This window comes from Oratosquilla oratoria, chromosome 1 (assembly GCF_046742065.1).
Source record: "Oratosquilla oratoria isolate Oo_2021 chromosome 1, ASM4674206v1, whole genome shotgun sequence".
Lineage (NCBI taxonomy): Eukaryota > Metazoa > Arthropoda > Malacostraca > Stomatopoda > Squillidae > Oratosquilla > Oratosquilla oratoria.
In genome coordinates, this window is record NC_134777.1 from 7,858,188 (window position 1) to 8,000,902 (window position 142,715).

At 38.7% G+C, this 142,715-nt stretch overlaps 1 protein-coding gene across 8 annotated transcripts; it reads left to right on the plus strand.

Annotated features, from left to right (window-relative positions):
- The first annotated feature begins 13,374 nt into the window (after positions 1-13,374).
- On the plus strand, positions 13,375-106,472 carry LOC143031989 (zinc finger protein ubi-d4-like). Of its 8 annotated transcripts, XM_076196425.1 has the most exons (14): positions 13,375-13,445; positions 14,041-14,240; positions 22,743-22,852; positions 25,168-25,304; positions 29,977-29,991; positions 34,633-34,734; positions 34,907-35,041; positions 38,703-38,796; positions 41,296-41,592; positions 47,409-47,752; positions 93,661-93,732; positions 104,521-104,671; positions 104,882-104,994; positions 105,236-106,472. In XM_076196425.1, exons 2-14 carry the CDS (start codon positions 14,197-14,199, stop codon positions 105,362-105,364), a joined length of 1,743 nt encoding a protein of 580 aa, XP_076052540.1. In that variant the 5' UTR covers positions 13,375-13,445; positions 14,041-14,196; the 3' UTR covers positions 105,365-106,472. The 8 variants fall into 8 exon arrangements, with proteins under 8 accessions (XP_076052540.1, XP_076052544.1, XP_076052541.1 ...); XM_076196429.1 differs by lacking the exon at positions 29,977-29,991 and having other exon boundaries at positions 34,597-34,734; positions 34,946-35,041; positions 105,236-106,471; XM_076196426.1 differs by lacking the exon at positions 29,977-29,991 and having other exon boundaries at positions 105,236-106,471.
- Positions 106,473-142,715: the final 36,243 nt, after the last annotated feature.

Here is a 142,715-nt window from a genome sequence, read left to right on the forward strand (position 1 = left end):
CGTTTCACAGTTTTCTTCAGTGTATCACAAAGAGAAAATGGACTCAGCCAAATGACGTCAGAAGCTGCGCAGAAGAATGTAAACGGTCTGACCTGTATATTTAGACCTTGCTCCCGGCCAGGCGTTTTATTTTCGGTCCGCACCCACTCCACTGTCCATGCCTTGGACACGCTGTCAAAATACACCTTGAAATTCTCTTGTAACACCTCGATGTTTTCCACATCGTCAATTGCTGTACTACACACGCTCTTTTGGCTACTGAGTTCCACTTCGTTGGAAGAACGAACCGTAACTCTTCCTGCAGCCGTAATGATTCATCAAAATGACGTCAAAATCCAGCAACCTATTGGCACGTCCTGTACTTCCACGCGTATTTGTCCCACACCTTCACATATTTGTCGCTGTCCGCTAACAGTCACCACATCTACAGCTTTTTAGCTCTAATGCGCACAACACAAAACATGAGCAATACTTGTTGAACAACCGGTGTCTACTAGGACAATTTTTTTGAACAGCGTTTCCCGGACACGATGCAGCGACATGCCCCGTTTCTCCACAGCTGTAACGGTTGACGCGGCCACTGCGATATCTTCTTTGCCGCATCCTTTCCAGGCAATCTCAGGCCAAGTGATTCAGTAGGCCGCAGTTGTAGCAGGTATTCTTATGTCGCGGTTAAGGAAAAGGTAACTGTATGGCCATCAATGAGTGACATGAAATGTTAAACGGCTAGACAAGCAGCCAATAGTTCTTGGTCGTAGGTAGGGTAGGTACGTTGTGTGTCCGAGAGTTTATTTGAGTAGAAATCCCAGTGGCGTTGGCTCGCCGTGTGTGACCTGATAGAGGACGGCACGAACTCCTAGATTTGAACTGTCAGTCACGAGATATAGTCTTGGTGTGAGTGAGGGGCAGGCTATAGTAGGGCAGTCCAGTAAAGCCTGCTTCAAATTGTTGAATTAGTCCTTTGCTGCGTCTGTCCAAATGAGACACTTGGAAGATTTATACTTTCCGAGAAGTTCAGTAACGGGATAAGCTACAGTAACAAAGTTAGGGATCATTGATCTACGGAACTTTATCATGCCCATAAAACGGCGCTAAGTCGGTGTAGTCTGCTGCAAAGGGAAGTTCAAAATAGCTGTAACATGCTAACTAAGCGGCTGAATCCCTTTTGAGCTAATCTCATAACCAAGAAAAGTAAGTTCTGACTTGAAGAATTCACATTCACCGAGGGAAAGTTTCATATTATTGTTAACCAAAATATAAAAGGATAGTTTGAACATCAGTGATATGGTCATCAAGGGTCTCGCTTGCAACCAAGATGTCGTCTAGGTAAGTAAAGTGTTGTTTACATTATTAACAAGAATTGCATCTATGAAGCGCTGAAAGTTAGAACCTGCATTCTTAAGACCATATGGCATATATAGAAATTCAAATAGCCCAAATGGTGTGCGTACCACAGTTTTAGGTATATCCTGTTAAGAGACAGGACTCTGCAGATATGCACGTTGTAAGTCTGAAAATATATATTTTATCCAGTGACATGGTGAGAGAGGGCAAGTGCGGTATTGTCATTTACAGTTCCGTTATTTAGACCTCGGTAATCTCCGCAAGGTCACCAGGAATGTGATTCTGTTTTTGGAACCAAATGAAGTGGGATGCCCGAGGTGAACTGGAACGACGAACAATTCCAGGAGCAAAAATTGAAACTCGTCCTTAGCAAAATTGAGCTTCTCACCCGTCAATGGTCTTGCCATAGATTATTTTGGGGCGGAGTCGCCCATATCTATAAGGTGATGTATCGCACTGGCTATTCATACCTTCACGGTGCGCAGCTCCTTGTTTTCCAATTTATCCGTACCGTTGTAAACAGCCAATGGGAGAGCTTCTTTCCTGCAGTGTCTTGTTCGGAATGAACTGATCACCCGCCGCGCCATTATTAGTCTCGGCATTGTCAGGTGTAGACTCCGCTGTGCTCCTTCAGATTTGTGATGACATGGTTGCCTATATATTCATATTTTTTACATACAATTGGCGATATTTTAGTTGACATTTGACATGTTATAACGATTAGGCCAGTAGACATGTATTTCTTATTTCACATAAATTTGCTTGCAATTTGTTGTAGATCATTATATGAAACAGACACTCGTATCTAGTGCACGGTCGAGATGAGTGCATCTCTGTGCACAAGACAGACGTGCACATGCATGCACGACGCATGACATATGATCATCTGATTAGCATATTATACGTTTCTTGTAGCATGGACGTTTTGTAATACACAGGTTAGGTACCGTCGCGGTGGAAATAGCCCCGCAAATTTACTCATGCTCACCGTGACGGCATAGGCTACTGTTGCGGTACGAATATCCCCGCTAGTTTTACTCAAGATCTAAGAATATAAGGTCTAACCACTTCCGACCGAATTTCGAGGGAGTTGGCGCAGCGGGCCCGTGAACGTCACCTGGCTGTTCAAAGTGGGGTTCGCGGGCCCTACAGCTGTCAGTTGAAGCTGGCGCGTCGTCCGGGAATGTCGTTACCTTCGCTCGCACCGCTCCACGCAATTAGTTATATTCTGACAAATATTATATAAAATATATATATAATATATAAAATATTATAGTTCCTGTCCATATATATGAATATATAATATATAATATATATATATATATATATATATATAATATATATATATAATATTATAGTTCCTGTCTTCCTTGGCGTTTCACATTTTTCTTCAGTGTTTCACAAAGAGAAAACGGACCCAGCCTAATGACGTCAGAAGCTGCGCACAATAATTCAAACGGTCTGACCTGTATATTTAGACCTTGGTTTTAATATGCGAACCGTGACGGTACCTTCGATCATGCTTCATCGAACTGTTCGCACATAAGAACACAACACGAGAATAAAAGAGACTGCAAGAGACCATAAGACCTACAATAGGCAGCTCCATATCCATCATCACCTGTCATCCCCATCCAAAAAGTAGTCTAACCGTTTCTTAAAACAACTGATAGTTTCAGCGCTTACCACATGTTTAAGTCCATTCCATTCGTTGACCACTCTATTGGTAAACCAATTCTTACCTATTTCCCTCTTAAATCTAAAATTGTCCAATTTAGATCCATTACTGTGAGCCCTGCCCTGTTGTCTTAATATGATGACTTTGTCTGCATTACTCTTGTAAACCCTTGATCCACTTGAACGCTCTATTAGATCACCCCACACTCTGCTTCTTTCCAGAGAGTGTAAGTTAAGGTGCCTAAGCCTCTCTTCGTAAGGCAAATTTCTGAGTCCATGTATCATTTTGGTCATTCTTCTCTGTACTGATTTGATGTCCATTCTGTAGGACGGAGACCAAAACTGTACCGCATAGTCAAAGATGGGTCTAGCTATCGCTAGATAGAGTTTGATAATTGCCTCTGCACTTTGTTCGTTACCGTCCTAGCAATGAAACCTAATGATCTGTTAGCTCTATTCCTGGCGCTAATACACTGTTTCCTGGTTTAAAGGTCCGGACTCACTAGAACTCCCAAGTCTCGCACTCAGTTTTCTCCAAAAGCGTGTTATCTAAGCTGTATCTATTTTCGGGGTTGTGTAGCCCTACGTTTAATACGCTACACTTAAAGATGTTGAAGTTAATTTGCCATTTCACCGACCATGTTAACAATTTGTTAAGTTCATCCTGCAGAATTTCTGCGTCGTCTCCTGGCCTAAGCAGGCGTCCTATTTTAGTGTCGTCCGCAAACTTACTAACATCACTATTTATCCCATCGTCTAAGTCGTTTATGTACATAATGATCAACAAGGGACCCAAAACCGAGCCCTGGGGGACCCCACTAGTAACAATACCCCACCTGGATTTTACTCCATTTATGGTGACCCTATTTTAGTGTCGTCCGCAAACTTACTAACATCACTATTTATCCCATCGTCTAAGTCGTTTATGTACATAATGATCAACAAGGGACCCAAAACCGAGCCCTGGGGGACCCCGCTAGTAACATTGCCCCACCTAGATTTTATTCCATTTATGGTGACCCGCTGTTTTCTGTTATTGATCAGAGGTCTAATCCATTCTAACACTTTTCCTCCTATGCCATGGGCTTTGATTTTTAGTAGTCTCTGGTGTGGCACCTTGTCGAACGCTTTCCTAAAGTCAAGGTAAATAACATCGTAATTATCATTGTTATCTGACGCCTTATATACTTTAGTGTAAAAGAATAGAAGATTAGTCACACATTACTTACCCTTGGAGAAACCATGCTGTGTGTCACGAATTAAATTATGTCTCGATGTGTTCTCTGATTCTATTTACTATTATTGATTCAACCATTTTACCTATAACTGATGTCAAACTGATTGGCCTATAGTTGCATATAGATTTATATCCCTTCTTAAAAACAGGAGCAACGTTTGCCTGCCCCCAAGCTGTAGCCACAAAACCAGTGTCTACCGATTTATTAAATATTTCTGTTAACTGGTTGCAGATTTCAAACTTACACTCATTTAGCACTCTCGGAAAAAAAATTCGGCAGAGAAAGTACGAAGTACAAAATTAATAAATACATAAATGCTCCAAAGCTACAAATGACCCAATCAAAAGAAGGACTATGCAGATTAAAGTATAAGAGACGAAATAGAGAAGCAGAACTAAAGATTATCAACAAAAGGCGGAGATTAGAGGTAAGAAAAATAAATTGAATATAGGAAACTATTAGAAAAGGTAAAAATATTAAAGAGGACGAACACAGACTAACTTTACCTAGTTGTATTTACCTAGTTGTATTTTGCGGGAAGGGGAGCTATGCTCGTGTTGTCCCGCCTTTGTATCTTGCAGTGTCTAGTTTGTTTTTAAACTCATGAATGGTTTTTGCGCATACTATTTCATTGTCCAGTTTGTTCCAAGTGTCCAAAACTCTATGAGGAAAACTGTTTTTCTTCAGTTCTCTTCTATAGCTATGTTTTTTTATTTTCTTTCCATGTCCTCTTGTGTTTCTTTTGTCCCAGTTAAGTAAGTTCTCACTATCGAGTACCTCTGTGCCTTTCATGATTCTGTAGATGGTCAATAGGTCACCTCTCTCTCTTCTTTGCTCCAGTGTCGGTAACTCCAGTTTAGCCAATCTCTCTTCGTATGATAGGTTTGCAAGTGCAGGTGCCATTTTTGTAGCTGCTCTTTGGATTCTTTCTATTTTCTTTATATTCTTTTTGGTACTGGGGGACCACAATGTCGCTGCATACTCTAATCTAGGCCTTATCAATGTAACCAATATTTTTTTCATCATGTCTTCGTCCAAGTATGTAAACGCCACTTTTATTGATCTTAGCAAATTGTAAGTCTCCCCGACAATTTTGTTAATCTGTATATCATAGGACAGGTCGTTCGTGATAATTACTCCCAAATCTTTTTCGGATCCTACTTTCTTTACTTCTTTGGTTCCAATTGTATATTTTCCTGATATTCTGTTTTTGCTTTTTCCAAACTCCATTATGCTACACTTCTTAGTATTAAAGTCCACTTCCCATTTCTGACTCCAGTTCCATACCCTATTTAGGTCTTCTTGCAGTGCTTCACAGTCCTCATCAGTTTCTATTTTCCTTAGCAGTTTGGCGTCATCGGCAAAGAAGCTCATGTAGCAGTTCACGTCCTCATCCATGTCATTCATATAGATAGCAAACATTATTGGTGCCAGCACAGATCCTTGCGGTACTCCACTGATCACCTCTTTCCAGTCTGAATATTTTTCTCTGAGCACTACTCTCATCTTTCTACCAGTCAGAAAGTCCTCTATCCATTTTAGTAGGTTTCCCTGTATTCCTCCTATGTGTTCCAGTTTTTTTAGTAGTTTTCTGTGTGGTACTTTGTCAAAGGCTTTTTGCAAGTCTAGGAATGCACAATCAGCCCATCCATTTCTTTCTTGCACTATGTCTATTAGTCTTGAGTAAAAGCATATTAAGTTTGTGGAGCATGATCTTCCTTGTCTGAATCCGAATTGTCTTGGGTTTAATATGTCATTGTCTTCCAGATGTTTTACCCATCTATTCTTGATTATTTTCTCACAAATTTTGGCAATGGTGCTTGTTAGTGATACTGGCCTATAGTTGGTGGGTTCTTCTTTGTTTCCTCCTTTGTGTATTGGTACAATGTTAGCGTTTTTCCAGTCCTCGGGTATCTTTCCTTCTTTGAGTGAGCTGTTTATTAAGATGTGTATTTTGTCTGTTAGTTCTTCTTTGCACTCCTTTAGAATCCAATTTGCAATACCGTCCGGGCCATGTGATTTTCTGACATCCAGCCTTGATAAATGTTCTGATATTTCCTTTAGTGATGCTGTAAACTCATTCATGAGGGGAGATTTCTTGTTTTCGTCTATGTCACAATTCGGTATTTTCTCTCTGGTGAAAACAGATTTAAAGTGATTGTTCATGACTTCGGCCATCTCTAAATCTTCTGTGTATTCTATGTTTCCTTGGCATAGTTTCACCAATTCCTGTTTGTTTTTAAGTTTACCATTCACATACCGATAGAATAGTTTGGGTTGCTCTTTGCATTTGTCTATAATATCCTTCTCATGGTTCCTTTTCTCCTCTCTTCTCACATTAACATACTCATTTCTATAGTTAACATAAATTTGCCATTTGCTTTGTTTTTTGTCTTTTCTCCACTTTTTCCAAGCTTTGTCCCTTCTGTCTTTTGCCTCACTGCATCTTTTGTTGAACCAACATTTAATGTACTCTCTCTCTCGCTTTTGTCTTGGTACATGCCTGTTTACCCCTTCATTGTAGTTTTCCATCAATATATTCCATTTCTCTTCCACTGCTGTTTCTTCCCTGTAAAATATTTCCCAGTTTGCATTCCGGAAGAATGTCTTTAGTTTTGTAAAGTCTGTTTTGTTGTACCTCAGTCTTCCTTTCCTATGCTTTTCGTTCCTCTCTATGTCTATTTCTTCCTTTAGTATAGTTTCGATGAGTACATGGTCACTCTTTCCAATTGGTGTCTCATACTGGACTTTATGCACTATTTCAGGCTCTGTTGTAAATATTAGATCTAGTTTCGATGGCTCTTCATTATTTCTGTACCTTGTGTTTTCATGGACCCATTGGGTCATTGTGTACTCCATGGTCATATCTAGCAGTACATTGCCCCACGAGTCATCTCCTCCTTGCACTGTCATGCTGTCCCAACAGATTTCTTTGCAATTGAAGTCCCCCATAACTACCAGATTACCCTTACCCATTAGTATCTCATTGAGTGATTTTCTTGTGTCATCTAGCATTTTTTTATGTTCAATTTCTTTCCAAGCGCTTGTTTTTGGAGGCACATAAGTCACCACAAACTTTCTACTCTTCATATTCTTGCCTTCGACTTTTATCATGATCAATTCAGCATTACCTTTGCCCTCTGCAATCTTTGTCACCTTTAGGTCTTTCTTGGCCAAGAACATGATTCCCCCTCCCTGTTTCTTGTCCCTGTTTTTTATCCAGTAGTTGTATAAACCTTGTCCGATAACAGTGGATGGTATTTCACCTCTTAGTTTAGTCTCTACAATTCCCATTATGTCTGGTTTTGCTTCTAACAGATAATCATTGAGTTCGTTCAGTCCCGAAATTAGTCCGTCAATGTTGGTATAGGCCACTTTTAATTTTCTTCCTTCTCCCTGGTTTCTTCTTCCCTTGTTTTGTTCGTTTTGAAGCGCCATTGTCTTAATCTCAAGTCTATTACTCTCCACTGGAATTCTTTGCATTCTGTCTCCGATCTTTTCAAGTTTTTTTCCTTTGCTTCTTCTCTTAGCGCCCTTTCTTTTTCTAATTCCTCAGTACTCATTTCTCTTTTTATCCATATCTTATTGTATTTTTCACTCTTTGCCAAGTTACCTACTTTTTCAAATATGTCTTCTACTACCACTTGTGACCTTAGTTTTATCTTTAGAGGTCGATTCCTATCCTTAGTATAGCGACCAATTCTGTAAGTCTCTTCTAAGTCTGTGCCTGAATCACTATCTCCCCCCTGAATTTCATTAAGGATTTCTACTGCTGTCTCTTTTTCTTCTTTTTCTCTCATGTACCTCGCCAATCCTTGTTTTTCTTTAAGCCCATAAACCACAATACATTTCTTCCTATCTACTGTGTCCCTGACCCAGTTTGCTTTTTCGTTAATCACTTGAATGATTGTGTCTTTTGCATTATCTTGCATTTGCTGCTTGACTATTTCTTTGAAAGCAATTTCTTTATTTTCAATATTTTCTTTCCACTTCTTAATTTCCTGGATACTGTCCCCACCTAAGTTTTCTTCGATCTTTTGTGTCAATTCTTGGAATTTGTTGTTCACTTCTTGCTTTAGATTTTCGCTATTATTATCATTAGTTTTCTTCTTTTCATTTTCATTCTTCAGTTCATTTATGTCTCTTTTCATTTCTTTAATTTCGTTTGTAAGATCCAAGTTAGCTTTTTTCAGGTCAGAAATTTCGTGGTTAGTCTTAGATAAACAATCAATTAAACCAATGACCTCTTTTCTTAAGTCCATGATTTCATTTTCCCACCGAGTCCTATTTTTGCTCATCTCTCTCTCTATCTCTAATAATCTACTTAAGTTCTTTCTTTCGTACTTACCAAACCCTAAGAAGTCATTGTCGTAACACGTGGCGCTTTGTTCATTGTTTACATCGCGGTTCGGTGGATTGCCTCCAGATGGCTCTGATTCGCAACTGGCTTTCGAGCCGTTTTCATTCATTTTTGCTAATTTCGAGTTAACACAATTAACTAGCACTGCATAGATACCATTTCGGGCACTCACATTCACTCCCCACCCCTACAGTACAAACCAGGTTTTCCTTTTTCGTTGTAAATCCTCTCCTTCTTGGTCGCGCGACGACGAGCGACGACGAGCGGTGTTGCTTCGATGAGCGTGTGTGGCAGTAAATGATGTTTTTAAAAAATAGAGATTAAGAAATCATCAAATGGAGAGACAGAACGATAGAAATAGTTTAGGAATTTTACCAAGAGTTCTACTCGCCAAGACCGTTGTTGAGTCAGTAAATTAATCTGTAGACATTAGTAGCGTACAAGTTACAAATAAAGAAGTAGCGGTAAATCTAAAAAATACGAAACGAAGAAAAGCACCTGGGGAAGATGGTATACTGATAGATCTTCTAAAAGACGCAGGGAAAGAAGTTAATTTAGATTAGCTCAGTCGTACATCCAGTGTTTACGTCACGAATGTTTCTGAATAATGGTGAAATGCTATACCGATTTTACTTCATAAAAAGGAGACCATAAAGGCTTTAGTAATTACAGACCGATTAGCATGTTATCAGATGTATATAAAGTATGTTCCAAGATCCTTACAAATAGACTAAGTAAAGTTTTAGATGAGAACCAAGAGAACAGGTAGGCTTTAGAAGCAGATATTTTGCTCTAGACCAGGGGTTCTCAACCTTTTTCCCGTTTTCTACTAACCCCAGAATTATCAGACCATCGTCCCGTACTCCCACCAACATGACAAAGAATGTAGAATGGTAATTTATCGAGGCTAATTAAATATACAACGGTACCGCAGTGGATGTAAAATGGTTCAAATTGTAATGACTGTTTATCAGTTAAGCATTAACATCAAATCAATGTACAGTGATACTACACACGCAGATTTAAGTTTTTAAGCAATCTTTCGCTAATCATTTACGTACCTCTGTAAACTGTCCCGTGAACACCCCAGGGGTTCGCAAACCCCAGGCTGAGAAACCTTGCTCTAGACCATTTACAAACGATGAATCAACTAATCAAGAACACGACGGATTTCAATATACATCTTTGTTTAGCTTTTGTAGATTGCGAGATTTTTGACTCGGTAGAACAATAACAATACTAAACTTTCTACGCAAGCAGGGTGCAAACGAACATGCAAGGGTTCTAGAAAAAATATTATGCAAAAGGTATCGCTGTAATTTATAAAGATACAGAAAAGATCAAGATCAAGAAAAGAATATGGCAAGGCAATACTGTTTCACTAAACTATTTACAGCTTGCTTGGATGAGATTTTCAGAGGGTTGAATTGGGTGGAATAAGGTTTTGAGATTAATGGTAAATATTTCAGTCACTTAAGATTGGCGGGTGACATTATTCTTATTTCAGGAAAAACATAAGACTTGCAAGATATACTGAATGATCTGAACAAGGAGTCTCAAAGTAGATTTAAAGATGAATAAGAGTAAAACCATAGTAATGTTCAACATGAAAGCTCAAATTAAAAGAGATTTTAGTCGATGAGGAGTGTAATTATTTAAGCCAGATGGTGAAAATAACTAAAGATCATGATGGTGAAATGAAAAAGCGTATTGCAATTGGCTGGGAAATGTTTGATAAGTACAAGATCATGAGAGGCTTTACCTTTATATATGAAACATGAAGTCTACAATCAATGTACAATCCCGGTCTTCAATTACCAGTTGGAGTTGGGGTGGAAGTGGAGGGGATGGAGTCACAGGCGGAAGAAGTGCAGGTGATTGAGGTGGATGAGCCAAATCAAATCTGGGCATTCCAGTTGGATCGTCGTCTCCTAAAGTTCCAACCATATTGCCTTGGTGCTTACGGGCAGTGTGCTGCCGAATGTAAGCAATATTAAAGCAGATAAGTCTTGGACATTAAATACCATAAAGAAAATGAAGATCTATACTTTCAGCATGAGAACCCTCTCAGAAGACCACAGGCGGAGAGTTTCATGGAAGAATTGGACATCAGATGCGACATGGCGGAGACGTTGGTGCAATCTTATTTGAATAATGTAAACCAAGATCTAAGAATATAAGGTCTAACCACTTCCGACCGAATTTCGAGGGAGTTGGCGCAGCGGGCCCGTGAACGTCACCTGGCTGTTCAAAGTGGGGTTAGCGGGTCCTATAGCTGTCAGTTGAAGTTGGTCCGTCGTTCGAAAATGACGTCGCCTTCGCTCGCACCGCTCCACTCAATTAGTTATATTCTGACAAATATTATATAAAATATATATAAAATATTATAGTTCCTGTCTATATATATGAATATATGATATATAATATATATATAATATAAAATATTATAGTTCCTGTCTTCCTTGGCGTTTCACAGTTTTCTTCAGTGTATCACAAAGAGAAAATGGACGCATCCAAAAGACGTCAGAAGCTGCGCAGAACTGCTCCAGCGGTTAGACCTGTTTACTTAGACCTTGATGTAAACAAGAAAGTGTACGAGCGGGAAATACCGGGAAGAGAGGACTGGTGAGATGCCATTTGCGGTAAGGCCACCGAATTGCACTTCCTTCAACCCTACGGAGGGCAGCATCCTCTTTTCATATATAGCATATCATCTACTAAAGAAATTGTATTGTGACCATTGTCGAGTCTTCAGGTCCACCACGATACAACTAAAATCCTGGAAGTTAGCAGGTGTGCTAACGATCCAGAAAGGGAACATCATATTGCTCCCTCTCTAACGACTTGCCCAGTCTGCTCTTAAACACAGTGTATTTGCTTGAATAACAGTCTCCGTTAAGGCATTCCTGTCATCCACTACTCTGCTGCTAAAGACATCGTGTCTCACCTCTAAACGACCTCTTGGTTTAGATTAGCTTCATGCTATGCTCCCTACCTCCACCCCACCCCGGCCTGGTGACTGGAAGAACACAATCCGGCGGGCCCACTCTATCAATGTCCCTAAGGATCTTGAATACCTGAATTAAGTCACCTATTCTCCTCCAGTAGTGCAAAGAGGGCAGTTTCAGGATCCTATGTCGTTCCGTGTACCTGAGTCCCCCAGATCTTCCTCATATCAATTCATGTTCCATATCTAACGACTTAAGCTGTACGTACATATTTAAAAAGAAACTGACGAAGGCGATGGAAGCAAAGCTAAGGAGTGTGCAGAGAGATCAGTGATAGGAATGGCGCTGAAAGAAAGAGAACAAGTTTGGTGAGAGAGCAGGCTAGGGTGGACTATATTATGGAGGTGGTAAATGAGAGGAAGTGGAATTGGGCGATGAAGGAAGTTGATCAGAGAACTTGCATTAAACTCGTCTCGCATTGATGCTATCACAAGAAAGTTTCACATACAGAGGACAAACATCATAATGACGCCCTTAAAAAACGTGTATAAGCAAAACTGCCTAAGTATATATGAATTCAGCCGTTATGTGATGTAAATTCTTAATTCTATTGATAGTGTGTTTTGTTTTTGTTTTTTACTTTGAGCTCATCGGTCCAAGGGATAGAATACTGCCGTTTACAAGAATTTCTAACTTACTCTGCTCGTTATGCATAAGATTGTTGGCTGTTGGTGTGTAATGTTGAAGTGTTTTTTTAGGTGTGATTCGGTTATATTTTCAAGAAAGGGGGTGAATCTATCCCTAATCCTTCCATCAATCAGTTTGTCAGTCCTTACTCCATTGGCGCAACCATTTGCATCGATAGTAAACCGTTGTGGATATTGCCACCACAGGACCTAAAATAAACAAATAAGCATGTAATGAAAACCATCTTCCCAAGCAAGGAAGTAAACAAATGGGATAAATTGCCACCAGAAGTGGCGTGCTCTGTCAGCCTCTTAAAGTTACTAAGAGTAACCGCATATCTTAGGAATTATTTCAGTTCAAAATTATGAAAACGTTTTCATGCGTACGGGCGCACGCGTCGGTGGCACAGTCGGATTGTCAAATTACCATGATCATATTTCGTCGCTGATTATCAATTAGCCTTTATCCTTGAGGGCAAAGCAAATGTGACGAGGTTAAGCGGAAGCATAGATATGTTCAAAGAGATATTTAAGAACGATTGCACAAAGAAGGGATGTGAACAGTGAGAACGCACAATTAAGTTCTAAATTCCCGAACAGTTTTTAGAGGATGCAAATTTCACATTTGCATTTACTCTAGAATTCAAAGTTTCCAATAATAATATAGAAATTCCATTCTATTCTCAACCCAAGTGCAAGTTACAACGATATATCGTGTCATTTTAAATCTGCAGACATGTGAAATTAGTATACCGTAGATTGGTATACGTAAGATTGATGTTTATAAGATTATATACCGCATGTCCATTTTTCGGAGTTCACTGTCACAGATAGGTAGAGATAATAGAAATAATCCACTGCAAAATTACCGAAAGAAATACAGAGGTCGGCTAACTTGGAACCGATTGACCAATTCCACTCCAGGCCAACTATGTTTACGGGCATGTGCTTAAAATACAACAAAATATAAATAATTTCAATACTCTGAAAATAAATTCATGCCGAAATACCCACAAAAACAAATACACGTACACACGCACAAAATATTAGCACGCATGCGCAAGAACGAACACAAAGCGACAAACGCACAAACACCGACAAATAGCTCTCTTACAACTACAATAGCAAGTGTCAACAGATGGAGCGTGCGAGATGTATCCGCACGTACTTATGCAAAGAATCACGGGCGAACGTACGTACATAAACACACACACACACACACACTCACACAGACCTCTCCAGAGGTTGTCCTGTGCGGCTTACAGGTGTCATCTGTTTTGGATGACACCTACTCTTTCCTTTAATCAGCTTGTCAGTTATATAATACTATTTGATTGACGATATCTTGATTCATTAAGACTGTGACTGAAGGATAATGGCCATGGAAAGTGTTTTTGACCTATTAAAAGTATGTAACAATAATGTTGTTATGTGAACAGGTTTATGTTTGAAGTATATAGATATACCCAATGCCTCCCCCATTAATATATGAGAAACAATCTTTCATTATTCTAAATCCAACCAATTTGTTTGAGCGAGTTGCGAATGCAGCAATTTGATTTTGTCATCCAAATCAACCCTGCATTTTCTTCGCTATGTCCGATTATATTTAGCATGACTTCACACCATTGGTTGGTTCTTTGTTATGTGATATTGTTTTGCCATATAAATGTTGAATATTATACATCAAAAATAATATATCTTGTAATTGGTGTATATTGTTACATTGTGGAAGTTATTCAAGCTACATTTATCCACAATATCCGATTAATTACTACTTTGGACAGAATCAGTGACGAGTTCGGACGAAGGAGCCATGTAGTAAACAAGTGGGACGCAGCCCCTGCCCACTAATTATTTATGGCCTCTTCGCATTGATTTCCTGAACCCTGGTATTGAGACGATCCTGTTTCCTAAGATAATTGGAGGAAACATACGAAACCATGGCGGAAACGTTGGTGCAATCTAATTTGGAGAAGATAAGCAAGTAAGTGTACGGGCGGTAGGTACCGGGAGAGGACTGGTGAGCTGTCATTTGCGGGAAGGCCACGGACTTGCACCTCCTCCAACCCTCCGGAGGCCAGCATCCTCTTCTTATCCCCCAGAACCTCCCCATACCCATTCATGTTTCATATTTAACGACTAAGTTGTCATAAATAACCATGAGATGTTTTGGTTCCTTGTCCTACCCGAGTTGAACTGCTTGTTTAAGTAATTTAATCTTGATCAAAATCCTTTGTGGCTATTAATTACTGAAAATATATGTAGATTAATATTTGCAGGGCTGTAAATGACAGTAGACTAAAGAAATGTTTGAAATATATCTGTTATTCTAGATCAAGAAATGGGTCATATAGGTCTGGGACATCCTTTGTTATAAAAGAAATGCAAAGGGAAGGCCAAACAATTATGAGGTCATAGTTATTTAATCATTAATTCATGTTAAACATTTTACATAGGTATTTGAGCAGTTTACTTAAGATGACATGATTGTATGTTACACCAGGCAATTGTTATAAGATCCTGGTGTTTATAATGGATAAACAAATTTGTAAGAAGTAGGTCATTAACATACATTGTGTACTTGTTCTTAATTTTGGAATGAAGGTACTTTGAAACTATGAATTAGTATATAAATGACTACTGTTTTGTCCCAAAGAGTGTGTTGGAACTTTTTATTCTTCTGTTAAGGAAAGCTTGAAAAAAAAGGGCAAAAGCAAAAATTGAAAGATAGTTTTCATTGGTAGTTGAAATTATTACTCACTGTATCACACAGAAAAATAGGTCAGTAAATAGAGTGGCATTGTATAAGTAAGGATTTACAGTCCTTATCTTAATGTGATTTATATAATTTTACTTATTGCTTGTCTTTGATTGATAAAAGTAAAATTTTCAATCAATTTTGGGTATTAGTCTATAGATATCAAGAGTTACTTTATTTCAGCCTCTCATACTGTATGTACAGCCCCCTTCAGTATAGAACTTTAGGGTAGACCAGATACCCATTGATACATTGTCTTCTGCCACACAGGCAAGACTCATTTCACCCATCATTGATTGTATGGAGAGTCTGAGAATAATTTTGTTTGTGATAAGCTTGATTGGGGAAAATGTATGTGTATAAATAGTTCCTATCATCACCCAATTTTGTGGCTGCCTCACAATTCAAACTCTGGTTTTTTGAATGTGAAGAAAGTTACTACCAAGCTACCCAGGGCTCCAAGATATAAAGAGTAAACATTTGTATAATCTCCCAAATACATTTTTTTTCATATATTTAAGTTAAAGTTAGGATTATCTGTACAATACTGAAACAGATACAAATGCATATTTTCAGATACAGCCTACTGATTGTGTGATTAATAAATGATTATAAAAGTTTTACTTATGGCAGACCAAGGGATAGCTGAACAAACTGCAGCCAAATGGGTTTCAGCCTGATTTGAATGTTATTTCTAAGTTGCATCAAACTGATTTATGACTTTGTTAGTTATTAGAATCATAATAGTTTTTGCTAATTCAAAGTGTGAGGTATGTGTATAGTGTTCCCAAATGGGGTGCAGTTAATGAATTTATATTCTTTTATTTCTTGATTTGAGAATATTTTAAGATAGAACTTCATATGATTGACAAATTATCATGTTAGTCTTTGGCAAGGGAGTTATATTGTTAATGATATAAATAAATATGAAATTGTACAATAGATTAGGATACCATGTATGAGATGTAGATGTGCAAGTGTTAACGATGCTAACATTCCAAATCTATCATGTTAATGATTTAGGAGGCCTCGGGAAAAATGTGATTGCTGACGCATGTCACAGGTATTGCAGTCTAATGAGTTATTGTGAACCAATTTCATTTAACCTTCATCCAAGTTGTTCTACAGTGAATTAAAATAGAAATATTGTTTAGCTCCAACCCAGATACTAATGACATATAGTCTTTAAAAAGAAAGAGAGAGAAAAAATATATTATGATGTGCTGAAACTCATTGTGTCCCATTGCCTAGAGATTCCTGGGCATAAGAAATGACAGCATAACATAACTAGTCTCCCCTCCACCCTAAAAAAAAAAAAAAGTGACATCACAGACTTATTACTCATGTATTAGGTGTGTAATCAGTATTTCTATATGTAATGTAAAGTTATCATTAATAGTATAAACCTAGATTATATATATCTAATCATTATTGTAAGTAATAACACAATGCATCAAAACCACTCATATTGGAAGCAAACATACAGAAATCAAAATCTTTCCAGTAGAACACCACATGAAAATGACAGACACAGTTCTATGCCAGAACACCTAAACACGTTTCACAATACAAGTACCACCAACAGAAAAAGAAAGAAAAAATTCCAGCATCATATTACTCAACATATATAACAACCTACCACCTGCAGTATTGTACCACAAGACCCACACAGACACACCCAGATAATTAAACAGGCCCTTCAAGAAAGACTGCCAAACATTGTACTCCAACAACAACCCCCAGACATAAACCTCACAGAGAAAACTCCCACACCTGACAAGAACTACGCTGGCATGCCTATGCTCAGTACACCATAAAGCATTAAGACAGTACCAACACAGATTAGACCTGTCCATAGATTCAAACTGCCCCAGAAGCAACCACCACACAGAGGACACAGAACACCTCATACTACAATGCCCCACACTAATGATCCCTAGACAACACAGTATCTCTTCCCTGAATGATTTAGGGTCCCTCCTGGAGGCTGTTTGCTGGTTTTCAGTAGACTGGTGCTGGTTTCCCGGACGTCATATTTCTTCTGCAAAAAAGACTAGGGACAATAGACTGATTGATCAATGATCATATTGTAAGAATATGTGTCCTAATGTAATTTTTTAAGTCCTTGTAAAAGTATGGGAATGACTTAAGTATCAACAATATGTAAGAGTTAGATTACAGAAGAGTACATCAATTTAAGATTATCTCTCCATAAAATCTGTTTTTGATACTCCAGTCTTAGAACTAATAAAGGAGCAGCCAAAGGCATATAAGTCTCAGAACTTTTTCAAGCCTCTAGAATTATACAAGAACCAGCAAAGTGAGATCAAGTTGACATTACCCACATTTCTGAAGAGAGTAACTGAAGGAAATCTACTTACATCAAGTTCTGAAGTCATCGAGAGGTGAATATAGGAAGAAAAACTCATCTTGATACACACAAGCAAACTGAGGAAGATTCTTTTAAATCCACAAGATCATGGATATAACTCATAAGCAAACATTGCTCCTGGATGATATGTACAGTATATAAAGGGACTGTAAAATATAAGCTCATGTAGTGCAAGAACCATTTATCTTTTATTTTTTTTCCTTTCCTGTCAAAAGATGACTGTAACTATTAATTCAATGACGTAAGTCTAGCATTGCTTTGTAATACCAAGTTTGAAAATTACCTCTGTTTTAGCACAGTGATTATCTGTTTTAGAATAGGGAATATGTTTTATGATAGGAAATATATATGTTATGTTATTAAAAACTTGTTTCACATAGTTAATTTTTTTTAGTAAAGAATTGGAAAATGTATCATAAATGTTTTAGTTGATAACCTTAATTTATTGATTCCCACACAGCTAAAATACAAGTTTTCAATCCATTGTCCCAAGTCTCTCTTGTAGGAGACTCATAGCTCCTAACTAACTGGTGGAGGCCACTTAACAGGCCTGTATATCACTCAAGGAAGAAAGACTGTGTTGTGTGGGGATAGTGGAGGGCAGTGTAGAATAAAGTGATCATTGTCCTCTGATTATTGCATTGAAAGCTGTTTGATTGTATGGTTATTGTTGTTATTATTTGGTGGATGGTGTCATGAATGCAAGTGTGCTAATGTGGCTTTCGCTTCTCTTGAGAAGGACTGATATTGTGGGTGGGGGGAGGATATCAATGGAGTATTGAGTTAGGTGATCTGTCTTGAAGAGCTTGTTTTGTGATCTGGTTGTGGATGTGTTTTGTGGAACAGATGGTAGGTTGTCTATGTTGTGTAGTATGCAGCTGGTGTATTATTTTCTTCAGCATTCTGCTGGTTGTGGTGAGATGGGTGAGTGGGTTGAGGGCTTAAGCCTATTATTTCCTTGTATTTACCTAGTTGTATTATATGGGAAGGGGAGCTATGCTTGTAGTGACCTGTCTTTGTATCTCTCAGGATCTAGTTTGTTCTTAAATGCTTGTATGGTTTTTGCACACACTATTGTTTTGTCAAATTTGTTCCAGACATCCACCACTCTATGGATTTTTTTTTTCTCCAGATCTCTTCTATAACTATCCTTTTTGAGTTTCTTTTCATGTCCTCTTGTTTTTCTTTTATACCACTTTAATAAGTCATCTCTGTCAAGGATTTCCATGGTTTCAGAATGCAGGTTTTCTTTTGAGGTGGTTTTAGTGATTTCCGTTATTATTTTCAGTTTTTTTTATTATTGTATGGTTTGTCAGGTGTTTGTTTTCTGATTGTTAGGAATGAAGCTGTGGAGGTGTAGTTAGGTGTGGTTGTTAGGCTCTGATTAGAGTTTCCTCCTGTTGTCCAATTCCTGTGTTTATGATTTATGTATGATTATTTTCTTGACAGTTTTGCTTTCAGGTCTGACGTGCTGGCTGAATGTTATACAATTGTCAAATAAGGCCCAGTATTTTAGAGTCTTATCCAATGGGAGTGTTTAATCATTAAGTTTCACTTTTGGATTAATTGATTGATTTGTCTTTATTGATATTATTTTTTTTATTCATGGTTCTTTGGGGTGAGCATTGTTACTGATAATTTCTGAGGTGAGGCTTCTATTCTGTTATCTCTGAGATGCTGTTTTAGGTTGTCCAAGTAAAACTGAGCATTCTTAGCTGCTGTTTTGTAGTTGCTATGCTGGGCCATCAGGTAATTTCCATTAGTGATACATTCTGGATCTGGTGTTGGTAGATAACATGCAAAGAGATTGGATAGTAGGTTAGAGTATTGCTCCTTGGGAACCTCCATTGCACAATCTTTTAATCCCCCCAAAATTGTCATTTTGGTTTACTTTGCACTGTCTGCCTATTAAGAAATTGGTTAGTCATTTCTTGTCATAATATTTGTGTACATGATCTTTTTTTGGCTGTATATGTCCAGGACCTTTGTCAATGCCGTGTACATAGTGGGGCCTGTTGAATCTCTCATGCATTTGTTGAGCAATGTTTGTAAGTAGTGTGCTGGTGGGGTTGCCCTCTTTGAATTCATGTTAGTTTGTGGAAGTGGGTAATTTGGTTACATTTCTTTCTGCTACTGATCTTCCCCATCAGCTTGCATATGTTAGATGATAGATTAAGTAGGATGCAAGATATCTGGGTGGTTTGTTTAGTTTTAATATTTCTGTTATGTGGGCCAATTTCAAAATAGTTGGAGATTTATTGTACAACCAAGAGTGGTTGAGATGTCATCCATGTCTAGTTTGATTTTACACATGAGGCATATAGAATAGAAAAGTGTAAATGCAACACCTCTTTGGTACAGAAATATGGTTCTTAGAGCATTTGATGTTTGAGGCAATATGGCTTATGCATGACACCAGTAATTTCCCCTTTGTATTCTAGATTTACCTAGTTGTATTATAAGGAAGGGAACTATGCTTGTAGTGATCCGTCTTTGTATCTTTCAGCATCAAGTTTGTTCTTAAATTCTTGTATAGTTTTTGCACACACTGTTGCGTCATCCAATTTGTTCCAGACATCATATCTTTTGTTATTTTTCTATTTTCTGGAGTGGTGTGTTTGAAACATGCTTTGGAGAAGTGTCTGTTGATGATATGACGTTGCTCTTTGGGTGATGGAATTTTTTCTTGGGTTCTTCCAGCTCCTTCATGGGTAAGGACGGAAAAAAAATCTTTAAAGTAAATTGAAGGAAATTACTCCACTTCTTAATGAAAATGATCTTCCAAACAAACATACTGTCCTGTTCAATTGATTCTCAGATGCATAACCCAGACTTTGGCCCTTTAATGTCATAAGGCACTGTTTCCATATCTGAGAATGCCTATGTCTCCCCATCTCTATTCTGGGAGATAATTAGTTATAACAATTATTGCTTCAAGTTTCACAAAGTGGAAAATTCACAACCCCACAGTGATTAGCAACAGTCCTTGGGCCTTTCCTCAGATCTCTGGGGAGAAGCTTGGGTTGTATTGGTCTGGGACTCTTTCCATGTCACGAGCAGAAATTGCTAGGGGGAGGGGAACAAGCAGCCATTGTCAGCTCTCCATGTGTGAAAAGTTGTAAGAAATGCAATTGAAGTTGATAGAAAGAGCTTGGGCCTAATCTACAGACTGTCACCCCCCTATAGCTATATCCTCTGATGGAGGTGAAGGGGTAGACTGGATGTTATTGTGTAGTATTATAGTAATTGCACAGTAGCATGCAGCCAATGCTTTAGGGACTGTTTTGGTATGCCCCTTTGGATTAGAGCCACACATCATTTGTCAGTGTTAGAGTAAGATCTCTACTCCCAGTAGAATGGTGCTACTTTCGTACTATGATGATCCCTCCAATATACTGTTTCCCTGAGATTATCCTTTACCATATCATTGAGGATAAAGTGAGAAATGAGGAGGTGAGGCAGAGAGTGGGAGTAAAAAGAGATCTGGCTGATAGGGTTGATAAAAGAAAACCAAGACGGTTTAGGTATATGGAAAAAATGCACAAACAAAAATTTGCAAAAAGTGGTGTGGAAGGCAGAGGCTGATGGAGTGAGAGGGGAAGACTGAGAATGAGGTGGATGAATGGATGGAGTGAAGGGAGATGGCAAGAGATAGGCCTAAGTGGAGTGTTTGTAAATGAATGATGAATTGACAACCTGAAGGGATTTCTTCTTGTCTACTACATGAATTTTTTAATAGTTCACTTTATTACCATGTAATGAAATGGTAGAGGTAAACTAGCTTCAGATGTTCCCTGCTGTAAGTTGTATTGTTTCTGACCCAAGCAATGGGCAGGGGACACAGATGACCCTTCATCCACAAAAGAGCTCAGATAAAAGGATTAGCAATTGGGTGTTGGATAGGTGTGGAGGGTGGGTGTATGCCTTGAGTAGGCCATCTAGATCAGTGAGGGCAGTAGTGAAGGACACAATGTCTGGATGGAGAGAAGCTATTAGTGGAGTTCCACAGAGGTCACTGTTAGCACCATTAATGTTCTTGGTATATGTTAAAGATATGATGGGTAACTTGACCAGTTATGCTAGCTTATTCACTGATAATGCAAATATAGAGGATTGTAGTCTGCAGGTCTTCTGCAAGAGAGATCAGGGACAATGGATTGATTGATTGTAGCCCTTTCAACAACCTCCTATCCCCCACCCACCCACTCAAATAACAGTTGTATTACACTTAGTTATAAGTAACACAGCACCAGTACTCCAGTCATTTCTCCACACTTTTCTACTAGAGACTGGACAATTTTTCCAAACTATGATTGCCCCACAGCACACAAACCTTCTAATGTGATACATTCATATTCCTATAACCTAAAAAAAATCATACTGTACTCATATGTACTCCACTTCCTATTAGGTAAATCAACATTATCAACCTGTAATATCTCTTGACAGCAGCCCAATATTATTTTCATATATAGAAGCATTTATACAGTAACCATCTACAGAAGAGATCTGAAGAAAAACAGTTTTCCACATAGAGTGTTAGACACTTGGAACAAACTGGACAAGGAAATAATGTGCGCAGAGACCATTCATGAGTTTAAGAGCAAACTAGACACTGCGAGATACAAAGGCGGGACACCACGAGCGTAGCTCCCCTTCCTGCAAAATACAACTAGGTAAAAACTATAAAGGCCTCGTGGGAAAACCCTGTTCCAATCATGGCGTTCCTCAGTGAGACGAGACTGAGGGAATGATGACAACAACAACAGCACCATGGCTTTTTGTCCCATTTGTTGCCAGAAGTAGATATATGTGCCCGGTGCATTTACTAAGTTGTAAATTGATGCAGGATACCACATGCTTCTTGTGTATATGAACCCAGATCATAAGGTCATTGAATGTTTTGTACCTTTCCCCATGTGGGATGTTAGGTGCATCAGTTTTATGTAGTAAATGTTTTATGGATTTCATTAACACCCTAATGGACCTGAGTAAAGCAGGTTGGAGACTAATCTCCTTTTGACTTCTGCTGTCCCTGTTTTCTGTCCTTTGGCATGATGTTCACAAGGGGCGAAGTACTGGTTATTGCAGTTGAAATACCAAGAATGCCTTTTGCCTTTCTTAAAGCTATGCCCCTATCTATAGTTCTTATAAGTGGGTCCAGCTTGTGTGGTTGAAAATGATCATTTACTAAATATTTTCCCTTTAAAGTCATGTCTAATTCTGGGTACCTAGTTGATGTTGTTTCATTTGAACATTTAATGTAATGTTTCTTCTACTAGATATTGTTATTTGCATGTCACATTGCTCTGAAACTAATTTTGCCCTATTTTCAGCTTTTTGCAAGATGTGCAATACAGAGCATTGATGATAAACAGTGCTAGCTACAATGTACGACTCATGAGAGAAAGAAAAACTAGGCTTCCATTCTTGGATTCACAAACTGGTTAGTGTGTATTCATCCCATCTTAGTTTTAATATTTACTTTTTTCTTTTTTTTCCCAAACACAGTGCAGTTTTATAAACACTGGCTGAACGGGGTCATAATTGATCCAGGCACCACTATGGTCAGCGTCGGAAATAATAATAATTTTTGCTTTTAATTTCACCAACTGAAAACTGACAGCTCCACAACAGGTAGCAGTAGTCTTTGGACTCTTTTGTAAATTTCATGAGGAAGAAACAGAAATGGACTGTTGCATGTTGTATTAGTGTGTTTGCCTAATTGCATGAGGGGACAGGGGGTGGGTTGCCGATTTAATGAAGCAGCTTTGCTGTGGATGTGCTGTGTCTTGCGACAGTGCTTCTGACCCAGGGCAGTGGACAAGATGCAGGGATGACCTGTCATCCAGGAAGTGCCAAGATAAGAGGGAGGGTAGAGGGTGGAGGGGAGTGGACTGTATTAGGGATGGAATGGGTGGGGATGGTTTTTATGCCTTTGTTTTTTGGCAACCTCCCTTGTAAGGGGGTAAAAGCCTTTGGTATATGTATGTATGTATGTATGTAAGAAAAGTGCTACACTTTGGTGGGACTAGGATGGAGGGGGTCTCATTTCTTTGTCTCCTCTGATCAAAATTAACATTGGTGAGCAATTTGGTGTTGCATTTACCAATTTTTAGTTTACAAGAAAAGAGCAATGCTCATTGGGTCCTGTCTTCTACTCTTCACTTGATCTTACCTAGCCTTAAATTCATTCCTTGATTTCCAATTATCATATTTAGATTTGTGCTTTGGCTTTGGTGTGGCGAGATCACTTGTATTGTTATAAGTGGTTATAAACTGGACAAATTTAGATTTAAAAAGGAAATAGGCAAGAATTGGGTTACTAATAGGGTGGTCGACGAATGGAATAAACTTAGTAACCATGTAGTAAGCGCTGAAACTATCAGTTGTTTTAAGAAACGATTAGACAACTTTATGAATGGGGATGACAGGTGGTGATGGATATGGAGCTGCCTTGTGTAGGCCTTATGGTCTCTTGCAGTCTCCTTTATTCTTATGTTCTTATGTTATAGTAAGATATTCTGTTGATATTATGAAGGGTGGGTGCAAGCCTTACCTGGCCACCTCCCTCAGAAGGGGGAAGAGGCCTTTTTGTAAATGGACATTTTATTATGGATAATGCTTGGCAATTCTTTGTAACTTTAAAACCACTATTGTGAAGAGATTAAGAATTTATAGACATTAGCAGTGTTGTAGCAGTGTTATTGTATTGGACAAGTGCTAGATAGAGGTTACAGAAAGCTGTTGGTGCTAAGTACAAATAAGTTATTTTGTATATTCAGGAGCTTATTACAGGGACCAATGGTGGGTACCTGGATGTGGTGGCCCTGCAAGATGGACAGCAAAGCAAAGCTATCCATTTTCAAGACCCATCAACCTTCACCTCCATCAGGAGATGCAGTCCTGAGGGGCTGACACTCAGTCCTCAGACTGAGCTTATGGGTCAATGAAACTCAAAAAGGATAACTACAGAAGAGACCTAAAAAAGAACAGCTTCCCACACAGAGTGATAGATATATGGAACAAATTGGATGAAAAAATAGTGTGTGCAAACACAATACAAGAATTTAAGAACAAACTTGATCTTGCGAGATACAAAAACAGGTCACCACGAGCATAGCTCCCCTTCCCGTATAATACAACTAGGTAAATACACCAAGCTTACAACCTGTTTCCGACCACTAGCAACCAGGTGGTCACTGGGCAGTTTCAGGTAGTCTTTGGAAGTTGCAGGTAGTCAGTAATAAGATAGATAAGTAGATAGATCAATAGATAGACAGATTAGACATATTACAACACACGCTAAATAGTCCCCCAGCATATAGATTTTCATCTTATCAACCACAATAACTTTTTTCATTTCAATTCTTTGCATAGGTTTTGTGTTACTGACTGATCACTTGATTGTAAGTCGAAGGTGTTTGGAAACAGGTCATGAGGGTGGTGTGAATGGGGCTTAAGATCTCGCTTTCAATTTCAACTGTATTTCGTAAACTTCTTCGTGCATGGAGAGCTTACAACCAGTGACAACTTCTTACCCCTTACCACTTTCAGCCAGTGACATAGGAACAGTTCCGTATTAATACAACATAGACAACAGTCCAAAGTTTCTTTCCAGGGAGATTTGTAGCTGGGTACGAGAACTGTTGCCAGCAACTGTAGGGTTGTGAGTTTTCTGCCTAATGAAACTCGAGGCAACAATTGATTGATTGATTAATTATCTTGATACATGTTGGTAATTTATTTATGTTTCCACAGGGGTGGCCCAGAATCAATGCTCTCTATATATGAGTGCCAAACATAGAATGCCTGGCATACAGGAAGGTCAATTGTATGTGTACCCATCCCATCCATGGTGTCGTCGCAAGCGATCTTATTTGTCCATGGCACATCAGGTAATACAAATACTTTTTATGGCAGTAGGCAATATTATTGGTCTCTTTTCTTCTCTTTTGTCAGGGGTACTAGAATACATCATTACTCAAAGTGTTCTTAAAAAAAATGGAAAGAAAATAAATTAATAAATAGAAATATAAAGTTTAAAGGTTGACATGTATTTGAACAGGGAAAATCAAAAGAAAATGAGTGATTTTAAACTTTGCCTTGTTCTTGTAGAACCACTGAAAGAACCTGCTTCAGATAGAAGACAAGCTCCAGTTTTTGCATTGTTGATTCGCAACACATTTGGCTTCCAGGGTTTTTCCTGTGTTGAAGAAAAGAGCAAAAATAATATTCAAGGAACAAAAACAAGAAAGAAATTGGGGGACACCTTCCTAGAATGATATGGTTTAACATCACAAACTCCCCCCTATTGGAAGGCTAGGACATTGTTCCTCAGAAGGGACTTTGTAGTGTGGAATTGAATGAACCATGCCCTTGGTTCAACTTTGCAGGTGGCAGGGTTCGAACTGCCATCCCCTTTGCCGCAAGTAACATTGCCCTGACCTGCTCAGCCAGTGAGCTTCCCAGAATACAAACATTTATTTAAGAATGTTAGTAAGCATCAACGTCAACAATGGAGAGACAACAATGGAATGTCAACAATGGAGAGACCTAACGAGACGTGGCAACTGACAGACCTATCAGGTCTAACAGGAGGAGGGTGAGAAAGGTGAGAAAGTAAGCTGTGTGTGGACAATTGAGGTTTGAGAGCCTTAGTTTCATCTTGTGAGTCCAAATTCAGCAGTTGCTCAATTAGGAAAAATGGCTTCACTTAATGCTGAACAGAAATCAGAAACTGATCATTTGAGAAGGGAGAATGAAAAATTGAAAGAAGATAAAATCAAGATGAACGAACTTTAGGATAATGATACGAAAACCAAGACAAGGTTATCAAAGAAATGATGAAAGTAGAGAGAGGAAGACTAGAAATATGAAGAGGAAAAAGTGTATTGAAGATAATGAAACAGCAGCAAAGGAAAATTTGAGATAAAGTTGAGAAAGGAGCAGCGAAAGATGCTTTTACTTACGCGCCAAAGGACCTTTCCTCCGATATAATGTGGGTGGCTGAGTTAAAACACACCCATCTACATCATTTACAAATAAAAACAATTCAAAACATTTCACCACCTTCGGGATGAAGAGTCACCCTGTTTCCTGACCCAGTACTTAGGTTAGAGGCAATGCAGTGAGCCACAGTTCATCCACAGCAGGGCCTGACAATTTATCATATGGCAACCACCTTCCTTAGCCTCTCTCTCTCTCAAAAAAAACATGAAGTATACAAGATGAGAACTTTCCTTTGTGCTGTATCCCTTCATTCAGTCATAATCTTCATCCATTTATTCGTATCTTTTGCACTTACTCCACCCTGCGGCGACAGATAAATAATAAGATTGACAGATAAATAATAGTAAGTGATAATTGAATAATAACAAACAGCAGGATTGACAGATAAATAATAATAAGTGATAATTAAACAAATAATAACAAACAGCAGGAAAGTCCACCAGAAAAGAATGTTTATGGCAGCTATAGACATAAACAAGGCTGTAAAGCTCCTAGACATGTACTGTAAGAAATAAATTATAGACGGTTATGATGGGAGAGCTTTAAGAGGTCATGGAAGTAAATTAAGAAAGACCACAGGTCGAAAGGATGTGAAGAAATACAGTTTTCCATATAGATGTATAGATATGTGGAATAGCTTAGAAAGTGATATAGCCCAAGCTCAAACAATACATGGGTTCAAATCTAAATATAATAATTGGAAATCAAAGATATAGATTAAGTTGGAACTGTACATGAATTTGAGTCTAGGTATGTTAGAAAATTAGAGAATAGGAGACAAGACCCAACAAGTGTTGCTACTTCCCTGTATAATAAAATTAGGTAAATACAATAACAAGAAATGGTTAACCAACAACTTTTGTAGAGAGTGCAAAATAAGATAAAATAACCAAAGCTCAGGAACTTTAAAAATACTGTTCAGTGGAGTCACCCAAGGAACATTACTTTCACTTATACCATTGAATTTCTTTACAAGTAATCTCACAACACCAGATCCAGAACATCAACAGGAGAGCACTCTACCTATGTAGATGACCTGAAAGAATAACCTAACAAAATAATTACAAATTAGCAGCTAAGAACTCCCAATCTTATTTAGACTAACCAGAACAATGGCCTTTAGGTTATAGAATGGAAGCCCCATCCCAGAAATCATCTGTAATATTGCTCACCCCAGACATCTATGAATCAAAAACACATCAGACAGTGACATGAAAAGGCCAGACCCTCCCATTGAAAAAAAAAAAAAAATCATTAAATAACAGGCCTCACTTTTGATACTCGTATGATCTTCAGCCTACGTGTCAAAGGTCTGACAATAAAAATCAATAAGAAAATCAGTCACTGTACCAAGGGTTTTCCCATATATGGGAGAGAGCCAGCTAAGGCATGCATCCAAGTCCAACTACACTCCCCTCCAGCACCCATTTGGTTCTCTTTCATCGTAGCTCCTTGTGGCTGAAGGATCATCCCTGCCTCCTGCCCACTACCTGCATTGATCCGTCATCCTTGAGGAAATGAAGCATACTAAAATAATCTGTAAGCTTAGGCTTTGTACAACAGAAGAAAAATCTAATCGGTCTATAAATAATTAATCGGAACTGCATTCAACTGCACCTCCATAGCTTGGTTCCTAACAATCAGCAAAACGAACTTAGATGCTATCCAAAATAAAGCATTTAGAATAATAAGAGGATGCACTAAAACCACACCAATAGAACACCAGCACTTAGAAACCAAGACTCTTCCTATGGAATTATACATGAAAATGATAGGTACTGTTTCTCACCTATCTCATTGCATCATGTATTCACAACCAACAGGACATGGAAAAACACCTGCAGTATGCTAGTCAAACATGTACAACAATCTGTTACCTGTACCACATTATACATCCACACATAACACATTCACATCCAGATCACAAAACAATCCCTTCAAGACAGAGCACCAAACTCCGTACTCACCCCCTCCATACACACCTGACATCAGTCCCACAGAAAAATTCCTTTCAAAAGAATCAAGAACTACATTAGCACACAAGTGTTTGGGACCTCATCCAACTCAAAGACAGAACCAACATAGAACAAGCCTCTTCACAGAATCAAACTGCCCTAGATGCAGCCATTGCACTTCATCCTACACTATCCCCAGACAAAAACTAATATTTTCTGTGAGTGACCTTTAGTCCCATCCAGTGGCTGTTGCTTGTTACATGGGAGCTGTGGGTTTTCTGCAAACGAGATTTGGGGCAACAGCTTGGTTGATTGATTTGAGGGAGGAATTATGCTCACTGCTCCATGAGGGCTCCTGTTAACATTTATGAGAATGTATATATTCCATCCTAGAAAAGGTTGTGATGAACAGTTATATGATTTATAGTTACGTAATATGATTCTTCTGGTAGTTGGTGTTAAACTAGTCACACTTGACCCTGTCTTTACCAGATGGTACTTTCTTCTCTTAGTTCTGATAGCTGCCAGGCTATTTTATGACAGAGGGATGCTGGTCTATCTCGGTTAACATCTTGCATGCTGGATTACACTCCTTCTTGTACTCTGGTTATTGTCATTCCAGTGTTATTAATCTTGATAACACTCCTTATGTCATGAAAGGCTATAGCCTGTCTTAGATAACCCTTTCCATACTAGAGGGCCTTTTCAATTATTGTGGCTAATACAATTTTTTTTTTCCCATTTTAGTGAAATTCCTCTTGGTAGTGAGAGTTGATTTGACAAGTCTTTTGAGCAGAAGGAACTCTTTGCATAGTATCAGTCTTCTTCTTACTGAAGGAATACCATGGAGGGAAATGAAGTAACTGAATGGAATAGTCACTGTAGTCAGGATATAATAAAAAGTAATCTTGTTATGGAAGTAGGTAATTAGCAGAGTTGGATGCATTCCTTTGTGCCTTCCTAGGTGTGTTTCTCGGTGCGTTCTGCTTTAGTTTGGCTGTGGTTAGTGTTCCCAAACTATTAAAGCTTAAGAGACAGGTTCATACTGAAATAAAAGTCTGGTAGGCCACATACTATACCAAAGAAAAATTTCGTAGGCCACATCCAAAAGGTAGGCCATATACTATACCAGCACCTATATTGCATTAATAGTTTGGGAACACTAACTGTGGCCAAACTAAAGCGGAACGCACCCAGGAACATGCCCATCTCTGGTAATCGAGATAGGTTTAACTCGCCTTTCTAATCAAAGAGGTGCCGCAGATAAAGCAGGCTGGTGGCTACAAGAACAAAAAACTAAGTGTTACCTAGTATGATTAGTATAGAAAGAGGTCTCGAGCTGAGCATTTTGTTCATAAATGAAAACGTTCTTAGTGAATTTATAATTCATATATTTTATGGAATTTGATCATTCCTACGAGGAGAAGGAGTTAATTAATAGAATAAGTTTGATTTCGGAATTTTACGAATGCTTTGAATATTTAAATAGGTTGTCATTAGATTAAATGATAAATAATTATCGTTAAGGTTGATAAAACAAGATAAAGTATATTTCAACTTAAATAAGAGCAATTATTAAATTACTTTTCTTGAACTGCTGCAGTGGTTGCTGAGGAAGGTAATGTAATGCAGTGCTTTGCTGTATTCTTAATTCTGCATTTCTTCGTAATCAGTTTATGATTTAACATATTTGATTCAATTGCTTTGTGTCGTTATTAGGCATCATGTGTTTTACCCAATTGGTTGTTTTATTATAATGCTGTAAGCGCTCCAGATATACTGACATCTCATTACTAAGAATATATATTGTAAAACTTGCTTCAGGCATTTAATTTTTTTTGTACTAGAGATTATGGTTGATCCTCTGATTATATGAGAAAAGGAAGAAACTTGTCAAAAACAAATCATTGGTCTCTGTTATAGTGAACAAGTGCAGTGACTATTATGTACTGTGTACTTCAAATAATAATGTTTGACATTTACAAATACATAAAATATTTTGTGCATATACTAGTCTGCAATACTATAGATTACATCAAAATTTGAGGACTGCTCATAGTTATGAGTAAATAGGGGTAAGATAATCATTCAAAGCTCTCTATAACAGGTTTTCCATTACAGAAATCACTGTGTCACTGTTGTATTTACCCCTAACCTATATGCCAGTACTTACACTTGTCCTTTTCATGCCTTCCTGCTTAAATCAGTATTGTCTAGTGCAGTAATCTCTAGTGCTTCCATCATATGGAACAGATACATAAATGTATACATTCTTCTCAAACTTGATTACATGCATATTTTCATGTGGTTCAATATCCTAACCATGAGCTATCTGGGTTCATTCATCCTGTCCACCCATGTTTCCCTCGGGCTACCCCTTGCTCATTACCACCATCATCAGTTCTTGCATATCTAAGAATATCAACTCTCATCTGTTCCTATAACACAGTGTTTCCCAACCTTTTTTGGCTGTGACCCTAAATCCACTCTTAGCCTGGAGTTGCGACTCTAATTGTAATAATAAATTCAACCATTTCATGTTATATTTCTACGTACTTGCATAATGTTTATAAACTTTCGTTTTTATAGTTCAGTTTATATTTACTAGCACAATGAGTTTAAATACATTTGAAACTTGAATGAAAAAAAATTAAAAAAGACCCTCTGGCGACCCTCAAAAACACCCTCGCAACCCTAGTTTGGGTCGCGACCCTGGGGTTGGAAACCACTATTATAACACATTGGTTCTCAAACTATGGGTCGCGACCCAAAGTTGGGTCATGAGATCAATTTTGATTGGTCGCAGGGACACGGAAAATTCTCACTTTTTCAGAGTATTTCAAATACTTGACTAATTAATTTAGTTTTCTGAAGGAAATGCAGTGCCATGGATTCTGTTAATTTAGTTTTGTTAAAGTAAAGATTGACGAGTTAAACACCATATGAGGACGGAGCCTTTATTTGTATGACGTTTCGCATATTACAGCTTTTTCAAGTTCTAGTTCCATTCTGTCCTTGGTGTTGTGACAATTTTCATGAAAGTGGCAGTTGCCGACAAGATTGACGAGTTAAACACCATATGAGGACGGAGCCTTTATTTGTAAGACATTTTGCTTATTACAGCTTATTAAAGATGTACACATTATTTTTTTCCCAAAGTAATGGGTATACATCACTGTCCATTTTCTTTCTCTTTACTTTATTCTGGGTCGCGAGGGACTGAAATGTTCCAAATAGGGTCGCTCATGAAAAAGTTTGAGAACCACTGTTATAACATAACCAAACTACATAAGGTTGGCTTGCTCTACTAGTTCCAGTCCAGTCTCTACCCCAGTCCACTCACAAATCCTATTGTTCTTTATTTTATATTTCATAACACAACATGCCCCTCAAGTATCCTATTTCTAGTGCCTCCACATGACTTTCCTCTTCTGTGTTCTTCACACAGGTTTCATTCTCTTACATAATGGTTAGCACAACTATATCACTCACACATAAGCACCCCAACCCCTCATCCCTGGCCCTCCCTTCTTTGCATAACAGTATCATCTATACATAGTGACTCTCCACTCATCCCATTGCACTACTTACTAGCAATAGAAAATATCAGATAGAGTTTCTCATGCCTGTTGTAGATGGGCAGTGTAGGTTATTTTGTAACTATGTTTATCAGTTTATTTGTACATTTTTAAAATGAATGAATAAATAGTCACAGTGTGCTCAGATGAGAGGGAGGGTGGGAGGGGTGTGGAGTGTATTTAGGGATGAAATGGGTGGGAGTGTTTTTATGCCTTTCCCTTTTTGGCTACCTCCCTTGAAAGGGGGAAAAAGCCTTGGTATATGTATGTATGGGTCTTGCCAAGAAGGGGGAAATCTGGATGGTTAAACTGGTTGTAGGGGGAAATGACAGAAAAAAGTTTGGGAACCACTAGTTTAGTGTGAGTATTCTGGGTGAAAGGCTTGAGAAAATAGGGCAGTGTAACTGTTTGAGGTTGCATGTGGTGGTAGATAAAGGAGTAGATGTGGAGGTTTAGGGAAGCAAGTAAATATCTGAGTGTAATGAAAAGTTATGGAAAGAATAGGTATTCGGAGATGAATATATAGAGGGAGGTGCAGTGGCACTGTTCCTTGGTTACTAATTCAGAGATAGTTTGAGTCCTGACCTGTGTTGCACGGGGCTGAGACTTGTATATGGGAGGTAGAGAAGAGAGGACTGTTTTCGAAATGAATTGTGAAAAATATAGTAGGTGTTGTAAGAATGGATAGAATTTTTGTTGAATTGGATAGCCTCTGATGATCTGTGTAGCTGATCACTCAAAATTGTGGAAGGCTTTTTTCTTCATTGTTCAATGTGGAACAGAAGTTTCCGATTTTCATATGTAAACCAGTGTCTGCAGATTTTGAGGTTTCTTACCTCTTCTTCAGCTGGATGGGAATAGTGAATGTTTTAATCCTATTCCCACCCAGCTGAAGAGGAGGTAAGAGACCTGGAAATCTGTAGATACTGGTACCCAGATGAATATTGGAAACTTCTGTTCCACATTGAACAATGAGAAAAAAAGTCTTCCCTAATTTTGACCGATCAGCTACACAAATCATCAGAATGTCAGCGGCTATCCAATTTAACAAAAATTGTATTAGAGAAGATTACTCCAAGATTAATGGATAGAATGAGAAATGTGGAGGTGATGCAGAGCATGGGGTTGGGATGAGAGCTGTTGGATAGAGTAGATCACAGAGTCCTGAGGTGGTTTGGGCACATAGAAAGACATACATACATACATATACCAAAGGCTTGTTCCCCCCTACACAGGGGGTAGCCAACATAGAAAGAACGAATTTGGAAAGACTGGCAAAGAAGAGGTGGAATGCAGTAGATAATCTCAGCTTGGGAGGAAAATTGAGAATGTGATGAATAGATACGGTGGAGGAGGTTATGGATACACATGGTATTTGTTGTACAGAGAATAGAGTGCAAGTCATGGGTAGGCCACTACTCTTTGTTTCAGCTTGTTACATACAAATCTATAGAGCAGCATAAGGTTATCAGTACACTTGGGAATTGCACCCCTTTTTGAAGTTCTCATCTTCCTTTCTTATAATTCTTGTATATTTGTTGCTGGGAGCTTTTGTATTCTTTTATTTTTTGTCAATTTTGTTAATTCTCTTCCACACCTCTCCTTTACTTTATCTCTTGTATTGTGATATCTCGTATCTTATTTTGAAGCAGTCCTTTTTTTTTTTCACACATTTTTGGCATGTGTTTATCTACCACTCAGAGTAAAACTTTCCATTTTTTCTTTGTTTCTTTTATCTCATTGAATTCTTGGATAGCCATTTCTTCAATTTTTTTTTCTATCCTTTATAATTTGCTTTTGCAAAGTTGTATCATCCTTGTTTGTATGAGGTTTCTTATTTATGCCATCCCTACTACCAAAATGAATTAAAGAACTACATGATCATTACCAATAGGGCACTGGTACTTTAGTGATTCAGTTGTGTCAGGTCTTTACATTAAGATCAAACCCAGACTTGGTGTATTTTCACTCATTGGGTCATTATGATATTCTTTTATGTATTCAGTAGCATATTGCCCAATGACTTTTTCATTTCCACCTGCTTCTCATTTCTCTCGTTTTATGATAATCGTAATAATTGTTGCCTCAAGTTTCACTAAATGGAAACCTGCCGCTGCCCCACAGCAACTGGTAAGGACCCTTGGGGCCTCCCATAGATTTCCCTGGGAAGAAACTTTGGACTGTTGTTTGTGGAACTGTGTGTTACTGGATGAAAATAGTAGAGCACTTGCTCTTCTCTTGCCACTTTCAGCTTGTGATCTAGTCCCACACCAATACAACACAGAGAACAATCCAATGTTTCTTCAAAGAGAGATTTATGGGAGGGCCCAAGGCCCGTTGCCAACCATTGTGGGGTTGTGGGTTTTCCACTTTGCGAAACTTGAGCCATCAATTATCATCGTTACGTATTTATGTATTTACAGAGTGCTAAGCTCAGCAAGTTCATTGGACAGCGTAATTCTATTTCTTAGACATGAAGAATTTTGTCTGACATTACTTGTTTACTTTTAATTTTATAAGATAGGGCTGTAGCTTCTTGACAGTCAGTATATTCATTTATTTGTTTATTTATTTATATATTTGTTTATTTCGATTTGACGATGAGCAACTGTTCTGAACTTGCCATATTTCTTTTGTTCAATGAGGAAACAAAGGGGGCCAACGTGCCGACCACTTTTCAGACAACCAAGGAAGCCGAGGTGGCAGAACACACCATTTTGACAGTAGAGAACCCAGCTGCCGTTGTCACCCCAGAGGAGACTATAGTCCCTTATGAGAACAAGGTGAGTATCTGTTAAACTACGCACAACCTCAGTTTCAAGAGGAATCCGGAATATGTGTCCATAAGCTAAGAGTCTTTTGGTGTTAAAGTATTTTTATTTTTTTAATTATTTATTTGTTTTGGCTCTGGAACTAAAATCAGTACTTAAACTTAATGGAATGTGTTTATGTTAGGATCAATACTACTTTGATGCAACTGCTTTCCTTGAGGAGGATGAAGAGGAGCCTGACGATGAAGATGATGAGTCGTATTCCACTCGGACAACTCGCAAGCGCAAGAAAAATAACAAGCCCAAGCAAACCCCAAAGGTAGGAATTAAATATGTTTATTTAGTGAGGAAGTTTATGCTCTGAGTGCTGGACCCTTCAATGTTTATATGCTTCGCCCCTTTCACTATGGTGTCATTTTAGCAAAGAAGTTAGTTGAGATGTCCATTCCTTTTCACCATACAGTAAACTTTTGATATAACAGACAATGTGGGGATAGGGGTCTGTTGTTATATCCAAAGATCTGTTATATCCGATGGAAATACTGGACAGATCCATTATATCCCAAAGTTTGTCCAGTATTAGAAATTAGTAGGAATAAAAATTACAGTAAACCCTCAATATAACAGACGGTATGGGGACGGGTGTTGTTATATCCAAAGATCTGTTATAACCAAGGATCCCTTGCTATAATGGATGAAAATCAGTTACACCGAGGGGTTGTCCAGTCAGATTTTTTCCGTTATATCCGTTATATTGAGGTTTACTGTATTGTCATTTCCTGTGTTGAATGGTATCATGAGGTATCTACCTTAATCAGTCTGTCAATCTATTGCCTTAAATCTCTTTTGGAGACCCATGGCTCCAAAGTAACTGGTAAAAAGCCACAGAATTGATTGTCTCATAAGTCACTCAAGGAAGAAATATTATGTTGTCTTGGTATGGCTAGGATGGGGAAGTATAAAATGGGGTAGGTGTTCAGTGTCTTCTATGTGATGATTGCATCTGGGGCAGTTTGTTTCTGTGGCCAGTCCTACCTGTGTTGGTAATGTGTTAGTGCTGGGTGGTGACCTGAATGCAGTTGTGCAAGTGTGGTTCTTATTTACAAAGGATTACAAAAGGTTTACAAAGGAGGAGCATGCCAACAGGAGACCTTTTGGTCCATAACTATGTCAGATGCAAAAAATATATAATAATGATAAATAGATAAGTAAAAAATGGTAATGATATAAATAATGATAAAATAGATGAATAGATGCATAGGTATAGTTGAATAATAAACAAACAGATAAATAGTAAAATAATAAATTTATCTTGGGAGGGATTCTTCTTAGGGGTTAACCCCTTCCATACGGTGCCGCACACGTAGGCGTCATGGACTTAGATCTCGGTGGCAGCAGCCAATGCCAGCCGTACGACGTGTCATAATAATACTCGCATCATAAAATATAGTCACCGCTTATATCGATCGTTCTCTCTTCACCCGTGAATTTTGATAACCATAGAAAATGCGATTACAAAAGAATTAGAAAGAATGTCATTATGGAGGGGCGACTACAATAAATATAATCAAGACGCCGATATGGCAGCCTCGCGAATACACTCGCTCCCCATGACACCTACGTGTGCGGCACCGTATGGAAGGGGTTAATGTATGGCAGGGTTTGATGGAGAAGGGGATTTGATGGTTAGTCCTAGTGCTCCGTAAGGAATCGAGATGAACGGGAAACTAATGAGTAACGAATGAGTCAGAGTGAGTGCCAATGTTCCCGCTAAATTTTTGCTGTGAGTGTGTACAGAAACTTGTTTGTGTGCAAACTTTGCCATCACTGAAAAGTATGTGTGCACCTATGTGAGCCACCATCCGATCATGTAAGCAAATACTCACAATTTGTAAGTTTGTATTACGTATTACCTCCACCAAGTAGTGGCGGTTGGCAAGTTACCATATTTTTAGAGAATTTATGAGTTGATGTTTGGGTGGAATTTCTTTATTGAATGGATTTTGATATAATTTGGAAACCTTGTGTGCGCACATTTTTCTTTATGTGCGCTAGCTGTAAAACATGTGCATGCGCATATGTGCACAGCTTAGAGGGAACGTAGGTGGGTGCATGCCTGAGCTGGCTACTTCCCTTACAAAGGGGGGAAAGCCACTTTGTATATATGATGGATAGTACAGGGATTTCTCAATTTATGTACATTCCTGAAGGGATTACGTAATGTAAAAATCATGTAAAGTGAACATGATTACTGAAATAAACTATACAGTACATACCAAGTCTGGAGTGTTGTATTCAGCTGACATTAAGTTGAAGGATACAAGTTGTGGGAAATCAAAGAAACTTATAAAGAAGAGGTTAATTTTTACTTTTACTTACTTGATTTTTTTATGTTGTGTTACTCTAAGTACTCCATGTAATTTGAAAAAATGACTAGGTTTTTTTTTCACCTCATGCTATTCCATAATTGCGTATTCTAAACACGCATAAATTGAGAAATCCCTGTAGAGTGAGACCTCTCATTAACGGACATTAATTAGCTGCGTTTGCGGTGTTTTCGGTGTTTTGGAGTGGTTTTTGGGTGGCATGGTGATTGTACGCACTAAACAACAGCACCAAAAACAACGAAAACACAGCAAAAACACTGCAAACACTGCTAATTAATGTCCATTAATGAGAGGTCTCACTGTATATCAAAATTACAAAATTAGATAAGTACACTATCCATCTTTATCTATTTTTTTATGGAACTTCACTCTTTACTCCTGCAGGTGCTTGAAGAATTACAACTCGAGGATTAATTGCATAATTTTGTCATATTTAATAATCCATATTTTGTAGTTCCTCTTTCTTCCAAAGCAGTCATGTCCACATCCATGTAACCTGAGTTGATGAGTAGTAAAAGAAAAAGAGAACTCTAGTTATTTTGTAATGTGGCCTTGCTGTGGATGTACTATCTTTTGCTGCATTGCTTCTGACCCAGGGCAGTGGGCAAGATGCAGGGATGACTTGTCATCCAGGAGGAGAGAAGAAGAGAAGACAGGGCGAAATCCCTTTCAGCTGCGTCAAAATATCATTCACGCATACTCCCTCATCCCCCTCCCATCCCTCACCCACACCCTTCCATGCATCACAGCATCATCCATACACAACCATTCTCCACTCACCCCAATCTTCTGTCTTCTCCCTTCCTTCCTCAACAGACCTCTTTCCCAATGTCCCTTTTACTTGGTCATCCCCTCATGTTCACTCCCTCCACCTCTGCCTTCCACACCTCTTTTACTAATCTTTCTTCACTCATTCTTCATGTTCATAAAATATAAAACCAGAAGAAGAAACACTCTTAACCACTTCAGTATGACTCAAATTCTCGCATGCAGCATGGGCTGCCAAACATACGATTCATCACACTACTAGCATTATAGAATATAAAGTCACTGCTGTATTACTTATTCTCTTTTACTTTGAGTAATGATAAACACAGTCAAACCAGTTCACAGAATCTGGGGGTATCTCATATACAACTGCAATGAAATATATATATAATCAAGAAGCAGATGCCGGTATCCTCATGTACCTACTCGCACCTCATGACACCTACGTGGGCATCATCATACAGAAGTGGTTAAGGCTCTTCACTTCCTCCAGCCTCTCTCTTTTGAGACTCGCCTCCAACTCCCTGTTGCCCTCCCCCCTTGTACATATACAGGTACACATGTTGGGCTAATGCCTGGAGAGGTGTGACAGAGAAGGGTGGTCACTCTTGGAGAGCTTGTTTTGTGACGTGAGTGTGAATGTATTTTCGTATGGATGTGTTGTGGAATGAAGGTGAAAGGTTGTTAGTTTTGGATGGGTGTAGGGTGGATGGATGCTTTGACTATACCACCCCCTTGTAAGGGTTAAAAGCTCTTTGGTATGTGTATGTGTATATTGTCACTTGTGTTGGTAATTGAAATTACTTAGCATCTTACCCTTGGCAGGCTCCTAGAGGTCGTAAGAAAAAAGAACCGACACCAAAGCCTACGACCGAAGGAGGAGATGAGGAAACGCCAGGAAAACCTTATGAATGTCAGCGTAAGTATGGAGTTTTTGATGAAATTATCTTGTACCTATGACTGGAAGAATATTCATTTCTTAGCTTATCATTTTTTTGTTGGAAGGTAATTTGATAGGAGTGTAGACCACTGTACAGTGAAACCTCTGGAGAACATAGTTTCTTATATTGTTTTTAGTATGAAGCTTTGTTTCCTCCTTTACCTTAAGTTTTAATCTTAGGTTTGTGATAGGGTTTATAGAGAAGCTATGTGGAGCATGGAACACACATATAGAGTAGGGAAGTCTAGGGGAAGCAGTCAGAAGTATTTACATGAGTATTATTTTGTATGTGAAGGCTGAGAATAGAGAATACCTTATGCACTATTAGTCGGACCAGACTTTGTTTCTTCTCATATGTTCAGGACTCGAACCTAGTACATGCGCTGCTGCTCCATGGCACAGTGAGCAAGGGGGTGAATTTATGGCCATCGGTTCTAGGTTCGAGTCCTGAACATATGAGAAGAAACAGAATAGAGAAACTGAATGGAGTTTGTGATGTTAAGTAAATATCTGTTTGGAATGAAAAATGCTTTGAGAAATAGATATTTGAGGATGAACGCAAAGAGAAATTTGCATGAAGGATAAAGTTGCATGAAGGAGTAATTCTGGCCATGGCTTTGTAAGGAACAGAATTGAAATATAAGGAATCAGAAAGGAAGCGACTGAATGTTTTTGAGATGAAGTATTTGAGAAATATGATAGAGTGAGAAATGTGGAGATAAGGCAGAGAATGGTTTTGAGAAGGGAACCCTCGGGGGTTGATCAAAAAGTGATGACGTGATTTGGCCAAATGAAAAAGAAGAAAATGAGGAAAGACTAGCAAAGGGTATGGAAAGCAGAAATAGAATAAACTTGAGAGGAAGATTGAGAGAGATGGATGGAAAAGTTGAAGAGGGCATTGGATGTACCTAGAGTGTCTGTCAAGCATGGAAGAGAGAGCACAAAAGATAGGATATACAGGAATACCTCACTATACAACCAAGTTGTGTTCCCAGCTGACTGGTCACAATGTAAAAATTCGTATATCCCCCCTGTCCCCCCTCCCTCCTCAATTTTTGCCTCCTGCGGCTTTTACATACACCCAACATTTGTTTTACCTACTTTATAGCACTCGGTTGTATAGTGAGATATTCCTGTAGAGGGAGATTGTGAATGCATGAATGGCCGATGCAGTCCAAATGGACGTTCTTGTCGGCTTTATGGTTTATTTTGAGTGGATGAGGAAGGGATCCATGTATGATGAAGCAATAAATGTAAACCTGCTTCGTTTGTTGGGTCATGCTCTGGAAAAGCTGGGACGTGATATATTGCCTTTGGTCCAGGCAGTGTGATAGGGGACAGAGTGACCCTTCATTCCAGAGGTGAAGATTCTAGATGGGAGGAGTGATTGAATAAGTTTTAATGATATCAATGTGTTCTTTGACTCAGCAATACCTTTTGTAAAAGGGAAAGGGAATTATTATGTCTGAAAGTCTTAACTTGTTTTACTATTGGGTCAAAAGATTGTGAATATACAATCATATATGAATGTGCTCAGTTTTATTTCATTGACAAACAGTAGAGGTCAGGAGTGAACATATTCTGTTGGAGAAAAAAAAAAGGTATAGATGTGGGGAGAATAGATTAAGGCCTAGTCAGAAAATCTAGATGGCATAGCATAGTAATATGTTTTTTTTTGCAATTTTGGTCGTGATATTTCGTTGCAGACGTGACATTACTTACTTCTCGTATTATGGTTTATGAAGGTTTCACTGTACAGAAGGACTTTGAGGTTTTGCTGGAATGGTGGTATGGTTATCCCTACCCTAGTAATGTTTGAACCATGAGTACCTGGCTTAGGTATTGAAGTTTAGGACCAAGCTGATGAATAGTTTCTCCTTAGTTTTTGTGCTGAATGAAAGCATGTACCTTTTATTTTCCTATTCTTTTTTCTTTGTTATAAAGATTCTTAGATCCTCTGGTATGGAATCTTAAGTCAGCCTTGGCCCAATGGTTATATAGAAAATTGTTCTTTGCTCCCATATTCTAGTTCTTTTGTCAAGTCTTCCAGAGTGAAAAAAACAATTATAAGCATTGCATCACACTTTTAGTCCGCTGTGGTTGAGCTTCATGATCAACTTTTTTTTTTTTTTTCTCGCAGCCTGAATGTGCTTTCCATTGGCCAGCCCAGTGTGTTAAGACATTTTGATTAGAATTTTAAGATAAAGAACTCCTTTTTTGGAGTATAATCAAGTAATTTCATGCAAAAGTTTTAAATGTAATCAGGTAATAAAAAAAAAAGGATCTTTATTACTGTACTATGATAAAATCAGTTCTCATACTCTTCCCTAAGAAAGTGTTGGAGTAAATTCATGTTTTTTTTCTTGAGGTAATGAAGTAAAATGCTGTTTTTTCTGCCGAGTGGAAGGTGTAGGTGATGGCGAGGTGGGTGGGGCTGTGCTGGTCTAACAGGGACGGGCATTGCTTTCTGACTTTCAGTGTGCAGTGCTCGCTACAAGACCAGACAGGGTTTGTCCTACCACCTCTCACACACCCACAAGGCAGGGGGGGCCCAACAAGGGGGTGGATCACGAAGGGGTAGCCAAGGGGGGGCCGCTGCTTCTGCCCCCACAACCTGCGCTTCTTCCACCCCGGACACTACAGGCTCAGGCTATCTGCCGCAAGCCTACACCCCCCAACCCCCCATGGCCCCCCCTGATGCGCTGACGGGCCTGGCCGAGTTTCAGGACACTTACCTGTCCTATTTGTCCACCAGCCACACTGACACGGCCCAGGGTAGGCTCTCATGCCCTGTCTGTGCTTGCCTGCTTACGTTGCTTCCCCTGTATTTGTATAGTGCAGTGCTAGTCTATGACCCGCACCTGTCTGGGAAATGCCTTCACTCTCAGTGGAACAGATTTATAATCTAATCACCCATACATTTGATTTCATCTATATTTATTTGATTTATATATACAGACACATAGACACACACAAATACACACACATACATACATTATATATATATATGTATATATTTGTATATATATATATATATATATATATATATATATAATATATATATATTTACACACAGACACAGGTGTATATGTATTTGTGAGTATGTGAGAAAGAAATATGAATACACACATTATTTTCATTTTGCTATTAATTTGGGGGCAGGTTATTGTTGCGATAGATCATGCCTCTTAGAGCTTAGTGCTATTGCTTTTAGATTGTTGAAAACAGCTACAGGCCTGTGGCTGTCTTGAGGTGCTGTATTGGGATGTGGGAAATGCACCTGGTTCAAATTAGTTCTCACCTATAATGCATCTTCCAAGATTTTGTTCATTTTTTTATTTCCTTAATTTACTGAACATATTTATGGAAACACAGCATTATTGCATGATAATGATCATAGAACTGTAAATGCATGTTTAAATTTACTTGACAGCTCTCAAGTAAAGAGCACTTCTCTGTCTGTTTCTGGAACTGTAGCGAAAGATCTGTGTTTAAAATCCTAAGCTGGCTTTGGTAGCACTCATTTATGGTACAAACACACATCAGTGTTTATAAAGCAAGTGCGAGTATGTGTGTGTAAGCCATTAAAGGTAAACACTAAAGGCTAACTGCCTCTAATTGGTGCTGAAGAATGCAGAGATTGCAGAATCCCAATCTAAATGTTGCTCAAGGTCTCTCTCGCTGGAGAACTGTAGCCCCCAGGAAATTGGCCATGGCCACCAGTTTAATTCTTATGTCAGTGAAGAGATTTTGTGTTTCTGTATAGAATGTGTGAAGGGCAGTGTAGTATTAATTGCTCTTCTGTGTGATGGTTGCATTTTGGTCAATTGGTGTATGTTGCTGCTAGGCTGATTCTGTGTTGGTATTGTTAACCACTTCGGTACGATGATAATGTCACGAGGCACGAGTGGGTACACAAAGATGCCGGCATCGGCATCTTGAATATATATTTTTTTGTAGTTGTACATGAGTTACCCCCAGACTCTGTGAACTGGTTTGATCGCATTTTCTGTGTTTATTATTACTCAGAGTAAAAGAGAACGAGTAATATAGCAGTGACTTTATATTTTATAATGCAAGTAGTATGATGCATCATACATATGGCAGCTGATGCTGCATGCAAGAATTTGACTCGTACTGAAGTGGTTAAAGTGGGAGGTGGTGATTTGGTCACAGGTATGCCAGAGCCATTCTTATCTGTGTTGGGAGTGATTTCAAGTAGAATATTAATATAATCCATAATGAAAATGAACAGCTTTTCTGAGCTAATTTTTTTTCTTATATATATATATATGTATGTATATATATATATATATATATATATATATATATATATATATATATATATATATGTATATATATATATTTTTTTCTTAGTCTATCAGAAAAGTTAAACTGCTACATGCAAATCTTCCAGAAATATTCACATTTACTAATATTTAAATTTTTGTATTCCTTTACATTTGTGTTGTCTTTAGCAATATTTATTATTCCCTTCAATATCTTTTAAAAAGGCCCAAAGGGCTTCTTAGGAAGCTCGCTGGCTGAGTGAGTTAGGGGGTTGTAACTTGCGGCAAAGGTCGAGGGGATGGCAGTTCGAACCCTGCCACCTGCAAAGTTGAACCAAGGGCATGGTTCATTAAATTCCATGCTACAAAGTCCTTGGAAAGGGGCACTATCCTAGCCTTCTGATAGGGGGGAGTTTGTGACGTTAAACCATATTGTCATGTCTTTATTTTGATTTTGCCGACCGCATTGCATCAGGCAGAGATATGGAACATAAGAGAGGAAGAGTTTGAATGTGTTTGAGATGAAATGTGTGAGAAGTATGGTTGAGATTACAAGGTTGGATAGAGTGAGAAATGAGGATGTGAGGAGGAGAGCAGAGGTGGATAAGGAGTCAGGAGATAGGATTGATGAAAGAGTGTTTGGATGGTTTGGACACATGGAAAAAATGAGTGAAGAAAGATTAATAAGTGTGGAAGGCAGAGGTGGATGGAGTGAACATGAGGGGTCAACCAAGGATGAGATAGATGGATGGAATGAAAAGGGCTTTGAGCAAGAGGGGAATGTCTGTTGAGGAAGGGAGGGAGAAGGCAGAAGATAGGTGTGAGTGGAGAATGTCTTTGTATGGATGATACTGTGATCAATGGAAGGGAGTGGGTGGGTGATGGGGTGGAGGTTAGGGAATGGTTATATGTGAATGATATTTTGACACAACCCAAAAAGATTTTTCCCTGTCTTCAGTGTTTCTGTATGAGGAGATGGAGAGGGAGGGGGTTGTCATTGATTAAATGAAATGGCTTTGCTGTGGATGTGCTGTGTCTTGCTGCATCGTCTCGGCTAACTGAGGGCAATGGGCAAGATGCATGGATGACCCATCATTCAGAAGGAGCGAAGATGAGAGGGAGGGAGGGGGGAAGGATAGGAGTAGAATTATGCCTTTTTGACTTTGGCTACCTCTCTGGTAAGAGGGAAAAGGCCCTTGGTTATGGCTTATTTGAAGTAACAGCATTACTATCTTCATTATATCTTATTAAGCATACAGCACCAATGATAGGTACATGCTATTGGTGGTCCCAGAAAACATACATCAGAATCATCTCCCAGCTGCCCATCTTCAGAATCATCTCCCAGCTGCCCATCTTCAGAACCCATCAACACTCTCAACTCCATCTTGAGTAGTCACTCCAAGGGGCTGTCTTGACCAAGGCATAGCTCTCTGTAATGACTTGCTTTGTATGTTATGCCTAATTCAGGTAGATGATCCCACAGCCTACTTTGTTTTACAGGGTCTGATGATATATTTTTCCTTTGGTGCAGAAGTGATGTGGGGATGGAATGGGTGGGAGTGGCTTTTATACCTTTGTTTTTTGGCTACCTCCCTTATAAGGAGGAAAAAGCCTTTTGTAGTATGTATGTATGTAACAACATTAATGATTTTATGGCATATTTTGATAAATGGAGGCAAAGAGATAGAAACCATGAGTACAACACCGAGGCGTAGCGTGAGTTTCTCGAGCAGAGTATAGATAACTGCCGGCTTGCAAGGTCTGTCGCAGTCCACTGCTGTCGTTATCGTTACCCAGGGGACCCCTCTTGGAGGTGACAGTCGGAATTTACCCCCCAACACCAGTGCTATATATTATAATTAGGTGAATACATTTAGGTACATACAAGAATTTCTCAAGTTTATGCGGTTTTGGAATGACACGAGGTAAAAAAAACCTAGTCATTTTTTCATATTACATGGATTATTTAGAATAACACGACATAGTAAAAAAAAATCAAGTAGGCAATAGTAAACCTTAATTGTTCACTTTATGTGATTTTTACATTACACAATCCCTTGAGGAACATATTCCTTGCATAAATCAAGAAATTCCCGTATATCTTCAAAACTCATCCACATTTTCGCCTCTGCCTCTGTGAGGGGCACTGTCCTAGCCTTCCGGTAGGGGGGAGTTTGTGATGTTAAACCATATCATATGGAGGTGCAACCCTGAGGAGAAGTTAGTGTGCCGACTGGGCCCAAGATCGGTATCATCTTCGGCTTTTGTTTCTCTACTGTCTCGCAAAGAGCCGACATCTGGTGACTACTCCCCTCCTGCTACTACAGACGCTCCTCTACTTACGTTCATTCATTTTACGTTTTTTCGATTTTATGTTTGAACTGACTGTGAAAAAAAAAATTGTAAAAAAAAATTTTTGAGTGATTTTTTTAGTTTAGCGCGCTCTCCGTAGTTCAAACGATACTTACGCATGACGCTGCGTCCATTATTTTTACATGGCACAAATGACAGACTGAACATGCCTTGCCTTCTCCTTCTCCTCCACCATCTCAATTTATGTTGCTTGAATTTAATTTATTTGAAATTAATGTTATCATTTTACAATGTTGTGTGTATAATTAATGATTTAGGGGTGTTTTATAAGATATGGTAATAGAATTTATGGATGTATGGTACAGTAACAACTTACGTTCATTTTCAACTTACGTTCAGCCATTCAGAAGGTAACTAAAACGTAAGTTGAGGAGCGTCTGTATAGTAAACCCTCGATATAATGGATGATATGGGGATTGGGTCTGTTGTTATATCCGAAGATCCGTTATAACCAAGGATCTGTTATATCTGATGAAAATGCCAGACAGATTCATTATATCCCGAAGTTTGTCTGATATTAGAAATCAGTAGGGTCTGTCATTATATCTGAAGATCCATTATAACCAAGGATCTGTTATATCCGATGGAAATACCCGACAGATTCATCATATCCCAAAGTTTGTCCGATATTAGAAATTAGTGGGGTCTGTCGCTCTATCCGAAGATCCGTTATAACTGAGGATCCCTTGCAACAACAGATGAAAATCTGTTATAGTGCGAGTTTGTCCGGTCAGATTTTTTGTCCATTATATCCGATATTTGGTATATCGAGATCTGTTTTTATCGAGGGTTTACTGTATAGTTTGGTGACAAAGAAGTTGTTCAATATGGAAAATAGTACAGCATTTCTTCCCTGAAAAGGGAATGGGGAGGAATATGGATTGTTGCTACCTACTGTGGGGCTGCAGGTTTTCAGTCAGCGAAACTTGAAGCAGTGATTATTATTATTATTATACAAAGTCCTCTGTGAGGGGCACTGTCCAAGCCTTCCAATGGGAGGAGTTTGTGATGTTAAACCATATCATTATTATACAGCTCCCTCCTTTTTCCCACCAAAATCCTTTCCTTCCTTCATTTCTCATTGTTATCATACCCCCTTTTTCCCTCTGTCCCTCTTCTTCCTTTTTTGGTTCTTTCTTGTTCCCTGCTTTCATTTGTTACCATTTCCTCCATCCCTTGCCTTTCAAACTTCCTCTCTCTTCCCCCTTCCCATGTTATATGACATTGATACAGGATTAACCAATGATATCCCCCTTCCTTAACTCCTCATTCCTTACTACACCCATCGCCACTTTCAGTCGGCTGTTCTATTTCATTCTTCATTCCTGCTGTGGATTTGATATGTAGGTCTCAAATATTGTTTTATTTTATTTTATTTATTTTTTATTTTTTGTGTGATGGGTATTATAGTGTATTAGTTATTCTTGCATGCATTTTCATCCTTATGCTTCCTCTTGTTAATATTAACTTCTTGCAATTCTTTACTCAACACGGCTTTACTTAGCTCTTGTGTAAATGATCTACTTCTCACATTGGTTCTCCCATACCTGTATTTTTCCCAACCTTTGATTGACTATAATTTCATATCTAAATTATTCCATGATTTTACTGATTGGTGTGAATCAAGTCATGTTATTTAATGGTCTACTTATGTTTATTTGAAGATGAACATATGGCTCACTTTTTTGAGGATATACATGCGTGATTTGATATGTGTGTGTGGGAACCACCCCATTAATTGCTGTGTGTGCTTTAACATACCATGTAATGTAACGATTGGCAATGCATAATTGACCCTATGTATATTTGCTAAACTGGGACATGTTGACTACTTTGGTACGTCACATCAGAATGATGAAAGTTTTGATATAGGGGAAGCATTCCATGCCACCCTTTGTTATTCTAATCTTCTTGGTCGTTTCATAGGGAGAGGAAATCGTCGCTCAGGTGGTGGCTCAGGTAGAGGTAAGGCAGCAGCAGCAGCAGCAGCAGCTGCTGCAGCTGCTGCTGCTGCTACTGCAGCTGCTGCAGCGGCTGCTGTGACAGCACTGCCGACATCGCCATCCCCATCTATACCGTCACCATCTGGCTCATCACCGTCTTCAGGACCACCTTCTGTGGCACCTCCTCCACCGTCACTTCCTCCTCTACCATCTGTGCCACTTCAAGCTCCAGTCCCGTCAATTTCAGAACCAAATAGTCAGAATGAGACCTCTGGTACAGGCCACATGCATAGTCAAGGAACAACTATGTCTGGCCAGGTACACCAGGTAAGAAGAGCTGTATGTCATTTTGGTTTTAAGACTCCCTTGGGTGTAAAGTTTCTGTATTTATCTTTTGGTGTAGTGTTTCAAACCCAAACACTCCTACCCTAGGGAGGTTATGAAAGAAAGCTTTCAAAGTTCTCATATCCATGCACAACTCTTTGCTGTTTACCCAATTTGGTCTCGTGCTTGTGTTCCTTTACGTGGCTGTATGTAACACCTGGTTTTAATACACCCAGTTCCTTCCATCCTTTTCACCATTTAGCATGTTCTTTCCTTGCATTTCCTGTTTCACTTGCGCCTGTACACACAAGCATATATCCAGCCACATCCACATTCAGACACAAACAATAATGCTTACTTAATCCTCCTAACAGATGCTGAGGAGGTATATGAATTCGTTGTACATGAAAGTGATATTATGGAATGTTTCTTTTGAACTCTCCTACATAATTGTTTTTCAGGGACAGAGACATGTTCCCATGTAAAGTTTGTATCGGAAACAATTCATAATATCAGGGTGGTTATTTAATTGTGTAGGGTAGTTATAAAGATATTTTTACCTTTTATTGATGAAAGTAGAAGTTATGGAAAGAAAAATGTTCAGCCATTCAATCAATTAGTCTGTTGCCCTGGGTCTCTTGCTGAAAACCCACAATTCACAGGTAAATAGCAACAGTCACTTGACATTCTCAGTGGTCAATTAGGGAAGAAATATTGTGTTGTTATACCTGTCTGGAGTATTGGCTGCATGTTATTGTATGGTGATATCTGCTCAGTACATGCACCTGATACTTTAGGGTCTATATGGAGTGCCCCTACAGACCAGAACCACACATTATTTTGTCTATGATAGAGGACTTATGTAATCATAGAAAAATGGTGCTACTTTATTGTACTGTGACTATCCCTACATTATGCTGCCTCCTACTCCTGATACTTTCCTCTACCACTTATCTGAATATGTATTTCCATTTTAACCCATTTAAAAAAAAAAAAAAAAAAAATTCTACTAAGTCTTCTCACTCAAGTTGTAAAAGGCAGCTAAAATGGGATGGAGTGATGGGACTAGACATCCTGCTTTCTGTAACCCTAATGAGTACATTCCAACAAGAAGTCAAGGCAAAAGAGTGTCTGGGAGGAGTTTTTGGAACAGAACCCTAAGGTTCGTGTCTTTTGATATGTGTGGGCGTGGCACAGATGAGAGTAAAAGGGAAGAAGATGGATGTGTTGGCATTAAGTAAAATTAAGTTGAAAGGGAGGAGTGATTTTGAGTTTGGGAGTATAGTGAGGGGAGTTGGGAGTGAGAGGATGAGGGAGGGAAATAGTGGCTATATTAGTAAGTGAAAAGATAGGTAAGTGTGTGATGGAGTGGAAGGAGGTTTCTTCAGGGTTAACATGGATGAAGGTAAAACTGGGAAGGGAAATGTGGGTTTTTGCAAGTGCAAGTGAACCTGATAGTAAGAAGAGTGTAGAGGAAAGGGAGGCTTTTTGGATAGATTTAAATGAATGTGTTGAGAGTTTTGAGGGAATACCAGTATAGTGGTATTGGGAGACCTCATTGCTACAGTAGGGGAGGAACCAATAGATGGAGTGGTTAGGAAGTTTGGAGTGCCAGGTAAAAATCATAGTGGAGAGTTAGTGGTGGAGACATCTTTAGAAAGAGTGGATGATAACTAACACAATGTTTAGGTAAAAAGGCAGCAAGCATCAGAATCTGTCTTGCCAATTGCAGGCACATCGTGTAGCACTTCCATTTTGAAAGAATATAAGATATTGTGCTTCACTTTTGATATTCAATGACTTTCATTCCACACTGGCTTGCTGGTGTAGTGGCAATGTGCTCACTTCCTAACTTGGTAGTCTGAGCTCAGTCCCCACCCATGGCTGGAAACCATTACAGAACTGCAAGCCAGCATCCTGCCCCATTGGGCAAGGAGTTGGAGGTGTAAGATTACAGTGTCATCTATAAATTGGGCCATATATGAGCTTGGGCTCTCATCTGGAGGGTAAAAGCTGTTGATCATGAGTCCATCATGTGATCCAATACCATGGTGAATCCCACATGAAAGACCTAACAGTGAAAATCAACAAGAAAATAAACATAAAAATCAGTATCATGTATGGGTTTTTGGACAATGGAAGGAAACTAGTCACAACAAACTAGTCTACTGTTCTTTAGAACCACACTTGATTACGCTTCCAGAGCATGGTTCCCAACAATCAGGAAAACATTAACACCCCAACAGTAAGAAATAAAACATTGAACATGATAACACGGTGCACCAAAATTATTCCAATAGACTATCTGCATGCAGAAGACAAAATCCTTTCCATAAAACGTCACATGAAAATGATAGGTACACAGTTCTGTGCAAGAGCCCACAAACCTACTTACCCATCTCATTACATTCTACAAGCATAATCAACTGAATGCAACAAAACACAACACCAGCAGCATACTACTCAAACATCTACCACAACGCACCACCCAAACCACACAAAACATCCACACAGAAACACCCAAACCACAAAACATCCACACAGAAACACCCAAACCACACAAAACATCCACACAGAAACACCCAAACCACACAAAACATCCACACAGAAACACCCAAACCACACAAAACATCCACACAGAAACACCCAAACCACACAAAACATCCACACAGAAACACCCAAACCACACAAAACATCCACACAGAAACACCCAAACCACACAAAACATCCACACAGAAACACCCAAACCACACAAAACATCCACACAGAAACACCCAAACCACACAAAACATCCACACAGAAACAAATTCACATCCAGATAATAAAAAAACCCTCATGAAGGACCACCAAACTCAAGACAAGAGCCCTAAAATCCTAGGCCTCACATTTGATACACATATAATTCAGCCCACACAGCCCGCACAGAGTGGTGGATGTCTGGAATAAATTGGATGAAACAATAATATGGGCAAAAACCATACAAGAATTTAAGAACAAACTAAATTTTGAAAGATACAAAGATGGTGGAGGGGTGTGGAGTGTATTCAGGGATGGAATGGGTGGGAATGAATTTATGCCTTTTTCTTTTTGGCTACCCCCCTTGTAAGGGGGAAAAAGCCTTGGTATATGTATGTATGTATGTACAAAGATGGGTCACTACAAGCATAGCTCCCTTCCCATAAAATACAATTAGGTAAATACATCTAGGTAGGTAAATACACATGAAGGAATTAACATTGATAGTCAACAAGAAAGTAAATATACTAAGGTAAGTAATAATCAGTCAGTCTTGCCCGGGGTTTCTCTTGCAGAAGACCTGTGGAGTCCAGGAAACTGGTAACAGCCTCCAGTTGGGACCATAAAGTCACTTAGAAAAAAGATATTGTGTTGTCTGCAGATTGTTAGTAAGGGGCGTAGTAGTACAACATGTTCTGTGTCTTCTGTGTGGTGATTGCATCTGGAGCAGTCTAAATCTGTGGTCAGTCCTATTCTTCATTGGTATTGTCCTATGATGGATGGTGTCTTGGGCACAGGCATACTAGTGCAGTTCTTGTCTAGTGTGGGAGGGTTTTCTCTGTGGGACTTGTATCTAGAGGCTGCTGATGGAGTATTGAGTTTGGCAGTCTTTCTAGAAGGGCTTGTTTAGTTATCTGGGTGTGAAGATGATCTTGCGTGGTTTGCGTGGTAGGTTGTGATGTTTGAGTAGTATATTGCCGGTGTAGTTTTTTGTTGTGTTCTGTTGTTGTTCTTGTTGCTGATTCCTAAACTGTGTGGTTGAGAAATCCTGTCTTTCTGAGGAATGCCATGGATATAATGATGTTTCCCAACAAACTCCATATAGAGTATATAGGACAGGTATGTGGAAATGAGCACTCACTACTGGGCAGCTCTCCTTGTGTGAAGGGGTGTAAGAAATATAGTTGAAAGTTGATATAGATTTTTGGTCCAGACCAGAGAATGGGTGTTAGCCCCCTCAGGGTTGTCAGGTTTTGAAAATGGGCAACTCTACGATCTATTGTGTAGGATGACCACAAGCAAATACCTATCATTGGTCCCCTTTATGTAGTGGAAAACCAGTATTATGTTTATCAGTAGTTTCATCCACATTTTTGCTGATATGGTTGTCAGTTGATGAATAATCTGTGTTTAGCACTCCCAAACTATTTTCTTCTTTTGTTTTTGTAATTGATTATTTTTCCATTGAGTAATTCATTGATGGTCTTGGTGAGCTTTTACTGATGTCCAATTTTTTTTTTTTTTTTTTTGGGGGGGGGGGATTAATTTTCACTTTTCACAATTGTCTACATGCATGCATATCAAAATCTTGTTACATTTTGCAATCCTCTTCATTTCTTATTCTTCATCTGCAAACATGTTAATTTAGCATGTACCATCTTACCATTTACATATATACTGGTCTCTCAGAAATGAATGCTACATGCATGTGTATAAAAATCTTGTTACATTTTGCAATCCTCTTCATTTCTTATTCTTCTAATGATCTTTGTATCATCTGCAAACATGTTAATTTAGCATGTACCCTCCACCTTACCATTTACGTATATACTGGTCTCTCAGAAAATGAATGCTACATGCATGTGTATAAAAATCTTGTTACATTTTGCAATCCTCTTCATTTCTTACTCTTCTAATGATATTTGTATCATCTGCAAACTTGTTAATGTAACATGTACCCTCTGTCTTACCATTTACATGTATCGAGAACCTTACAGATGCCAGAACCAGCCCTTGTGGGGCTTGCTTGCTCTTCATCTTCACATCTTATCCTTCACTTCTGTCCTCATATACTGGTCTTTCAGAGAATTCTTTGGCCATTCAAGGAGCTTACCCTTAAATCCTCCAACATGTTTTCAGTTTCCACAAACGTCTACCATGAGGTACTTTATGAAAGACTTTCTCCAGATCACAAATTGTCCAACTCTCTCTCTCTTATAACACTGTTGAGCTACATATCAGTAATGGGGATAATGAAATTCCAATATACAATGCTTCTTCTACTGTGCCTTTATGGGTGGTAGACACACTTGCATTCCGCAAAGGGCTTCAGTGGTTCCTTTTTATAAATTGCATTGCACCAGGCATTTTATCATTGACACTGGGATTGCGTTGACCTATGCTTGCCAAACATGAGGTCAGGTGAAAGTCAGGGTAGTGAGGCTCTTTCAACATTGGTATGTCTTCTAAAAGCATGAGAAGGTTTTGGGTCATTCAGTTATGAATCTCATGACTTGAATGCAGTGGCGGCGCCAGGGGGGGGCTTGGGGAGGCTTTAGCCCCCCCAAAAAAGTGGCCAGCCCCCCCATTAGCAAATGAAATGAGCAAATTGAAAATTTAAAACACTCATTGAAATAATTTTATTAAGTGGAATTTTTAATTGCCAGGGCTAAAGATTTGTCAGCCATCAGTGTTAGCCCTGCCATTAACCCCCTCCCCTTCTGAAATGAGGATAATATATGTGTATTATCATATTACTATTAGCCCCCCCCCCAAAAAAAATTTCCTCAGCCCCCCTTAGCCTCCCCAACTAAAAATTCCTGGTGCCGCCGCTGCTTGAATGTATTCATACAGGTAGAGCACATCAAGCACTTTTGGGTGAAAATTTCATAGATGTGATATGCATCATTTTCTGTCTCTAAAACCCTCATATTCCTAATCAGGAGATCTCTTCTGTCAAGTATCCCCTTAAGCAACTAATCATGCATACAATGATTACAGTATTCAGGTCACTAAAGGGTATAGATTGCATTGATATAAGAGATCTCATGATTAAAGATGGGAGGGCTTTAAGAGGTCACAGAAATAAATTAAGAAAGACCACGTGTCGAAAGGATGTGAAGAAATACAGTTTTCCGTATAGATGTATAAATATGTGGAATAGCTTAGAAGGTGATATAGCCCAAGCTCAAACAATACATGAGTTCAAATCTACATACATACTTATATAAACCAAGGGCTTTTTCCCCTTTACAAGGGAGGTAGCCAAAGTCAAAGGCATAAATCCACTCCCATCCATTTCATTCCCACATACTCCACTCCCATTCACCACCCCTCACTCCCTCTTTTCTTGGGTCCTCCTGGGTGATGGGTCATCCCTGCCTCTTGTCCACTGTCCTGGGTCAGAAGCAGTGCAGCAAGACACATCACATCCACAGCAAGGCCACTTCATTTAATTGGTGACCCATCCCTTTCTATCCCCACATAAAAAAAAAAAATAAAATAAGTAAAATAAAATAATGGGAGAAATACTCTCAGCCTGCATCAAAATATCATTCACACATACTGTCTAACTCCCCATCCCCTTCCATGCATCACAGCATCATCCATACACAACCATTTTCCACTCAAACCCTATCTTGTCTTCTGTCATCTTTCCTCAACAGACATTCCCCTCTTTCCCAATGCCCCTTTTACACCATCATCCATCTTGTCCTTGGTTGTCCCCTCATGTTCACTCCATCCACCTCTGCCTTGCACACTTCTTTTACTAATCTTTCTTCACTTATTCTTTCCATGTGTCCAAACCATCCCAATACTCTTTCATCAACCCTATCTCCCAGCTCCCTTTTCACCCCCACTCTCCTCCTCACCTCCTCCTTTCTCACTTTATCCAGCCTAGTATCCCCTACTATACTTCTCAAACATTTCATCTCAAGCACATTTAAATTCTTTATTTCTTCCTCTCTTATGTTCCATGTTTCTGCCCCATACAGTGTTGTTGGCACAATCACCCTTTCATACAATCTCCTCATAGCATCCATTCCCAAATGTCTATTTCTCATTATACTTCTTAATCCCCCAAGTTATTTACTTGCTTCTCTCAATCTACACTCCCCCTCCACCTCCACTCCTCCCTTTCCTGCCACATTCGCCCCTGAAGTATCTAAATCTATCCACTTCCTCCAGCCTCTCTCCCTTAATATTCACTTCCAGTTTGTTGCCATCCTCTGCTATTGCACATGTCCCCTTACTTTACCCACATTTATATTCAACTTCCTTCTTTTGTACACCTTCCCAAACTGTCACTAACTTCCTCAGTCCCGGCTCTGATCTTGCCACAAGTGTAGTGTCATCAGCAAACACCAACTGGCTTAACTCCAACTTTTCTCCATTTTCTTTTACCATCTCCAGTCCCTGACCTATTACCCTTGTGTTTACCTCTTGCACCACCTCATTGAACAGCCATGGCGACATGATACATCCCTGGCAAAATCCCACCATTACCTCAAACCACTCACTCTCCATTTCTAATTCTAACACAGGCTCTACTACTCTCATAAATTCTCTTGGCTGCTCATAACAGCTTTCCTTCTATCCCATATATCTGCAATAGCTCCCACAGTGCCTTCCTGTCTACCTTGTCATAAACCTTTTTCAGATCCATAAAGGCCCAAAAAACATCCTTACCTTTTCCTAAAGCTTTCTCACATCTCTGCCTTACCACAAAAATCTGATCCACGCAACCCCTACCTGTTCTAATCCCATACTGTTCCTCACCAATTACTTCCTCAGTTCCTCTCCTAATCCTGTCAATCAAAACCTTCCCATAAGCCTTCCCAACTACACTCGACAAACTGATCCCTCTGAAACTACTGCACTCGCACCTGTCCCCTTTTCCATTGTAAAGTGGAACTATACAGGTACTAATCCAGTCCTCCTGCATTCTACCTTCTTTTTGACAAACATTAAAAAACCTCATCAGCCAGTCCACCATCACTGTATCTCCCTTTTTTAGACACTGTGCATGACACCCATTTAACCCAGGTGCTTTACCTGCACTCATCATTTTGATAAATGGTTTCACCTCATCTTTTCTTATTTCTCCTCCATTTTCCTCATTCATCACTGTCATTTTCTTAGTGCTTCCCACTGCATCTACCTTTCCCTCCCTATCCTCTTTCAAATTTAGCAACTCCATGAAATACTCTATCCATCTTCCTCTTACTGCTGTCTCATTGTTACCATCTCTCTGTCTACACCTTTTAAGCTTTTCTTCTCTACTTGATTTGCAACCCCTTCCTCTCTTAATTTCCCTGTAAAACATCTTTTTATTACTATCAAAATTTTCTGTTATACTCTTACCCAATTTCACATCTACTTACCTTTTTTGCCTATGTTATCTTGTGCTTTACTTCTCTTCTATTTTCTTTTGTACCTCATATGATTTTCTCATCCAATTTTGCAACCAATCTGTAAATGCTCGTTTCTTCTCTTCTGCAACCTTCTTTGCTTCATCCCACCACTCACTGCCCTTCCTTCTATTTCCTCCTGTCCTCCTTGTTCCACACACCATTTTAGTACATCTTGTGACTCCTTGAAACATCTACTTTCCTCCTCCACTCCTAGTTCTACTCTATCCTTCACTCCCTCCCTTTCTTCTCTCAGCTTCTTCTTGTACTCCTCCTTTTCTTTCTCATTTAAACAGTTTAAGCTAGTCTAAGTATCTCCCTACCTTCTGTCCTTTTCCTCTTTCTCCATCTGTCCTCTGCTCTCAACTTACCTTCCACCAAAAATGAGTTCAAATCTGAATACGATAATTGGAAATCAGATATATAGATTAAGTTGGAACTGTACATGAATTTGAGTCCAGGTATGTTAGAAAATTAGAGAATAGGAGATGGGTGTCAATGAGAGTTGCTCCTCTCCTGTATACTACAATTAGGTAAATACAACAAAATGCCACTCTTATGATTATTAGCTGGCTGAGCGGGTTAGGGCGTCGTTACTTGCGGTGAAGGTAAAAGGGATAGCGGTTCGAGTCCTGCCACCGGCGAAGTTGGACCAAGGGCATAGTTCATTAAATTCCATGCTACAAAATCCTCTGAGGGGCACTGTCCTAGCCTTCTGATAGGGGGGAGTTTGTGACGTTAAACCATATCATCATCATCATGATTATTAGCAATTTATAAGTCTCTTCTGTTATTCACATATGGTTAATGTGGTTTTCCACCTATGATTAGCATTCCTAAATGCTTCTCCATTGCCATCATGATGAATTCATCTTTTGAAATAGGCACCACATGAGGAAGGAGTCTGTATAAGTATGACATTTTGCTCGTTACAGCTTTTCAAGTGAAATGTCATACAGGAATACCTCACTATACAACCGAGTGCTGTAAAGTAGGTAAAACAAATGTTGGGTGTATGTGAAAGCCCCAGGAGGCAAAAATTGAGGAGGGAGGGGGTTGACAGGGTCCATGAACACAATCCCCCTATTTACATGTAAAACCCACCTCGATATACGAATTTTTGCATTGCAACCAGTCAGCTGGGAACACAACTCAGTTGTATAGTGAGGTATTCCTGTACAAATAAAGGCTTGTTCACATGATGTTTACTTCAATAGACTTGTCAGCAACAGCCACTTTCACACATGAACTCATTTCCCATTTTATAACTTCTCAGCGGTCCTTTTCTTTTCCTCTGGCATATTTCCAGGATTTAATATTCTTTGTAAAAACCAGTTTGGTTGCTACCCTTTGTATTCCATGTGGATCTAAGATGAAAGGAAAACAATGAGTGGTGAATAAAAGGAAAACAACGAATTGGTGGCAGTAGGTGCATGCTTTGACTACCGCCCTCATAAAGGGGAAGAGCCCCTCTGTATATAGATAGAAATTTTTTTTGTATTGAAATTCGTCATTCACTTCTGGCTCCACCCATAAACCATTTTGGTCCCAGTGCCTGGCCGTCGGCCAAAAACTCATAAAATCAATCAATCCACCCATAAACCTTAAGCTGACACTTTGTCTCAGAAATGGGCCTTTGATATCTTTGTCAACTTCTATTCTGTTTCCCACCTTTTCACATGAGGAGGGCAGACAACCGGTGGCAGCTCCCCTGTTCTGTTACTTCTGGCCAGTAACATAGAGAGTCCTATATTAATGCAACTTAGTAATCCAAAGTTTCTTCCCAGAGAGATCTATGGGAGGTCCCAAAAAGCATTGCCAGCCACTATAGAGTTGGAAACTTCCATTTAGTGAAACTTGAGGCAACAGGTGTTATTATTATTATTATTACATGATTTTAGTAATCTTGGCACAATTGAAAATAAGTTTGCTTAGCTGTTCTATCCATCTTACAAAGTAGAAATAGTACTGGTATCAGAACCTAGCCTTGTGGTACTTCACTAGTCACCTCTCTCTAATTTGATATCTCATTTTTTATTACTGTTTACATAAATCTGTTATCTAGAATAGTATCTTTCATTATAAAGTACTCCCTTTAAGTTCTGTTTTCCAAGTTATATACATTAAATTAACTTTGGCTGATGGATGCTGTTGTAGTGGTGCTGTATCTTGCTGCATTGCATGTGATCTTCCACAAGATGGGAGGGATAATAAATGGGTTAGGTGGATGTGGAATGGGTATAGGGTGGATTTGTGCTTTAACCTAATCATCACCCTTTAAAGGTAAAAAACCCTTTTACAAAAGGATTAAGGATTAAAAAGGTGGAGCATGCTGATAGGAGACCTTTTGGTCCATATCTAGGTTGGATGAAAAAAAATCATAATAATGATAAATAAATAAATAAATAAAAATATGATATTGTAAATAATAAATAAAATACATGAATAAATGCGTAAGTATAGTTAAATAATGAACAAATAGGTAAATAGTAAATAATAATAATTGACATATAACTAATAATAAATGAGAATCAAGCTAATAATAGTAAACAGACAAATGATAACAAAACAAATAAACAAATAATATAAAATAAATTATAGTCATTACAGCATCTTGCTTAGGTGTTTATCTAAATGACTTGGTTGTGTATATACATGTTTTTCCACTTTCATGTTAATATTTTGTGAACCTTGGCAAAAAATCGTACACATTCTACCCAACCTTCTCACATGAACATCCATTCTCAAATAAAAAAAGTAGTAGGCTGGTTGCACATGATTTTCTTTTTCTGAATCTAAACTAATTGCCATTCAAGATTTCCCTCTCTCCCATCTATATTTTAAAGAATTTTCACACATTTTGGCGAGCATGACTTTTTCGTCGCGTTCCACGACCCTCACAGTTGTGCCAACCTCTGCTATGTCACTCCTGCAAACTTCTCTATTTCATCTCTCCACCTTCTGCCTGGTCTTCTTCTTGCACGCTTACCATCTCATGATATCCACTCATTAACACACTTGTTCCATTGCTTATTAGTCATTTGCACTAACTTACGCTATGAATTGCTATTGATGCTATGAAAAAATCTTTGTTCAGCTGTGGACACAGGGTTATTGGTTGATTGATTGATTGATTGGTTAGCATGCAGGTCAAGGACATCAGTCTAAAGTTCAACAGACCCCCCCCCCCATATGGGAAATATTTCTATTCTAGTGGTACCTCTCCCTTCTCAACAGTATACATGCAATCAGTTGATGTATTTTATCCACTAATTGTTGTCTACATTCTTTCACTATCCACTTTGAGATCCTATCAGACCCTGAGGCATTTCACACTTCCTGGTTTATGAGGATTTTAATCACATCACGTCTATCTATCTACCAAGGGCCTCTTCTCCTTTATGATTGGAATAGTGATTGAAAACTTTTATTGATTATTTCAGTGTTTTCTTGTGTCTTCCTATAGTACCTCTTCAATTTTCAGATATTCCTTCTCTGTGTTTCAGCCATTCACAGATCTGTAGAAATACTAAGGTTTATCTTTTACACTTATCAGCTACATCCTTTCACTAACATCCCACCTATCAGACAATCCCCACAGAAAAAAAAAAATATATAATAAAATTTCACTCTAGGGAAGAACCACACATGACACCATCCAGCATTGAAATGAAATGAACACAGAACATGCCTAGCGACAAATTCAAACTACCACACAGAAGATAGAACATCTTATACATACATATACCATATACCATGGCTTTTTCCCCCTTACAAGGGAGGTAGCCAAAAAGAAAAAGGCATAAAACCATTCCCACCCATTCCATCCCTAAATACACTCCACTCCCCTCCACCCTCCACCCTCCCTCTTATCTTAGCACCTCCTGAATGACAGGTCATCCCTGCACCTTGTCCACTGTATCTCATACTACCAACAATTATGAGACATCAAAACAACATAAATTCTCTGAGTGATTTATGGACCTGCCTGAGGGCTGTTACTGATTACCTGTAGTCCATGGGTCTCGTACTACAAGAGAAACTATAGACAATGGACTGACTGCCTATATCTAGTACAGTACTACTGTATTACACAAAAAGGAGCGATGCTTATGGGGGTCTTGTCTTCTCCAATCAACTATCATACATAGCTTTCATGTGTGTTTGTGTGCACGTGTGTGTGTGTATATTTAAGATTAGAGCCATGCTCATGGGGTCCTGTCTCTTTACCTCCACTCATCAAACTTTGCTGTAAATTCATTTATGGTGTTGGCTTTTGGATTATATTTTTCATCCAGATTATACAATAAGTCTACACTCCTGTGTGAAAAGCTTTACTTCCTAACAGCTTTCTTTTTTCTTTTTTAGTATTTTACCATAGCCTCTAATTGATCTTTTATCTCATATCAGCAAATTCTCTCTATCCATATTTTTCAATTCCAAACCTTATCTTATATGTCTTGACATTTAGATTTTGGATCATCTTGGTTGCTGCCCTGTATATGCTCTCTATTTTCATATATCTTTTTTTAGGTATGATGCCCGCATTGACTCATTACTGCTGCATATTCCAGTCTGGGACGTATCAAACTTTCAGTGATTTTCTTCATCATGTCCTCTTCCATTAGTGAACTGCCAAATTATAAGTATCTCCTTTTATTTTCTTTATATGACTTTCTGGAGAGAGAACCTCCTTGATTAGGATTTCTAAGTTATTTTCCTCCTTTTTCTTTGCTATTAATTTATTCCCCATTTTGTATTCTGTAGTAATATTTTTTATCTTTAGTTGTTTTATTCTTATTTATTTACCCATTTGTTTATTTATTTTTACTGTGGCCCAGATTCAAGGATGTTCATTTCTTTGTATTATAGATAATTTTCCACTCATAGTTCCATTCATAAAACATTTTTAGGTCTTGTAATAGTTTGCAATCCTCGTTCTTCACGTCCTTCATGATCTTAGCATCATCTGCGAATAAGTTTACATATTTATCTATTTCATTCATCATATCGCTTATGTAGAATAGGAACATTATAGGTACCAGAATTGAGCCTTGTGGTCATATAATAGTTTGCAATCCTCGTTTTTCACATCCTTCTTGATCTTAGCATCATCTGTGAATAAGTTTGCATATTTATCTATTTCATTCATCATATCGCTTATGTATAATAGGAACATTACAGGTACCAGAATTGAGGCTTGTGGTACTACACTAGATACTTCTCTTTAGTCTTGGACTTTCCATCTTCCACCACTGTTCTGATATATCTATCACTTATAAAAGTCTTTAACCCATTTGACTGTGTTCCTTCTAAGGGCTCCTATGTTCTCCAACTTCCATATCAATCTTTTGTGTGGCATTTTGTCAAAAGGTTTTTCCAAATCTAGATTACACACTACACAGTCCACTCTTGAGTAGATTTAGTCAGTTAGTTATGCAAGACTCCTCTGAATCCATATTGGTTGTCAGCCAGTATTTCTTTCTTCTTTAGATATTTCATCCATCTATCTTTTACATTTTTTTTCACATATTTTAATTATTGAACTGGTCAAGGACATTGGTCTGTAATTTAGTAATACCTTCCTGTTTCTGCCTTAGAATATTGGTACCACATTCGCAAAATTCCAGTCCAGAGGCACTTTCCTCTCTTTCAGTGAGCATGTTATCAATTGATGTATTTTATCCATTAATTCTTCTTTCCACTTTTTCAGTATCCATTTAGAGATCCTACCAGATCCTGAAGCCTTTCTCACTTCCAATTTTTCAAGTAATTTAAACACTTTAGACCATTGTTGTATAAATAATTTTCTTAATCCCCCTCATATTTCTCCCCCCAAACACTCATCATTATTGAATACTGACTGTCATTTATGAATTTGAAGAATAACCTAGATTGGTCCTTACATTTGTATACTACGGCCTTCTCAAAGTTCTTTTCTCCTTCTCTTTGTATTCTTGTATATTCACTTATGGCTTTTTTGCATTCATCTCTTGTCTTTTTTGTTATTTTTTTTGCCATGTCTTCCGTGCTTTCTCTCTTGTTTTGCCAGTGCACACCCTCTATTGAAATATTCCTCTTTTTTTTGTATGTCTCCTACAATAAAATAAATAGATAATGATTAATAGACAAACAGATGAATGATAATAACTTATAATAAATAATTGAAAAATGAATAATAAAAAGTAAGCAGTGATTCAACCACCTGAAGTTCCTTTGTTAAAATCAAATCCAGTCTTGCATGTTTATCTTTAGCTCTGTGTTTTGTTTTGTTTTTTCACCTATTGGGTCATTATAGTGTTCATTGCTCTGTTCAGTAATGTGTTACCCCAGTATTCTTCACTTCCCTTTGTCTCCCATTCCTCCCATATTACCTCTCCACAGTTAAAGTTGCCCATAAGGGTTATAGTCTCACATTTTTTACTAAACCTTTTCAGTTGCTCAACTTTTATTTTGGGGAGATTTATGCCATTTCAATGTCTAATTTTCCACTTTCTTCACTTATAATTTTGATATTACCTTGGCCATTCCTTCCTCCTTTTCCATGTCTTCCTCCTTGGTGCTTTTTTTCACTGCTATCATGACACCAATTTTTTCTTGACTGTTCCTCCCCCACATATATTTTTCTTTGCCCACCTCATCATCAATATTTCCATTGAATTTGGTTTTAGGAAAGTGCATTATGCCTATTCATTACTCCTATAGGTAGTTATTTATTTATACATACATATTTATTGGAAGGCAGAGGTAGAAGGAGTGAACATGAGGGGGCAACTAAGGATGAGATGGATGGATGGGGTAAAAGGGGCATTGGGAAAAAGGGGAATGTCTGTTGAGGAAGGAAAGGAGGAGACAGAAGATAGGGATGTGGAGAATGGTTGTGTACGGATGATGCAGTGTTGCATGGAAGGGAAAAGGTGGGGGAGGGGGAGAGGGAGTATGTGTGAATGATATTTTGACACAGCCCAAAGGGAAATCTCCCCGTCTTCTCTTTTTCTGCATGAGGTGACGGAAAGGGGGTGTCACTGACTAACAAAGCGGCCTTGCTGTGGATGTGTTGTGTCTTGCTACATTACCTCAGACCCAGGGCAGTGGGCAAGATGCAGGGATGACCCATCATCCAGGAGGAGCCAAGAAAAGAGGGAAGGAGGGGTAGTGAGTGGGAGTGGAGTATGTGGGGATGAAATGGGTGAGAGTGGATGTATGCCTTTGACTTTGGCTACCTCCCTTGTAAGGGGGAAAAAACCAGTTAGTATATATATGTATGTATGTACATACATATACCAAGGGCGTTTTCATCCCTACAAGGGAGGTAGCCAAAGTCAGAGGCATAAAACCCACTCCCACCCATTTCATCCCCACATACTCCACTCCTATTTCCCACCCCTCCTTCCCTCTTTTCTTGGCTCCTCCAGGATGATGGGTCATCCCTGCATCTTATCCACTGCCCTGGGTCAGAAGCATAGCAAGACACAACACATCCACAGCAAGGCCGCTTTGTTTAATCAGCGACCCCACCTTTCCGTCCCCTCATAGAGAAAAAGAGAAGATGGGAAGAAATCTCTTTGGGCCGAGTCAATATATGGTTCACACATACTTCCTCCCCCCCCACCCACTCCCTTCCATGCAACACAGCATCATCCATACACAACCATTCTCCACACATCCCTATCTTCTGTCTTCTCTCTTCCTTCCTCAACAGATAAACCCCTCTTTCCCTACACCTCTTTTACCCCATCCATCCATCTCATCCTTGGTCGACCCCTCATGTTCACTCCATCCACCTCTGCTTTTCCACACCACTTTCACTAATCTTTCTCCACTCATTCTTTCCATGTGTCCAAACCATCTCAATACTTTTTCATCAACCCTATCTCCCAACTCTTTTTCCACCCCTGCTCTCCTCCTCACCTCCTTGTTTCTCACTCTATCCAGCCTAATAACCCCTACCATACTTCTCAGACATTTCATCTCAAACACATTTAAATTCTTTATCTCTTCCTCTCTTATGTTCCATGTTTTTGCCCCATACAGTGTTGTTGGCACAATCACCCTTTCATACAATCTCCTCATAGCATCCATTCCCAAATGTCTATTTTATATGACACTTTTCAATCCCCCAAGGCATTTACTTGCTTCTCTCAATCCACATTCTACCTCTACCTCCACTCCTCCCTTTCCCGGCATATTCGCCCCCGAAGTATCTAAAGCTATCAACTTCCTCCAGTCTTTATCCCTAATACTCACTTCTAGTTTGCTGCCATCCTTTCCCCTTGTACATCTCATCACTTTACTTTTACCCACATTTATCTTCAACTTCCTTCTTTCACACACCTTCCCAAACTCCTTCACTAAGTTCCTTAATCCCTCCTCAGATCTTGCTACAAGTGCAGTGTTGTTAGCAAACAACAACTGGCTTATCTCCCATTTTTCTCTATTTTCTTTAACCATCTCCAATCCCTGACCCATTACCCTTGCAGTTACCCCTCGCACCACACCATCCATGTATACATTGAACAACCATAGCGACATGACACATCCCTGGCAAAGTCCCACCTTTACCTCAAACCACTCGCTCTCTCCATTTCTAATTCTAACACAGGCCCTACTGATAGGGGAGAAAGAATAGAATACTGGGACCAAGTGTTCCCACTTGAATCATAAAAGGTGACAAAAACAGGATGGGGGTAGGACTAAGCATGTATTCTAATTTTGCTAATATAAATCTGTCTATATTTGTGTAGGCTATGTATTAATCTTTTCACTCCTTTCAATTTTTTTCTTTCTCCTTGTGTCTTTTTTTTAGGGACCATTTCCTCATTTTCATGATCCACCACTCTCTAACAGAACTGTTCTCTTTTATCAATACTGCATGTCTTTTTTTTGTAGCCTCTTCTATCATTTTCTTGTTTTCTCTCTTCTGTTGCCTCCCTTCTCACCCAAACATTCCTTAATTTGTCTACATTTGATAGTCTACAAGTTTTATTTATTAATTGATTCACCATGCTTTGTGATTTGAATTTTACTTTTGGTCCTGCCCCTTCTTGTACAAATCTACCCCAACCTAGATATTCATTTTATTTCTTCAGTTAGGCCTTCCTCATTGCCCATTACAGTTTGCACCATTTCTTTAGCTTTCTGTCAACCTCTTATTTCTCATTCCTTTCTTATAAGTAGCTCTATATGCCACCCTATCACTATAATAGTTTAATTTCTTTACCACTTCTCATATCAATTTTTGTCAACTTTTAAGTATGACCTTTTCCACATCTTCCCTCTCTTCTTTTGTTCCAAAATTTTTGTAACCATTTAGTCCTCTCTTGATTGTAACCAACCTTTCTGTCTTTGATTTCTCTACCATTCTCTTCAGTTACTCAACCACTCTCTCTTCTCTGCTTCACACTGACCTCTAACTTAATTTTCTTTTCTTTTAACTTTTAAATTCGCCCCATAATTCTTTGAGTTCTGATCCATATGATTCTTTTGTTAATGTCATTTCACGCAATTTGCCATTTGGTTCAATGATTTTAACCATTTGATTGACCACATATTTCTTGGTGCACACTGGCTGAGTGGGTTAGAGCATCAGTTCCTGATAGCGGAGAGTTTGTGATATTAGATGGAGTCATCAATCACTTTCATTCACACTCTGGTCGTAACCACATCCTCCATTTCTTCTCTAAATATCTCACTCATAGTTCTTATTCTGGTCTTTGGATTTTATAAGTTACATCTCCATCCTAAATTTTCCATGATCAATATTGTGCTCATCTGCTGTTAACAACCAATTGACAAATCCCATCTTTCTTCGCCATAGGTTAGAACAGTCCAAAAGAACAATTGTTGTTGCTATGCTTTCCACTATTTTCATTTTACACTGTTTCTCAAACAAATATTTTAAGATACTGTCGTAAATTGGGACCCCATGTTACTCTTTATCCCATGTTACTTTTACATCAACTAGCTGTTTGCTGCTTCCTCTGAATTGAGTTGCACATTCACCCTCTTCAAACACCAAAAATGTACGTGTGCGGGTGTGTGTGCGTGCACATGTGAGCATGCAGTTGGAATATAATATCTGGCTTTTGTTAAGGTTTAATTTTTTGTTTAATCCACTAAAACATCACTGGTAGGAAAAAGAGATTGAATTTATTAATTTTGAGATTGTTATTTGTCCAATTTTATTCCCAAAATTAGATTATCATGTATTAGATATTCTTAAGTGTATGATTCTTCATCTTTTAAGTAGTTATCAAACATTTCAGTATGCAAAATCTTTAGCTGATCTGCCCTTGCAAACCTAGCTTTATCTAACCAGACACAACCTGGTTACAGGGCAGCAGCTTAGAGCAGTGGCAACAGAACACCTGGTGACGCCTGGAGACACCTACCTATGTGTCTCTTACTGGCTTACTTCTGCCCCCCCTTTCACACTTACACTCATTCATACTCACTCCCATACTATATTTAATTCAAAAGAATCACTCTCATGTTCAAAGTATGTACATGTAATCATTTTTCAATTAAATATGTAATTAGATATGTAGTTTGTTGTGTTTTACCTGTCATTATATATTTATTAAGGAAAACATATCACCATTTACATACAGGGGTGGGTTCACATTTTGTTATTGTATTTCCCTAGGGATTTTTAAGTAACACATTGCCATTGCAGCTAGTAACACTTACTGTGGCTCTCTTCAAAACAAATCCAAGCCCTTGCATGTGTTTATAATGTTACAAGCCTATAACTCGGTGACATACCACAATACTATGCAACAAATGAAACCACATATTGCATTGCACTGGAGAACACTACATAACAAATCAGTGATAGGACATGCATTTCAATGAGACTCACAATACAAAACATGTCAGTTTAAGTCAACATTCCTCTGTTTGAAATACTTTAATCTGGAAACCTCCAAAACCCAAAAAGTTTCCGGAGTGAGAGAAACACCACAATTGAAAAATTTCAAAACATTTAGATGCATGATAAACTATTCAAATTTTATATTGAATCTCTTGAATAAAAGTTGATGAAGAACAGGAACATTGCATAGAAAAAAAATATATAATGTTTTGGCTGAAGTATTCAGTGTGCATTGTAGCTAACTTGTATTAATTTACTTTCAAAATCTCTGTGATGTCACGTACACTTGTGTACTCAGAATTTTGCTGAGGTCAATCAGTTGATCTATTGCCCCAGGTCTCTTTTGCAGGTAAATGGTAGTGTCTACTTTTAAGGTCCTCAGGTCACCCAAGGAAGAAATATATTTTCTAGGGGATTGTTAGTGTGGATTAGTGTAAGAATAGGTGCTCAATGTCTTTCATGATTTAGGGCAGTTATATTTTCTAGGGGATTGTTAGTGTGGATCAGTGTAGGAATAGGTGCTCAATGTCTTTCATGATCTAGGGCAGTTTGATTCTATGGCCATGTCTATTCTTTGTTGTTACTGTCTTGGAGCTGCATGATGTCCTGAATACAAGCATGCTAGTGTGGTTCTTACTTAGGTTAAATATCATAAACACTTTGTAATTGGGGAAGAACAATTTGTGTTTAGGAAAGGTGGAGGATTTGTGAATAAAATATTTGTAGTCAGGTAGATGTATGAGAATTTTTTAGTAAAAATTATGAATTATTTTTTAAGGACATGGTGGATGGGAGTGGAAGAGATGGGAGTGGGTGCATGCCTTTGACTTGGCTACCTCCCTGACAAGGGGGACAAAGCTGTTGGTATATAGATAGAAGGATGTTTTGGGGGCTTTTATGGACCTGGAGAAGGGTTATAACAGGGTTTAAATCAGGGCATTTTGGGAGGTATTGCTGATGTGTGGGATAGGGGGAAGGTTGTTGAGGGTAGTCAAAAGTTTGTATGTATTTACCTAACTGTAGTATACAGGAAAGGAAGAAAGCTCATCGGGTCCCATCTCCTACTTTCTGGATTATCACTATTAGCCTCTAATTCTGTAGCCTTGACTTCCAATAATCATATTTAGATTTGAATTCATGTGTTATTATGTGAGTAATAGTGCTTGTGTTAGGGTTGAAAATGGTGAGAGTAAGCGGTTTAAACTAAAAGTGGGGTTGCATTAAGGTTGTTTAATGTCACCATGGTTGTTTGATGTGTGCATGGATGGAGTGGTATAGATAGTGAATGTGAGGGTAATGGGCAGGGGACTGGAAATGGTGAAAGGAAAGGAAAATAGGAGGTGAGCCAGTTGTTTGCAAATGATGATGCATTCATGGCTGGGTCAAATGAGGATCTGAGGCAGTTTGTGTTGGAGTTCAGGAGGATATATAAGAGAAACTAGGAAGTAAATGTGCATAAATGTAAGGTGATGAGATGTACAATGGGAGAGTGTGTATATGTATGAATATATACTGTATATATACATACATACATATATATATATATGTATGTATGTATGTATGTGTGCATGTCCACACTCTTTTTGTTAATTTTGATCACTCATTCTTTCCATATGCCCAAACTATCCTAGTAATCTTTTGTCAGCACTATCTGCCAGCCCCCTTTCCATACCTGCTCTCATTTCTCACTATTAATCCTCATAATACCCACCATGCCTCTCAAACAATTCATTTCAAACACATTAAAATGTCTCCTTTCTGCCTCCCTTTCTAAGTTTTACCCATACAGTGTTGTAGACATAATCATCCCTTTATACAATGTTTTCTTCACATCCATTTCCAGATACCCATTTCTCATGATGCTTATCATTCTCCCAAGACAATTACTTGCTTACCACACTCTACAGTCTACCTCCACTTCCACTCCTCCATTCCCTCCTACATGTGACCCTGGATTAGGGTTTGGAGGGCTTGAAGAGGCCATGGAATTGGATTAAGACTGTATATCTGAAGGGTGTAAAATTAGTTTTCCATATAGATGCATAAATACTTAAAATAGCTTTGAAGGTGATATAGCCCAAGTTGGAACAGTACCTGAGTTTATATGATAATTGGAAATGAAAAATTTAAATCAAGTTGGAACCATTCATGAATTTGAAGGTATGTATGATTAATTGTATACTATAATTAGGTAAGGAAGCTTGCTGGCTGAGCGGGTTAGGGCGTCGTTACTTGCGGCGAAGGTCGAGGGGATGGCGGTTCGAACCCTGCCACTGGCGAAGTTGGACCAAGGGCATGGTTCATTAAATTCCACGCTACAAAGTCCTCTGTAAAGGGCACTGTCCTAGCCTCCTGATAGGAGGGGAGTTTGTGACGTTAAACCACATCATCATCATAATTAGGTATGACAACGACAATAAGTCCTTCAAGGAAACGTACCAGCTTAACCATGAGCTACAAGTTGGTCTTGGTTCTCTGTAAAATTAAGTACAGACAGCAGTTAGCAGTCAACTTAGTTCCTTGTGAGTAGATTAACTTCCAGGTTGGAGAATTTTATAGGCCCGCTAGCTTAATTGGTAGAGCGATGGCTTTGTGATTTCACAAGTCTCAGTTCAATTCCGGGGATAACAGTCGGAATTATTTGATCAACATCACCGTCACTGATGATTCTATTCAGATAATTAGGTAAATATAAGCTGTCTCCAGTCCTCACAGGCTTTATGAGTGAGGTCCTTTGCAGCTAAACTTCCAACTCCGAACAGCAATTGACAGGTTTGTTCAACTTGCCACAGCCGTGAGTTATGGTTATCCTCTGCTTCTCTCCCATCAAGGTTCCATCTTCCGTCTCTTTTTTGGTGACGACCCTTTGAGCGAGATCAACATCAGGGAAATTTGCCTTGTAGCTGGACTGTTTATGAATTATGCTAGTAACATACCTTGACTGAAATTCACAGTACATTATCTGGTTTGATACAAACTCATTCAAGCAATACCTCATGATTCTCTGAAGGCATTTAGTACCAAAGACATTAAAACACCTCTGAAAGTCAGCATTTAATGTTCATGTCTCACAGCTGTACAGCAAGGCAGGAAGCCCAAGTGACTTGAAGATTTGGATCTTAGTCCTTAACCCCTTCGATACGATCATGAGGAGCAAGTGGGTACGCAAGGATGCCGATGTCGGCGTCTTGATTATATATATTGTAGTTGTACCTGTGTGACCCCCATACTCTGTAAACTGGCTTCATCATATTTTCTATGGTTATCAAAATTCACAGGTGAAAGAGAACGAGCAATACAGCGGTAATTTTATTTTTTATAATGCGAGTATTATGATGCAACATCGCACGTTTGGCAGCTAATGCTGCCCGTGAGATTTTGGCCTATAGTGAAGGAGTTAAGCATAAATATCGACAGTGCCATATAAACTGGTTGCATTTCCATAACACTATGACCATGGACAATGCCAATCCTGATTTGACTCACCATTGAGATACACTACACCACCAAGGTATATGAAGGTTTCCAAGACCTTAATGACCTCACTGCATAGACAGTCTGAACTGTGTCATCTACTAAGACTCCAAATGCCTGGATTTTGGTCTTGGAACAGGAGACCTGGAGTCCAAGCATCCTCACCTCCCTGGAATTCTGGTGACTCCCCAAGAACAGCATCATCAGCAAAGACAAGGTCAGTGACCTTAGTGTTGCCAATAGATGCTCCACTGTGACATTGATTGAGAACACTATCCAATACCCAGCCAATGTAGATGTTGAAAAGTATTAGGGTCAGGACTCTTGCTTTACTTCTGAATTAACAGGAAAGAAGCTATATACTCCTTCATGATTTACAACACTGTCCCAAAGTATGATCTAGACATCAAGTCAATAATCCTCACAAGTATCTCACAGGTTTGCAGAAGATCCCAGAGTACTGTATGATGCCCAAATAAAAAACCTGGAGATCAATGTAAGGTGCAAGAAACACCTTTTGGAACTCATGTCAGCACTTTACATGAACATGAAATGCTAGGATTTGATCAGTTGTTGACTTACTGGACATTAACCCAGACTCCTTGTGCCTCTGAAACTTAGCAGATGTGGAAGAACCTGTGTCAGCAACAGAGGGACAAACACCTTACCTGGCAAACTGAGCATTGTGATACCATGGTAGGGGTTGCAGTGCTACTAGTACCCTTTCCCCTTCTAGGTAGAGATGAACAGAACCTTTTTCCAGTCAAAGGAAATAGTACTGAAATGCCAGACAGCGGACAGTACTGCACGCAACTCGCAAATCATGGCCACATTTCCATTTTTCAGCAACTCCACACTAATGTTGCAGATGCCAGCTGCCTTTCCACCCTTCAAATTAGAGCTTTTGTGACCTCTGTGTGGCTGTGAGACATGGACATTGAATGCTGACTTGAAGAGGCGCCTCGATGTCTTTGGTACAAAATGCCTTCAGGGAATCATGGGATATCGCTGGAATGACTTAATGTCAAACCAGAGACTGTACTATGAGACTTATTGTAGACCAGTTACAAAACTTAATTTGTGAATGCCAACTCTGTCTCTGTGGGCATGTGGCACATTTCCCTGATGATCCTACTCACAGGATTGTCTCCATTAGAGACAACCCTCGATGGAGATGGAAGGGATGCCCACAGAATTCATGGCTGCTGGGGGGGGAGTTGATTAAGTATGTCAAGAGGTATTTGAAGTAGGATGGAAGGGTGACTGCATGAGAGCTTGCTCAGAGAGACCATGGGGACTGGTGCCAGAATGTGAGTATAAAACAATGTCCTCTTTGGCATATTCCCCCAATTGATGATGACCTCTGACAGAAAGGGTGGAGATTTGTCAATTAGGGGATGGACAGCCACCACACAAACACCAAGGGAGAGCTATCTGCTTGGAGGGTCACCTATGAGGAACTGCTCAATGTATTCTGTAAAGAGGCTACGCTTCTCCATGCCTGACGTTAGCTGTCCGTCAGGTGTTTGAACTATGCTCCATTGGGTCACAGACTTGGAGAGGAGTTTCTTCAGATCTTGGTAAGCAGGCCTGAGGTCATTTGTATGAAAACTGCCTAGACATCCTCAGCAATTTCCCGGACGTGCCTCTCCTTATCCATCCTCATGAGAGCTCTAGTTTGCCATTTCTGAGTCCTCTGTTGGTCCAGATCCCCATTCACTCTGGCAGCATGGCCCAATTCTATACTCTCCAGTATCTCTTGGAATGTCACAACACTCCTCCACCTCGGACGCTCTCCAGTGCACTACTTGGCAGGTTTCAGAGTTTCACGTTTGAAGGTCTCCCATAGTTGTAGGAGAGAGGCCAAACGCAGAGTATGGGATCCAATATATTTGATGTTTTGCCCAGCAGGGCTTCTTCAGAAACGTCAAATATATTGGATCCCATACTCTGCGTTTGGCCTCTCTCCTACAGTGCTGTTGCAGTCGTTGCTGCTTTTAATCATCTCCCATAGTTCTTTAGGGTCCTCAAGAGTGCCAAGTACTTCAAACTGATTAGAGGTTGCTGCCTCATAGTCCTGGGTGCACACATCATCCCTAAGGCTCTCTAGATGTTACCCAGGTGGGTTACATCTCAGGAACCTTCTGGACTTGATATGCAGTCTTAGTGTTCTGACCACAAATCTTTGATAAGTCTCAAAGAATTTAGCACTTCAATCAACCCTGCAATTCTGTTGGATCTTCCAACAAATACAAACAAATATGTGATAAATCTCCTTTACCACTCCTTTGGCTTTGCTATACCAAGTTTGATTCTCATGTCTAGAATCAGAAACCATCCGTCCTCAGCCCTCTGGACTTTGCAAAGTTCGAAACGAAGGTACTGTTAGTGCTCCTAGTTCCAGAGCCATGTGGGTTAATATATACTTAATAGCCAGCTCCTTTGGTACCAGTAACTGCATTGAAGTCACACAAAACAATAAGTGTGTCTCATGATGGGCACTGGTCTGCTACAGAATTAATCTTGGCAAAGGACATCTACACCTTGGTAGGAACATATACTGCAGTGAGAAAGATGAAGTCCAAATTGTGCTTCAGCCTCAACATCACAACACATAACAGACATAACGCATAACAGACAAAACAAAATAAATACAATCATACAAAACAGTATTAACACAACACATAACACAAAACAAAACAACATAAAAGAAACACACACATTAACAGTAGTAAACAGTTTGGTATGCAAGACCTAGACTGACCATGTTGCCATTGTAAATAATGATACACAGCGTTGGCAAATGTGAAAACGATAGTGGTAATCAGTGTTGTCAACAACTAATTATCATCACACTCATCAGCTGGAGTAACCTAGTGTTGTCAGCACTGGGGCATCAATCACCCCCCCAAGACTCCTGTCTCCAGGCCCTGTGGAGATGCCGTGCATGGCAAACACTCGGGTTAGTGACCCATGATGGGGTTGGGATGGCCATTAACTCGGAGTTGATCTGCTCTTTTGATGGTTTTCTTTTTCCTCCACCTGGGTGTCCCATACCCCATTCTCACTGGTGGATGGTGACCAGTGGGGGGACAATTTAGTTACCAACAGTCTGACCATGTGGCAGGTAGTATACACACAGAGTGATCCCTTGGAACATGAGCATCCCAGAGATTGAACAACTTGAAATCCCCAAAAAGTTTTCTTTAAAATTTTGCCCCAGAAGGCAATTTTTTTTTATATTGAACATAAAGAGAGCTATGTGATATGGTATTGCATTCTATGCATATGCATCAGTAAAGAGATAGTATCTTAGAAGACTTCAAGATTTTTCTTAGAATTAAGATATAAAGAAAAGAAAAATAGCAATTCTGTTGTACTGTGTATTTATATTAATGTTCAAATTCTAACAGAAAAAAAATTCTTTGGAACTTGTAAAATTTGAACAGCCTCCAGGAATAAATTAAGTTTGAGTTCAAAGATACAATTGTATAGAAGAACATAAGAATGAAGAAGACTGCAAGAGACCATAAGTCCTACACTAGTCAGTTCCATGTCCATTACCACCTGTCATCCCCATCCATAAAGTTGTCTGTTTCTTAAAACAACTGATAGTTTCAGTGCTCACTACATGGTTACTAAGTTTATTCCATTCATTGACCACCCTATTAGTAAACCAGTTCATGCCTATTTCCTTCTTAAATCTAAATTTGTCAAATTGAAATCCATTACTGTGAGTCCTGCCCTGTTGTCTTAATATGATGACCTTGTTTGCATCACCCTTGTTAAAGCTTTTGATCCCCTTGAACACCTCTATTAGATCACCCTACACTCTGCATCTTTCCAGAAAGTGTAAGTTAAGGTGCCTATGCCTCTCTTTGTAAGGTAAATTTCTGAGCCTGTGTATCATTTTGGTCATTCTCCTCTGTACTGATTCTAGTGAATTGATATCCATTCTATAGGAAGGAGACCAAAACTGTACCGCATAGTCAAGGATATATATATATATATATATATATATATATATATATATATATATATATATTATATATATATTATATATATATATATATATATATTTTTTTTTTTCAAGAAAAATGTTGCCCCATAAACCAAACTTTTATTGGTACTTGAACACTTATAATCATAGACAACTGGATCATAATACAGTATGGTCCCCAACTTTGAAAGATGGAAGAGAAAGAGGTGATATGATTACAGTGTTCAGGTCTCTAAAGGGGAAAGATTGCATTGACAAAAGAGACCTAATTAAAGATGGGGGAGCTCTAAGAGGTCATGGGAACAAATCAAGAAAGAACACAAGTCTAAAGGATGTGAAGAAATACAGTTTTCCATAAAGATGCATGGAATTGTTTAGGTGATATAACCCAAGCTCAAACAATATATGAGTTCATATCTAAATATGATAATTGGAAATCAAGGATATAGATTAAGTTGGAACTGTACATGAATTTGAGTCTAGGTATGTTAGAAAATTAAAGAATAGGAGATGGGACCCAACAAGCATTGCTCCTCTTCTGTATACTACAACTAGATAAATACATTTGGGTAAATATTGTATGATCAATAAAATTATATTAGCCTAGAAGGTTTTAACCATTTTCTTATAATTAAAAGGTAGAAAATTAATAAAAGAAAAAATCCAGTTTAGTGTATATGTTACATTAATGTTTAAAATTAAGCAAAAAAAAAAATTGCTTGAGAACTTGAAAGTAATAGAACTCAAATGAATTCTAGTAATGAATTGTGTTCAAGTATCAGGGTGCCACTAGATGTATGTATTTACCTAGTTGTATCTTATGGGAAGGGGAGATGCACTCACAGTGTCCTGTCTCTGTATCTAGCAGTATCTAAATTGTTCTTAAATTCATGTGTATATACATGTTTATATATGTATATATATATATATGTGTGTATGTGTATATATATATGTATGCATACATATATCTTCATATTGCTTTCAAAAAGTTCTCTCATACTCCTCCCCATTTTGCACTACTTTCCTTTTTGCCTTCTTTGTCTTTTGTTTTGCTCTCTTTTTTTCTTTATACTTCTCATATTTTTCACTTATCCTACTTTGCAGCCAGTCCTTGAAGGCTCGCTTCTTCCCTTCTACTACCTTCTTCACTTCATCACCCCACCATTCACTGCCTTTCCTTCTATTCCCTCCCATCCTCCTTGTTCCACATACTGTCTTTGCACATCTTGTCACTTTCTCCTTGAAACACTCACATTTCTCTTCCACATCTATTTTTACTCAATTCTTCACCATTTCCCACACTTCTCTCAACTTCTCGTGCTCCTGCTCCTTTTTCTTCTCATTTAAACATTTTACTCAAAGCACCTTGCTACCTTGCACCCTTTTCCTCTTCCTCCACCTATCCTTCACTCTGAACTTACCTTTCACCCAAAAATGATCTGATATTCTCCCACTCTCTCCCCTGAGAATAAGAACATCCAGAACTCTTCCTACTCTTCTCCTGGGCTCCATTATATAGTCCAATAATGCATTATCAACCACCTATCCATCCACCACCCTTTTCCATGTGTACTTATGCTTAATTTTCTTCCTAAACACTGTGTTAGCCATCATCAACTCTAAATGCATCTCCACCATTAACTCTTCACAATGATTTTTACCTGACACTCCGCAGTTCCCAACTACTCCATCTATTTGTTCATTCCCTACTGAAGCATTGAGATCTCCCAATACCACTACATTGACATTCCTCCTAAAACTCTCTATCATTTAGATCTATTCAAAAAGCCTCCCTTTCCTCTACACTCTTCTCACAGCCAGGCCCATATGCCCTTACAAAGACCCACATATTCCTTCCCAGTTTCACCTTCATCCACATTAAGCTTGAAGAAACCTTCCACTCCACCACATGCTTACCTACCTCCTCACTAATAGAGCCACCCCTTCCCTTCCTCATCCTCTCCTCATTCCCAACACCCTCCCCACTACACACCCAAACTCAAAATCACCCCTCCCTTTCAACTTATTTTCACTTAATGCCAACACATCCATCTTCCTTCTCACAAACTTTTTGAGTATCTCTTTTACACACATCTGTACCACACCCATGCACATTAAAAGACCCAAACCTTAGGATTCTGTTTGGAAAACTCCCAGACCCTCTTATACCTTGACTTCTTACAGGAATGTTCTCATAGGACTACAGAAACCAGGATTCCTAGTCCCAGACTCCTTCCCATTTTAATTGTTTTACAACCTGAATGGGAAGAATTAGTGGCAGTATTCTTTCTTCCCCCTACCACAGGGGAAAGGCAAAAATGGAAATATATAATCAAAGAAGTGGTACAAGAGAATATGAAGAGGGGTTGTGACAGCATGATGGAGGGACAATTGCAGTACAATAAAGTAGCATAATGTCTCTATGATTAGAGATTTCCTCTAACATAGATAAAGTGATGTAAGGCTTTGGTCCGTAGGGGTGCCCCATATAGTCCCTAAAGTATTGATTGCATGTTACTATGCAGAGGGACAGATCTTAATTGAAGAGGAGGAAATAAGGGGAAGATGGGCGGAGTATTTTAGAGAGCTGTTGAATGTGGAGGAGGATAGGGAGGGATTGGTGGTAGCAGTGGGAGGCACTAAGAAAATAATGGTGATGGGAGAGGAAAATGGAGGAGAAATAAGAAAAGATGAGGTGCAAGTAGCTCTGAAAATGAGAACAGGTAAGGCACCTGGGTTAGATGGGTGTCATGTGGAGTGTCTGAAGAAGGGAGGTACAGTAATAATGGGCTGGCTAGTGAAGTTGTTTAATGTGTGTCTAAGGGAGGGTAGAGTGCTGAAGGACTGGAGGAGTGCCTGTATAGTTCTGCTTTACAAGGGAAAAGAGGACAAATGTGAGTGTAGTTTGAGAGGGATCAGTTTGTTGAGTGTAGTTGGGAAGGTTTATAGGAGGGTTTTATTTGAGAGGATTAGGAGAGGAGCAGAGGGAGTAATTGGTGAGGAACAGTGTGGGTTTAGGAAAGTTTGGGGTCGCATAGATCAAATTTTTGTGATAAGGCAAATATATGAGAAAGCTTTAGGAAAAGGTAAGGATGATTTTTGGGCCTTTATGGATTTAGAAAAGGCTTATAATGGGGTAGATGGGAAGGTACTGTAGGAGGTATTGCAGATATATGGTATTAGGGGAAAGCTTTTAAGGGCAGTCAGGAGTTTTTACAAGAGTAGTAGACCCTGTGTTATAATTGGAAATGGAGAGCATGAGTGGTTTGAGGTAAAGGTGGGACTGTGTCAGGGATGTGTCATGTTGCCATGGCTGTTCAATGTATACATGGATGGGGTGGTGTGGGAGGTAAAGGCAAGGATAATGGGCAGGGGACTGGAGATGGTTAAAGAAAATGGAGAAGGGAGGTGAGCCATTAATTGTTTGCTGACGACACTGCGCTTGTGTCAGGGTCAGAAGAGGCATTTAAGGAGTTAGTGGCAGAGTATGGGAAGGTATGCAACAGGAGAAAGTTGAAGGTAAATGTGGGTATAAGCAAGGTGATGAAATGTACAAGGGCAGAGGATGGCAGTGAATTACGTGTAAAAGGGGAGAGGGTAGGGGAAGTGGATAGTTTTAGGTACAGAGAGTCCTCCTTATACGGTAATTCTTTATCCGGTAAATTCACAGTTACGGTATTTGGTAATTACTACCCTCGGTTCTATTTATGGTAAGGAAAATTCACAGATACGGTATCCGCTAAATATTTTGAAGAGGAAAGAGCAGGGAGAAGGTATGTCTGCCATATTCTATTATTACATGTTATAATGGGTTTGGTATACGGTAATTTCAATTTGCGGTAAGGTTTTTAGGAACGCATATGTACTGTATAATGAGGACTTACTGTATTTGTGATCCTACGTGGCAGGAAAGGGAGGAATGGAGGGGGGGGTAAATAGTAGATTGAGGGAAGAAGGTAAATGGGTTGGGAAATTAAAAAGTGTCATGAGAAATAGGCATCTTGGAATGGATACAAAGAGGACATTGTATGAAGGGGTGATTGTACTGACAGCTTTGTATGGAACAGAGACTTGGAATTTAAGAGAGGCAGAGAGGAAAAAATTAAATGTGTTTGAGATGAAATGTCTGAGAAGTATGGTAGGGATTGTTAGGATGGATAGAGTGAGAAAAGAGGAGGTGAGGAGGAGAGCAGGAGTGATAAAGGAGATAGCAGACAGGGCTGATGAGAGTATTGGGATGGTTTGGACACATGGAAATAATGTGTGATGAAAGATTAGTAAAAGAGGTGTGGAAGGCAGAGGTGGAAGAAGTGAACTTCAGGGGACAACCAGGGATGAGATGGATGGATGGGATGAAGGGGGCATTGAGGAATAGAGGAATGACTGTTGAGCAAGAAAGGGAAAAGGCAGGAGATAGGGATGAGTGGAGAGTTGACTGTGTATAGTTGATACTGTTATGCAAGGAAGGGAGGGGTAGGGGATGGGGAGTTGCAGGTGCTTAAGTCTGAATGATATTTCAATGCAGCCTAAAGGGATTTCTCCCCACCTTCTTTTTTCTGCATGAGGGGACAGAGAGGGGTAGGGGTCACTGATTAAGTGAAGCAGCCTTGCTATGGATATGCTGTGTCTTGCTACATTGCTTCTGACCCAGGACATTGGGCAGGATATAGGAATGACCCATCATCCATGAAGAGCTAAGATGAGAGGGGGGAAAGGGTGGTGGATGGGAGTGGAATAGTTGGGAGTAGATATGTGCCTTTGACTTGGGTACCTCCCTTATAAGGGGGAAAGCTCTTGGGTGTATATATATATGTATATATATATATATATATATATATATATATATATATATATATATATATATATATATATATATATATATGTATATATATATATATAATGTATGTATTCATAACTCATAGCACTAGGACACAACAACACACCTTTCTCTCACAAAACACGAGAAACCAGACAATCAATCACAGACACCATCACTGAAATGACTAAGATCAAATTACAAATAAAGAAAACAACTTACAATATCATAAACATATATATATATATTCCTCAACCTACATCAGTCCCCAGAGGTTACATCCTACAGCTCCAACCTCTCAATTCAGTAACAAACCACATACTGGCAAGTGATCTGATTGTGCACCATCCAAACTGCCTAGTCAAAAAGATTCAAAATTCTTGATCAGCTTCCCAACCTAAATATAATTAATTTCAGTTACAAACCCACCAAACAACCACTCCAACACAATCAACAATTATCATCAACTGATATAACATTAACATACTCCATACAAAAGGAAACACTATACAAGACCTATCATCTGATTACTTTCAAATCAAGATCATCATAGAATTGGAAGAAAAACTACAACCTATGACCAAGAGGAGTTTCATGATCTACCAAAAAGCAGACTGGCAAATTTACTCGGAATACATTGAGAAAGAACTAGAACACTGATTAAATCAGTTCTCATTCCTGGATAAAGTTGTAAACAAAATAGTAACTGCTATCCAGAAAGCAAGTAAAAAACATACCCAGAGGTTACAGAAAGGACTTCAACCCCAACACACATGAAAACTAATAACTTAAAAAAAGAAACAAAACCTCATAGAACAAGAAAAAGAGTAACTAAATCAAATAAGCAGTAACATTACAAACAAAATAATAACAAACAGGAAGAGAAGTGGGGAGTCTAACAAATGAAATAGATGGAAAGTCTAAAAATGGAAAAATCTGGAGAACAATAAAACACATCAAAAAGTTGAAATTGAATCCCCCTCAATCACCACCACTAGTTGGAGCAACCCAAGACAAAGTACTATCACTTAAGCTGTAATGTAATATCATCAACAAGCATTTCTCCAAAACTAGTTTCAAGCCTACAATACCAGAAAATATATTTACCTAGTTTTACCTAGTTGTATTTTACGGGATGGGAGCTATGCTCGTTGTGACCCGTTTTCGTATCTCTCCATGTCCAGTTTATTCTTGAAAAGATATGTAAGATCAAGCCTTTCAATAAAGCCTCATTCCACAGTAAAGACACAGATGGAGCAATGAAGAAACTCAAAAAATCTAAAGCTGAAGGTCCAGACAAGATCTCAAACATCCACCACAGACACCTTTGCCAAACTACCATAAGAGCCTTAACTGATATTTTCAACTAATCCTAGCTAAATATTAACATCCCAAACATCTGGAAAAGAACTCATTTGATACCAATCTTGAAACCAAACAAACTGCCAGAGAACACTGCATCATACAGACCAATCTCTACTATCCACAATAACCAAGCTGAGGGAAAGGTTGGCTGCAGCAAGAATCAAATTAGAAATACCGATCTCTCCCTATCAACATGGTTTCAAGGAGAACTACTCTACCAACACTCGGCTCACAAACATCACACAACAGATGCTGGAAGGATTTAATAGAAGAGCTCCACCAGAAAGAAGTTACTGTTGCTATATAAACAAAGTTTTTGACAATGTTCCTGACTCGTGTTATCCAAAAAGATCATTAAGACAGAAAACAGATATCCATAACAATGACAAGAAGTGATTAACTAACTTTATAGCTGGAAGACAATAAAGGCTAACCCAAAGCAACCAAATCTCAGGTATAGAAAGGCTATATAATGGAATCCCTTAAGGTGCAATACTTTCATCCTTACTGTTCAACCTCTTCATGAGTGATCTACCAACTCCTGTACCAGAACTAAATGCCGGTGTTCTCTCGTGTACAGATGATTTGATACTAATAACCCAGTACAGTAAATACAAAATAGCAACAAAGAACTACTAAGCCTACTAAGCTTGCTTACATGTTGCTGATATGTTTGTCAAATAACAAATCCATGAACCTCACCTTACCTTACCTCACTAGATCCCTGTTAAGCTTTAAAGTTTATCTGTTAGACTGACTAAATGACTTGATAAGCTTCCTCTTCTATTCTTTTGATAAAATTTCCTCTGATCACATCCAAAATATTGTCTATCCATCTCATTTTTTGTTTTTCCCACTGGCTTGTTGCTAATGGTAACAGCTTATAGGTTCTCTGTTGTTCTCCATTTTCATGATGTGTCCAAACCATCTTGTATTTCTTGGATTGTCAAGTGATTCATTTGTGTGACCCCATTTATGAGGAACAGCATCCTCATCTCAGCTGCTTGTGTCTTGTTCTTATTTGTTGTGTTGAGTGCCCATACCTCGTGACTGTAAGTATTGGTCTTAGAATTGAGGTGTAGATTATTTTTGCCATATCTGGTATCTGTCTCTTTCAGCAGATGGTATAAGGCTGATAGTACATTGGTATATTTATTAATTTGGTTTGTCAGCTCACTACATTGGTTGGTTTCTTATCCAAACATTGCTCTTAAGATATCTAAATGAAGTTGTTTCAGACACTTGATGATTCCAGATTGTTATCTGGTATTTTGTGCTGTTCTGGACATTGCTAACTCAATATCTCAGTTTTATCTTTATTGATTTTCATTCTTCTCTGTGTAAGACTTTCATTCCAAAAGTTCATTAGACTGAAGTGATTTTGGGGCATTTGTGATAATTAATCCACAAATTTGTGATACATACATACATACATATACCAAGGCTTTTTCCCCCTTCCAAGGGAGGTAGCCACAAAAGGAAAGGCATAAAAACACTCCCACCCATTTCATCCCTGAATACACTCCACACCCCTCCCACCCTTCCTCTCATCTGAGCACCTCCTGGATGACGGGTCATCCCTGAACCCTGCCCACCGCCCTGGGTCAGAAGCAGTGTCGCAAGACACAGTACATCCACAGCAAGGCCGCTTCATTTAATCGGCGACCCCCCCTCTCCGTCCCCCTTTGCATATAAGGAGAGGACGGGGAGAAATCCCTTCGGGCTGCGTCAAAATTTACTCACACATACTACCCACCCCCCACCCCCCCGCCTATTCCTCCTCATGCAGTCACAACATCATCCATATACAACCATTCTCCACTCACCTCTGTCTTCCGTCCTCTCCCTTCCTTCCTCAACAGACATTCCCCTCTTCCCCAAAGCCCCCTTCACCCCATCCATCCACCTCATCCTAGGACGTCCCCTCATGTTCACTCCCTCCACATCTGCCTTCCATACCTCTTTTACTAGTCTTTCTTCACTCATTCTTTCCATGTGTCCAAACCATCCTAATATTCTTTCATCAACCCTCTCTCCCAAATCCTTTTTCACCCCTGTTCTCCTCCTCACCTCCTCATTTCTCACTCTATCTAGCCTAGTAACCCCCACCATACTTCTCAGACACCTCATCTCAAACACATTCAAACTCCTTCTCTCTTCTTCTCTTATGTTCCACGTTTCTGCCCCATACAGTGCTGTTGGCACAATCACTCCTTCATACAGTCTCCTCTTCGCATCCATTCCCAAATGTCTATTTCTCATTACACTGTGATAATTATACCACAAAACTCATTCTCATGATCTCCTTATCTATTGTGCAGTCTTCCAGGAAAAGGATTAAAAAAGATGAGAAATCATGCCTCCCTCCTTTACTCCTGCTCAAACCTCAAGCCAGTCCTTCCAAGGACTTTGTGACTGTACTCAATATTTGGTGTGACAGTAAGTGCTTCCGATTGCTTCACCTTGATGGTATTTCATAATCTTGTGCAGACCACAGTGATGTTGTATATTCTAATTTGGAGCAAATATGGTTTTGTTAGTGTTTCTTTTTAGTGTGTGTGTGTATTTATTTACCTAGTTGTATCTTATGGAAAGGGGAGCTATGCTCATGGTGTCCCATCTTTGTATCCAGCAGTGTCTAGTTTGGTCTTAAATTCATGTATAGTTTTTGCACACACTTGTTTTATCCAGTTTGTTCCAGATATCCACCACTCTGCATATGTGTGTCTGTCCCTGTGGTGAAAAGACACTTTCATGCTCATCATCAATACAGATGTCTTGCTTACATTTTGCTGATATGTTTGACAAATAACAAATTATCCATGAACAACTTTCCTAAACCCATCTCCTTTTTTGCTCTGATAATTGTTTAATTTTCCATTGAATAGATCATTAATGGTCTGTACATTCCATATTTCTAATACTTTGCAATTTTTGGCATTGAAGATAATCTTGTACAGTTAGCTCCAGTTACATATTCTGTCTAGATCATTATGTAACAATCTTTAGGGTTCATCTATTTTCCTTGTGATTTCCCTGAGTGACCCAGTGGCCTGTCTGGTGGCCATTGCTGGATACCAGGAAGTTATAGGTCTCCTGCAGAAGATTGATTGATATTCTTCACATGATCTTTGTATCATCTGCTAACATATTAATGTAGTCGTTCCTTCTATCATGTTATTTATATAAATCATGAACATTACAGGTACCATAACTGACCTTTGTGGGATTTGGCTAGTCACTTCATCTCATCCATGACATCTTATCTTGTACTGTTGTCCTCATTTATCCCTCTTCCATCCTAAGAGGCTTCCTTTGGAGTCTTCCAATATGATCTAGTTTCTATAGTAGGCATTTGAGAGGTACCTTATCAAAAGCTCTCCAGACTTAAATAAAAGTTTGATACAGATGATCTTCTAGTTCTGAAGCCAAATTGATTGTCTTCCAAAATTTTCATCTTTTCAAGGTATTTACCTATCTGTCTTTCTGAATCTTCCCACAGTTTAATAGCTATGCTGGTCAGGGACACTTCTCTGCAATTCAAAGGTTTATCCTTACAGTAAACTCTCAATATAACAAACCTTAATATACTGGGTATTGGATATAACAGACCAAAAGTCTGTCTGGACAAATTCTTGCGACAACGGATTTTCATCCGTTATAGCGAGGGATCCTCGGTTATAACGGATCTTCAGATGTAACAATAGACCCCTGTCCCCATATTGTTTGTTATATTGAGGGTTTACTGTAATTTCTAATCCTACTAATTTCTAATACTGGACAAACTTCAGGATATAACGGATCTGTCTGGTATTTCCATCAGATACAACGGATCTTTGGATATAATGATAGACCAGTCCCCATATTGTCCATTATATTGAGGGTTTACTATACTTCCCCCTTTATGAATTGTCAGCATCTTAGTCCTTTTTCCTGTCCTGAGGCAATATCCCTTTTTCTGGTGAATACAGTTCAACTATGGATTTTGTCTGCCAGCTTTTATCTAGTTTGAGATTCCAATAGGCCTAGCAGTTTTTGTTCACATCTAATGTTCCAAGAGTATATGTACACCTTTCACTCTCATTTTTATATCTTTTAACTCTTCTTTGCAAAGTAATTTTCCTAGGTGAAAACTTATTGGAAATTTTATTCATTATTTCATTCTAATTTGATGCATCTGCAAAGACTTTTTTTCACTTCAGCTAAGAGATTCCTTCCCTGTGCCTGAATTTACCGTTGACAAACTTGTGTCTATGTGTTTTTGTAAGGAAGTGTTGCAAGGTATTGGTAGGTAGGTTGTAGATGTTCTTAATAATAACATTTTGAGGGAGGGAAAAGACAACTGTATATACAAGTTCAGTGGAGATACCAAAATACTGAGGCACATCAGAATAACAGGTTTAGCCTAACAAGAAGGTTTAAAAAAAAGATGGAGCCAAAAGGAGCAAGTGGGCTTCAACGATGTCAAACCAGCAGATGTGTTGTGGTGCATCTGTGTGAAAATCAGAATTATATACTTGGAGCCTACTGACTTAGTGAGGAAGAAACAAATCCAAAGAAAGAAAAGTTTTGGTTTGACATCAGCACAACTGTGGGTTCCAAAGACATCATGGTCATCAAACCATAAATATGGAAGGCTAACATTCAAGTAGCTTTTAGTGATTTTGATGAAATGGTGAAAATACTGCTGACAGAATTTCTTCAACTAAGTTTAGGCTGACACAGTAATATGAGACCCCCACAAAAATCTGATGAAACTGGAAAATATTCCAAGAATAGAACCCACCAAATGGGTTCTCATCATGCAAGGACTATTGAACATATATGAAAAGACTGTAGAACCTGAGTTTATCATCATTGGTGGGAAAAAATGAAAGTGAAATGAACATTTTAATCCAAGTGCACCCAAGGTAAATAATTCTTAGACTTACAAGACTACATCTGATTATGAACAAAATTTGAGGACATTTTCAAACTGCAAAAGATGATGTTTGTAAAGGATTTCAGATTCACAGTTATCCAAACTCAGATGTTTACAGAATTAATAACCCTCTTGAAGAAACGGAATTGGTTGGAATAGAGATGCGGTCATGGGAAGAAATATAAATTTTAGAAAAGGCAGTCATGCATTTAATTGCTGAATTTATTGTTTTGAGTATACTACAAGCATTAAAAATTGATTATTAATGACATTATTGGATAAAATTGTAGTCTGTGGAATTTTCTGGTGGCCAGTCAGGCATGGTTATATGCTAGATTGCATTAACTTAGAAGAAATTAGCCTCATTACTTGAAAAAAGTAATTGTGCTGAAATCAAGAAAAATTAGGTATCAAGAAATAGAGGATGAAATGGTGAACTACTAGTTTCACACTTTTGGGTCCATTTCTGAGGAAGATTGGCCCTGTTGTGAGTAAAGAGAATTTTATCAAATGAGGATGAAGATGCATTTACTGAAAATGATGGGCATACATCAGTCTGTTATGAACAAAGATGGTTATGTATTGAAGATAAGCTCTCAAGATTTTAGGAAGTACAAAATCTAAATTGGAGACTTGGCACTAGGTTCATCCATAGGACCAAGAATATTTCAAGAGACAGAAAGAGAGACTTCTCCATCACAAGATATTTTTCTACCTCATCTTAACATTTTGGATCCTCAAAACCAACAACAAATAGGGTTGCATCATTCAAGAAAAAATAATTGCCCTCAGTCAGTGCCTCATATGAAGAGACCAAGGAAGTTATCTCCATGCCCAGCATTCACTAATAACCACCTTCAGCCAGCATTATAGGGCCAACTCAGAGTAGATCATCAAAGTACCACACAGAAAACTACTAAAAAAACTGGAACACATAGGAGGAATACAGGGAAACCTACTAAAATGGATAGAGGACTTTCTGACTGGTAGAAAGATGAGAGTAGTGCTCAGAGAAAAATATTCAGACTGGAAAGAGGTGATCAGTGGAGTACCGCAAGGATCTGTGCTGGCACCAATAATGTTTGCTATCTATATGAATGACATGGATGAGGACGTGAACTGCTACATGAGCTTCTTTGCCGATGACGCCAAACTGCTAAGGAAAATAGAAACTGATGAGGACTGTGAAGCACTGCAAGAAGACCTAAATAGGGTATGGAACTGGAGTCAGAAATGGGAAGTGGACTTTAATACTAAGAAGTGTAGCATAATGGAGTTTGGAAAAAGCAAAAACAGAATATCAGGAAAATATACAATTGGAACCAAAGAAGTAAAGAAAGTAGGATCCGAAAAAGATTTGGGAGTAATTATCACGAACGACTTGTCCTATGATATACAGATTAACAAAATTGTCGGGGAGACTTACAACTTGCTAAGATCAATAAAAGTGGCGTTTACATACTTGGACGAAGACATGATGAAAAAAATATTGGTTACATTGATAAGGCCTAGATTAGAGTATGCAGCGACATTGTGGTCCCCCAGTACCAAAAAGAATATAAAGAAAATAGAAAGAATCCAAAGAGCAGCTACAAAAATGGCACCTGCACTTGCAAACCTATCATACGAAGAGAGATTGGCTAAACTGGAGTTACCGACACTGGAGCAAAGAAGAGAGAGAGGTGACCTATTGACCATCTACAGAATCATGAAAGGCACAGAGGTACTCGATAGTGAGAACTTACTTAACTGGGACAAAAGAAACACAAGAGGACATGGAAAGAAAATAAAAAAACATAGCTATAGAAGAGAACTGAAGAAAAACAGTTTTCCTCATAGAGTTTTGGACACTTGGAACAAACTGGACAATGAAATAGTATGCGCAAAAACCATTCATGAGTTTAAAAACAAACTAGACACTGCAAGATACAAAGGCGGGACAACACGAGCATAGCTCCCCTTCCCGCAAAATACAACTAGGTAAATACAACTAGGTAAATCACCATTGGTAAGTACAGACTTCATGCCTTTCCCTCTCGAATCATGTTCAAGTTTGATGCTATTAGGTTGTATGGTAAAATTCTTTAGGTAGGATTACATGTCAGCCTATAACCTGAGTTTGTGTGTTTGTTCTATTGAGTTCTGGAGTGCTTTTTTTTCTTACATGAATGTATATAGGAAAATGATTTACTCTTTAGTCTTGAAGTGTAAAACAGTTTGGAATGAATCTGTTGTGTTTTTTACTAAAGTGTAATGTACAAGAAAGGGCATATGCTCCTGGGGTTCCATCATTCTCATTTATCAAAGGTTGTTTCACAATTTGATGCATCTATATGGAAAACTATGTGTTTTGGTACCCTTCAAACTTGCAATCCTTAGTTTCATGGCCTGAAACGTGCAACAAAAAGAACCTTACAGTACAAACAAATCAATTTAATGTACTCAAACCAGTTGCAGGCAAAAGATTTGATCAGAAAAAGGAAACTAATAACTATATGTAGAAAGCTTGTAAGAATAGCTCTCTACTAAACATTCACAGCATAGTTTCCAACAATGGGGCTGCTGTGCTGTGCTGTGCCTGAAAGAAGATACGTTACTAGTTTGCAGGAAGACAGAAAAAGGAAAAACACCAATCACCAATCAACCAGATTACAACATACATATACCAAAGGCTTTTTTCCCCCTTATAAGGGAGGTAGCCAAAAAACAAAGGCATAAAAACCACTCCCACCCATTCCATCCCTAACATACTCCACTCCCCTCCACCCTCTTCCCTCCCTGCATCTCACCAGATTGCAAAGCAGCACTAATTTCTAGCCTTCATAAAGAAGTGTGACCCTGAGAAGGTGGTACTTGATCTTTTGATTGGGTCCGGAAACTCACTCTATTAGCCTTATCACATCTCTCTAATGATTTCTCAAATTTTAATTCCTGTATATTCACAAAAGAAAGTTAACCTTGGCACCTACCCTTCCCCACCTTCTAATAGCCATAGAAACCAACCCAGGCATATACCCATGCTCAACATGTACAAAACCAATAGACATTTCACACACCTCATCCATCAAATCACCTGCCACTCGTTTCACCTCACATGCACTACACCCACCAGACAAATTAGTACACAAACAGTAAGAGCTGCAACCATTACACAGTATGTACATACATATACCAAATACCACAGGAGATAGCCCCCCCCAAAAAAAAAAAAAGGGGCACTCCCATCCATTCCATCCCCTACATACTCCACTCCCCTCTGCCCTCTGTCCTTCCTCTTATCTTGGCATCTCCTGGTTTGACAGGTCAACTCTGCATCTTGTCCACTGCCCTGGGTCAGAAGCAGTGTCGCAAAACATAGTACATCCATAGCAAGGCTGCTTCATTAAATTGGTGACCCCTGCCCCCCCCTCCATCCCCTCATGCAGAAAAGGAGAAGAGGGACAAGGAGAAATCCCTTCGGGCTGCATCAATTTATTTCTCATACATAGTCCCTTGCCCCCATCCCCCACACCACTCCTCCTCATGCATCACAGCATCATCCATACACAACCATTCTCCATTCACCCCTATCTTCTGTCCTCTCACAATATGTATGCTAAAAAATACACCAAGTTCACTCCCTCCACCTCAGTCAAGTACATACAAAAGAGCATCCATAAAATACAAAAAAAAAAAAATGAATAAGAATGCACAGATTTAGAGAAAAATTTAGAAAGCATTAACATAAGTACCCATTCATAGAACAATGGATGAGATAACTGCAACCATTCTGAAAACAAGAAAAAGACACATTTCAAGAGGTTACAGAAAAACTACAACCCAAACTACACAAGAGATAACCAACTTAATGAAAAAAAAAGTTAAATGAAAAATAAAACTAGATAAGATCAAATAGAATTAATTGAGTAATTGTTGCATTGAGTTTCACTAAGTGAAAAACTTTTACCATTCTTGAGCCACTAATTCATTGATCTGAAAAAAGTTTAGCCTCACTGCACTGTGAGCCAGCACTCCAACTTTGGTGAGCAAGGAGTATGGTGTGGGGGTGTAAGGTCACAGCATTATCCATAGTTTGGGCCATATGAGCTCAGAGTGCTTATCTGGGAGGGTAATAGCTGTCAGTTATATCTGAGAGGGTAATAGCTGTCCAACATGTGATCTAAGACCATGGTGAATCACAGTAGCTGGCAACAGTACTTGGGTCCACCCACAGATCTCTTTGGGAAGAAGCTTTGGATTGTTGTCTGTACTGTGGAACTTTTTCCATGTCGCCTGCTGAAAGTGGTATGGTGAGGGAAGGATTCAATGGTTGCCAGGTCCCCATGTGTAAAAGTGGAATAAATACAGTCGAAGTTGATAGAGATATTGGGCCCAATCAAGAGACCAATTGCCAACCCCTAAGGGTTTCACCTCCTAATAAAAGTGCAGGGGTTGGTAGATCTTGAAATTGGGCAGCTTTGTTGTCCATTTTGCAAGACCACTACATGTAGGTAATCTTTCATCATAATGAAACAGAATAAGAAAAAGAACAATTACAGCAATTAAACAAAAACATAGTAAACTAATAAACAACACAAAGGAAAACTAGGAAGAACAAATAGCTCCAATCGATGGGGAAACAACAAAAACAAAAATTATGGAGAACAATAAGCCCATCAAAAACTCAAAATTAACCCTCCCTACCTGTGAAGCAGTTTGGGCAACCCAAGGAAAAGTGACATCACCAAAACAGCAATATAGTATCATCAACAAACACTCCAAAACAAGATTCAAACGCACTGCATGTTAGGTGGAACCAGTAGTAGCATGTGTTGCATTTGATGGATGTGTGTGCATAGTTTATTGTATAGAGCATGTGGAGCAAGGGTAAGGGCCTATAATTTGCTGAGAAATATAAGAGTGGTATTTCATGGGAGAGGACATGATGAAAAACTCATTAAAAGTCCATTTCATATCAGACAGGAATATGCAGTAGTGGTGTGATTACCAAACCTAAAGAAAGATGTAAGAAAAGTAGAGGATACAAAGGGCAGCTACCAAGATGATCCCAAGTCTAGAAAAAAAGACATATGAGGAAAGAATAAAAAAAAAAAAAAATAGAACTTCCAACATTGGAAGTACAAAGACAGAGAGGCAACATGATAATGATATTTGCAGTAGAGAAAGGTGTAGGAAAAATTAACAGGATTTGTTGGTATGGGATGAATGATCAGTAAGAGCTTATAATAGAAAATTTAGAAAACAAACCTGTCAGAGATGTTAGGAAGTATAGCTTTAGATTTATGGAACAAATTGGATGAAGGTTTTATCGAAGCCAACACCATACAGTCGTACCTCGGTACTCGACCGCCTCTATACTCGACCAAATCGGTGCTCGACCAAAAAATTCGAGTAGAAAATGCATCGGACCTCGAACAGATTTTCGGTGCTCGAACAGCGGGTAAGCGTCAGTTCGACTCAGACCGCCAGCGGAGTAAGACGTATGCAGTTTGTTCGAGTATTTCTTCCCAGATTTAAACTTTTTCGTGTTGCTCTAGCCCTTAATAATGGGTCCAAAGAAAGACAGTGATAAGGGGAAAATTGGTTTCGGTGTTCGAACAAATCGGTGCTCGACCACCACCTCAGAACGGATTATGGTCGAGTACCGAGGTACGTCTGTATATGAATTTTAGGCAAAGGTTGATTAGTGGAAGAAGAGATATAACCTATGAGCACACACTCAATCCTATATACTACAGTTAGGTAAATACAACCATTGCAGGAAGGACATAGAACACCTTATACTACATTGCCCAACACTGATTATCCTTAGACATCAACACGGTATTTCTTTCCTTAATAACCTATGTGTCTGTCTGGTGGCCATTGTCAGTTACCTGGGAGCTGTTTGTCTGCTACAAGAGACTTAAGTTTGATTTTTTTAAATGGATATGAGCCTTCCCTTTTGTATCAACCCTGCCTAAACGCATTTCAATCTGATCTATCAAATTCCAGTCATTTCCCATAATCATGGAAATAATTTCTCTAGCATTTTGCAATTTGTGTTCTGGATGTTCCCTCCTGAAACAATGTGATCCTCTTTTCAGCCAGCACTGAAAGAACATTTGGTCATATCTACTACATCTCTGATGAGATTCCCTATTAATACCTTCCCCCACATCTTTCAGTGTATTTTGTATTTCCCTTTTCTGCTGGTTCATGATCTTCATGAAGTTGACTGCATCCTTCTCTTGGTTAGAAGACCAGCCTTCTCAAATATTCATCAATTCATCAATCTTTTCATATTGGCTGGATCCTGGTGAATTCTATGTTTTCTGCGTGAGGATTGCATCTGGGGCACTTTGAGTCTTTGGCCAGATATGTTCTGTATGGATAATGTTTTAGTGTTGGGTGATGGCCTCAATACATTAATTTTTCACTCAATTCCATTCTTGTAAAACTTTTTTTATTTCTTAAACAATTTATCACAAAAATAATCAAGTTCTTACTTTCTGGCTCCCATATATTCCAAGGTTCTGCTCAATACACTAATATAGGTACAGTCACTTCATCATAAAACCTTATTTATGCATTCATCCCCAAATACTTATTATCCTTAACACTTTCCATTCCAACCAGACATTTATTTGGTTCCCTTAATCTATAATTCACCTACTCAAGAACAGTCCCCACCAAGAGAGAAACTTTTAAAAAATTTAACTGATATCTAATACACTCTTCATCAATTTCATTGCACAAAATCCTTCATCAGCCAGATCTATCAATCATCCTTGCTGTATATGTACTCTACATATGGCACTTGCTCTCCTGCCATATGGATGTCCCCCTGCACCAAGTTTCAGTCATGTGACTGTATCGAGTTGGGGAATGGATTTAGAGGTATTGAAGAGTTTCTGTGATGGGTGTAAAGTTTGTGTGATAATGGTAAATAAGAGGGCCAAGTTGTCTGAGGTCAATGTTTTAAGGTAGGGCTATGTAAGGTAATTGTGGCTGTTTAACATGCATATGGTTGGAGTGATGAGAGAACTGAATGTAAGTATTATTAGTAGGGTAGTGAGGTTAAAAGGGGCAAGAGTAGGTATTAAACAGTATCATATGCAGATGGCTCGTCTGCTAGTAGAGACAGAGAAGGGTTTGAAGAAGTTGATGAATAACTTTGGTGGGGATTGCTTTGGTAGAAATTTGAAGGTTATGGTGGTAGCCAAGAGTGGACACAAAGTTGACGTACAATTGTTTGGGGGTAGAAAATTGAGCTGGTTATAGATATCTGGGAACTGATGTTCATAAGTGAAAGACTGGAGGAGGGGTTAGATATGAGATGGAGGGAGAGAAATTAAGATGTGCCCTGAAAATAGCATGGGGGAAAAAAGGATATCAGTGGAAACAATGAAAGGAATGAAGCAACAATTGTCTTGACTGTTATGCATGGAAGTAAGACCTGGGTAATAAATACAAGAGAGAAAATTTGTGTCAAAGCAGTGTAGATGAGATGTGATAGGGTCATGTATGGAGTAAGAAAATATTACAAAGTAAGGAACAGTAGATTTTATGAAAGGACTTGGATACAGATAGGATTCGGAGAAACAATAGAAGAGCACAACCTGAGGTAGTATGGTCATGTTATGAGAAAAGATGGAAGTAAACATCCTTGGAGAATGCATGAATTAGTGCCAGGAGTGAAAGCAAAGGGCAGACAAAAGAAAAAGTGGGTGGATAGGGTAACTAAACCCATACGAACATGAGGTCAGGCTGTTGAGTAAGAGATAATATATTTAGATATTATGGTTGGAGAAGAATGTATAGATTGAGGTGATGACTTCTTCTTTGAGGGGGGTGTACCAGAGATAAACTTGCAGTAATGCAGGTAAATTGTTGAGATAGTCTTTCCATTGTGTCTGAGGCAAAGAATGAAAAGGACACATTTAGTGGGAGTGAAAGGGATAAAGATGTTCATTTACCTTGATTAGCCACCTCACTTTGTAGGTAATGGCAGATTGGATTGGTGGGAGGTTGGGGGATGTAGACTGGCTGGCATGTTAAATATTTGACCCATACATTCACATATAAAGAATTTCCTTTACATGCAGTGTAACAAAAACATTTCATTATTTATCTTGTCTTCCACACTTTTTTTTCCTTGTAATATTCAATCATATTTTTATATACAGTAATCTTTTCTCCATGTGGTGCCAAAGCATTTCAATGGCATGAATTTTTATCCCCATTACCCATTCATAAATCCTAGCATCTCATTCATGTGAAATTATGTACATTGGTATTCTTTCAAACACCCTGTCTTTCACTTCTGTTAACAGGTTTCCATTCCACATGTTCTCCAAGGCAACCGCAACTTTGCGGCTGCCAACTGCAGCTATATCTACCCCAAGGTATCTGTGTGAATCATCTCTGTATAATTATGCCCCCCATATTTTTTCTAAACTCCATCACTGTTTTTAACCAGACCATACATTTTTTATATATGTTTACTAAAAGAATTCTTTATCTTGAAGTTGTCTCCAAAATGTTGTATTTTACTGTAATTTTCAATCATTAATCATTACCCCATCTGGGGTATTGGCTGCATGTTATTGTGTGGTATAAACTGTGCAGTAGCATGCAATTAATACTTTAGGGACTATATGGTGTGTCCCTACAGACCAGAGGCTCATATCATTTTGTCTATGTTAGAGGAAATCTCTAATCTTAGAGAAATGATGCTACTTTATTGTGCTGTGACTGTCCCTCCATTATGCTGTCATACCCTCTTGTAATACTGTCTTGCACCACTTCTTTGGGTATATACTTCCATTTTTTCCCCTCCCCCGTGGTAGGGGGAAGAAAGAATGCTGTCACTTGAGTCTTCCTATTCAGGTCGTAAATGCAGCTAAAACATGATGGAGTGTGGGATTAGGCATCCTGTTCTCTTTAGCCCTATGGGTACATTCCTGTGAGAAGTCAAGGCATTAGAGGGTCTGGGAGTTTTCCAAACAGAATCCTAAGGTTTGGGTCTTTTAATGTGCATGGATGTGGTACAGATAAAAATAAAAGGGAAGAGATAGGCATTATGTTTGTGAGAAGGAAGATGGATGTGTTGGCATTAAGTAAAACTAAATTGAAGGGGAGGGGTGATTTTGAGTTTGGGAGTGTAGTGGGGAGGGTGTTGGGAGTGAGGAGAGGATGAGGAAGGGAAGGGGTGGCTCTACTAGTAAGTGAGGAGGTAGGTAAGCGAGTGGTGGAGTGGAAGGTTTCTTCAAGGTTAATGTGGATGAAGGTGAAACTGGGAAGGGAGATGTGGGTCTTTGTAAGTGCATATGGGCCTGGTAGTGAGAAGAGTGTAGAGGAAAGGGAGGCTTTTTGGACAGATTTAAATGAATGCGTAGAGAGTTTTGGGAGGAATGTCAATGTAGTGGTATTGGGAGATCTCAATGCTAGAGTAGGGGATGAACCAATAGATGGAGTTGTTGGGAAGTGTGGAGTGCCAGGTAAAAATCATAGTGGAGAGTTAATGGTGGAGATGTGTTTAGAGTTGATGATAGCTAACACAGTATTTAGGAAGAAAGTCAAGCATAAGTACACATGGGAAAGTGGTGGATGGAAGGGTGGTTGATAAGGCATTAATGGACTATGTAGTGGTATCCAGGAAAAGAGTAGAAGAGTTGTGGATGTTCATGTTCCTAGGGGAGTATAGGAATATATATATATATATATATATATATATTTTTTTTTTTTAAGTGCAGGGTGATCTAATAGAGGTGTTCAAGTAGATCAAAGGCTTTAACAAGGGTGATACAAACAAGGTTGTCATATTAAAACAACAGGGCAGGACTTGCAGTAATGGTTACAAACTGGACATATTTAGATTTAAAAAGGAAATGGGCAAGAATTGGTTTACTAATAGGGTGGTTGATGAATGGAATAAACTTAGTAACTATGTAGTAAGTGCTGAAACTATCAGTTGTTTTAAGAAACGATTGGACAACTTTATGGATGGGGATGACAGGTGGTGATGGATATGGAGCTGCCTAGTGTAGACCTTATGGTCTCTTGCAGTCTCCTTCATTCTTATGTTCTTAAGAGTGGATGATAGGTGAAAAAAGAGGAAAAAGGCAGAAAGTAGAGAGGTGCTTAGAGCAAAATGTTTAAATGAGAAGGAAAAGGAGCAGGAGCACAAGCACAAGGAGAACCTGAGAGTAATGTGGGAGGTGGTGAAGGATAGAGTAGGTGTGGAAGAGGAATGGGAGTGTTTCAAAGAGGAAGTGACAAAGTGTGCAGATTTGGTATGTGGAACAAGGAGGAAGGGAGGGAATAGAAGGAAAGGTAGTGATTGGTGGAATGATGAAATGAAGAAGGTAGTAAAAGAGAGGAAACGAGAATTTAGATGTACAGATTTTAACGGAAGAGGAGGCAGCAAGAGGCAAATGGGCAGAGTATTCTAGAGAGCTGTTGAATGTGGAGGATAGGGAGGGATTGGTAATAGCAGTGGAAAATAAAGGTGATGGGAGAGGGAAATGGGAGAGAAATAAGGAAAGATGAGGTGCAAGTAGCTCTGAAAATAATGAGAACAGGTAAGGCACCGAGGTTAGATGGGTGTCATGCAGAGTATCTGAAGAAGGGAGCTACATAATAGTGGACTGGCCAATGAAGTTGTTTAATGTGTGTCTAAGGGAGGGTAGAGTGCTGGGGGACTGGAGGAGTGCCTGTATAGTTCCTCTTTACAAGGGAAGCGGGGACAAATGTGAATGTAGTAGTTTGAGAGGGATCAGTTTGTTGAATGTAGATGGGAAAGCTTATAGGAGGGTTTTGACTGAGAGGATTAGGAGAGGAACAGAGGGAGTAATTAAAGAACACTGTGGGTTTAGAAAAAGTAAGGGTTGCATGGATAAGATTATTGTGATAAAAGCATGAGAAAGCTTTAGGAAAAGGTAAGGAAATTTGTGGGCCTTTCTGGATTTGGAAAAGGCTTATGACAGGGTAGACTGGAAGGCACTGTAGGAGCTATTGCAGATATGTGGGATTGGGGGAAAGCTGTTAAGGGCAGTTAAGAGTTTTTACATGAGTAGTAGAGCCTATGTAAGAATTGGAAATGGAAAGAGTGAATGGTTTGAGGTAAGGGTGGGACTGCATTGGGGATGTGTGATGTTGCCATGGCTGTTCAATGTGTACATGGATGGGGTGGTGTGGGAGGTAAAGGGAAGGGTAATGGGCAGGGGAATGGAGATAGTTAAAATGGAGAAAAGTGGGAGATGAGCCAGTTGTTGTTTACTGATAATACTGTGCTTGTGGCAAGGTCAGAGGAGGGATTAAGGGAGTTAGTGATTGAGTTAGGGGATGTATGCAATAGGAGAAAGTTGAAGGTAAATGTGGGTAAAAGCAAGGTGATGAGATGTGCAAAGGTAGAGGATGGCAGTGAGTTGGAAGTCTAAAAGGAGAGAGGCTGGAAGAAGTGGATAGTTTTAGGTATTTGGGGTCACATGTGGCAGGAAAGGGAGGAGTGGAGGTGGAGGTAAATTGTAGATTGAGAGAAGTAAGTAAATGCCATGGGTGATTAAAAAGTGTTATGAGAAATAGGCATCTGGGAATGAATGCCAAGAGAAGATTGTATGAAGGGGGGAGGAGGATTGTGCTGGTGGCATTGTATGGGGCAGAGACTAATTTAAGATACACTGAGAGGAAAAGTTTAAATGTGTTTGAGATGAAATGTCTGGGAAGTATGGTAGGGATAACTAGGTTGGATAGAGTGAGAAACAAGGAGGTTATGAGGGAGCAGGAGTGGAAAAGGAGATGATAGAGATGGTTGATGAAAGATTATTGGGATGATTTGGACATGTGGAAAAATGAGTGAAGAAAGGTAACTAAAAGAGATGCGGAAGTCAGAGGTGGAGGGAGTGAACTTGAGGGGATGACTGAGGATGAGATGGATGGATGGGGTGAATGGGACATTGAGCAAGAGGGGAATGTCTGTTGAGGGAGGAATGGAAAAGGGAGGAAATAGGGATGAATGGAGAGTGACTGTGTATAGATGACACTGTTATGCAAGGAAGGGAGGGGCAGGGGATGGGGGGTAGAGGGTGCTTATGTGTGAATGATATTTTAACACAGCTAGAAGGTATTTCTCCCCGCCTTCTCTTTTTCTGCATGAGGTGATGGAAAGTGAGGTCGCTGATTAAGTGAAGTGGCCTTGCTGTGGATGTGCTGTGTCTTGCTACATTGCTTCTGACCTAGGGCAGTGGGTAGGTTATGGGAGTGACCCGTCATCCATGAAGAGCGATGAGAGGGGGGAAGGTTGGTGGATGAGAGTGGAATGAGTGGGATTAGGTATGTGCTTTTGACTTGGCTACCCTCCTTATAAAGGGGAAAAGCTCTTGGTATATAGAGAGATAAACTATAAAGTATCTCTAAGTCATTGGATGTACAAGAGAAGGGGGTGGAAATAAGTTGGAAGTGTGTTTGAAAGGAGAGAGGTTGAAGGAAATGGAGAGCTTTAAGTATTAAGTCACATGTAACAGGCAAAAAGAGTAGCAATGGAGATGAATCATAGAGTAACGATGGGAAGTAAATGTATTGGGGGATTAAAAAGTGTCATGAGAAATAGTAACAGGATAAATGCAAAGAAGAAACTATAAAGGAATGATTGTGCCCTTAACTCTGCATGAAGCAGAACTTGAAATTTAAAGGACGCATGAAGAAAGAGCCTAAATGTGCTTGAGATGAAGTGTTTCAATATTATGGTGGTAATTATGGATATGGATAGAACGAGAAATGAGGTGAGGCAGAGAACAGGGGATAGTTTGGATATATGAAAAGAATGAGTGTGAAAGGCAAAGGTAGATAAGGTAAACTTGAGGGGAAAATTGAGAATGAGATGGATGAACAGGGTGCAAGGGGTAATAAGTGTAAGATGAATGTCTGTTGAACATTAAAGAGAGAGTATGTATGGGTATGAGTGAATTTTTTTTCATAAAAGGATGAAATTTTGACACAGCCTGAAGGGATTTCTTCTTGTCTTATCTGTAAATTCTTGAGTGGCCAAAAGGTAAGGTTGCCAAATAATAAAGTGGTAGGTTAAACCAAGTTTGACTATCATGTCCTGCTGTAGAGGTGCTATATCTTGCTGCATTGCATCTGACTCGAGCAGTGGGTGTGGAACAGGGATGACCCTTCACCCTCAAGGAGCAAAGATAGAAGGGGGACAACAAATAGTTTTTGGGTGTGGGATGGGTAAAGGGTGGGTATATGTTTTGACTGACATCCCCCTTTATAAAGGGGAAGGGCCTTTTGATGTAAGAGTATGTGTATTTCTAAGTCATTATGGTAATAGCTTTTGCTTTGGATTTTATTGAAAAAAATGCAACTCCACAGTAGAAAACATTGATCTTTAGTCTTCATAGATCTCCTTGAGACAAAATCTTGAGCTGATGTCTGTGTATCATTAGTGTGGGTAGGTTGTGTATACATATATTTGGAAAAGATATTTGACATAGTGCCACACAAAAGATTGATGTGGAAATTGCAAGATGTAGCAGGCCTTAGAGGGAATATATTGAAATGGGTAAAAGACTTATCAAGTAATAGACAAAAGAGATCAATTCTAACACCTGTGATGTTCCCATTATGTATAAATGACATGATGAATGGAATAGATAGCTATATGGACTTATTTGCAGATGATGTCAAAATCATGAAGTAAAGAAATGCAAACATGATTACGGGATTGCAAACTGCCACAGGAAGATCTAGATAAGGTTTATGAATGGAGCCAAAGTGGAAAGCAAGTTTCAGTACAATACAATACAATATAATACAAAAAAGATAAATGAGGAGATATAAAATGGGAATTGAATTAATAGCAAAGGCAAAACAGGAAAACAAATTAAGGGTTTAGATCAGGGATGATTTGTCAACAGAAAGCTATATAGAGAAAATAACAGGAGAGACTTATAATTACATGGAAGAGGACATGATGAAAATTATTGTATAATTAAAGATATGATTTGCCCCAGAATTGAATATGTGGCAGTGATGTGGTCATCACACCTAAAAGAAAAAAAAAAAGAAAAAAAGATATACAAATGACAGTAACCAAGATGGTCCAGAATCAAGACACATGAAGAAAGATTAACAAAATAAAAAAAAATGGAACTTCCCATATTAGAAGTGAAGAGAGGCGGCATAATAAGGATGTCTAGATCAGAGAAAGGTATAGAAAAATGGAGAGAGAGAATTTGAAGTATGGGATTAAAGATCAACAAGAGTTCATAGAGAAAAAAAAATAAGAAAACAAATTTGTTTGAAAAAGGTGAAGAAATATAGCTTTCATCATAGATGTATAGATAAATGGGACTCATTGATTGAAAATATAATCCAGGCTAACGTCATAGTGAATTTAAGGCAAAATTTGATGAGTAGAGGCAAAGAGACCAGAACCCAGGAGTACAGCTCCAACCTTGTATACAACAACTAGGTAAAGATAAAAGATATCCTTTACAGTTGTGCTTGTACCTTTTACCAGCTTCCATACAATGATTTCCACCTTTAACGTATAAAATATCATTAAAGAAAGGGTATTACTTCTGGTAGAATTTCCATGAAGAGAAAACTGTTGATTTAGAGCTGAAGGTGAAAGAGATCAGACAGTTTGATAGAGATAAAAATGTAAATAATATAACATGGGACCCACACCATTTCATCACTTCCACCATCAAGGAAGGTAAGGAAGTATGGGAAACTATGAAAGGATTGGAACCAATGTGATTTACAGTACTTACAATACAAGAACCCATCCATGAAATGAAAGATATTCCTGAAGCTATGGATTGATGACCAAATGAAGAAACACAAACCATAAGATTTATAACAAGACGAAAGTTAAGAATCTTTTCAAGGCCTTGGAGGAGAAAGCAGGTTAGGGTTACACTGGTAATTGTAAAACAACCATTAGATGATTTCCATGATTTTAAAGATGATTTTGTCTGCACAATTCTTGTGTCACTTGGAAAGTTTCAGCATGAGAAGTGCCTGATCATTCATTCATTTGATTGAGAAGTGTATGAAAGGGTTATGGAAGAAGTGTCTAATACTATGTAGAGATGAATATTCTGACACAGTCAGTTTGGCTTTAGGTCTGGAAGGTCCTGTGTGTCAAACTTTTTAAGCATTTACATGAGAGTAATTAATGTGCTGGAGGTGAGGGAGTTGAGGGTGGATTGTGTTTACCTCAATCTAGGGAAAGGTCTCAAAATGGGTTCTCAGCCTATGATTCATTGAGCCCTTGTGGGCCACAGTAGTTCACATATAGGACCATGAATCAAAAACTAGTGATAGTTTGTGGATGCACTAGGGTTCTACTCACTAGTGATGGGGTTTCTGGGAGGCTAAAGAACAGCGAGACATAAGTACAGGTACGTAAGGAAAGAGGTTTAGCACCCCTGGTATAGACTACATTGACTGAAGAGATCTCTAGATCAGGGATGGGAAGGCTTTACGAAGTCAGGAGAACAAATTAAGTAAGGCTATATGTGTAAAAGATGTGAAGAAATGTAGTTTTCCATATAGATGCACAAATACTTGGAATAGTTTAGAAGATAATATAGTCCATACTGGAACAATGAATGAATTCAAATCCAAATATAGTGAGTCCTCCATATACGGTAATTCTTTATACAGTAAATTCACAGTTATGTTATTTGGTAATTACTACCCTCGATTCTATATACGGTAAGAAAAATTCACAGATACGGTATCCACTAGATTTTTGAAGAGGAAAGAGCAGGGAGAAGGTACATCTGCCATATCCTATTATTACATGTTATAATGGGTTTGGTATATGGTAATTTCAATTTGCAGTAAGGTTTTCAGGAACGCATATGTACCTTATAACGAGGACTTACTGTATGATAATTGGAAATCAAGGATATAGATCAAGTTGGAACCATACATGAATTTTATGTTAGATACGATCAAATGGAGAATAGATAGGATCCCAGGAATGTTGCTTCTTTCCTATATACTACAGTGAGGGAAATACAACAAGATGTAAAAAGAAAAAAAAAATCTTGTTTGTTTATTTGTTTTGTTATCATTTGTCTGTTTATTTATTATTATTTGCTTGATTCTCATTTATTATTACTTATATGTCAATTTATTATTATTTACCTGTTTGTTTATCATTTAACTATACCTATGTATTTATGTATTTTATTTATTATTTACATTATTATAGTTTTTATTTATTCATTTGTTTATATATCATTATTTTTTTTTTCGCATCCGACCTCTACCAAAAGGTCTCCTGTCAGCATGCTCTGCCTTTGTAATCCTTTGTAGAGGACTGGACTCTCCAGCTTGACTTTTGAATGAAGAATAAAAGTTCAAAGGCATCCTTATTTCCACAACTCACACTGATTTTCTGCTTCAGTAACAGAAGCAAAATGCTTCATCCTTTTGCTGTTAGTCAGAAATTATTCTTTGACAATGTTATCCTTAACCCATTAAACTCCGATGACAAGATTCTTGTCATTTGGTTTAATAAAACAAAAAAATCGTAAAACACCAAAATGTTTGATCAAACACCAGATAAATATGACATCAGTCCTCGCGCTTGACCCCGCGAGGACTGACGTCATATTTTTCTGGTGTTTGATCAAACATTTTGGTGTTTTATGATTTTTTGTTTTATTTGACCAAATGACAAGAATCTTGTCATCGGAGATTAATGGGTTAAGATCCAGTTGGCATGCATATTCTTCCTTCAGAAGATTGGCTGGTACCAAGTTGTACCGTATTCTTCAGCAAGGATGTAAAACTGCTGGAACTATGAACATCTTTCTTGTACGACTCTTCACTGAGGAAAACATTTCTCCTCTCAGCTCAGCATCATATGACAAGTTACCATCTTTTGTTGTTGTAGTTGCATCAGGTATTTACCCTCAATTTTCTTCTTCTTCTTCTTCTTCTTCTTCTTCTTCTTCTTCTTCTTCTTCTTCTTCTTCTTCTTCTTCTTCTTCTTCTTCTTCTTCTTCTTCTTCTTCTTCTTCTTCTTCTTCTTCTTCTTCTTCTTCTTCTTCTTCTTCTTCTTCTTCTTCTTCTTCTTCTTCTTCTTCTTCTTCTTCTTCTTCTTCTTCTTCTTCTTCTTCTTCTTCTTCTTCTCTTCTTCTTCTTCTTCTCTTCTTCTTTGCTTCTTCTTCTTCTCTTCTTCTTATTATTATTCTTCGTCTTTTATTCTTCTTCTTCCTCCTCCTCCTCCTCCTCCTCCTCCTGGCTTGTCCATGGCAGTTTCCAGTCTCTTCACAAATATTTTTGGTTTTACCTTCCCATAGATACCTTACCACTGCAAAGTGTCGTAATCTTTTCTGGTGGATGGGTACGCCTTCATCAGTTCTCCATCCTTTTGTGGTCATGTCATGATATCACCACATAAATACCAGAGTGCTTTAAACTTACTGTCAGAGTTTGAATGTAGTTAATCTCATCTTTCAAGTCACTTGTAGTTTAGACTGTTTTCAGTTGTGCATAATGATATCGAGTTGTATTTCCAATCCTTTGGCCTTCTATTTTGTTTCCAGTGATACAAATTTGTCATTACAGCTCTAGATATCTTGTAGTAAAAAAGACATCTTTTTCATCCACATTAGTATATTTATAGATTTTGCCTGTTCAGGTCATACTGTATTGCCCCTTCTTCCTGTCTGAAAATCCAAAACATGGTAGTCCCATTGAATATTTTACTTGTGGGATATATATCTTGCATATAATTTTCATGCATCTTATTTTCTTTTGTCCTCATTATAGGAACTTTGCAGCTACCAAAAAACTGGCTTCAGCCATTGGCCAGACCCACAGGTCTATTAGTGGGGATTTGTTAGGATTGCATTGGTTATAAATAGAGCAACAAAAGACATAGGGATGACAGATATCTGCATGTGGTGTTCCTGCAAGGTGGGCAGCAAAGCTGCCCATTTTCAAAACCCATCAATAACCTTGCTTCCATCAGGAGGTGCAGCTCTGAGGGGCTGATACTTAGTCCCTGGACCAGGACTGGTACTCTCACTGATAATTTCAACCCAGCCCTTCTAAGCTACCAGAAGAGGCTGGATGACCGCATTGTGGACAACTGCCCAGGATGTAACACTTCACCCTGTACTATTCAACATATAATGGAAGACTACATTATACACAATCATGCATGCAAACAACACATCATACACTCTATAAAGGATTTGTGGGAAAATCCCATTCCGGCCATGGCATTCCTTGGGGAGATGGGACTGCATGGACAGACAATCTAGGGAACGACAATAACAACAAATGTATTTCTTACACTTTTTCACTCACGAGGAACTGACATCCAACACTCCCATACAGATACAACATGGACAGCACTAAAGTTTCTTCCCAGAGAGATCTGTAGGAGGTTCCAAGGACAGTTGCCAGCCACTGTGGGGCTGTAGGTTTTCCACTTAGTAAAAGTGAAGGAAACAGATGATTGATTGTTCTGTAGCTGTTGTGTCATGCAATTATGTAGAGCAAATGTTCTTAAAGTTATTCCTAAAGTGAATACCCCAGGCCTCCACACACAAAATCAAGAATGTATTTATAGACTGTCCAGCACTGGGCAAATTTACAAAGATGCCATCAATGATTTACTTAATAGGGAGAGAAAATTACAAGGCCAAAAGTGAAGGAGCGAAGAACATATATCTCCTGTATGAAAATAATGCCACTAAAGCAGTTATTTGGTTTCACTCCAATGAATTGGTAATGCCTTGAATTATTTTTTCATTTTATGAATTTTTCACCATAGTTAAAGGGTTGATATTATCTCAACTCTTTCAAACTCTTTCAGTGTTGTGATAGGCTTTACATATTTGATTCTGCCTCATGCTGGATAGCACCTTGTGTTGAAGGAGTTAGGGCATTCACAAATAAATCCTAATACAATGATTTTGCAGAGTATGTTTTTTGGAAATGTTGAACAATCACGTATAAACCCTAACTCAATGCTTTTTATAGAATATATTTTGGGAAATATTATGTTATTTTCCTCAGCTCAAGACAGAACTGAGGTTTGGAGGGATTAGTGAATTTAGCCCAACCAAAATGTTTGTAATAAAACCCTGTATAGATTTATCTGTTCAATAATGCTTTTGAATTTTAGGTATTTTGCCTTTATATTTCAGGCATCATTATCTCAACATGGTCTTAGCCCAGATGAAAAGCCCAGAGCCAACCCAAACTCCTATTGTGACTTCTGCCTTGGAGATACTAGCTGTAACAAAAAGACTGGAGAACCAGAAGAACTTGTGTCATGTGCAGATTGTGGTAGATCAGGTAAATTTTGAAGTTTGTACCTTTCATTTCAGAACACCATAGTTGATTTTTTTTCTTTTTCTTTTTTTCATCTTTGATTTTGTCATTATTGATTGGTTTAGAATTTTGCTATTGTTGTGAGGACTATGTGCACGACTTTTGTGGTGTTATTAAACACTCCTGTGATTAAGAGATGAGTGAGAATGTCAATGTGAGACTTGTCCGTCCCAGGGCACCCCTCCTGCCTTCAGTTCACGGCCAACATGGTCATCTCAGTGCAGACATACCGATGGCAGTGTATAGAATGCAAATGCTGTACGCACTGTGGCACGTCAGAGAATGATGTGAGTACCATGTATATATATTTACAAATATATATATATACTCTGGGGAAAAATCTCCTCTTCAATCATTGGAATGTTTTCTAAGCCTTGGATGGGTTCTGTCACATAATCCCTTGATCCCCCACTTTGTCATTATGGACTTCCCCACTTGATATATAATCTTTGCAAGACAAAAATAACATCTGAGAGGATCAGAATGAACATGCATGTAATTTGCTCAACATTTTTTTCACATCTACAGGAACAGTTACTTTTCTGTGATGACTGTGACCGTGGCTACCACCTCTATTGTTTACATCCTCCACTCTCTGAACCTCCAGAGGGAGAATGGTCCTGTACATTGTGTAAAGATCATTTCCAACCTAAGTAGAAGATATTTACTTTAATGCCCTTCAAGACAAAATCATATATATGAGAGAAGACATAAGGATATCAAAGCTATGAAATATATTAAAAAAAAAAAAAAAAAAAGAGTTTATGTGGATTGGTGAAATGGAATAGTCACAAGGTGAGATCATTGTATTGTACTCCCATTTCAGCCTGACACATAAGTATGAGAAATAGATCAAGTTGTAAGAAGTCTTTGTTAACACGCTAACCTTTTCTGCATTATCTTCAGCAAGAACTTGCAGAGATGTGGAATTACTTAATTTTTTGGGGGGATGTAGAGGAGAATTAAAAAGATATGTACAATTTCTTGTAAATTTCATCTGAAGAGAGAAATTTAGTACCTAGAAAATGTTTCTTTGCTCACCTATTAGGTGCTGTATACACAGAGTATTTCATTAGTGTTGCAAGCATGCATGTAGAATTGCAAACACATACACACACACCTGCTGACCATTTACAGAATCATGAAGGGCACAGAAGTCCTTGATAGAGAGGACTTACTAAATTGGGATAAGAGAAATACAAGGGGACATGATAAGAAATTCAAAAAGGATAGTTATAGAAGAGACCTGAAAAATAAAATGTTTTCCACACAGAGTGGTGGACATCTGGAACAAACTGGATAAAACAATAATGTGTGCAAAAACTATACATGAAATTAAGAGTAAACTAGACACTGCAAGATACAAAGATGGGATACCACAAACATCGCTCCCCTTCCTGTAAGATACAGCTAGGTACAAACACACACACACACCTACCATTGTAGCCACCCCACACTGGCTACAGAGCTAACATGAGCTAAGAGGAGCTAAGATAAGAGGGAAGAAAGGGTGGTGGATGCGGGTGAAATGGGTGGGAATGGTTAGTTGCCTTTTGACTGGGTTACCTCCCTTGTAAGGGGGGAAAAGCCTTAGTATTTACCTAGTATTTACCTAGGTGTATTACACGGGAAGGGAGCTATGCTCATGGTGACCCGTCTTTGTATCTTTCAGCATCAAGTTTTTTCTTAAAATCTTGAATAGTATTTGCACACACTGTTTCTTTATCTAAGTGTGTGTGTGTGTATATATATATATATATGTATATATATATATATATATATATATACATATATATATATATATATATATATATATATATGTAATTGTTCACTGGGAAGTGAAACAATTACAAATCCAAGATATTAGCTAAGACAGAATCTATAAATGGTGTCACTGTAATGAGTAGGTCATTCTAGATTATCTTAACTCCTACATGGCGATATCCCTTTCACAAGGGACCAATGACAGATACTTCCTATTAGTGGTCTTACTAGAAGGATGCTCACACTGCCTCCGGACTAGGCCCAAGATCTCTCTTTATCAACATCAGTATTTCCTCCACCTTTTCACATAAGGTGAGCAAACAACATATGACTGTTCTCAGCATACAATTATAGGCTGGTGACACCGATTTAATGAAGCAACCTTGCTGTCGGAGTGCTATATCTTGTGACACTGCTCCTGACCCAGGGCAGGGGGCAAGATGCAGGGATCACCCGTCATCCAGGAGATGCCAAGATTTGAGGGAGGGAAGGGGGTGGATGGAAGTTGAGTATGTTGGGGATGGAATGGGTGGTATTTTTTTTTTTTTTTTTTTTTTTTTTTTCCACACAAATACAGTCCAGACAGTAATCCAAAGTTTCTTCCCAGAAAGATCTATAAGAGGACCCAGAGGCCATTGTCAGCCACAGCAGAGCTACAGGTTTCCAGTCAATGAAACTTGAGGCAATAATTATTGATTATTATCCCCTCTATGAAAATAAATCATCTAATATTAGCTTGGATAAAACCAGTCAGTAGAATCACTATACATAATTTGTTGCTTAAAGTACCATTCAAGATTAAACCAAGTAGCATAAAGACACCACTTAAACTTTTTCCTCAAGTTTCACTGATTGTTGATCTCTGTGAAGGAATTGTGGATTTTTGTCCGTGGCGTGTTAGTGGTCTGTTTCTATGTCATTAGTAAATAGGAGGAGAAGGGGAACAGTCACCAGTTGTCAACTTTCCATGTGGGGAAAGATGGAGAAAAAAGATTAACATTGATAGAGAGATCTTGAACTTGCTCCAGAGAAGAAGGACCAACCACTTTGGGTTGCATCCGATGAAGGTAAATTTGTTGTTGGGTCTCATATGACCGCCACTTACAGGAACACTTTGTTGGTCCCTGAAGACACCATAAATATAGGAAAGTGAAATGTAAGATATAAGTGAGAACAAATGAAAGCAGACACAAACAGTTATTTCATTACATGTCCATTTACATTCTGTTACACATGCTGTCGTATTATTTATATGATGCACACATTTTCATATATGGTAAATGGCTGTGCCTTCTGTAGGCTCTTGGAAAATATTGGTTTTGAACCCATACATTTTATTCCATAGGAACAGGCACATATATACATGGAACATGATGCATGCACACAATGTACTTGATACTCTGTGTTGCACTTCTATATAGTGTAGCAAATACTTAAGATGGTGTGTAGTTGGAGTCTCGTCAGATAAAGACAAGGAGGAACTACGGCTGTTATAGGCTTCTGTGAGCAAACCCTAGCTGGTCTTTCATTACCAAAGTTGTAGATGCTGATAAGGCCTCTTAGAATGCAACCCACTATTTTTGTCAGTATGAGTTTGAGTGTATGGCTAACATAGATGTAGAGAAGTGTGTTTTACAGTATGGAAGCAGAGGAAGATAAGGCATAGTGAGGGTGGTGGATCTTTTCGCTGGGATGTAAGAGGGTCACATAACCTAACATTGCTATCAATAAAGTATTGATGAGCATTACTTGTTTCAGTCATCTTCAAGCTGTGGTTAGTATTGGATATTACTTAAAAGAGCAGTTTTCATGGGTAGACTTGAACACATTCCCAACTGATGCAGCCTTGCTTGCCATGGTCCTTCCAGTTTCTCAAGGTAAAGCAACAGCAGCTCCAGGCTTTGTACACAACCCTCATGCACGAAATGCACCTGTGTAGTAGTAGTAGTTATTGAAGGTGCACCAGCCAACTGAGAGTAAGCATATTCTTGTTCTGATGTGCTCTGAAGTTTCTTTATTAAGTCAGCAGGAATGACTGATTTCAGGGTGAATGTCAACACCCACTGAATTCTAACATTCATACCTACACAGTACTCAATTATTATGTCAGAATTGCAACAAATTAAATTTTTTCACTTTGCACTGCAAATTGCAGTTTGGGTGTTCATTAGCATTGTAATAGAGTAGGTCATTCTCAAAGCACCATGGCCATTTTCAGACCAAATGGCTTTAGTGCAGAAATTATATATATATTTTTTTTTAGAATGGTATATGTGTTGATTGTTGAATAGCTATTCCTTGTCCTTGTATGCTGCAAGTTGTTTCACCACTAATGTTCAATTATTAGAGTGTGATGTTGTGCAGTACAATATCTAGTCAGCAAGGACTTGAATTGGCTGAAGTAAGGATTTTTTCCTCTTCTTCCTTTCTTTCATTTGACCGCATTGAAAGAAATGTGATGGTCACTGTGTTGACACAAATCTTGTAAAAGGCTACTCTAAAAGATAGATAACATATATTTCTGTTAAGAAAGCAATGTTTAAACAGTTTATTAATTTAGACACCTGAGCAAAGCTAGCAGTACATTTATCTTTTTACTTGTTTCAGCTCTTTTTTTTTTATTATGATTTAATATATTGGTGTTTTAACTATGAACTTATCACACAATCAGTTGTAAGTTTTTATTTTTTCATCTCAGAAATAGTTATATTCACATTTCATGATAGTCTGTTATTCCAGATAAAAGATTTATTTCAGATTTGTTTACTTTTCATAAAAACTTGCAGTAATTTTGAACTTGTATGTTATTACTTTTTGCTCATAAAGACACCAAACCTTATGTTTAGAAACTGAATTATGATGGAGGAATTGTATAAAGCATTTGACAAGCTTATGTGCCTGATTCAAGTTAATTGGTTACATCAGTGATCACTGTCATTTAGAAGTTTGTTTTATGTAGTATTTTATCTTTTGTTTTCTCTCCTGGCTCCTTTTGTAGACATTAAGAATTGCATGCATTTACCAGTAGGTAAATACAATTAGGTAAATACACTGCAATTCATAATGTGTTGGGAGACAGGGCAACCCTTTATCCCTAAGGTGCTGTTGAGAAGGGTGGTTGAATGGGTTTTATTTATGATATAGATATGAGTGTTTTGGCATGGCCACCTCTTTATAAAGGGAAAGGGCCTCCAGTGTATGCAGTGTAAGAATTGCAAGGGATGATGTGCATTAAGAGTCATGTAGCTGGTGAAAACAAAAGCAAACAAATATAAGTGGGGAAGAATATAACCGAGTTATATTGAATCAGTAGTTATAGTTTAGAAAGATTTAAAGTGCCAGGAATGAATGTATGTTTGTTGAACAGGTATGTATTGGTTGCCCGTAAAGGGTGGAGATAGAAGTGGAGGCAGTCATAATGGACTCTGGCAATGCTTTGTGCTTTTCAACACTGAGTTAGCCAGAAAAGCTCTTAATTGATGTTTATCCAGTTTCCCCTCCAATATTGTGCATTAGTAGTAAATCACGTGTTGCTGTGTCTACAAGAGTAACCAGATATAGGTTTCATTGTTGTTAGTCATACTTGACAACAGCTTTCCTTGGGTCAACCTAGGTTTGGGAGAGGCTCATTTGTGTTGTTGCTGGGACTGAACATAACGCATTGCTCAATAGGTGTTCACTACTTTCATGCTGTTAGTCTGGACTCCCTTAGCCTTTTCATATTCTGACCAATAGAATAAGTATAGAAGTATTAAGATTTGTAGTTGAGTCCTGATTGAGTGACAGGCTTTGTGGTAGTCCAGAATTCTTATTTCTCACTAACATTAACCATACCCATGCACACACACAAACATTTATTTCCCTTTAACGGAGTTTCTGATTTATCCTTACTTGGACTTTTCATATGGGAATTGTGGTGTACACTTAATCAGATTTGTGTGATTATTAAAACTTTTGATCCAGTTTTTTTCTTGGTCATTCAGTACTTTGATAGCTTAATGCAAAATATTGGAAAAATGTGTATATCAAACAAGTTTTTAAGTTCACATTTTAGAGATTACTCTTTAGTGGTGGATTCTTCATAGAGGAAACATCCAGTTGTAGGTTAGAAAAGTCATATATCTGAAATTGTTTGTTAAAAATTTTTTGTATCATGTGATCTGTTTATGTCTACGTTGTATTGGTAGATATTATGTAACATTTGTAAGCATCATATGACATGATAACTTAACTACTTATTTTTTGTCTACTTAAGCTGTTTTGGTCAGTTACAACAAAATTAGGGTAAAGATATATTTTAAGTTCACAATTTGTAAATAATATATATATTTTTTCTCTCTTTTTTATGTTAAAGAAGAGGATATAGACATTGGCCTATGCTTTCACCAAGCAACCTCACTGAAATATTCTTTTTAAGTTATACTTTCTTGATGTCAGAGAAATTAGTATTCTCGTAATTACTCCCTTATTTTAGAATCCACAATTTTCATGTCTTAAATTGATAGTGTGTTTAATAAGTTGCACATCACAGCAGAATGCATTTGTATGATCTCAAACATTCTTTTAATCACTGCACATGGTCAAAGTCCATAGAAGTTGCTCTGGGATTGCTTCATACAACTTTACATCGTGATAGGAGCATAACTTTATATATATTTTTAAGGCTGATTCCAGGTGACCATTCAGCTGAGAGGTTGAAGCTGGACATAAGTGGGTTGCAAGTAATCAATTTACTGTTCCTTCTGAAACATACCTGGCACCTGATTAAAGTTGAATGGGATTAGTGATAGCAGAATCCATAAAGTATGCCAGTGTTCAAGGGCTGATGAAGCTGAAAACAGTGATATTTCAAGTGAGTGCTTCTAGTACATACCATACTAGATTGTAGATGGAAGTAAGAATGGGTAACCTTAGTCTGTTTCAATTTTCCGGTTTTAATGACTTTGTACAGTTTATCGACCAATTTTCTTCAAGGTATAGCCTTTTGAATTTTCATTGATAACTTAGTGGTTAGTAAGCACATACACAATTCAGATAAAACAGCTTTAAGGTTATTTTCTCGGCTGCTCAGATTCCCTTGATGACTTTTATCAAAGCTAGTGACAAAATTGTGTCTTGTATACATTCAACTGCAAGCCAAAGGAGGAAATATCAGTGATGGATATAGGGAAGTTTAACAAGTATTATATTTTAATTTTATTTTCTATTAATGTGATTGTACAGCCTTACAGACCAGTGATGGGTACCTGCAAAAAGTGGTCTTTCAAAACCCATCAGTATCTTCAAAAGCCTGTCAATACCTTCTACCTTCATCTGGAGGGACTGAAGTTTGATCCCTGAACCAGCCCCAGGATCTCTCTAGCAGGTTTAACTATATTTCCTCTACCTTCACACATAAAGAAAGTTGACAGTTGGTGACTGTTCCCCCCCCTCTACTTTTGTAAACCAGTGACATAGAAACAATCCTACACTTGTACAACACAGACGACAGTCCAGAGTTTCTTCCAAGAAAGGTATGTAGGATTACGTAGGGACCATTGCCATCTGCTGTGGAGTTGCGGGGTTCCAGTCGGTGAAACTCAAGGCACTTATTAGAGGAAGTAGTAGTAGTAGTAGAAGTAGTAGTAGTAGTAGTAGTAGTAGTCACAGCAGTAGTACAGCTTTACTTTTTTCACTGGTTAGCAGTATTATGGTTGGCTCTTGATTTGTTGTTGATAATGTTGTTTGATGTTAATAGTATTTTTTCTGCTCAAACTGTTGATGTTTGCCTCATGGTATAAGAATTTTTATGTAGTTGAAAACATAATAAAACATATTAGTTGATTTGTGGAGATGTATTGGCTTATATATTGGATATTATTGGGAGTATTTCTCAATACATTACTGAAGTTATTGTAGTATTGTTGCACACAATTGGTGATTATAACAATGATGTGTTCATGTAGATTGATTGTGGAAATTATGTAAAAACTTTATGTAACATTAATTTTGTGTGTGTGTATGTGTATGAATAGACCGTAAAGTTAAAATGGATGGTAATTACAAGTAATATGCTTGTTCTGGAAATTGAGAAGAGTGGATAGTTGTCAATTTAGATTAGAAGTTCAGCTTCCATATCATTGCAGGGTAGTAAAGTAAGGAATATAAATGTTCCTCTTTGGTGTGAGAGGAATGGAACGGCAAACGTAAGTGATGAACATGAGACCTATCTTGTCACAGATTTCTTTCTAGTTGTAAAGCTATTGTCATCCATTAAAGTGAGCGAGTACAAGGTGGCAGGACCAACTGCGGCATCAGTTCTCCTTTTTGATGTTTTCCTTCTTGCAGTCAGCCATATGCAGTGCATTTAACCATGTCCCATTTCTTGTAGGATATTTGTGATGCTTGTAAATGTCTCTGCCTTTGTGCCAGAATTTTCAAGGGGGAAACGAGTTGTTTATTGGTTACGTAACCAAATCACGTACTTCAGATAAACTTTTTATTATGTTTCATGTTTCAGGATGAGATGGATGGATGGGGTAAAAGGGGCATTACAAAAGAGAGGAATGTCTGTTGAGGAAGGACGGGAGAGGACAGAAGATAGGGGTGAATGGAGAGGGGTTGTGTATAGATGATGCTGTGATGCATGAGGTAGGAGTGGGTGGGGGATGGGTAGGTATGTATGAGAAATTTGACGCAGCCTGAGGGGATTTCTCCCTGTCTTCTCCTTTTCTGCATGAGGGGACGGAGAGGTGGGGTCGCCGAATTAATGAAGCGGCCTTGCTGTGGATGTGCTGTGTCTTGTGACACTGCTTCTGACCCAGGGCAGTGGACAGGATGCAGGGATGACCCGTCATCCAGGGGGTGCCAAGATGAGAGGGAGGGGAGGAGTGGAATGTGTGGGGGATGGAATGGGTGGGAGTGGTTTCTATGCCTTTTTCTTTTTGGCTACCCCCAGTGTAAGGGGGAAAAAGCCTTTGGTATATGTATGTATGCATGTATCAGTCATCTGCTGTGTTTACTTTTTCATGTGAATGTTTTTCAGTGATTTTGTGTCTATTTTATTCTTATCATTAAAATCAATTTTTCAAAGGACCATATTTTGTTTTCATGATGCTTATGGAATGTTTAATATTTTATCATTATAAAGGGGAAAACGCCTTTGGTATGTATAGTACATATTTCATATTGAGATTGTTATTATTATTATTGTTATTATTATTTTTTATTATTATTATTATTATTATTAATTATTATTATTAATTATTATTATTATTATTAATTATTATTATTATTATTATTAATTATTATTATTATTATTATTACTGTTATTATTAGTAAGGTAGATATACATGGGAAAGGTATTTTAGTTAAGAGTGGATGTATTTATCTAATTGTATTTACCTAATTGTAGTATACAAGAAACGAGTAATGCTCGTGGGACCCTATCTCATACTCTACAGTCATCACATTTACCTTCAAATTCATGTATGGTTCCAACTTGGGCTATATCTCCATAGTCCCCAATTATTATACTTAGACTTAATTCGTCTATTGTTCTAGCTTGGGCTAGCCTTACAAGCTTTTTCAAGTATTTGCATCAGATTGGAAAGCTGTGTTTCTTCCCATCCTTTTTTTCACATTCTTTGTCTTTCTTTGTCTGTTTTCATGACCTCTTATGGTTCTCCTGTCCCTAACCAAGAGATCCTCTGTGAGTGTAGTCTCCCCACTTCAGTAACCAAAGTACAGTGAGTCCTCGTTATACGGTACATACGCGTTCCTGTAAACCTTACCGCAAATTGAAATTACCATATACTGAACCCAAGTTCTGACTTATGGCAGACGTACCTTCTCCCTGCTCTTTCCTCTTCAAAATATCTAATTTTACCTCCAAAACACAAGCGGATACCGTATCTGTGAATTTTTCTTACCGTGAATAGAATCAAGGGTAGTAATTACCAAATACCATAACTGTGAATTTACCGGATAAAGAATTACTGTATAAGGAGGACTCACTGTACTGTAATCAAATAAATTCTTTGTCTTCAATCTATCATTGTTGGCAGACCTCTCCCTCACGTGACTTATCTGCCAAACTGGGACACAATTTGGTTGCTGCCCTTTTGTATTTCCTCAGTCTTGTTTATCTCTCTCACTCTCTGTAGGGACTATACCATACATACATATACCAAAGGCTTTTTCCTCCTTACATGGGGGTAGCCAAAAAAAAAAGGCATAGAAATCACTCCCACCCATTTCATTTCCTATATATTCCACTCCCCTCCATCCTCCTCCCTCCCTCCTATCTTTTCACCATTTTGTGGTATAGTCCCATATTGATGGGACTATACCACTGACATATATTCCATATTTGGACAGATTTGGATTTCTGTAAGTTTTTTTTAAATCACCTCCTCATCCATATAGTGATTAGGCACCTTGATTTTCTACACCAGTCCATATATCTATCCTACAATTTTACCGATATGTCTGTCTGTCTGGAGGAACCAGTGACAGGGACATGCATGTGGTGGCCCTACAAGATGGAGAGTGAAGCTGCCCATTTTGAAAATTCGTCAACCCCCATTACCGCTATCACGAGGTGCAGCGTCAAGATGCTGGTATTCTGCCTCCAGACTGGGTTTAAGATCTCTCATTATCAACTTCATCTGTTTTTCTTACACTTTTTCATACATGGAGAGCTGACAAACAGCAGCTGTTCTCTCCCTATCACTTTGAGCAAGTGACACATAGAAACAGTCCCACACTGATATAATACAGACAAGATCTCTCGTTATCAACTTCATCTGTTTTTCTTACACTTTTTCATACATGGAGAGCTGACAAACAGCAGCTGTTCTCCTCTCCTTACCACTTTCAGCAAGTGACACATAGAAACAGTCCCACACTGATATAATACAGACAACACTCCAAAGATTCTTCCCAAGAGGGATCTATGGGAAGTTCTAAGGACCATTGCCAGCTACTGTGGGACTTTGGGTTGTCCACTTAGTGAGATCAGGTTGTGTTTTATCATTCCTATCAAATCTTTCTCCTCTTTTGCCTTTGTAATGGATTTGCTTTCCAATGTTTTGGTGTTGAAATTCATTTACCACTCTTGGCTGCATGCAAATGTAGTATTTACTTAGTTGTATTTACCTAATTGTATTTTACGGGACTGGAGCTATGCTCGTTTTGACCCGTTTTTGTATCTCTCCACATTCAGTTTGCTTTTTGTGTATAGTTCTGGCATGAACTGTTTCACTGTTCAATCTGTTCCAGATGTCAATCACTCTGTGTGGGAAACTGTTCTTTTTCAGATCTCTTCTGTAGCTGTCTTTCTTTAGTTTCTTTGTGTGTCCTCTTGTTTCTCTTTGGTCCCATTTTAATAGATATTTTTGCAACAGCTGACAGTCCTCCTTGTGTTTCACTCTTCTCATGTTCTTTGCATTATCTACAAACATATTTATATAGCTTGTTGTACCTTACATCATGTTTTTACATACATATACCAAAGGCTTTTTTCCCCCCTTATAAGGGAGGTAGCTAAAAAACAAAGGCATAAAAACCACTCCCACCCATTCCATCCCTATCATACTCCACTCCCCTCCACCCTCTTCCCTTGTTTTTAACAAATATGAGAAACATTGAAGATGCTACCACTGGGCCTTGTGGAACTTTGCTAATCACTGTGCTTCATCCTGTCATCTTTTCCTTCACTACTGTCCTCAGGATGCTCACTGGCAGAGCAGATTAGGACATTGCTACTTGCCACAGAGGTTGAGGCGATGGCGGTTTGAACCCTGCCACTGGCAAGTTGAACCAAGGGCATGGTTTATTAAATTCCATGCAACAAAGTCCTCTATAATGGGCACCATCCTAGCCTCCTGAGAGGGGGAAGTTTTGTGATGTTAACTGAATCAAAACTGTCCTCGTGTACTCTTCATTTAAAAAATCTTTCATCCATTCAAATAGCTTACCTCTTAGTTCCCCAGTATACTTAAGTTTCCGCATAAAACAAATATGAGGTACATTATCCAAAGACATTTCTAGTTCAAATTATACACAGTCCATCCAGCTCTCTTGCAGCTCATCAGTCATTCTCAGTTATTCCTGAGATGTAGATAGATATTATTTGGAGCATGGTTTCTACTAAATACATATACCAAAGGCTTTTTCCCCCTTACACTTGAGGTAGCCAAAAAAACAAAGGCATAGAAACCACTCCCACCCATTCCATCCCCTACATACTCCACTCCCCTACATACTCTTCCCCACCTCTTATCTTGGCACCTCCTGGATGATGGGTCATCCCTGCTGCTACTAAACACAAAATATCAGGCTCATTTACTATCAGGCAATCATTTATTTCCAACCTGCATGATAGTAAATCAATCATTGCCTTGAGTTTCACCAAGTGGAAACCTGCAACCCCACAGGGGGTGTCAGTGGTCCTTGAAACCTCCCACAGGTCTCTCTGGGAAGAAACTTCGGAGTGTTGTCTCTGTTGTATTTACCTAGTTGTATTATACAGGAAGGGAGCTATACTCGTAGTGACCCATCTCTGTATCTTTCAGCATCTAGTTTGTTCTTAAATTCTTGTATAGTTTTTGCACACACTGTTGCCTCATCCAATTTGTTCCAGACATCCACCACTCTGTGTGGGAAATATTTTTTTTAGATCTCTTCTATAACTATCCTTTTTGAGTTTCTTTTCATTTCCTCTTGTTGTTCTTTTGTGTCAATGTAGAGCTGTTTGTATTTTACCTAGTTGAATGTTGTAGGGAAAAGACAGCATTTGCCATTTATCTGCTCACCACATGTAGAAAGTGTAAGAAATTACATTCGAAGCTCATAGAGAGAGATCTTTGGCCCAGTCCAGGAACCAAGTGTCAGCCTCTCAGGGCTGCACCTTCTAATGGAGGTGAGTGGTTCAATGGGTTTTTGAAAACGGGGAGCTTTGCTGTCCATCTTACATGTTTACCGTAAACATGCAGGTACCTGTCATTGGTCCCTGGCTGATAGTAAATCAACTACTTTGGCTACTTTTAGTTTTCTAATAGTGTTCCCTGTGCAGTATTGCCCACTTGTCTTTTTGGAGACCATTTCTTCACTTTGAAAACTACAGTACATATTTTTCCCTCTGTCATAATTTTGCCTTTGGCTTTATGTACAAGTTCCCATGTCATTGCACATTTATCCCCAATTGCATCTTTCCTAATCCAAATATTTTTCAACTTCTCTTTCTCCACTTATTTCCAAGACTTGCTGATTACTTCATTTGCTCATGATTAACTTCTGTAGCCAGGTCTGATCTGTGCTGGTATTTGGTGTTGGATGGTGACCTGAAGGCATGAGGGGTAGACATTTGGTGGGTAGGGATAAAGAGAATTTAGTGAGTTTCTAGGCCTGATCTAAAGACCAGGTAGGCTACCAACCCCACAGGGACTTTTCTGTAGAGGTGGAGTGCGTTGTAACCTCGTGCATGTGAGTGCTGATGATCTGGATGGAATATAGAGGTCTCGTATAATTGTCCTCCCTTCCCTCATGGTGGATTGGTCTCTTGCAGACAGAGCATGATAACTCCTCCTCCTGTGATAAACTGGTGACATTGAAACAATCCTACATTTGTACAGCACAGACAGTAGCTTACTATTGTTCCCTGAGGGATCTATGGAAGGACCTGAAGATTATTATCAGTTGTTGTGGGTCTCCAAGCAAGTCAGTGAATCTTGAAGCAACAATATGATTATTGTTAGTGTATGTGTGTGTGTGTGTGTATATATATATATATATATATATATATATATGTACATATAGATACAATTACTTCCTTTGAGTTTCATTGACTGTAAATCCATAGCACCATGGTTTCTGGTAACATTACTCAGGTTATTCCCTCGATCTCTTTAGGAAGAAACACTGGTCTACTGTCTATGTTTTATTAGCATAGCTGGGCATGTTACAGCTGGACAGGTAATTCATTACCAAAAAATCTGTGTATACATACTGTGTATGTGTGTATACACGTACATATACGCAGTAATGTGGACTGCTCTAAGGAAATTAAAATTGGTAATGCGTTGACAGAAATGCACACCAGATTTCTCCATAATGCACTACTTGTCCGGCAGTAATGCAGTACCTGTCCAGTGGTGATGTGCCCAGCTCTTTTTATTAGTGTGGGACACTTTCACAGTTACTGACTTAGATTAGTTGGAGGGAAGCAGTTGCTTGTTGTCATCTCTACTTAAGTGAAAAGGTTTAGGAAATGCAGTTGAAACTGATAGAGATGTTGTCACTTGAAGCTACGCCTCTAAATTGGAGTGAGTGTTTTGACTTGAAAGCCACAGCCTCTCAGTAGCCAAGAGTTGGTGTCAGGCCCTTCAATAGATCTCTCTGAGAAGAAAGGTTGGCCTGTAATCTGTGTTGCAGAAGTGTGATATGTTTTTATATCAGTGGATTGTTGTAGTAGATGTAGGGAAACAGTTGCCAGTTGCCAGTTCTTGTGTGAAAAGATGGAGGAAATACAGTTGAAATTTATAGAGAAGGGGTTGTGTCTAGTCCAGGGAATAAATGTCAGCCTTTTGTGGTGAGGATGTTGATGTACTTTAATGATGTCTGTCACAGGACCACCACTTACACATACCCATTGTTATTCCCTTATATATATAAATATGTGTGAGTATTAAGGGAGAGAGGCTGGAGGAAGTGGATAACTTTAGATACTTGGGGGTGCATGTGGTGGGAAAGGGAGGACTGGGAGTGGAGGTGGAGGTAGAATGTAGGTTGAGAGAAGTAAGTAAATGGTTTGGGGGATTGAAAAGTGTCATGAGAAATAGACATTTGGGAATGGATGCTAAGAGGAGATTGTATGACGGGGTATTGTGCCAACAGCACTGTGTGGGACAAAAACACAGAATATAAGAGAGAAAGAGTTTAAATGTGTTTGAGGTGAAATGTCTGAAAAGTATGGTAGGGGTTACTAGGCTGGGTAGAGTGAGAAATGAGGAGGTAAGGAGGAGAGCAGGGATGAAAAGGAGTTGGAAGATAGGGTTAATGAAAGAATATTGGGATGGTTTGGACACATGGAAAGAATGAGTGAAGAAAGATTAGTAAAAGAAGTATGGAAGGCAGAGGTGGATGGAGTGAACATGAGGGGGTGACCAAGGATGAGATGGATGGATAGGGTAAAAGGGGCATTGAGAAAGAGGGGGATGTCTGTTGAGGAAGGGAGAAGACAGAAGATAGGGGTGAGTGGAGAATGGTTGTATATGGATGATGTGAATGATATTTTGATGCAGCCCAGAGGGATTTCTCGTCTCTTTTTCTGAAATAATCTTATATATATATATATATATATGTATAGATAGATGTATATATATATGTATGTATGGACCATATATTACCTGTAAATAGTGGTCTTCGAAGATGGATATCATATAGAATCATCTCATCACCCATCTTCAAAACCCATCTGCAGAGAATGATACATGGTCTCTGAACCAGACCAAAGATGTCTTGTTTGAAGCCTTCAACTGTATTGCCTCAACCTGACCACATAAAGAGTACTCATTGCTGGTAACTCATCCCCCCTTCTCCATCTATTGCTGTAAGCCAGTGACTTAGAAATGCCACATACCACAGTGGTACAACACAGAAAAATAACACAATATTTCTTCCCAGAGAGATCTATGGAAATGCCTGAATAACATTGATATCCATTGAGGAGCTGTAGGTAGCTAGTCAATGAAACTTGAGGTAACAATTATTATTAGTGTAATATGTGTGTATGTATGCCTGTATGTATATATGTATAGTATGTATGTTCTAAAGCCTGGTTTGAAGGGGAAAATAGTACTTTCATTAAAACTCAGGTTACATTTTTTTTGTGAATCTTGTATCGAACTTCTTCCTTGTTATGCTTGGTGTTACATTGGGGAGGATTTGTATAATTCATCTTAGGGTGCAAAGCCTAGTGAGTAGAACAGTAAGATTTTTCCTATTGAAATTCTCTGTGTATATATAAGTATATATATATATGTATGTATGTATATATATGTATGTATGTATATATGTATGTATATATATATGTATGTATATATATATATATATATATATATATATGTATGTATGTATGTATATATATACTGTATATATGTAGGTATATATGTATATGTATGTATATATGTATGTATGTATGTATATATATGTATATATATATATATATATATATATATATATAATTTTTTTATATATATACATGTAAGTGTGTCTGTCTCTGTCTCCTCCTAGCCTCCTCTTCCTTCTCTTCTCACCCCATCTTTCTCCCTATCTCTCTCTCTTATGCTCTCTCATACTTTCTCACTCTCTCCCTTCTCTCTCTCTCTCCCTCCCTCTATCTCTATCTCTCTTTCACTCTGTCTTTCTCAATCTCTTACTGTCCTGTCACTCATCTATCCATGTCTTACACTCTCTTTTCTCTATATGTATCACTTCTTTGTATAATTCCAAGCAAATTAATTTTTATTTCCAGATGTTTTATAGCTATTATCAGGAGCATTTTATAATTCAACTGATTTTGAGGTACAAAATGGTATTATTAAAAGAGCATGTCCTGATAGATATCCTGATAGATAATTGTAGTTGTAAATGATTATATAAGACAAGTATAGCAAGGCTATCTCAGCAGGCTTGATGTATTGCCTTCTCTATTAATCATTTTTCCCTTTGAAATTAATAGTAGCAATTTTATGATCATGGGTTTCATGAAAGTAATCACCATGTTCATTTTAGAACTGCTTTGAATCATGTGTGATTTTGTATTTTCTTCCTCAGCATAGCGAGTAGCGTAATGAAAAAAAGAGTAGATATATGGCAGTTCAGAATTATCCTGTTAAATAGAAGGAAGAGAAAGTAGTAACAAGATACATTTAGTGCCAGTTCATATGTACTTGGGAAGTGTAAGTCTTGGCTGGAAGATGGAAGCAGCATTAGTTCAGTCAGGTTACAAGCAGAAAAGGGAACTTGTGTTTTGGGTTGCACAAAATCTGATCTTGCAACAGAGTCCCTACTTTGTGCACTTGGTCATAATTTGCCATCCATTTCCTGCTGTGGCTTGGTTTAATGAGTGAAAGTTGCCATATTACTGAAGCAAGTCTTTACTGGTATAGCTGTGATGCTCAGACTGAAGAAGTAGTGTGACTATGATGCGCGCAGTCTATAAAGTTTAGTCTTTCTAGCCGGCAATGCTTTAACATAGGTTCGTCCTAGACTATGCGAGTTTCACTTGTGTCCCATTGGAGGACTGTTTCAGGAGTCCATTTCATTCAGTAACATTTGATTATAACAAAGTGTCTGTGTGGCACTGTGAAATACTAAAGAAGGACTTTTTTTTTTTTTTTTCCCAATCTTGTTGATAATGATGTTGAACACTTGTAAGATGAGTTTGAGTAGGAGGAGTAGTGAAGCAGACTCATAGAAATCACAGTAATAGTAGTACTGTTGGTCCATATTTGATAAAAACGCAAAATTTTACACTTGCAATTGACATTTATTGGTTTAGGTCTTGTGATAAGTCCAAAGTTAGATTTCTTTCACATTGACTTAAAATGCCATTTGTAAAATAGAAGACTACAGGAATGTTAAGTTCTTATGCATTAAGGCCTTCATTGTGATAATGGCTGAATATGAATGGTTGAGAAAATATGTCGAGGTTTTATTGCATAGTATGAACATAGAAAATATTCAGAATAAATGGCTGATGGTTCAGAATTATGATCAGCAGTGCTCAACCCATGTGATAAGGCCTAGATGGCGTCGTGATAACCAAGATATTAATGGCATGAATAGAAATGTCTTGAAATTTTTTAGACTGGGAGCCATTGGATAATGGTGTGTATGCCATTCCAAATCAAAATAGGGTTGAGGACTGGAAAGTTGAATGTGTGAATTGTACAAAAAAGAACCAGTGTTATCAAGTGTGACAAAATTCAGTAATAGCTTGTCAGCTTGAACCATATGTAGGCTGTTAAAAGTAAGTTGTAGTTTAATTTTTCAAATAACCTCAAACTTAAGGACCAAAGATCAAGTAGTATTTACCAGTCAATGGCAATGTGAAGATGAGACAGAATTTGGCATTCCCAATCCCAGTCATATTGTACATAATTTTCTCCTTTCAACTCAGATCAGTTGATCCATGTGTATGATAGTATTTCTAGTGAAATTTTCAACATATAAAGCCACATATGAGTGTACAATATAATAATTCATAGGCTTCAGAATTACAGTATCTGTGTCCGTCACTTCAAGTATGTTTGAAGTTGTACATTTTAAAGAAAATCCATTTGCAGTTATTCCATTAAAAGCCTCACAATGCCTTTGTGAAATCCAGTCTTGACAGAGTAAATAGGCAGATCTGCTTTGCTTTGGTTAGAAGTCTGGATTGTCACCTAGTTAGTGCGATATTGTCAAATTGACCTAATAGCCTTTTTCTCTCCTGATTTCCTTTGGGGGTATGTTGTGCAGGATTACTATATTATTATGATGGTTATTATTATTGTCATTATTATTATTGTTATTATTGTTGTTATTATCATTAATATTATTATTATTATTATTACAATTATTTTTTAATCTCTCCAATTTGACAGACTATTTGTTGTATAAAGTCTATTCTCCTTGCATTGTTGTTTGTGCTTATAAAGTAACAGGCAATGCAAGTATTGCCATTATAGTGCCATTGTAAATGAAGCCATATTGTTTCATCTATTCACTGAGAGTAGAGTGGAGTGTTATCCAAGGCGGTGCTGGCAAGGATTGGGTTGTGCTCTCATGAGTGTAGAAACATTAGACGATATGAGATATACACTTCATTTGTGGATAACTGTTTTCTTCCTTTTTCTTTATGTTGACATCATGTTTGTTTTTGATTTGTACAAGGAAAAGAGAAAATAAATGTTCTTTGACAAGTTGGATTTATTTTGACCTTTACATAGTGGTAAAAAGGATCAACTTGATGTACTCTACACTCTTTTGTACCATCTCCATCTCTCTCTCTCTCTCTATATATATATATATATATATATATATATATATATATATCACAAGCAAGTGAATGTTCTAAAACATTGGTAAGATAGACTGAATATCCCACTATCGGAGAAAAGAAAGATATTTGAAGATTTGTATATTGCAATCACTAACTGTGATCCTCTTCAGTGTATTTTTACAAAGGATGGGTTAACTTATATATATACTAAGAGGAGATACACAAAGGGGACATGGGGAGTTAAGCATAATAGTGCATGGTCTGTTTGAGCCCAAATCATGATGACTCTGAGGTCAAATAGCCCCTGGGTCATATGTTTGCTCATGGTAGGTTCAGGTCTAGGTGGACTTGACATATAATATTGCTGACAGCCAAAATGGTAATGGTGTCGGGAGACCATTGTTCTTTTGAAATATCAAAATTAGGTAGTTGTTTGATCAGGGAGGACTCAACAATTTTTCTTCTGTAGTTACAGTGATTTGTACAAACTGTAATGCAACTTAACAAACAACTACCTAATTTTAATACTTCAAATGGACAATGGTCCCCCAATGCCATTACCAGTTTGGCTGTCAATGATATTATATGTCAAGACTGTCCAGACCTGAACCTACCACCAGCAAACATTTGACCTTGGGATCTGACATGGGCTCAAAAAGACCATGCACTAGTATGCTTACCTCCGTATGTCCCCTCCATGTCTCTCCTAGTTACAAGTTAATCCACCCTTTGTAAAACCACGCTGAAGAGGATCACTGTGATTGCAATATACTTATCTTCAAATATCTTTCTTTGTTATTAGAATTTCTTTTTGTTTCCCAAAGTTTGTGCTAGAGGAGATTGGACATGTTAGAAGTGGTAATATAATTAATTTTATGCTGGCTGGTGCCCTCATACCTCATCCCCGTCATAGAGAATATTTTGATGGGAGTAAGTTGTAGGATTATCCGAATGGAAGTGAGGGAAAGGAGGAGGGAGGGTCAATTGTTAGTCTTCGTAGGTTTGGAACCAGCCCGGTGAAGATCGGAAACGCATGGATGGAGGGGCAACATGGGGGAAGGAAAGGAGGCATTGGTGGAGAGGAGTAGGAGGTGTCTACTGGATAGTTGGGGGAGGAGAGTGGACAGGATAACAGCTTAGACGAGAAAGGAAGAGGATATCCACAAATAGGGAGGGAAGGAAGGAAAAGGAGTGGAATGAGGGAGGGAGTAATTAGAAACGAGGAAGTTCAGGCGATGGGGTAGAGAAGTGACGGAAGAAAACAAGATTATGTTGAATATACAAGGAATAATAGAAAGCTAGAATTATAGTGTAACATATAGGTGGGGTGTAGATATAGGGAAATAAAGGAAGAGAAAGATTACTTATTATTCCCGTTGCTGCCCAGTAGCAGATAAACAGTCGCAGTTTTTGCCGCGCAGCTCATGTGAGGATCACGTGCTGGAGTACCGAGCCAAAGAACACGTTCAATACGAAAAAAATCAACAAATAAATGAATTAGGGATTACTGAGAGAGCCCATTAAAGTCAATTCTATTATTACTCTCAGTATTATTATAGTTATTATCATCATCGTCATTATTATTATTATCATTATCATTATGAATGGCGTGAACTTAGTAAGACATGAATGGCGTGAACCTAGTAAGACATTATGAATGGCGTGAACCTATAAGATATTATGAATGGCGTGAACCTATTAAGACATTATGAATGGCGCGAACCTAGTAAGACCAAGAATGAAGTAGATGGACGGAATGAAGGTAGTGGATGCAAAAGGAATGTCGAGAATAGAAGAAAGATAAAGTATAGGAGCGAATGGAGAGTGCACTTCTCGAGCTGTGGGTGTCGTGGTGGAAGTGTTTTTTGTTTTTGTTTTTTTCTTCTGCACTGCCCATGGTTCGAATAGGTATGACATTTCATCGTCAAGGTGCTAAGCTAGGACGGACAACGAATTGATATTGGGATGGGTGTTGGCTGTGAGGAAAGGCCTTTTAGTATATTTGTTTATTTAATTATTTATCTATCTATATGTGTGTTTGCTTATTTCTATTTGTTAACTTATCTCTATATATAGATTTATATCTACCTCTTTATATATTAATTTATTATTTTGTTTATTTATTTTTGAATGTGTTCACTGTCTCTATGAGAAGTGAGTTTCACTTATTCTTTGAGAAGCGAATTTCCCATTACTGAATGAATCGGTATGGTTTCATTCAGTGCATAATTCTTTAAGGCTATAAAAATTGTTCTATATGTAGTAATTATTCACGTGCCGTTGACTACCCATGCGGAATGTAGTATCTACACTTGTCTTTTATTTATTCGTTTATCTGTTTGTTTGACTATTGATTAATTCATAACTCTATGTTTAATTTGCTAATTTACTGAATTCTTATATATATTTTGGTAATATTGGCCATGTGATTGTATTGTATACTCTTACTTTTGTCTTTTCTGATTAATCTTTATAAGAGGTCTAAAGCAAGGTTTACACGCTACGATAAATTGTAGCGATTTGTTGAACACTGAAAAAAAAAATAGACTGGAACAACATCTACTGGTTAATTGTACTCTAAAATCCACGTGTTCTTTCAGTCTACCATCTTTTGTTAAAGTCATTCCTGGATAAATATTTTCTACCTTTTCTGTATGGGGTTCAGGCTTATCTAATTTTCTTACGACTTCCATTACCTTAGCTTCTATTGATATGTAGCGCTATTTCCTCTGCATCTTTCTTGAATTCTATGACTATTTTTTCTACTCCTTATGCGACGATGTCAAATGCTACTTGCAGTGTTCTAGACAGTTGATTGATACGTTTCTGTAAAAAGAAAAAAAAAATCCACGAGACTATGAAAATAACCAAATAAAGTCTGCTCCTCATCTATCATAACTCTAACTTCCTTCCATTTCATTCCTTCCTTCCACTAAACCCCCAAATCCCCCCCTCTCTCCCTCTCCCCCATCTTATCTATCCTGCCCTCTAACTCTCTTCTCTATGTAACCGATTAAGTGGGTCTGCCCCACACCTATCAAAACTCTAACTTCCTTCCATTTCGGAAACTGGTATGTTATAACACATTTGTAGATATTCACTATAAACCCACTATAGGAGAAATAATATCGGAAGTACAGGAAAACTGTATATTTCTACTACTATCTGTAGTCCTCTTCCTTCCATTCCGTTCTTTCCTTGCACTGCTCTCCAAATCCCCCCTCCCCACCTCTTCCCTATCTTATCTATCCTGCCCTTTACTTACTATCTCTTCTCCGTGTCTCTACATTAGTTCCATTAGTATATTAAGAAACATGTATCTATTTGCAAAATGAATTGATTAGTTATATCTGATTTAAGTTTATTTTAGTAATGAATTAATTTATTTATTTACTTATTTTATTATTTTACCTGCTCTATACTTGCTTTCTGCTTGGATTTAGTGATGAGTTGATTTCCTCTCTAGCTTTATCCAAGGATGAGTACTAGTCATTGTAGTTAATTACCTCTATTACTATGTTATTTCCGATGTACAGTGTCAACTTTATTTTGAGTTGACGAACGTCCTTTGAACTCAAATACATTCATATTTTATTTGTTTTATATTTTCGTAATGAGTGCACAATTATGCAAAATTTGCTAATTATCTTATTTGTCTATATTCTGGTCATTTCACTGTGCTGTAGTTTGTTTATCCATTTTTCTAGTTGTTTTGATCATCTGATTTATTTCTGTTGTGATGTTTGCTGGGAAGTGAGTGGAGTGAGGGTGAGCGTGTCTGGTGGTGTAGCCTGTTCGTTAATCTGCGGGTTGTTTTGTTGGATGAACGCTATGGTTTAGTATGCCTAGGGTGGGGAGTTGGTCTAGGATTCTATCATTGTGATATGTGGTTTGGGTCTTAATCCGTGTGGTTGATGGACATTCAGGTCACGTTGTTTGTGATCTTGAGTGGCTGGATTGTAGGAGCCATTTTTGGAGAACATTAAGTTGGCGGTGTGTGGTTGCTGAAGATGTATCTTACTTTTTCCTATTTCTGTTTGTGTTTGTGTAGTGATACTTCATTATCTTGTATGTCATTGACTGTTTAGTCAATCTTGTTTTGTTGGAGAATGTATGATTCTGTGTGCCATTGTAATGAGTTCACTGTTGTATTGTATTATTCTCTAACTGATGCGTTTGTGATGGATGGGGGATTGAAGACTGATAAATGTATGTTGTCTGTGTAGGGATATAGTTCTGCTTGTTTTTTATATCATTAACATTTATTTAGACCATGTTTATGTGTTCATATTGTGTTTGTCTTGTTTTGAAATGTTTTTCGGTTTGGATCTGAATGTTCTCAAACAACAGTTTTAGTGTGTAGGGTATTGTGACGTGTTTGTAAGTGTGATGAATTTGATTTGGATAAATAAGTGGCAGATGTAACACTGGTGTTTGTGCGCGTATGATTAGTTTTGAGAATTTAATACATGTGCAGTAACTGCACACATGTCCTTAGTAGATGGGGAGCAGACGCCGATGTGCTGGTCTCCCATTTCGAAAAACAACAATGACAGCAAGGAAGATAAAGTACCTTATTGTGCGTTCCGTCTTCCTCGTTGTTATCGTACACCCGCCAATAGTCTTATCCTCTATAACGCAAGAACGGCGGGAATCCTTCTTACATAATTGTTCTAGTAATTGCCGCCAGGTAATTTTATTCAACTGAGATAAATCCTCATCCTCACACCATTGAAATGTTAGAGCGTATTAATACATGAACAATGTGTGTGTATTTACCTGGTTGTATTTTACGGAGCGAGAGCTATGCTCGTAGTAACCCGTTTTCGTATCTCTCCGCATCCAGTTTGTTCTTAAAACTTTGTATAGTTTTGGCATTATGTTTCCCCGTTCAGTTTGTTCCAGACATCAATCACTCTTGTGTGGGAAGCTATTATTTTTTAAATCTCTTCTCTAACTGTCCTTCTTTAGATTCTCGTGTCCTCTTGTTTCTCTTCTGTCCCATTTTAATGTCATCTCTATCAAGAACTTTCATCCCTTTCATAATTCTGTAAATAGTGTGAGTGTATGTATGTGTGTATGACTCCTGCTAGGTGATTTTATTCAGATGCAGAAATCAACCGTCATTGATTAATTAATCCAGGAATAGCAATTGACCTCAACCATTTCGTTGCGCGGTAGAGTTACCTCAGCTGAATAAAATCGCCCGACGGCAGCCATAATGTAAGTGTAAATCGTCAGTACCAGTAAAATAAGTAACTGGGAGAAATTCAACCCGCGTTGTGAATACCAGAGAATAGATTAATCGAGATGGATTTAATCCATTGGCTGTGCACGGAGGTTTGTTTCAGTTGAATAAAATCACCTGACGGCATCAAAACAAAACCGGTAAATTGTAGTCTGTCAAGTAAATTTCCATTGATTCATTTTGTGATGTGTACTTTTTTTTCTTTATTCTGGTCAGACAAATATGTTCATATTTTTATCACTGGTAAGGACGGGGCTGACTATTTTTCAAATACTACTTTCTTGAGCAAATATACATCTAAATGTCGACAAATTACGTCGATTGGTAAGTCGTCTTCCGGAAGATGACGTCACGTCGTGTCGACCAAGCACTTCCCGGTATTATCCAGAAGACCGTAACAAGCAACGAGATGTACGAAATAGTTTAGTAGTATTAGCAGAAATTGAAAGGAAAGTTTTCCCTTTCGAAAGGAAAGGATTTGTTGAGAGGGTGAGTGCGCGACGGAGATGACTGGAATAATCAGAAGAAAGGTAAAATGATATGTAGTGCGGAAGGATTTTTTCTTAATGTTAACTTTCTAATTCTCCTTTTTCCCCTTTCTCATCTATTCATTACTTTTGTTTCTTATTTTCATTTTTTCCATCCTACCTTCTGTTTTCTTCTTATTTCCTCGTATTTTTAATATATCTCTTCCATTCAATAAATCTTCTCTCCCACCATTCTTCTCTTCTTTCCCCTCCTCCTTTTCATATTCTTTCTTCAATGTTTTTCTTTTTCCTTTCCTTTATATCTTCTTCACTTCCATCTACTCTTCCTCTTCCCACTAACACCTTTGCCTTCTCTCCTCCTACTGTAAGCAAACAAGTCAAGACGAATGTACGATGTTAAAAAAAATCAGGAGGGCCTGCAATCTCATAGATCTCAGAACTTCATGTGGGGCCGTGGAGGGTGAGCGAGAGAGAGAGAGAGAGAGACTCGGATGAAGGAATCGTTTCGTAGCGAAACATCTCGAACAATATTTAACTCCCGCAACCAAACTCGTCTTATATGTTTTTCAGGATGTCGTCAGGCGAATATATCTATCTGAAAGGAAAGTAAACAGTGAATGGACTCGTCTCACTTCAGAAAGTTTTTCCATCACCTAAATAAAACCGGCTAGCGACGGATAGAATAAACGCTAAAATAAAACATAGGGAAAACATTTCATCGAGACTGCCTGGAGATGGTTTGAAAATAATTCGTTGGTGACGTATTAGAAGGCGCGCGAGAAGCAGAATATACATTCTAACGTGAAACGCAGCAAAACGATGCACTTAGTAGGTAGGTACGAGGAACACACAAGCAGGAAGCTTGGGAGTGAGTGAGAGTTGGGGCAGGCAGGCCAGCGAGCGACGCTGAGAGAGCAAAACCCAAGGTCGGTTCTTGGGTTATGGCGGCTCGGGGCGGGGCATGGGGGCGGGGCCCGAAGTCCTGATGAGCTAAGCAAGCAGCAAGGATCTTAACGACCGTCAGACTTGGGACCCATACAGGCCGAGGCTCGCTCGTCCACACAGGCTCCGGAGAACACTGACATGCATGCAGCACACACATACACGCACACACAGACAAACACACACGTGCACGCATACACTCACATACAGACACACACACGCACGCACAAACAAACACACACACATAAATACACACGTGATGCAGTGGTTGAGTTCCTGGCTGCCAGTACGGCGGTCCGGGTTCAAATCTAGCCCAGGGCTGAAATAATTTCAGTATCGCTGCGCTACGGGTCGTTACTCCAACTCTCGTGGGCGGGGAGTTGAGTGTGTGTGTGCGTGTAAGGTCACAGCATTACCCATAGATCGGTCATATACGAGCTCTGAGCTCTCTTCCGGGAGGGAAATAGCTGTCGATCACGAGTCCAACACGTGATCCAAGACCATGGTGGTGAATCCCACACGGACAAGCACAAAGACGCATACAGGCAAGCACACACACACACACACACACACACACACACACACACACACACACACACACACACACACACATACACACACACACATCTCATTCGGGAGGGTAATAGCTGTTGATCACGAGTCCAACACGTGATTCAAGACCATGAGGAATCGCACAGAGACAGAGAGACGCACAAACACATGCGTTGAAGGATGAATTCAGGTTTCCATACAATTTTTTGGTTTGTGGGAGAGAACAGATGAAGGAACAGTAAAATAAGTTATTTGATTTTTGGTTTAACGTCACAAACGCCCCCTATCGGGAGGCCAGGACGGTGCCCCTTACAAAGGACTCTGCAGCGGCGGTGGCTGCTGCGACGGCTGTGTTGACGTTGACCAACATCGAAGTAATGCCGGAGTTATGAAGAAACCATGGAACAGCGTCTGTTGAAGCTTGTCGATTATGCAGATCGGAAGGCTGGTGTGTACTCGCGTCAAAAATCCCGGGGTCACTGATGTAACATAATTATATTTAGGGAGCTGAATGAAGCTTATCTTTTTTTTTGTTGTTGTTGCTTTATTCTTGTTAGGTGCGAGCGTCGGCCTCTGGGTCGGGCGACCGCCCGATGGGTCGACCTTGACCACAAGGCCTAGCTGCGTGCCACAAGTACAGGGGAGGACTGGGCCCTGGTTACAATAACAGTCTGTTTATATACACAGTCGATGTACTCAAAAGTAGCGAAGGTGGCAGCTGCTTTACTGCTATCGCGTATGTATTAAAATCAGCCTAAGTGTCTCTATCACGCACCTTATGGCTACCATCGCGCTGCCTAGCCAGTCTTGAAATTAAAAACGCACGCCTCATGATGTCACTTGGGGTGGAAGTGGTTTCACTGCGTGATTGGCCCAGCCCAAGCAACCCAGTGAGAGCTAGTTGGACAAAACAAACCATCCCGCCTCCATCTTGATCATGACGTCACGGGACCTCTGCGTGCTCATTGGCCAAATCGTTCCAGTGCTCCACGTTTAGATGCAATTTTTTACTCTGTCTGAGTGCATGTCTTCTCAGTGCACACAGGGATAGCCATATATTTTTTGTGCTGCAATAATGGCCAGTATAACACGACATCCCGTGCTCCTACCATTGCTGAACATAACGCAGTGGCGCCTGGGAGGGAAATAAAGAAGCGAAATAACTTAACTTAGGGTAAAAAACTGAGAAGTCTGATATCATTGTATCCTCAGTACGAGTGATTTGCCAAAAGCTTGAGCGCATTAAGAGTCGCATGAGGCGCAATCTGTGGCTGCTTCCCAAGCTTGACGTAGCCGAAATTAGTTGCTCCTGAAGAATGAACAATTGCTGGGGCGATATTTGGAACGACAGGTTCGGAGAAACTCAGTTGTTGACACACGCGAGATTATGGACACTGCCAAGGAAATTTATGCTGGTCTAGCAACGAAGATGGGAATTCAACAGCCCCTAATGTTTTTTAGCATCAAAAGGGTGGACGGATCCATTTGTAGCACGCCATAAAGTCAAGAGTGCTAAGCTGTCTGGTAAAGCTGCATGTGTTCCAATCAAGACAGAATGAAAGAAGGTAGACTGCAAGAGAGAGACGTCACAAGGCACGTCACAGAACGTTACGTGAGGTAAACGTTCGCTCCAGCACCATGCACGCGAACGCGTGCACACATTTTAGGAGTAGTGTGGTACTGGGCCACCAGCAAGAACCTGACCTTCCCGCGATAATGAAGGAAAGAGACACAAACGGTCAACTCCGCTGTCAACTTCCACAAGGCGACTGTTGAATACTACTATACGAACGATATTTCATGTATATATTTTTTCCTCTCTGTTCCATTTCATTTATGCCATATTTTTCATATTGTTCTAGGTGAAGTATATTGTAATTAGCTAGCAAAATATTGAATGTATCACTCAATTAGTTTCACGCCAATTTTGGCCTCTTTTGTATAAATGCTATCTGTAAATTGATGAAGTGTCAGCCGACACCAAACCCTTCCTCGCCACGGCTCAATGCTCGATGGACAGATTCACCATGGGCTTGAGCGAGCACACTGTCTCCCTTCTGCTATCCACGCAGAATAAAGTCCTAAAACTCGACACTGTTTACTTTCGAAAAACCCGCTACTCGTTGGTCGCCTGGTCATCGAACTCTCTACCTCTAAGCCTCCGAAGAACTTATCAACAGTGTGGATAGGAACACACTCCTGCCACATTTGTACAGACAGGACTGCTTCTCGTGATTACCCAGACACTCAAAATTATCATTGAGGAGAGCCAATATACAGTTGACCAAATCTTTAACATGGATGAAAAAAAAAACTTCTTTTGGAAGACCATGTCACGCCGTACATTTATTCCCGCCAACTCTGCCAAAATACGAGCGAGGAAGGCCATCAAAGAGCGATTTACCCTCCTGTTTGCCATGAATGCATCTGGGACATGTCTCCTGAAACCTACATTTATTCATCGTGCAAAACGACCACGTGCATACAAACAACAAGATATGAACAAACTTAATGTCCACTGGATGGCTTCCAAGAAAGGATACATGTCAGACCAACTTTCCCAGAATTGCTAAAGGATGCATTTGTCCCACAGGTTGAGCAATACTGCAAGGACAATAACATCATATTTAACATTTTGTTTATACTATACAATGCACCGGGACATTCACCGCTTCTCAGGACGCCACACCCTAATGTGAAGATGAAATTCTTGCCACCCAACACTACCTCACTGATTCAGTCTCTTGATCAAGAAGTAATATCTGTTGTTAAAGCTACATACTCCAGACGACAGTTGAGGATAATGAGGGAAGTTACTAAAGATGCCAATCGTATCCAACACTCAACTGATAGTGCTGAAAATGATAATGGTATTGATGAAGTGCAAAGTGATAATGAAAATGAACAGAAAATGTTCCTTCATTGAAAAAAATACAACGTGAAACAAACAATAGCCTTAATGGTGGACTGTTGGAATAATATTACCCACCAGACAATTCGTCACGGTTGGCGTAGGGTTTGTAGGGATTGCCTGAGGGCCGATGCGGGACCGTGTTACCTGGTGAGCCGCAGTCAGTGCAATGCAAGCAAAGGTTAAGGCAGCTGTGGAAGAGGCACATCTCCCTGGTGGTGGTTTTGGCGACACAACTGAAGAAGATGTTTCAGAAATGATTAGGCCAGCCCATGTTACTGCTGCTGAAATATTGGAAGAAGATAATCTGGGAGAAGAGGCCAACAGCGTAGAAGAGGAGGAGGGTGGTGGTGGTGATGTAAGGCGTGAGGAACTCATCATGACCAACATCAAGGAACTCGTTGACTTGGGTGAGAGGATGCGCTACCTCCTTGAACAAGGTGTTACCATTAACCCTTTAAACTCCGATGACAATATTCTTGTAATTTTGTCAAATAAAACAAAAAATCATAAAACACCAAAATGTTTGATCAATCACCAGAAAAATATGACGTCAATCATCGCGCAGTCAAGCCGCATCAGATGATATTCGGATGTACGGGCCGGCGCGAGGCCTACCATATCCGGTTTTTCGTATCTACACCACAAGCGGCTGACATGAGTTGAATGGGTTAACAGTGAGGCAAGTTGTTCCAGGATTAAGAAAGCACTGGAAAAGTTACAAGGAGCAGTATCATGCCCACATCAACTCCTTACAGCAACGCCGGATCATCGACGTTCTACAGCGGCTCACCGAGGTTCAGCTCGACCATCCAATGAGTCTGGGGAGGATGCTGAAGATTTTGAGGGTTTTGTGGGCCACTTACAGACGCCTGATGCTGCAGATGAATTCCTCGACGAAATACAACGTCGACTGGGTGGACAGTAAGACTCTACCTCAGCCTCAAAATCCCTACCTCAGGCTACCTGACCATGTCGTCGTCCCCTCAAAGGTAAATAAGGTTAGATGATCATGTTAGTCTTATTTTTTTTTAATAATGATGTTAAAAAAGGTAAAAATGGGGTAAAGCAGGAGTAAATTTGCGGTCATGGCACCAACAAGAATTATCACTATAAGTTCTTCAATTCGACTATCGCGCTTTCGGCTATCGCGAGGCTATAGCGGCACCAATTATGCGCGATAGCAGGGGGTTGAGTGTAAGTAAATATGTAAATAAATAAATAGATAAAAAGGTAAGATTGATTCAGTCAGGTTTGACCAATGGGAGACAATGAAGGGACCACAAAATTGTATATATTTACTTGTATGTTGCAATTAGATACATAGTATAAAATGTTGGCACGCACACACATGCATACATTCCCTCATTGACACGTTAATATGCAAATGTACTGGTGCACTCGTGCAAATAAACAGAAGTGTGGGACGGTAGAATTATCAGAGGACTTAAAAAAATGTTTGAAGGACGTTGAAACATACAATTTCCAGCAGAGATGATTTTATATTCTGGATGGAGTTAATCAAGAGTGGCATGAGCAGACTGGTCTTAACTTAGACTTAATAACACCGCTCGGTCGGGATGTAAACACAAAACAAGACATGATCTCAGACGACCATGACAACAGGATTCATCCAGTCTCAGCAGGGTTACAAAACACTACAGATGAAATGGTTTGGGGGAACAATATGGAAGAAGAAATAGACCAGTCAGATAATATAAACGAATTTATTGCAAAGTCTGACCAATGGATGGAAGCCCAGAGCATAGTTCTTATCCTGTTTATTACAGTTCGGTAAATGCATTTGGGCAAAACACACACACCACCACCACCACCAATCTCTCTCGTATATGCTGTCTTACTCTCGCAAACACGTTAATATGAAGATGAATGTACTCGCGCCTATGTGCAAATCAACAGGTACGGTGGCAGACTTCCACAAAAATATCTTATGGCTTCAGTCATGGATGGCTGTACTTACTTCAGTCACGTGGACAGAACAGTGATAGAATTTCTTGTTTAATTATTTGTTTATCTGTCTATTAATTTATTAATTTACTTGTCTATTTATATATTGATTAATTAATTGGTAAAATGTTTATTGACATATTTTCATTTATTTTCGTTTATTTGTTTATTTATTTATCTGTTTATTTATTTGTATATCTATCTATTTATTTATTCATTTATGTATTCATTAATTTATCACTATTTCAGAAGGAACCAGGTACTGTACACACTATGCTTTATCCAGGATTTATGCTAAAAAATTATATCTCCATAGTATAGGAATCAAACGTATACAAACATTAGAAAAACAAATTATATATATATATATATCACAGGTGAGAAATGTAGTAACACATTTATAAATCACAACTAACACCACAGTCGGACGAAAGAAAGAGTTGCGTAAGCGGAACTATATATTTCGATTGCTACCTGCAATCCTCTGTACTACTGAAGAGGATTGCAGGTAGCAATCGAAATATATAGTTCCGCTTACGCAACTCTTTCTTTCGTCCGACTGTGGTGTTAGTTGTGATATATATATATATATATATATATATATATATATATATATATATAATGTATATATAATGTGTGTATATATATATATATAGTATATATATATATATATATATATATGTATATGTATATATATATATGTATATATATTATATATATACATATATTATGTATATATGTATAAATATATATAAATATATATATATATATATATATATATATATAGATAGATATAGATAAAGAGATAAATACAACACTGAATGGGTCCCAGTGAACAGAGATACATTTTTATCAACCACAACACACTTTAATTCGAAGCCATCAACATCGGGAACCTTGCGGAGGCTAAGATGCAGAAATTGAAACGTGGTTCAGCCAAGGACTTAAACCAGGCTATCACGTGACAAGTACTTTAGTGACTTACCCGCTGTAACACTTTTCTTTTTCTGCTTGTTAGCCTCCGCGGGGCTCCCGGTGTTGATGGCTTAGAATTTAAGTGTATTGGGGTTGATAATATATATACATATATATATACATATATATAATATATATATATGATATATATATATATAAGATATATATATATATATACATATATATATATATATATTTATATATATATATATATATATATATATAAAGAAATGAGTACACGCCAAAATAAGGGATAGGAAATGTATGGCTCTCCAATTGGAACTGGACTAGCGACATGGAAAAGAAAACGGGGCGGAATATGGCCACCCAGCTCGTGCGCCATCACCGTTATATGGATTACTGCAGAAAATTAAAATGGCTTTCCATTATATGGATAAAGAGAAAAAAAATTACTTATAGTAATCCTGATCCACCCAACCAAGACTAAAATATGCATCAGTGGTATGGTCCCCACACAGAGTGAAGGATATAAGCCAAATCGAGAGAATACCAAGGGTAGCAACTAAACAGGTTCCTAGTCTAGCAGACAAACCATATGAGAAGCGACGCGCTGGGTTTGCCAACAATGGAAGATTGAAGGGAAATAGGTGACATGGTTCCAGTATTCAGGTTGCTTAAGGAAATAGACCACAGTGACATAATGTCTCTTGATGAGGGGTGGAAGGGCTTCAAGAGGTCATGAACAAATTAAGAAAGGCTAAATTCATAATGGATGTGAAGCTATACGGTTTTACACACATCTACTCACACGGCTCGACGGCGCAGTGTTAGCGTTCGCAACTGCTAACCCAGTGGTCCGATTTCGAATCCTGCTTAGGGCTGAAAATAATTTCAGTATCGCTGCACTGCGAGTCGTTACTCCAACTCTCATGGACGGGGAGTTGGCTGTGCGTGTGTGCGTGTAAGGTCACAGCATTGCCCATAGATCGGTCATAAATGAGCTCTGAGCTCTCTTCCGGGAAGGTAAAAACTGTCGATCAGGAGTCCAACATGTGATCCAAGACAATGGTGAATCACACACACACACACACACACACACACACACACACACACACACACACACACACACACACACACACACAAATACATACGTGCACATATTAACACAGGCACTCACAGATATACGTAGACGCTCACACTTGCACGCTGGGACGTACACAAAATAATCTTTCCTGGAAAGAAGAAGAAGAAGAAGAAAGAAAAAAACACGTCTATGCATGCCAAGGCTCAGGAGTAAGTCTCTGCTTTCATTGCCTTGATTTCCGAGAGGACGTGTTCTGAATAACAATGAACATGAGGGGGCACGCTTTGTTCTTTTGTCCGCAATGTTCTTGTCCGATCTCCCGGGCCGGCGAGAAGGCGTCGAGACGGAAAGAAAACGTAGAGTTTAGTTTGTGTTTGCGAGATGAACCAATCGCATCTGAGCTTTCTATATTTTATTATCTCTAACGCCAGATAACTTTATTCAGCTGAGGGACAGGATCACATGAAGAATTGTCACCCCCAGAACGCCCACATGAAGAATCGTCACCCCATGAGATCCCACCTGAAGAATTGTCACCCCAGTACGCTGATTAATTATCAACAGTGGAATAAAGATTAGGTTAGGTTGAATGAGGGTTATGCTTATTGTCATCAACTTATACAACCGAAGAATCGTAAACTCAGAATGACCCACATGAAGAATTATCACTCTAGGATAGTCCACATGAAGAATTGTCACCCTAGGATAGCCCACATGATGAATGGTTGCCCTAGGATAGCCCACATGAAGAATTGTCACCCTAGGATAGCCCACATGATGAATGGTTGCCCTAGGATAGCCCACATGAAGAATCGTCACCCTAGGATAGCTCACATGAAGAATGGTCACCCTAGGATAGCCCACAGGAAGAATTGTCACACTGTCGAAGTCTGGGCTGACGGAGGACCCAGGTCACAAATGGTTGACACTTTCTATTCTTCTCCGTGGGGCGCCTTCGGTATAGCGAAGGTGGTGGGGTTAATGCCCTTCAGAGCCGTGATCTATTACGTTGCATACGTCTTTAGCACTTCCATTGCATCTACGTGGCGGGGGGTGGGGAGAGATAATGTCGTCTTCGTCTCTGCATGTGTTTGGGTTGCAAAATTGGAAATTTCATTTCTTTTAACACCAGACGGTTTTACAAAATCGAGCGGAGATGCAGGACAAGGCTGTGTCTCCTGTAGCCCTTTCCAACTCGGAATCCCCTTTTCAACTATTTTTTATTTCTAAGTCCACACCTACCCGGTATAGCATTCGATAATTAAATCTTAATTAAAAAAAATATAATACATTAACGTAGTAAATGTTTTTCTTGGCAGGAAATAAATAACAGAATAAATAACAGAAAATTGTGCTAAAAGCTATACACAAACAAAGTCGAGTTGACTCCTTTAGACGCCATCTTTGTTTTGATAGATTCGGAGGTCGAAGACGACGAAGACAACGACGACCCTGATGACCTCTAGAATTACAGGTACCGCATTACTAAATGCAGGTTAGGTTAGAATAGACGAATTTATCATACTTTAATTTCTTCGACCTCCGCATCTACCAAAACAAAGATGGCGTCTCAAGCAGTCGAAACAGCTAAGTTTGTTTGTATATAGCTTTTAGCAACTTTTTCTGTTATTGATTTCCACCAAGAATAACGTATATTACGTTGATGTATTATAATTTACAAAATTATTATTTAATTTTCTATTGCTATATCGCGTAGGTGTGCACTTCTAAAGAAATTACCGTAATTTTTTTTTACCCACGGGTTCAAGTGGTTAAAAACTGTATCAATACCTACGTGTGCCTGAGTTGCACTTTAGGTATTTCATTCTGGCTAACACCAAACTATTCTATTCAGCTGAGAACGATTTATTCATTTTTTTTTGGGGGGGGGAGTTAAATGTCACTCTCGTGGTCCTTGAGCCTTTGCTGTGAACGAACACTAGTTATGAGCTGGTCTCAAGTGTAATTGTGGAGAGTTTGAGAATCCCTATAATTCGGAAATCTCCAGTGTTCAGAATGGAATCGTCTTTCGAATATATAACATCAGAAAGTGATTCTGGTATCCGGGATTGTTCCAGCTTTCTGACAGTTTCGTTCCAAATACTGGAAATTTCCAAATATTATTTTTCTTTTCAATAGAGAGAACTGTAGGTATTGTGAACAGCTTCTCCAGCGATCCAGAGAGAATCAGAGACTACAACTCTTGACTGCAACGTTTAAGATTTAGTTATATCAACACAATATGCTGTAATGTCTGCATTTATTTGTTTGCTTTTTTGTATTCTTTCTTTTTGTGTTCTGTATCCAGACGACTTGTATCTTTATTCCATCCACCGCCAATTCGGCCGCGGAAAACGTCTGCAGCGGAAATGATAAGTTTATCCTGGTTAGCAAGTTTACTTCAGGTTACAAAAGTCTTAAACCCTCTACACCAGGGCTTTGTGGGCAGTTTTACAGGGAGGGAAGAGGAAAGTCTGCAGCGGAAATGATAAGTTTATCCTGGTTAGCAAGTTTACTTCAGGTTACAAAAGTCTTAAACCCTCTACACCAGGGCTTTATGGGCAGTTTTACAGGGAGGGAAGAGGATTAGTTGAACGAATAAGACAACCAATGTCTGTTCTGTTCATAAGATAGTTACACTTCGCTTCTGTTTAGTATAATTGTACGCTGTTGGTGATACTCATGTTTAGCTAATAAATAGACATCCAAGTTTCAGTCATTTAATATGATCCTTTGCACAACCGTTGTACAATAGACTAGCTATAACCCTCCCGATGTATTTAATGGCGTCAAAACTTATTCCAGCTTCTCACAGGCGATTTTGTTCAACTGTGAGAAGCGAAAGAAATTATCTATCACCACTCCACATTTGCTCACAAATTAACCCTTTCGTTGCCTTTGGCGACATCGGTGCTTATTCTAGCTTCCGCGATGTTATTTTGTCTCAGTTGAGGAAAAAAAATCAGGATTAATAGGAACAACATCAAAAGTGACAACAATTTCACACTAAATGAGAATCCGACAAGAAATAATGGTCTCAAGCTGTCAGGAAATATGTTTAATTTGGAAGTGGGTAGAAACAACTTCGCCAACCGTGTAGTTAATGAATGGAATAAACTTTCGGCAGTGGCAGTGCAACGTAGTTCAGTTCGAAGCTTTAAGATTCGTTTAGATAAACACCTAAGCAAGATGCTGTAATGCCTGCCATTTATTTTATATTATTTGTTTGTCTGTTTGTTATTATTTGTCTGTTTGTTTGTTATTATTTATTTGATTATTGTTTATTATTAATCTGTCCGTTTATTATCATTTACTATTTACCTGTTTATTTTCTATCCTTACCTATTTATTTATTTGTTATATTTGTTATTATTTATATTATTATTATAATTTTTATTTATTTATCATTACTATAATTTTTTCGCATCTGACCAAGTTATGAACCAAAAGATCTCATGTCGGCATGTTCCTCCTTTGTAATCCTTTGTAATGATGTCGCTCTGGTGACGCCAGCTTAGAGAAACTCCTCTGTACGATCGTGGATTAGAAATACCAAGTATCATTTGTCAGAGAAAGTAAAGAAGAAAGAAATGAAAGGTAACGAGAAATGAAAAACAGAAGGTAACAAAATGAAAATTTAATGGTAAAACAAGGCCAGGAAAGGTAAAACGAGAGACTGACAGACTGGAATGAAAACAAGAGAGACTGGCTGACTGGAAGAAAAACAAGGAGAGACTGAGAGACTGGAAGAAAAACAAAATAAAGACTGGCAGACTGGAAGAAAAACAAAAAGAGGGATTGACAGAAAGAAAAAAAGAGGGACTGGCTGACTGGAAGAAAAACAAGAAGAGAGACTGACAGACTGTAAGAAAAACTAAACTAAAGAGTGGCAGACTGGAAGAAAAACAAAAAGAGGGACTGACAGACTGGAAGAAAAATAAAAAGAGGGACTGACAGACTGGAAGAAAAACAAAAATAAAGACTGGCAGACTGGAAGAAAAACACGAAGAGAGACTGACAGACTGGAAGAAAAAAATAAAGACTGGCAGACTGAAAGAAAAACAAAAATAAAGACTGGCAGACTGGAAGAAAAACAAAAAGAGGGACTGACAGACTAGAAGGAAAACAAAAATAAAGACAAGCTGACTGGAAGAAAATAAAAAGAGAGACTGACAGACTGGAAGAAAAACAAAAATAAAGACTGGCAGACTGAAAGAAAAACAAAAATAAAGACTGGCAGACTGGAAGAAAAACAAAAATAGAGACTGACGGACTGGAAGAAAAACAAAAAGAAAGACAAGCTGACTGGAAGAAAATAAAAAGAGAGACTGACAGACTGGAAGAAAAACAAAAATAAAGGCTGGCAGACTGAAAAAAATAAATAAAGACTGACAGACTGGAAGAAAAACAAAAATAGAGACTGACGGACTGAAAGAAAACAAAAGGAGGGACTGACAGACTGGAAGAAAAACAAAAATAATGACAGGCTGACTGGAATGAAATAAAAAGAGAGACTGACAGACTAGAGGGAAAAAAAATAAAGACAAGCTGACTGGAAGGAAATAAAAAGAGAGACTGACAGACTGGAAGAAAAACAAAGACTGACAGACTGGAAGAAAAACAAAAAGAAAGAGGCACAGAAAGAAAGAAGACGAAGAAAGTGACTCGTAATTCACAGCAGGGAAGTTGTTGGTAGTCGGAAGTTGGAGTAAGTCGGTGAACAAAGGCTTGCTAAGGTTTCTCCTGTACAAAGAGAGGAGGGAGTGGGAGAACGCGCAAATTGAATAGAATATTCTAGAAGCAGCTGGGATAGCAACTGCAGTCTCGAGTTTCATCGACTGGAACACCGCAGCCCTAAGGTGGCCGGCAACTGTCCTCACTCTCTGAGAAGAATTTTTTTTGAATTTGTCGTATGGGCAGTTTCTTTACCATCAGCTCATAGTAGTAGTTAATGAATGGAATAAACTTCGTGCAGAGGCAGCGCAATGTAGTTCAGTTCGAAGCTTTAAGATTTGTTTCGATAAACACCTAAGCAAGATGCTATAATGACTGCCATTTATTCTATGTAATTTAAAGTATATACAGG

Bases quoted from the DNA above. Each gene is read 5' to 3' on its own strand.
- LOC143031989 (XM_076196412.1), top strand. From the start codon at position 14,197: ATGGCGGAAACGTTGGTGCAATCTAATTTGGAGAAGATAAGCAA. The intron at 34,735-34,906 runs GTGAGTATCTGT...TGTTTATGTTAG, and splicing joins TAGTCCCTTATGAGAACAAG to GATCAATACTACTTTGATGC. The intron at 47,753-93,660 runs GTAAGAAGAGCT...TTCTGTTAACAG, and splicing joins TGTCTGGCCAGGTACACCAG to GTTTCCATTCCACATGTTCT.